The sequence below is a fragment of the Indicator indicator genome, chromosome 16, assembly GCF_027791375.1.
Source record: "Indicator indicator isolate 239-I01 chromosome 16, UM_Iind_1.1, whole genome shotgun sequence".
Lineage (NCBI taxonomy): Eukaryota > Metazoa > Chordata > Aves > Piciformes > Indicatoridae > Indicator > Indicator indicator.
The window spans coordinates 8,305,455-8,447,356 of record NC_072025.1 but is presented as its reverse complement, the minus strand read 5'-3'; the positions used below and the strand labels follow the sequence as shown (position 1 = coordinate 8,447,356).

Below are 141,902 nucleotides of genomic sequence, written 5' to 3'. Positions count from 1 at the left end.
AAAACTTTTGGTAATTCAAAGGGATGAGAAAAGGTTTGTAAGACCTAAAGCTAGGCTGTTGTGCATGTCTGGAAGATGGGACAGAGACAGAGTTTAAATGGTGTGCTGCATGTCTGAGAGCTCTAGCATGAGGCAGGTATCTGTGCAGCAGCATCTGTAGTCCCAGACTGCAGAGGAGAAAAGCACTGTCATAAAAGTTTCTGCTCACAGCTGTAACCTTCCTGAGCAGAAGACATAAAATCTGGTTTGCCAATTGTAGTGATAACATCACCTAGAGGATTTAGCAGCCTAAAAATTTAAGTTTTTGGAAAATAACATTTGATAGAAGACCTAAATGCTGCTGAATTATTTTGGGGGGCTTTAAGAGTAACTAAAGGTAGAAAAGATGCTTCAGCTGTTCCTGTTTTTCAAAGTTAGATCTAGTTGGCAGGTCAGCAGTTCTGCTAGTAGTTTTCCATCTGACGGCTTGTAGACTGCTACTATTCTAAAGGGCCACACAATCAAAAAAAAAAAAGAGTAAATGCAAGTTCCTATGTGAAGGAAATGGGTCCTGCAAACAGAGAATTTGGAAATCATGTCTCTGTGCTGTGGAATTTCTGAACTCATCGCAGGGATGCAGTATCAGGAGTCAGGAAAAAGAGTATCTATGTGCTGCACACTGGTGAGTTGAACCTTGAATGGGAAGCTGTGGTAAAAGCTTGAATGCTTTGTGAGCAGCCCTGGGCAGTAGTTTGAGGGTTTCTGTATGGAACTCACAGATAATTTCTGTATCACAGACACACCACAAGCTGGCAGTCTTTAGCAGCCTCATCGAGGAGGTAGAGCTTGACTAGCTTGAATTGTAGGTGGAGACCTGACTGGCTGGGTGCTTTGTGCAGCTTCATTGCAGAGACAGTTTCCTGAATCCAGGAAGCTGACTGTAACTCAGTTGTGTACTGTGCTGGGTTTTGCCACTGAAAATGATCTGTATTTGGGGCCCTATTCAGAACATTTCTTTGGCCTAGTTTGAGTGGCATCTGTCTCATCTGCCTTCAGCAAGAAGTATCCTTGGATCAGGGGAATTGCAATGAATTCTTAGCTATTTATATCAAATGAATGGTATAAAGGGGGCAGGGAATAGGAGTCCAGTGTTGGAAGAATCTGTGCCATACCCTGTGGGCTCTGTTAGAAAAGGTGGCTTTCTTCTGCTTTGTCAGCTTTGCTTCTTTTTCAGAGTAAAAAGAAAGTGTATTTTCAGTATAAAAAGAAAGTGTAATTTCTCCAAAGTGTCTTCTAAGGACAGATTTTTTTTTTTTTCAGGGAATAGGTCTTGATGATGTGGTCTTGTTCCAGGGAGGTGCTAATTGACTTTTCCTGAGTTTGGGGTTCATGTTTTGTTGCAAGTCCATTGCTCTTAGGGTGACATGCATGGAGATGACCGGTGAGATTTCCTGGTTTCCCAATGTTTGTTTTTAGGTTGTGAATTCCCACATTCTTGGAGGGAAAGGGAATTAGAAAAGATAGCTGTGTGAAAACATTTAATTTGCTGTGGTATTTTTTTCTCTTCCAGTAAGCTGATAATTGTCTTCTCATACTTCTACAGTGCTCTATCACTGCTGACAATGTGGTAGGCAAATGTAAACTGACTGTAGTCCAAACACATTGACTTTCCATGGAATAAGAGTGCTTAACTCTATTTTTCTCCTTTGTAAAGACTTTTAATTGTTTTCCATATGTATACAAAGCTTTAGAGGCATTTAGTCATCTCTTGTTTAAAGCAAATTGGTAATTTGACTATTAAGGTTTTTTAAATTTGCTCTTGATTTGGTGAATCATGAAAGCATGTAGTGGAGTCAAAGCTTGATTCTTTGTTTTGTTTAAACTCTGTGTGCAAGGGAATTTGTGAACAGCAGTTGTGAACCAATTACTGAATGTGAGGAGACCACACAAAGAAGTACGGTGCAATGCGTATGGGAAGCAAACTGACTTTCAACTTGCTAGAGTGTCTGAACAAAGCATTTCATTTTTAGTCATCCAAATATGACTAAATGTGACCATGTTCTCTAGCAGTAAGTATAAGTGAGATTTGATGACAGGGAAAAATTTGTACAAAGTGACACCCTCATTGTTTTTGTTTCAGATTTGATACTAGGGACCATAATTGTGTCATGCATGAACTGGCATAGCTCCACTAAAGTCAGGAGGGAGGTACATGGGACCATAATGCTTAATGAACATATTCATATTCCTTCCCTCTGTCCATACAGCTGGTATTAATGTAGTTGCTTATTAGATCAAGGCAATGATGTAACATGGCACATAGTTGCAGTCCAAGGTTTTGCCTAGTCTCCGAAGCTGAGCACTTGATAGGAGATATTTTGTGCACTTCTGAACAAAAATTTCAGTTATATAACATTTCTGTCCGTATTTTTCTTAATTGTGTTGTTGGTTTTTTTCCCCCTAAAAATGTTTTCTCAGTTGTTACTTGATGCTAGTAACAAATACATTTCATTTACTCAGAGATTAGTCAGACAGTGGTGGAAATACTGTAGCCCTGGTTATGACAGTATGTGGTCCCCTGCAGCAATCTCTGTATTGAAACTATCGTCTGCAACTGTGCTCCCAATGCCTGCAGATTGTGTGTAACCTGGACTGTAGTGAGCACAAATTCTGTGACAAAACTTGAGATTTGGTAAGAAACTGGGATTTTTTTAGTGCAGGCACAGAATCACAGCTCTATCTGTCGGTGCAACGATACCATTTGTGGAAGATTTTGGAGAGGGAGAATGACTCTCAGCCAGGCTGAATGCTTAGCTGTTGGGGCTTTGTCTGATAGGTGCATATGCTTTCCCACACTGATAGTGTAGGGAGAGAAGTAAATTACATAATCAAGAAGATTTATATTTCCAAGTCATGTACACCATCTCACTGATTGATTAGGTTGATTAGAACTAAAATGGGTCACATCCCACACCAACTAACCTATGGTTAGTATCCAGGTACTAGCATGAAATAGCATCAGCAGGATTTTCTCCAGCCATCTTGTATTTCTTCCATTTATATAGAATTAGCATTGGTTTTCTTCTGCTTTCCTACAAATCTTTAAAAATTAATCTTCCAGAATTTGCCTACAAACCAAGTAAACTAATTGGGTTTGGGCAACTACCTGTATTTGAGTGTAGGAAATCTTCAGAGCTGTTGCAATAATCTCTTTGTGTTTAAGTCGCTGTTAAGAGTGGCCTGTGTTGCCTCCTAGTTACTATAGAAGTCTTGATGTAATTGTGGTTTCCAGAGTTACAGAGCCATCAATTCCATTTCTAATTACATGTGAAATTACTTTGGCATTGGCTTTCTCCCTCTTTTTCTTGAAGGGAAAAAAACCCATCCAAACCACAGATTCACAAAGTCTTCATTGTAAGTGATAATACTTCCTTTACTGTGGCCCAGGTTGTTTCATGTTGGTTAAAAGTTTATATTCACTGATTTCACATGTATTTCTCTGAGTTGCTGCTTTAAATTGGCATTGTAGTGATTATAGTACTGCCTAAATGATAGCTGATGATAAATATTATTCTTGCACAGACATTGGGCATCATCATGTGTCATGTCTGCAGACTTTTTTTTGCCTGCACAGCAGATTTTTGTGGCTGTGAGCCAGGAATTTTAATGAAAGAAAACATCAAAGATGCAGAAGAAATGAGAATATTAGTCAAGGAAGATACACAGTGATGCTCTCTGATAACCCCTGGTAATTGACATTAGAACTATGTGGGAGCAACTTAAATAAACATCTGGACACTGAGTTTAGACATTTCCAGTGACAAAACCCAGACAGATCTTCTGGACTTGCAATAATAAATATTTCAGTGCAGTCCACATGAATCAACTTAGAATTCTGTTTTCAATTATTCTAGTTTTATAAATATATCATAGTTAATTATTCAGGGATAGAATTTCTTTTGAAGATTAAGGAATTTGATGTTTGCTTCATTCACATAAAGTTTCATTTTTTATTTATATAAAATTTACTTCTGTTTGTACAAAAATAATAGTGCAAGCTTGCCAAGAGCTATTAAAGCAGAATGCAACTGAACTTTTCCTGGGGTGGAAGGACCTTTTCTAAAAGTCCTGGCAGTGTGCTGTAATTCGTTCCAGCTATGGTAACCACTTAAACTGTGCTGAAAATAAAATTATAAATAATAATTTTTGAAAATTATTCTCAGCATTTTTAAAGATTCTTTCCTTAGATTTGTTTAGCTTTTTGGTAATGTGGTAGTGCTACAAACATGATATTCCTTACAGACAGTGAAGAGATATTTTTATGTATTTGAAAATGGTAGCAATGAAGCTACAAGTGAATGAAACATTGGTTGTAGTGCAGACCTGATCCTTGTATTACAACTGTGATGAGGGGAAATGGCTAATAAAAGCACGCAACTTTTATATTTCTTAGAAGAGCCTCAGATGAATGCAAAATCACTTATTTCAGAAGGAATTAATTGTGTGTCTGAGTTTGGAGACTTAGTTACACATTTTATTAAGCCTTCATTCACTTATTTTTGAGATGGTCTATGTCTTCGTTGCCAGGAGCTCTGGCAAACAGATCAGTTCTTCAATACCGCTTTCAGTTTCATTTATGCTTTAATACAAGCCAAGCTGTCAACATCAGCACCTGTTCCTATGTATGACTGTCCTCCCTGGGTGGAGTGGGAGAAGGCAGTTCTTTAAACCCAGTCTGAGCCTCTCTAGTTTCAGTTTATGCCTTGCTCTGTCTTCTGCTGACCTCCTCAAAGGTACTAAGGGCTGTTCTTAAATTCCCTTGAAGTCTCCCTTTCCCCAAACTGAAGAGGTACAAAGATTACTCCTGAAAAAGACCCTAAGGGCATTTTCAGCAGAGCTGCTGCCCAGCTTGTTGTCATTTCTGGGTGAATCATAGGCAAGCATATTAGGAAGCTGCAGGCTGACAAGTATATTGAATTATTCAGTTCTGTCACTGCTCTCACAGATCAATAAAATACAGGTTTTGCTTTCATGTTTTAAAGAACAGGAAAAAAAAGGTAACCTACCTTGGTTATCCTGCTCTGAGCCTATCTAAAACTTCAACGTTAATTAAAAAGAAAAACCAATTTGTGCATTGTAACCCTTTTAACATACTATAAAAATGATAAATAAGGAAGCACAGTAAAAGCTATAAATCAGCCTTGATTCTGATAATCTAATAAGAGCATCTCTTTGGCAGTTTCATCTCTTGCTCATTGATCTATGGCTTGGTAATTAATATCCCCTAGTTTTAATCTTTTATTTATTAGAATGCCTAATTCCTTATTGCTAAAACTACAGCACCGGAAATTTGTAGTGTTATAGTTCAAACAATGTAATCTATTCATTGTTATAGGAACACAGAGGAGGAAGACAAATTATTAGAGGTTTATTACTTGGAGAGATGCATTTGAGGCAAGACAGGGAATAAAGCTAAATGGGTAGATCTAGGAGGAAGATGTGGATTAAGACTATTAAGCAAAAGTTCTTGTAACAGAGGAATTATCTGTCAAATGATCCCCTGTAGGAAAGTGTTAGGTTCTCATCTGCATGTACTTGGAGCGCCACTGGACAGAGTACTGAGTTCTCTGCACTGACCAGCTAAATGAGTAATCAGGTTGTGCTGCTGTTCTGTGCACTGCTCCGTGCCATAAATGCAGCATACCCCTCTCTTAGAGCTAAACCACTGTTTTCACTTTTATTTGTGATTAAAACCTGAGTGTCTTTCTTCACTACTTTATCTCTCATGGAATTTAGTGGAAATGTTTTACCAGATCTTGAATCTGAAATACATTTACATTTCTGGTTTCTTCCTCCTTCTTTCTGATCTTGCTGAAAGGTTGGGGCAGTCTGGGTAACTGCCTTACTTACCAGCTGTACCCTGTTCAAGCATTGATTTTTTTTTTTTTTTTAATATTCCCCCCTCCCCCTCCGAATTAAAAGTGCTGATAGAAAATATTAATAAAATTAACTAATTACCTTCAAATTATTTGTAGCAGATGTAGCTCTTTTGTGCTTTGTGTAAAGGCAAAAGAGCTCAACCTATATGTCTTGACCCCCTCCTTTGACTCAAACTGCCATGGAGTAGAGAGGAAGTATAATTCATAGGTTTGTGCTTAATAGCTGTTGAGACACTTGCCATATGTACGTTTAAAATGTTAAGTCATTCCTCTGTTTGTCTGAGTATTTTTGTTTCTAAATGACTTTAAAGTTTTGTAAAGATCCAAAGATAACAAACCTTTTAAGTGTATGCATTACATGTACTCATGTGCCACACACCACTGTTATATGCAGAAAAAAAGTTTTTTTTAAACAAAAGGCAAGATGTAGAAAAAATGTTAATTATTTGATCAGATTATAATGCTAATTTGTAAATAGCACTTTGTTTTAAAAAGAAACACACAGATGCTAACAACCCAAAAAACAACCCAGCAAACAGCATATATTGTTACTATGATAGCAGGATCCTTCTGAAAAACAAGGTACAGATCAGATATATTAGTCTGATGTTCAGAGGAGTTCTGTCCTCTGTCTTACAAGTAATTTCTTATGGTTATTAATTGTGTTTGGCTTTTAGCATAAGGGGAATTGATAAAGCAGCACTTCAGATTTCACCAGTTGTATGTCTTATAAGATATTACAGTCTTCTTCCCCAGAAAAGGGAGTCTGTCTCTTATTTTATGCCAAAGAGTTCATACTGTGGTTTTACTGGTGGACTGAGGATCTTTGGGGGCTGTTACCTGAACTGCACACTTCCCACCTTTTGAAACAGGGAGATGAAAGAGAAAGTTTCATAGGTCTGGAGAGAGCAACAGTTTGTGTTTCAACATGTGTCACATCTGTCTAACCTGTGTGTGATCCATAATTCTCTGCCTCAGCTTCAGAGGCACATGCTCCAGAGAACTTGGTGTGCTCTTTCTTGAATGCATAAGGAGGGATAGTTCCAAAATATTTGGAGACTTTAAGATGATGTAGAAATCAGGGTGAAAGCCTAGAATACATTTTCCAGCCACGTGCCTGGAAGGGGAGCATGGCGCTCATCCTTAAGCCTATATTAATAGTTCTATGTTCCCTGTTAAATTTATGTCTAAGTCAATAGCTTTACTGGTGGGAGTAGAGAAGACATGAGAGTCACATTACACTTTATTGTGGAACCTGATATCAAATCCATACTTTGTTGCCTGGACATTGCACTGAGATAGATGTCTGTGGTAGTAATTCAAGAGAATGTTTGTATGAATGCTATGTGTCACAGGGCTGCCCTGGATCAGATCACTTTTAAATACATTGTACATGGGCTTTGATCAGGGACCACCTGTCTGTGTCTAGCCAGGAGAACCAGGAGGCTTAAAGGACAAACTTTCCACTTTGCAGGCTGCCACTGCAGCAGGAAATGGTTTTCCAGGTGATGGTTTTACTGTTGGTAATAGTGGTGCTCTACAACATCAGCCAACAGTACTACTTCAACCAGGATGCTATTTGGATACACAACCTCCTGCTGTTGTCTATTTAGCCAGAGGAGACAGTGTGCTGGTTATGCTGCCTCTGTGATTTTTATCCATCTGCAAAAGGACAGGTAGTACTCAATCTGCCAGCCTTTCAGGAGAAAGGTGTTTTCAGAACAGCTGCAATAGATGTAAAACTTATGGAGTCAGTTTCAACCAGCGTAGCCATTTGTTTCATCTGTCCAGTCGTGTTTTGTTTGTGGTCAGGACTAGTTACTTAAAACCAGGTTTGCCATCTGATTGAGCCATGACCTCAGTAAAATCCCAATTGATGCTTCTGGATGGGAAGTTCATGTCCCCATGTGATCACCCTGTTCCCCACTGCAGAGCCAAGCTGAGACGTACAACCATTTTGTGATTTATGTCATTTTGCCAGTGGTTCAAGGCTGCCATAGTAATGTTAAACCCTAAGGTAGAAAGAAGCCATTTATTTATTTATTTGTTTGTTTCCACCAAAGTGGCCTTGTTTGGAACTTGCTTTAGGGTTTGACAATTGTAACTAGTTTTGTGTGTAATTAGCTAGTGAATTCCTGGCTATTGGGGACATTGGCATGGCACCAGGCAGCACCCTAGATAGCTAGCTGGCTGGCTGGCTTGTCTGGATACTGGAGGCAATATGACCTCGTTAACACTGAGCTTGCTTTGCCTGGGCTAGTGAAGCCTTGCTAATGAATGACATTGCACTGGGTGGCATACCCTCATGCTAGTAGGGTGACCAACCAAGACAGATTTAGAACATTAAGAGGATTTTCAAATGTCATTTGATATTTTAAATGAAAAATACAGGGGTATGCAACTCTGTCTGATAAAATTTGTGTTTGCATTGCCTGAGTAGTACAGCTGGCTTGTTTGCCATTTATAGATAGCAGATTTACACCAATATTAAAACGTTTTTCTGTGGATTGATGATGTTCTGTCAAGCTAGACTATCTGACATAATAATACAATTAAATATCTAGTTCTTTCACGATACTTCAGTTAAATATCAGGCCTCCTTTGGGAGCTTAAGAAGGGAAATGCAGAAAGCAGGAATTAGCTCCCTGTGAGCCACCCCTCAAGCCAGGGGCTGGGGCTCTGGGCAAAAGCCCAACCTCAAGTACTGGCCCAGAGTCTGTGAGGGGGCAAAGAAACCTGGGAGGACAGAAATCAGAACTCAGGCCTGAGGTTGCTGAGGCGGGGAGGAGTGGGCCTTATGGCTGTTGTGTGCCAGCAGGCTCAGGTAAGTGACTCCAAGGCTCTGAAAGTATGTGCCAGAGGGATAGGCCTTGTGGGGCCCCAGCTCTGTGAGGCACCCGGGAGGCCTGGTGGCTGTGGCAGTCATGACACAAAGCTAGGATGGTGTGGCCTCCCCAAAGCTGCAGAAAAAGCTCGGTGAGTGCTGAAGAAAAGCTTTAAATGGGCCATAGCCCGAAGATAATATACTCTGCTTGGCTGACAGCCTCGGTCTGGAGAGCAGCCAGGGAGGACGAGAATGGGGCCCTTGGGGTCTGAAGATATTAACAAAATAAATAACTCCGACCGCAGCGCTCCTTCCACTCCCCTCAGCGCATTCCGCAGAGGAGCCGGCAGCACCCTTCCTTTCGTGCTGCCTCCTGAGGTAAATCAGACACACCATGTCTGCTTTGTATTATTAAAAGAGGGAAATGAAAAAGAACAATGTAAACACTCTTACAATTGCTGCGGAAACTGGATATAACCAGGTTATTCAAAGGGAAAAAAGCAAGCCATCCATATATGCCAAGTTTGCCTTCACATCTGTTAATTGTAAGGGGGATGATTTTTAAAAAAAGAGAAGTCATGGTTTAGGGCCTAGTTCAGCAAAGCCTGTAAATGTGTACTTCACAAAAACAGCTTAAATCTATCCCTTTTCAATGAAGCCCTCACACATGCTGGTACTCAAGGAAATAAAACATGTCTTTTGGGGCTGTGCTGTGGGATGAGAGTCAGCTTCTGTGGCAGGACTGGAGCTCAACAAACTGTCCTGTGAAGCTGTGAGGGCACCCCAGGCCATCCTGACCCAAGAAATTATTACTGTTGTGTTTGTCAGTATTGTGTTGCTGTTATCCTGTCAGCATTACACAGTAAGAAGAAATTACCACTCTAAAATAATGTAAAGAACAGAAAATATCAGTGTTGTCACTACTATTATATTATGATTGTGTTGCTTTATTATTATGTTATTATATTGCTTTTATATCATCCATAGCATCACATTTGAGTTCAGCACAGTCTTTTTAACATTAAATAATCAGGTTTTTACCTCATAAAATCTTCAGTTTAGCATGCACACAGGTTTAAACTTAAAAATAAATACAAGTTTTGTTCGGCTCTGCTTGCTCAAATGGATGCAAGTTGGTACCGTGCTTTATATAGATATGATCCACTTACTGAAATGCTGTTTTCAGTAAGAAAGTTTAAAACCCAAAATCACTAGCTGAAACCTGCTAGTGTTCTGGTTTCTTCATTGTTGACTTCAAAATATGATTGCATATCGATGCCATTCCATATGATTCCTTATGATGTTCTCATTGGCTATTATTTTATTATGAGCTTTAAAATATTCAGTAGGGGCTTGGGGGGTGGATTTTGTTGTTTGTTTGGTGGTTTGTGATTTTGTTTGTTGCTGGGTTTGTTTTCTATCACTGTCATCTGTCTCATATATGAAAATTTTGGCTTCATTTGATATTCTATGCCTGAAGTTTAGTCCATCAGGTATAGAGGTAAAATCTTTTCCTAATTCTGTCAGTTAAAAATAATTCAATGCTTCCTGTGTTTAAAAAATAAGTAAATCAGTGGATCCCCATGACTTTTTCTTTAGAAGCTGGCTTAATTTTCACTGTTTGAAATGGTCAGTACTGAAAATAAGTAGACCAGAGGATGAAAGCATGTTCTGCACTTGCCTTGCTCAAATTCTCAAGGTATTTAGGTTTTCTAAATGATATTTTAATTTTAGATAATAAGCCATTTGTATGTAAGGGCTTACTTTCATTAAGTTGTTTAGATATTTTTATAATTTAAAAAAATTTTTTGGCAGTAGAATAGTTATTAAAATAAGTGAATACTGAATAACTGGAAAACCTTGTACACTTTCTCTGAAACAGAACAAAATGGTTTAAATAACAGACTATGTAAAGTTGTCTTTAATACATTATCAAATGTTTTAAAGCTCTAAATCGTAAGATACAAGGCCATTAACAAATTATGACACAATCCTCTTTTCTAATATCTTTAAATGTACATGTTTTGTAAGTAAGTTTACATACAGATACAACATTTGGAAGCATGTGGAAAAAATGCATTAATTTAATCTTTCATGAGCTTTTGTACATCTTGTCTTGCAGAGTACTTAGGGAGCATGAGTATTTTCGAAGCTATCCATGACATCTGTTCTTAATATTCTAACATCTTTCTTCTGTGTACATTTGATAGACAACATACTTTTGGCAACCTTTGTTATTAGAATTGCCAAAATGTTGATACTAATTTAAGTGTCTTGGTTTTCAATGAGTGCAAGTCTTTTCAGAGGCTCATCTTCAGAACCAATTTATTTCTAGAAAGCAAAATATTTCAACATTCTTTTTAGGCACTCAGAAATGGATTTATAACAGAATAAGGAAATGGTTTATGTTCAGGAACAATTGTTCAAATATATCTGCTCCCTCATCTTTATTTCTGATCAATGTGTTTCTAAACATAACGTTGTGTTATATAAAACTCCATCCAAGTACCAGGCCGTGGGATTTGTTTCATTAGATACTTAACCTTCCTAAATGCCCATTTCAATTGTATCACTACGAGTGTATAAATGGTATTTCATTAAAAGATTTTCTGAGACTTAGGTGTTACAGTGTTGAGTATTGTGCTGTGCAGTTTTGCAAAGCTTGAGTACAGAGTGAAATGCACAGCACCAAGGCTTCTTATGCAACATGTGAGAAGCTCCTTCTGAAAGATTCCTGCAAAGTCCAGATCACACAAGAAAGCAAAAAGGAGCCAGTAAGGAAGTACCTCTGGATTTGCAGTCTGACAGAAGAATAAGTCCCTAGGTATTTATTTTCAGAAGTTAGGTGAGTCTTTTTTTTCCTCTGAAATCATACCATCCAATGATTAGGTGGTTGTAGAATTCAGCTGGAATGATATCCCTCCATTGCAGTCTTGCCTTCAAGTCTATGTCTTGTATGTCTCTGAAGAATTCATGAAGCTCAGGTACTATTGTGCAGTGGTGTAAGCTTATCTCCTCTGGGGAAGCTGTTATCCAGTGAGCCCCAGGGCAAGGGAGAACATGGCCTGAGTTTCTGACCTGTCTGATACATGGAAGGGAAAGATTAGGGTCCACGCACTCTTCAAAGGACTGTTGCAGTGGACAAGCTACCTTTTCCTATTCCAGAAAGACTCATAGAATCATTAAAGTCGGAAAAGACCTTCAAGATCCAACCATAGCCCAACTACCATTACTAATCAACCATATCCTGAAGCACCACATCTGCGTGGTTCTTGAACGAGGATGCCACTACTTTATCTGAGGATGCCACTGTGAGCAAGGGAAGTCTAAACTGGATCAGACACAAGTGATGACTTCGTGAATCCTGATGGACCTCAGCGTGTGAAGTGCTGAGCTGTATAGCCCTCCCAAGATTGTGGCATGTCAGTATGCAAGTAGAAGCCAAGCTTTAGCTCCAAGAAAACTTCAAGAGATGGGAATCAGATACCTTCAGTTAGAGAACTGAGAGAGGGTTTTCAGCCACTGCACTGCAGTTTTTAACATGTGATACTCTGAGCAGAATTTCAGTGGGAACTGATGTAACAGCTTTATCCATTAGACCAATTCACATTAAAAAGCTGAAGTTTAACTCTGTGTGACCAAGAATAATGAGTGCTGGGGATATTTTATATATCAGATAGATGAGCTAAATATCTCATGTTAGGTTTCTGTCCATTTCAGAATCTGCAGAAACAAATGTGAAAAGCCTTTGTAGACACTGAAATCCTGTTCCTATCAAGGTAAGAGGGGCATTTCATAACAACTTTATCACAGATCTAATCTTGTAATGTGATATTTAATTTTGATTGTGGATGTTTCTTATTACAAAAAACAAAGTAATTAAGCTGCTTTATTGATAGTATTGCTCTGTTACGAATATTTATTAGTCAAATTAATTGATTTCTGAACCTATAAATTCAATGTAACTTCCAGTCATGAGAAATTCACCTGAAAGTGGAGAAAGACAAATACATCCACAGTCATTATCACCCTGACTCATTCAGACTTTGTTAGAATTTTATATGTTGTCTCTTCCCTCTCTCCCAATTAGAATTTTTTATTACCCAAAGTGAGATACACAGACCTTTCCTGTTAACTTAGTAGAATGAAACCCTAAACATGAGATGTGTAGTAATGGTTATTGTTACATGGCTGTAAGGATGGTTATGGATTCTTCTGTTTCGCATGTGGAAAAAATACTTTTTATAATGCATGAGATACCAGGGAAAAAAAAAAAAAGTCTTGAATTGTCTGAATTGTGTAAGTGCCATAAGTCATCATGACAACACACACACAGATGAACTGTTATTTTGAGCACCATTCTCTTAGTGGTGATATTTTCATTCCTGCCATAGTTTAAATTATATACTTCCTACAAGATGCATAAATTTTCAGTATCACTTGTGCAGCATGGTTTCTAAATCCAGTATTTTGTACTGTGTAGATGTTTGGCTTCAGCTGCCACAATTTGAGAGCTTTATCACAGAATCACTGAATGTTAGGGGCTGGAAGGGACCTCGAGAGATCATCTAATTCAACCCCCCTGACAGAGCAGGATCACCTATACCGGGTGACACAGGAACTCATCCAGGAGGATCTTGAATATCTCCAAAGAGAAAGGCTCCACAACCCCCCTGGGCAGCCCATTCCAGTCTTCTGTCACCCTCACAGTGAAATAATTCTTCCTCCTGTTTCCATGGAACTTCCTATGCCTCAACTTCCACCCATTGCCCCGTGTCCTTTATGTGCAGTCTGTATGAACAGGGTGTGCATCCTGATAACCCTGATGCTGTGTGTCAACCTGAGCAATTCAGACTTCCGCAAGAACAAGTTGGTAGCACTTACACAAGGAATGTATCCTCTCTTATTTCTTAAATATTCCCTATAACGTCTCTGTTGACACACTGACCTTAAATTCAGCAAATGAATATTGATACAAGGAAGTAATGAATAAATACGGAACTACTGCTGAAAACTAAAATGACAAACGACACATAAGGGCAAGGTCTCCCCTAGTCTCTTTGCTAAGGATGTGCAATTTCGCTTTCTCTCAGTAGATGTCAGCAACACTACAAACTTGCCCCGTGTACAGCTTCGAGAGCCGTTGTGTTTACAATGTTAATTAGTTTTCAAATTTCAGTTTTGCAAGGGAACAGTCCATCTAAACCAGTGGAATCTATTGCCCTCTGAAACACGATTAGATATATCAGCATCTTAGAATAATATTGTATTCTCAGTAATGCAGAACTCGCACAGAACTTTGTAGAAAGGGCTTATTGCTACATTTTTAGAATTTTCTGAACGTTTACCTCACATTTGCCCTCCAGGCAAACATGGAGTAATATAAGATGTCTAATATTTTGCTTCTTTCTGTGAAGTAAATCAAAACCGTGGGAATGTTTTCATATAATTTGATTTACTCCTGTCTCCTACAATACATCTTCAACTCTGTTCAATTAACTCTCTGCCCGCTACAAGAAAGGGGCAAAATCATTCTGACTGAAAGCAATAGCAAGTGCTCTTTTGGCTCTGCTGGGAATTCTGATGGTCCCACAGGAGTTCACAACCACAAAGGAAGGATGTGGAACGAAGTTTCTTACTACAATTGTGTGTGTGTGTGAGACGGAGAAAAAGAATTGTTTACTTCTGTGTATAAGGAGCATTCTTTTTGCTGCATGTTATAAAATAAATATTTCAAAATCATCATGTGTATGAAATGGGGACCACAGAATAAGCATTCCAAGGTTTATTTGGTTAGAAATGAAGAAATTCCAATATCTTCTGATTCTCACAGGAGGGTCTTTTCCTTCATCTGATCTCCAGCAGAAATCTTTAATTCTTTGTGATGCATTGGCTATTTGTGAAGTGTGGCAGATTTGTGATTTTGGAAGTTAAGATTATACCCTCAGAAACAGGATCAGCCCAGAAAGCAGCAGTGAGCATCTCTCCATGTTCCTGTCACCATCTCCCTGGAAAAAAACACCAAAATGAGCATCACTATGAATTTGAGACCAGTTCAGTCACAGGCAGTGCTGGGGACATTTTGTGTGGTGTTTCCTCTAAACAGAGATGCAGACACAAAAAATAATTTAAAAAATCAGAGGAGAATCACGTGGAGTAGTTTTAACACCTAGCTAAGGGAAACAAAACCTGTGCTCCCCAACCTGAGTTGGTATATCCACAACAATGAAGACCAAGTATCACTGCTGGCAACATCATACTGTGTTTTTCCATGTTCCCCCTCAGAACATTTTAATTTCCTGTGTCACGAAATCCCCAACTCATTGCAATGTGCTGCTTTCAATCCACAGGTTGGGAACTGCCATGTCATGGTAGTCCCAAATTCTCTGTCCCTTCCCATGGTCTGTTCGTTTTGGTGTCCTTTCCTTCAGCATCTTCTCCTGTCTCTCTATCCTCTGTTCCTATGCTTATAAAGTGATCTCTCTTTCTGCTTGTCAGTTGACCCAATCTATAGCAATCCTTTTCTCAGCTGCACTTTTCTCATAACCCCACAGGGGTGGGCTGAAAGATGCTCTGGCAGGCAAGCACTGCCAAAGGAGTAATTACCAGTTCTAGAGATGGATCCAAAATGCAGGGGAGAGAGTGGTGTTTGGCCTCCCATGAGGGCCTATCGATGTCTGAGTCTTAGCCTGGGTAGATGAAACTGACAAGGAGAAGCAGTTTGCCAAACTGAGCATGGGGTATAGGGCTCCAGGGTAATAAGGCAGCAGCAAAGCAGAGCAAATTTTATTTGGAGGCATCTGTTAGCAACCATTTGGGAATGAAACCAAAAGACCCCAGTGTAATCCTGTTCTGCTGCCTCCATTGTTCTGGACTTCTTTTTTACTTGCATAGCCAGCAGGAGGAAGCTGGTGGCTTTGGCTCTCTCTTTGACTCTTTTGGCTCTCCTTGCTGATGGATCTGTTTATGTGTCTGTTGTTCAGCTGTTGAGCAAGTCTGTTTTGTAGATTTTTTGCTTGCTCTGCAGGGTATGAAGTAGAAAATGCTGAATCTGCTGCTGCGGTGCAGAGCATTAGATTTGTAGGAATAATCTTTGCTACTTTGCCTCAGACTGAAACTGGAAAGATTGTGTCTAGTGTCTGCCTGAATGTTTTTGGGGAAAAGCCTTCTTTCTGAGGTTACATGTATTGCTAATAATGTTCTGACTTTACATCTGAGAATATCAGATCATGAGATAAACACACATCTGTGTGAAGACAGGCAAGAGTTGCCTTGCTGTTACAGGAGTTAAAATCAAGGTGCAAAGATTATGAGTTAGCACAGTTTACAATAAGATTCAAGCAACTCATTGGCAGAATGACAGGAAATCTCCCCATCTTCAGGGCTGTACATCATGACAGAGCTAGAAATACTAAGAAAGTGTAGTGCTGAATACCCTGTTAGGTTTCATGGTCTTCATGTAGGTCTCCTATCAAGCTCCAGAAAGATGGACTTTTACAATGAGATTGGGTATATGGCTGGGCAATTTAGGATGATAAGTGGTTGGTGCTTAAGTGAAAATAAGAGTAAAAATTGAATATTGCCAACTTCATATGTACTACAGTGTGAAAGGAGAGGTGTCTGACTTAGTTTAACTTTATACTCATGATAACATTTTCAAGTCATGATAACTGCATTGCTGGATTAGTTTAATTGAAAAGGGAGGTGGCTGGAGTTTTTCTTTAAGCATGACTTCACTGGAAGAGCTGGCATAAGTTTTATTAATACTAACAATATTGAGCAAAACAACAAAATTTAACTATTATACAGTTACATAGTTAAATATGGAAAATAAGGCCATGAGTCTTCTTGCATGTGCATTATTTCCTGACACTGATCTTCAGGCCTTATGTACATCAACAATAATGGACTGATTCAGCCAAAATGTGCTTCCACAGCTGCTGGCCTTGGGAAGTTCTCTGGGCCTCCTGTGTTCTGCAGCTGTGGAGGCTATTCCCTGCTCTGGAAGAAAGAATCTCCCCTCTCCTGTGACTGCAAATGCTGAATGAGACATCCTGTAACACCCTGTTCAGAGGGGCAGAGCTGACAGCTGAAGGCCATCCTTGGCATTTTACTCTTTGCAGATAATGACAGATGGTGCATAACCATGAACAAGGAACCCCCTTAGGTCCTAAAATAGGAGAAGAGATTTCTGAGGAATTGTTATGAAAGTTGCTTGCCCAAAGATCTTGGTGCTGGTTTGTCTCCAGAGAGAGTAAGAAGGAAAGATATTAAACAGAGGTTTAAAGGAAAAATAATCTGGCATATTAGAGTATTGCAACATTGTAAGTGACTGTAGAGAGCATATTTCTCCACATACACCAAGAGTAAGCCCAGGAGAACTGCTGTGTGAAATGTTTCTTACAGAATCACATAAAACTTGCCTACTTTCAAGTTTTGTTTTGAGTTTATATATAAAACTCTCTGTTGTAAATTTCACTTAAATTCCTTAATTTGCACTTTCCAAATGACTTGAAGCCCACTCACAGTTTTGGTTTCAAGTTCATTTCAATTTGAGCTTTCAACATTCTTGTTCAAACCTGAAACTCAAAGCGAAATTCAGTGTGTATAAAAACATGTATATGAAAAAAATAAAGAAAAATTTCACAAGAACCTGTGAAATATCCTACAGCTCAGGCTCTGTTAATTCATGCAGACTATCTTAGTCTCTTCCTCTTTGCTATATGGCTGTGGAGGCCATAGGGTATGATGCTGGTAGATGTCAGGAGCAGTACTGTGAAAGAACTGCAACATCTTTCCATGGTCAGCTGCTATCTTTATGAGGACAGCAATTCATCCAAATCTAAATTTGTCTTCGGACTCCATACATTCCTCAGTAAGGCAAGAACAGGTTGAGCTCTGTTGATAATGTGTAACTGAAGTTGAAGAAACAAGGTTTGAAGCTTTGTTGGAGAAGGGAAAATTTTGAGTAACTGAGCTGCAGCAAATGGGTAATTACAAAGAAAGCTAGGTGGAGGGGTGAATTATGAGGTTTTGCCTGATTTCCATCGCTGAAGCATTTTTGGTTGGAAAACAGGAACTACGTGTGCCTTGTTATTGCATGAAAACCAGAATGCTATGGTGGCTTCTTGATCTGCAAAGCATGCAAAGATAAAACCACCACATGCAAAAATGATCGCAGAAGTGAGTGAAAGCTGAAGAGTTGATGATACTTGCTCTTTGCAATGCATACAGCTCAATTCTCAGCACAGCTGACCTCTTGGGAACTGATAGGAAGTCCTCACTCTGCTTGAGTCAATGGGAATCTTGCTGTGGACTTCAGGGAAGCTGAAACTTCACAGATTGTGCAATATATTGTTCCTGGCTCTTAAAACCTTGCAAAATCTCATAGGTGGCCAAATATGCATTTGTAGTGTTCTGGGTCTTCTGTTTAGCAAGAATGGTTAATTTAGGGGGTTTTTCACTGCTGATAGCTAGGCTCCTGGTAGTGATGTGCTATCTTACCAGTGAAAATGGAATACATAAACGTGGAGCTAGTGTGACTGTAAGTGGTCTCACATTGCTCACTGCTGGTTGGTATGTGCTGTCCCTCTTGTCACCTTAAACTGCTTTGGTGCACATAGGCTTTGGCAATACTCAGAGGAAGGGGTCCCATTCACAATGTGGGCTTCAGGTAGTAGTTGTGATAGTTAATATTCACTCATGTTGCGAAGAAAATTTAAAGTACTTTCTGTTAATGAAACCGACACCTTCGAGTGTAACATTAGCAACAGAGAAATGACAGATTCAGCAAGTGAATCAGAATTAATTTGGGGGCCCTTTTAGTAAGTGTTCCTTAATAAATGTACAGGTGAAATTATAAAGAGCCTGAGGTATGTATTTCTTGTATAGGGTATTGATAGATATCCCCAAACAGGACCCTATGGTCCCATATGCCAAAACAGTAGATGAGTGGGAATTTAGGATGGAAATAGCACCATCAGTAGCTTCCAATAATCTGTTTTTGTGGTGGGGAAGACATTGCTAAGGGAAAAACAATGCTTATTTTAATGATAATTTGAAAATCACTTCAGCAAATCACAATATTCGTAAGGTGAGGTGTCAGGGTGAATTGACCTCATAAGGTCCATTTCAGAAAATATCATGACCTTGTTTCCTAATATTTTAAACTTTGGCTTTTTCCTGTACAAGCTCCAAAATGTTTAATATATGTTGAGGAAGAAGCTGGGACCTTAAAGGTAGAGACATCTATTGACGCTAGTCAATAGATACCCAAGGTAAGATGCCACATCAGGAACCTTTCCTTTTCGGGGAAAACAAAACAAAACAAAACAAACAGCAAAATAGAATATGAGGTTTATTTCTGTGTTGGCTCATCTAGAGAAACCCTCTAATGATTGTATTGTGTTCATAAGTGTGACACAATCAGCAGAGTGTAGCTAATGTAGGAGGTGAAACATTAAGACAGAAAAATAAGCATGAAGATAACTGATTGCAAGGGATATGAGAATCACTTGCGGTAGGATTTGCTTTGTCAGTGTTGTAACCAGCCTGTGGTTGTTGCTTCTGAAGTCTGCGAAGTGGGAACACAATACAGCTGCTCACACTATGGGTTAATGCCAGCTGTGGTTGGTTCTTTTTAAAAAGTATAGATGAAAAAGTGAAATTACATTTAAGCTTGCTTTTGTTAGGCATGTGGCGCATAAAAATAGAGAAACCCCAACAACTTATTTTCCCAGCCTTGCTTTCTTCAAGAACCCAAATAGCTTCAGTTTCCTCACAAATCCACAGTGATTACAATGTATTTATTTATTATTATCTATGCAGACACAAAATGACCTCGGCAAAGAAGTTGTCAAAACAATTCCTTGATTTTGGGAGAAAAATGGTTCATCCCCCATCTCTCTTCCACCCACAGCCTCCTGCAGGGGGCTGTGACTTTCAGGAAACATATTCTTGGCTGACTTTGAACTTTCTAGGGTGTGCTGGATATTACAGGTATACTGTCAAATAGAGTTTGTATTGGACACAAAGTATATTGAAGTGCTAAAGTTTCCTGCAAAGTTGATCTTTGTGATTTTCAATACATGACTAGTTATTTATGTTTTATTATTACACAATTTCAAAATAATGTAAAAGTTAAAGGGAAGAAATCCTTCTCTGCTGTGTAAGAGGGATATGGGACCAAGTTCACTTTAGCAGAGAGCCGAGTAAATTGTTGAGAAGCATGAAAAAATAGGATTGTACTGTCTTCTGGAATTTTGTGTGGGTGGATGAATAGATTACAGAAATATGTTCCATTGATTTATAAGGGATATTTCCTATGTATTGATGAAAGGGCCCAAGTTCTGTTCAGAGCCATAGATGATGTAACTGGAGATCATTAGATGAATTAGCTGTATTAGGTGTTCCACCCAATCATGTTTCACAGCAAAATTCAGTGTCAAACCATTTAATGAAGTACCAACAGTGACTATTTCTTATGACATTATTTAGAGACACTATTGAATTTTGGAAATTGACAACTAAACCACATCTTGTGCTGGGTTATTGTCTTTGCTGAAGACAAAATGTAGTTAAAGATGGAAATTTAAAAATAAAAGAAGTGGCAACATGTGATACGTGCATGCCAAATTTAGATCATAGACCGTTAAACAGGTGTTTAAAAAACCAGCTTGTCTAGAAAAAGTTTTTGTTCTAGATCTGTGTCTGTTCTACAGACACTGGGGGTAAGGAACTGCCTGAGGGAGAGAGAAGAGGGAGAGAGAAGAGTGGGTTTGGTTGAGAGGGGAAGTACTGAGCAGGAAGGAAGGTTAAAAATGAAGTTCCTTGGTGATCAGTCAGGGAACTAAATATGTTTTGTACTTTTATTAATGGCTTTGGCATAAAAAGACAGAGAAAGCTGTCAAAATCTGCTGATAATATACAGTTGGGACCCATTGCTAATGCAGAAAGGGCAGGAATATCTTACAGGAAGAAAAGGATGTAACTGGAACATGCTGAAAGTTAATGAAGTGCAAGGTCATGTACTTTGGGACCACTGAAAATTTCTGATACGAACTGGAAGCTTCAAAACAGGTCTGACTGTATTAGATGATCACAGGATAGTTAGTAGCCAGGCACAAAAGGGAAAATGGAATTTGAGATTGACCAAGTCTTCTCAGCTGAAATAAAGGTGTACTTGTGCCCAACAAGGCATGATAGAGCTGTGTCTGTGTACCATGTACAACTCCAGTTTTCCTTGATGAAAAAAGAGAAACTCAAGCCGCAATGAATCCACGGAAAAGTTACTGGGATCATGGGGTTGACAAGCTTATCTACAAGAAGAAACTAAATTGGCAATGGTTTATTTAGCATAGCAAAATGAAATCTGACATGTGACTTATATCCATGGGAGAAAATAGCAGAAAAACAGTACTATTTAAAAGATAACAATTAAACACCAACAGATCTCTATAAACTAGCTTTGAGAAAATTTGAGCTGCAGTTTAAATTTCTAATAGAAGAGCCAGGTTCTGGAGCAAACATAGTGGAATGGATTAAGAAGAAGTAGTGTTATTATGGAGCTGAGTCAGTTCATTAGAACAGTACAGTGTGTTTTTCTGTGGATGAAGCTGATGGCATGACCCACAAGTCTTATGTAGGAGCTTCATCATTTCTTGCTTGATCCTAAGTTACTTGCTTTGGTTTAGTGCTCAGACGGATGTGTGTTAAGGAGAATGTATTCATTGCATGAGATTTTATTTTTGATTCAGTGGTTAAAATTGAGAATCAGTAATGCCTTAGGATATTTTTACTGTAGTAGATCAAACCTTTGTGCTGTAGGGAGAACTACCCTTTCTAGAAGGCCACAAAATTAAACAAATCCTTATGGTTTTGTAAGTTAAGACATTAAAACTGCTCTAAAAATCATCCGTCCTTACCCCTGTGAAAGGCTAGCAAATCAGTGAGATAGAAGATCTTTCACAGTGCCAACATGTTTTCCATATTTCACGGATTTCAGGATTTTCACGTGCTCTGTTATAATAATTATTTTTTTACATAGCATTCATTTTCCACCAATTTATAGTACAAATGAGGTGCTTACTCCACTTAATGCATTTAGAGGGATCTGGAATTTTTACTTCCCAATAAAGAAAATATTTCTCATTCCCAGTTCAACTTATGTTTATAACTTGCTCAAAAATACTTTTGCTAAAGTCATGTTGTATCCACTTCCATCTCTAAGCACCCATGAAAGGAAGGTATCATGAAATGCAAATAACTTTATTCTCATTAAAGGACTCCCTTAAATTGCAGCCATTTTATTTTGTTAATAAAATTGTCATCATATTCATGGTCTAATCAGAATGACATGGTATTCAAAGGAGAATCTTTCATAAGTATTTCCCACTCATAACAATAGAATGCAGGAGCATATTGAAAATAAATATGTGTGGAAATTTATATAGGCATCGATCAGTGTTTCATGTTTTCTGGTCAAGATTAAGTTGTACTTTTGAAAGGCTCTAAAAGCTGCTGTAATACTTCTATTTCAGAAGAAAAAACAATTGTTCTTCTAGGAGGATCAAGCCCATGATAGCTTTTCCACTTATTTTTTTTCCTTTTGATGTGCATATCACTATAGGTTCATATATGTAAGATTTTAAAATCCCAGTAACGTCAAAACTCCTTCTTTTATCCAGATGTTTCAGTTTAGAAAAATCTTTTTCAATGACAGTAAAGTAGATTCAAACTTTTGAAAAGTGGATTACCATAAAATGGATATCCTAGAATAGCTGCAATTGAAATTTAAGTTCTTCCACCTGAAACAAAAAAAATTACACCAAAGGGGCTTTAAAATGATGATTCGTGTGCTAATTGGCTAATTTTTTTTCATATGCTGACATTTGTACAGCTGTGTTTGTAATACATCCTGAAAAATTTAAGATGCAGTTCTTAAGATATATTTCTATGCTTCTTGTGGTTTTAAGAGAACTTCACTTGAAAGAAGATCACGGAACTTGCTGCGCTCATTACTCACATTCATTGCATTGCTCATTCATTTTTCTCACTTCATCATTTTTGGGAATTCTGATTGTATTTCCCCTTGATCTGTATGAAACATGGAAATAACTAGATTATTTTGAAAGTCTTGATAAAGCAGTTGCAGACTAGGTAATATAAATCCTTTTCTAGTGCTGTAGTCCTAGGACATGAAAAGGCCATAAAGAATTTAGCAGTTTTGAATGTGACCTCATCATTAACTGTGGCTTCTTTACTGATAGTATAGAACAATGCATGGCTATAGTGCTGTTTGGACTGATGCACTCCAGTGTTTAAATCTGTGTGGAGTAATTAGCTCTTCCTTCTACTGACTTTCTGTGCAATTGAAAAAAAAAAGAATCCTATCTTCTCATGATTGGTACTGAAGACTGCAATTATGAATTTCTTAAACCCATAGTGTTCTGGAAGACATCCCATACTAAGCCTGAAAGGTATCCCAATTTTTGATCTTGTCAAATATTGCTATTTAACTGCTGAACTACTCTTCCTTTTCTAAGCTTCAGTGTATTTTTCTCTCCCATTCTCTCCCTCTCTTTGTGATCATACACAAACTCCCAGTGTTGTAGACTCTGACAGTTCATATTTCACCGAATCACAAAGTATTTTTCCCCTTTCTGTCATTTTTTTTGTGTGTACTTGCATGCTTCTTTCCTCAGCTTTTTCTCCTGACACAAGTGGTATTCTCTCTTTTTCAGGAATGGTCTTATGAAACAATATAAGAGAACACAGCTTTATCTTCAGTTTGGCAGCTGCTGGTGTATTTTACACGGCTTGAACAAACGGGTACAAAATAAAGATAATGCAAAGTACAAATGAAAGGGAAACAATAGGTGTGCTGTGTTAACTGCCTTTGTCACTGATCTGGTTCTGCCATAAGAGGAACTTCATGATGCAGTTCCATGTAGAGGGCAGAAGGCCAAGTTAACTTAAACTTGTGACAATTAGTGGTGTATAAGCACACATGGAATAGTTACCATGGAAAGACAGACATTTAAGGAGTATATGTATCACTACAGATATAATTTAGCTTTCATGTAATCTCCTGCTAGCCTATGAAGAATGCAGATAAATTTCTGTTTGACAACAAAATCTGCCTTGAGTTGCCAAACTGCAGCAATGTGGGGAGTGCCCTCACTAGGTGAGTGCTGAAGCATCTGCCCCTGGCTAGCACGCAGGTTGTCAGTCTGGAAGGAATGTTGAGCCTGGAAGGAAGCAGAGCTACTCTGGCTGTGTACCAGAGGCCATGGACAGAGCAAGCTTACTAGAATAAAATTTCACTAGAAGGGAGAAAGAAGCTTGGGTGTGATTTCTAGTTTTGCTTTAAAAAATAAAAAGTAATCTTGGGTATACATAGGAAATAATAGGGACAGAATGGAAAAGGCTACCTATAGTTCTGACTTGTTTCCTTTTATTGATTTAAAAACAGTGCAATATTAGGTCTACAACTGTGCGTTGAACCAATGAAGCCATGCAGGCAGCTTCACTGCCCTGTCTGCTTTAAGTAAGAGATCACCCTACTTAAAGGGTACCTTTCAGGTATCATCCTTCTCCCATGACTTATCTTGTAAGCCTCTGACTGTATTTCTCTAACCAAGCCTACAAAGTGGAAAAGAAATGAGCAAGAAATGAAGGGAAATAAACAAGGAAAATAAATAACAAATCAGGAACAAACACGTAGTTTCTTTTTTTTCCCCCTCCATGTTTTCCTTGAAGCATAGGAATAACTAGTTTTTCACTTCCACTACTAACAAATGCTCCTAGCACTTTAAAATGAGGAGCACATATCCTGTGGTTCCCCAGGGTATTTCTCAGGAGCAGAACTCAGAGGTTTTGAGAAGGCCATGTCTCTAAAGAAATGTCTGGCTGAGGTAGGACTGTTTTCAGTTTTGTATCTTTGTTCTGTGGTAAGTATAACATAATGCCCTTTGCTGAAGCTGAGAAAATTGAGATGAGCTGAGTTTAATCCTTCAGAACTCTTTGCACCTTTCCATTTCTTACTCCATAGCAATGTTTGTGTTTCACTTCAAATTATTGCTAGTTTTTGCTGCTAGAGGAACAATTCCTGATGGTAAAGACTAATTTCTGATTCTGTGTTCTAGGTACCGAGTTATGGGGCTACTCTGTATCTATTGGTTGAAATCATTGATTCTCTGGTGGTAAGTGAGTGCATAAAAACACGTTTCTGCAATATTTTATTTGGGGTAAGAGTAGTGCTGTGCTTAGATGGAAATAACTTCTCTCTGATTTACTCACGTGGTCTGTGTGATCTGATACAGTTATAATGTGCATAAGTATATAGATTACTAATGGTAATATACTTACCTAGGTCTGTTTCTGTTACTGCCAAAACATTATTTATTTCAGTAACTCTGTGTGGCAGTGTGTTTCACAGGTCGTACAAAGCAATGTTTCCTTTACTTAGTTGTAAACTTAACTGAATGAATCTGGGCTTTGTATGTGTGTATGTAACTCCTGACCTTGCATTCTGAGAAGTGGAGCAGGTCCTCTTTTTTCTTCAAAAGATCTTAACTTGATTAAAAAGTTTTCGTTGCCGGAGTTCTGCTGGTCACATCACATATAGCAAAAATAAACACACCATCTGATTAATGGAGGACTAGTTACAAGGCTAGGGGAGGGGGAGGTTGTCACCTACATCTGCACAGGAAAATTAAGATTTATTCTTGCTTGATTTCTGCATGCAGTATATTTCTTGCAGCCAAGATGAACTTCTGCATTTAAACACATAGGTTGTATATATAGTTAATTTAAAATACAAGGATAATCACATCACTTACTTTGAGTTCATTTGCAAGATTTTAACATGTCAAAGCTTTAATCACACATATTTTAAAAAATCCTGCATCACTTTAAACAATGATCTAGGCATAGGATCTTTGTATCGACCTCCCAATGTAACAAGGAGCAGCATTTGAGAATATTGTTTTGCTTATCGTACTCGAAAATTACTTACATTAAAAATATCAATTAAATGTTTTCATTGAGAGGTATCTAAGTGCATTGCAAATGAGGGTAATCATTAAAAAAAAAAAAAATTAGTCTGCATCAAAAGAAGCACGGCTGGCAGATCGAGAGAGGTGATTCTGCCACTTTACTCTGGAGTACTGCATCCATCTCTGGAGCTCTCATCACAGGAAGGACATGGGTCTGATGGATTGGGTCCAGAGGAGGGCTACAAAGATGACTGGTGGGTTGGAACACCTCTGCTGTGAGGACAGGCTGGAGGGGCTGGGGTTGTTCAGCCTGGAGAAGGCTCTGGGGAGACCTAATACTGGCCTTCCAGTACATGAAGGGGGCGTACCAGAAGGCTGGAGAAGGACTGTTTGCAAAGGCTTGTAGTGATATGATGAGGGACAACGGTTTTAAATTAGAGCAGAGTAGATTTAGATTGGATGTTAGGAACAGGTTCTTTACCTTGAGGGTGGTGGAACACTGCAACAGGTTGCCCAGGGAGGTAGTTGAGGCACTGTCCTTGGAGATATACAAGGTCAGGCTGGACAAGGCTCTGAGCAACCTGACCTAGTGGGGGATAGCCCCGCTGACTGCAGGGGTGTTGGGCTAGACAACCTTTTGGGGACCCTGCCAACTCCAACCATTCTGTGATTATTGTCCCTTTACACCTGTGGAATGTAAAACTTGTGGAAGTGTTTTCACGCGTATTTAGAACCACAGAAACTTACGAAAGTCTTATTAGTCTATTCTCTGGGCCAGAGCCTTAGCTACAGGCCCAGATTGCTTCAAGATTCTGGCTAAATATACTGTAATTCATTTTCATAATTCTCACTCCTCAATCAAATTAAATATAGGAATTGGAGTCCCAGTCAGATATGTCATGAGGATTATGAAAATCTTGTTCTTGCGTTTGCTGGGGGCAAGAGTGAGCCTTAAGTTTTCAGAAGTAATCTATTTATTGTGTTTTCCTTGTAATAGGCATGTTCTATTTCCTAAGCCTTTTCCTATGGAACTATAAATGAAAAATAATTCTACTATTTAACAGTTTGCTTAGGGGAAAGTTAAATTGGGAGAGGTTAATTTGTTTGTTTGTTTGGCTTGGTTTGGTTTTTTTTTTGTGTGGTTATCTGGAAGTACCACTATTTCTTCATTTATGGCTAGTTTGCATATTTGAGGGGGAAAACCAAACTAGTACTGGAAACAAAAATGTAGATTTTTTTTCAAACAACATGGCTAATTTAACTCAACTAGGATATTAATGGAAGCAAAAATAGTCAAATGTTTGTCAGACCTATATGTATTTGAATGATTGGTTTGAAAGGAAAGCCAATTTTATATTCCACTTTGACAAAGTAGTGACAGAAAATGATTGCACTGCAATTAGGTATTTTTTCAAGTTACCCAAAGGCATAATATTTGCAACTTAACAACTTAAATATCCAATGAAATTAATTTAATTGTAAGGAAGCTATTTCATATTGTTACAGCTCTGTATTTCTTCACATTTGACAAGTACCAGCATTCAACCTTTTAATTGGAAATTACTTTGGAGATCCTGCCAGAAACTGCAAACACTAACCCCCATTACTGAGCCATGTAATGCAATAGGTACAAAATCAGATGTCCTTTACAGACACACTCTGGGGCTGCATGGGTGGGAAGTTCTGTGTCCTTCCAAAATGAACTTCCTTCTGCTACCAAGGCCGATTGTACAGTTTAGGGATCATTATTTCTAAATACAGATATCGTTATAGGCAGGTGCAGTGCTTCAAGGGAAAGAAAAATTTGATTTTTTTATGCTGGTAGTAATGGCTGTGCACAGCTCAGATCATGCAGCCACAGCAGTTTGAGAGGATGAGTGCAGCTCCAGAGCATGCCACAAGGACTGTGAAGGGTTTCATTTTGCTCTGGGAAAGGTTCTTAGCTAAAATCTGCTCAGTGTCACTATTTTGTCTATAATTGTGTTTTCAGAAGTATTTTCTAAACATGAATTTAAACTGATGATAGTCACTGACAGTTCCAAAATTGTTGTCCAAAGCTGGGTACCCAGAGACAAAGCAGATTTGTTTTCAGACCCTCAGAGTGTTTTGATTTTTCTGAAGGCCACAGCTGTAGGAAGTGGAATTTAAGAATCCACAAAGCAGGAATTTTTACTCTGCTAATGTGATTTGTGGAGATGTATCAGGATTGCCCACTGTCAGTTAAAGATTTTCCAGCATTGTAGGAAAAGCTGGATTTCACTGCTTTGAGAAGAACCTACAGACAGGACCTAGACTATATCTGAGCTAGGAATGGGATGTTAAAGTTGATCTAGGGAACAGAAACCTGCTAAAACAGACTTGCTGTTCTCTGGTGCTTTGAAGATGGTGACAACTGCTGCATTTGGGAAATTTTTTCATATAACTTCTTTATAGCTCTTTTGCCTTCATTGCATTTAGTTGAAATGAGTTAATGGATTAAAAATGTAATGACAGGTGAAAAAAAATATAGAGCTGGTGATCATGTAAGCTTCCTTCCTTTAAGACACCAGCCTCAACAGAAAGAAAGAAAGAAAAAAATTAAAATTTAGGTCATGCAGCTTAAAAACCTGTGTTGTGGTGAACTCTTTTGAATAGGGGTTAGTTTTATGAGACAGAATGCATGAGTGCTCAAAAAGCTTTTGTGTAAAAATGTGAGCCAAGCCTCGGTCAAAGTAGAATATACATATACACTGGTATCAAGCAAATTCAGGCATGCTATGGTAAACCCTTTTGAGAAGGGAGACTCAACTGAAGTGAGAACTGTGGCTGCATTGTTCTGTGGCCTGGTAGGGGAGCATGCTGCAGCTTGAAGTGCTTTGCATTGCTAACTCCTCTTTCCATAGTTAGGTTCCACAACCACTGGGTGGTTATACGTAAAGTTTGGAATTTTTATTTCTAAAATACATTCAAATTCAGTGTAGTATTTAACTGGAAATATAAAACATTAAAAACAAATTTTAAACAATCTTGTTGAGTAAGAATGAGTTTAGTCTGTTAATAAACTAAATGTGTGTATATAGCCTTTGAATGGGAAGTAATAGGGGATATTATGTAAAAACAGGGATTAAGCTGTGATTATAGGAAGGAACACATACAGCTCTGAGCGTGTGCTGCGGAAATACCTGTGCCAAACTAAAGGAACACAGAGACTTTGGAATTAGATCTGGAAATAAGCTGTAGTTACTGTTATTTGCGTAGGCCTGGTTTGTGCATATTTGTGCAGATATATTTTCTGAAAATATCTACTTATATAAACATTTTGTCTTACAAGTATCTTTCTTTAACACTGCATCCTCAGTCAGATCGCTCACATGAGGTAGTGGAATTAAGCTACAAGATAGTGCTGGTCAGCTTCTCTTTTCAGATCTGGGTGTTTTGTGGCCAAAATGAAAATGGAGTGCTTTCTGCCATCTTAGCTTTGCTAACAAGTTTGTTTTTTTGAAAGGTCAGCACATGAATATGTCCCGTAACATTACACATTGCCTTTACTCAAAAATTCACATGCACAAAGAAACTGACAAAACAGTTTATTTTGGAAAATTAGTAAATCCAAACGATGGATACCATGTGTCAAAATAATCCTTGGTGCATGTGCTTGCATTTTCATATAGACGTTTTTGAAAATTATGCTGTGAAAACTAAATAGAGAATCAGCTTGCCAACGAGCAGGCTTAAGCCACTTTTCTGTGCAGACTGTGAGGTATGGTCTCCTTTACTTAACATGGAAGCAAAAGGAGTTCCAGTTACTTCAGCCCTTTGCTATTCTTCTCCAGAGGTGCCAAGCAAGATATAAAGGACCAGCTAGTGGAGTCAGGCAGAGTAAGATTAAGGCTGACATTTCAGAACTAAAGATGTGAGAATAGCCAAACTGTGTTTAGGATTCATTTTGCATCCCTCAAGCACTCTGAAAATGTGGTGCTTATTTGAAGCTGGTTCAATTCTAGAGCTAGTGGAGAGAGGCAGGCATCTCCGGAGAGAGTTTATTTGATGTCCATCCTGTGTGTTCTCAAAGGGAAGAGGTGATGGAGAATGTTACAGAAAATGTTCTTGGCCTGTAAATGCAGTGTTTAAACACTTATCTGCTTGCCCTAGGTAAATCTCAAATAACTTTCACCTTTGTCAAATGGTGAATGTGAATGGAGAATGATTTTGGGGATGTTGAGATTCTGCTGCTGTGTTTGATTACATTTGATTGATGCTTTAGGGACAGGCTTGATTGGATTTTTTTTCCTCCCCCAAGAGCCCAAATACAAATGTGCATGTAAGCTATTTTATGTACCTGTCCAGGGTGATACTTAGCAAAATCTTGAACTGAAAGAATAAAGCGGAGTTCCCGAGTTTCACGACACTGAAGTAACTAACAAGATAATTACTTGTGAACAGAAGGACATGGACTACTTTTACTTACTTTCTTAGGTGTTCTGAGTATAGTTAGTGCAACATTTCTACATATCAACAAGTAGTAGCAGTCTGCTTCACCTGCATAATGTTCTGCATGTGGGAATATATATGGAAGAGAGGTTGAGGTCTCTTTGGTAACAGTCTACCCTGCTTTTTTTTCTGCCCTTTTTTTTTTTTTAATTCTGGTTAATGTTTCCTCATTGAGCTGGGAATGGGCAATCCACCTTTGAAAGCATAACATTAGTATTGTGGCGACAACCAAAATCTCTTTTGTGGACACTTAAATTTGTGCAAATATTTTAAAACTTTTATAGAGTTGGGGTTTCAGTCCTCTTCCTAAAGTAAAAACAGGCCTACTGCTGTCAGTCTAAACTGTTGCCATGAGAACAGGGCATTGCCTGCCATTTTCTTTCTTACATATGCCTTAAAAAGATGCTGGGACTCTAAAATAAATTACTGTTTCGTAATTTAGCTTTAAGCAAAAGAAATATTTCAATGGTGACAGTTCTGGAAATGCTTTAACTTTTAAATGCTGACACCAAATAATAAGTAAAACCTTGTGATTAATGTTTCCAGAAGGGGCTATTAACATTACCCTACATCTGTTCATGATATAATCTCCAAATGAAAAACACTCACTTACAAAAAAAAAAAAAAAAAAAAAAAAAAAAAAAAAAAAAAGAAACCCTAAAGAAGTATATGTTTATGCAGCATTTCAGTGCAGACTTAACTCTAATGTGTGGATATCCTTGGTAAGACTTATGCAACTAATTTTTCATCTGATCATTAGTCAAGCCTCTATGGTACTCCTGAGGTTGCTTAAATTTCATTGACAACATGTCGTTTCATTTGCTGAAAAATGTGATCCTTTTGAATTACACTATATGACAGAGCTTTTTTTTACTTAGACTAAAATTAGTCATCATATTTGATGAAAATGTTTAATAGTAGTCAGGTATAAAGTTCTGTGAAATATCATTTCATAATTGGTCCTTGCTGATTTAAATATTTGGGACTGTACAGGAGAGTTGTTTTTTATGACTAGGAAGAATTGCAGGAGTCCCATCATATTTTAGGAAATATTTAGGAGTAATGATGCAGAATTTGCAGAATCCATGGCAACAACTCATTCAGAAAATAATTATTCTGACAGTAATTACCTGTATTGTTTGGGAACGAAGGGAAGTTTGTGGAATTTGTGTGTTCTGTGAAAATGTATGCCGAAAAATCATCCTTTTTTATGTGAAGTGGTGTTTTTCGTAGTGTTAAACTAAAGTTTGTGCCATGCCAAAGGCTTTCCAAAATGTATAAATTGGCATTTCTGGTAGGTTTCTTAGATTCCTGTTGATCTCTGTCGAGTGCTGTTCTCCATGGACAAACGATTCCCAGTTTTCCTACTTTTCTTGCTCTGACATGAGAAATCAGTGATAAACCTAACAGTTACTGGCTATATCACTTAAGGGCCACGTTTGATTTTTTTAAAATTTTTTTAAAAAATATTTTTAAATAGGTGCTGTTTCCTGCTAGCATACTTGAGTTTAAACAATCAGCTCTGTTGTGGTTTGGGTACAAAAGTGAAGTGCAATTTGTGATGCATGAAATGTAGCATGCATATAGAATAGAATCATAGAATCATAGAATAGAATCATAGAATCAACCAGGTTGGAAGAGAACTCCAAGAACATCCAGTCCAACCTATCACCCAGCTCTAAGCAATCAACTAGACCATGGCACTAAGTGCCTCATCCAGTCTCCTCTTGAACACCTCCAGGGATGGCGACTCCACCACCTCCCTGGGCAGCCCATTCCAATGGGCAATCACTCTCTGTGAAGAACTTCCTCCTAACATCCAGCCTATACCTCCCCTGGCACAACTTGAGACTGTGTCCTCTTGTTCTGCTGCTGGTTGCCCGGGAGAAGAGACCAACCCCCTCCTGGCTACAACCTCCCTTCAGGTAGTTGTAGACAGCAATGAGGTCACCCTTGAGCCTCTTCTTCTCCAGGCTAAACAACCCCAGCTCCCTCAGCCTTTCCTCATAGGGTTTGTGTTCCAGACCCCTCACCAGCTTCGTTGCCCTTCTCTGGACACGTTCTAGTACCTCAACATCTCTCTTGAATTGAGGAGCCCAGAACTGGACACAATACTCAAGGTGTGGCCTGACCAGGGCTGAGTACAGGGGAAGAATAACCTCCCTTGACCTGCTGGCTACACTATTCGTGATACAGGCCAGGATACCATTGGCCTTCCTGGCCACCTGTGCACACTGCTGGCTCATGTTCAGGTGGCTGTCAACCAGTACCCCCAGGTCCCTTTCTGTCTGGCTGCTCTCCAGCCACTCTGTCCCCAGCCTATAGCGCTGCTTGGGGTTGTTGTGGCCAAAGTGTAGAACCCTGCACTTAGCCTTGTTAAATTTCATCCCACTGGCCTCTGCCCACCCATCCAGCCTGTCCAGGTCCCTCTGCAGGGCCCTTCTACCCTCCAACAGATCAACACCTGCTCCTAACTTGGTGTCATCTGCAAACTTCCTGATGATGGACTCAATTCCTTCGTCTACATCATCAATAAAGATATTGAACAGGATGGGGCCCAACACTGCTCCCTGGGGGACACCACTAGTGACTGGCCGCCAACTGGATGTGGCACCGTTCACCACCACTCTCTGGGCCTGGCCCTCCAGCCAGTTCTTGACCCATTTCAGTGTGAATCTGTCCAAACCACGAGCTGCCAGCTTTGCCAGGAGCTTCTTGTGGCAGACAGTGTCAAAGGCTTTGCCAAAGTCCAGGTAGACTACATCCACAGCCTTCCCTGCATTCACCAGATGGGTAATCTGATCATAAAAGCAGATATTGTTGGGTGTCTTATGCAGATTTAACATCTGCCTGTGGTAGAGCTAAATACTGTCACAGGTGCTGTTGAGTGTCATCCGTGAAAAAAATTAGTGTATGTTCAAAATGAATGATAGAATAGGAGCAATAGGTTGATTTGAAATCTCAAAAGCCCCATGTTTAAAGTTAAACTAATTCCTCTATGCTTTGCTTGTAGTGGTCATACTTCAGGCTAATCTCTGCTAGCTAGAAACCAAGCAAGTCCCCTTTAAAAATAAGTTGAGTTAAAGGTTGCTCCATAGTTTATCTTAGAACACATATTTCTAGCCTCTATGGATAGATCAAGATTTATTCCAAATATTTTTTGCCAAACAAAATCGTCACAACTTTGGACATGAGACACTGCCTCACACTTAAGCTGCCTGAAATTGCTTTCATCAAATTGACAGTATTTTAATGATGAAGTCTAAACTTCATATTGGCTAATACTGCTTATATCAGACATGCAGGGGTTTTTTAATTTCTCCCTTACACATATTCACACACAACTCGTGTGTATTACATGCATGCAGTTCAGTAACAATTTATGTCCATAACAAAACAAAATTAAAATACCAATTAAAACAAAATTTCCTCATATTTTTCAAATAGTTTTTATCCTCAGCTATTGAGTTAGAACACAACAAAGACATTACCATTTGTGGATATATACTTCTTCATATATAGGCATAGACCAGGAAGAAAGTTCCAGGTTATTTTACTCTGTTTACTAAGCAAAATCTCACATACACCAGATTAGCTTTGTGTGAATGAATGAACATTATTGTATTTGATCATAGGAGATGACATTAAAGTTATTTGGTTGATCATTTGGTTGTCCCTTCCAAAGCAAACCATTCTATAATTCTATGAAAATGAGCCACAGCAAGAAAATTTTAGCAAAATATATCTTTTATGATTGTCTCTGACAATGCAAAGATGTGCTTTGCCATTTTGTGTTCAGTCCTTCAGACTAGTATATTTATTACTATACATTTCTGTGTACTAGAGGCTCATCTACTGTGTCAGATTGTAATGTCATATTTTGCACAGTTAATTTTTTTCCTTTGTAAAGGATTGTGTAATGCATCTTTCCTGCTAGCATTAGTGATTGAGCATGACTGACTCCTTTCTGTTGTCTTAATTATTCTCTTTTGATGTATTTTTCTCTGTGTGACCTCTGATAACATGTGACATTTACCTTAGAGAAGTGGACCTTTTTACTGCTTATGTTAAACCTGTTTCTGAAACCAGTTTGTTACTTGAAGTATAGACAAAGTAACTGCCCAACTTCAAACTTGTATGCTCATGTCAGAGTTCTTAACTAGCAATATTGAAACAGCTGTGTATGCCGGACTTCTTCATACCCACAATTACTGAATGAACATGGAAAGAGTGAGTACAAAGGAGATTCAATTTTTTTGGTGGTCATAAAAATTATTCTAATAAGTCTCTCAACCTGTTGAGGGCTTCGTAAATTCATGATTAACAGAATTTACTCAAAGATCCTTCATGGAATGTTCCTGATGAGTGATCAGAAATCATGATTATCGTGTTTTCCTGCAAAATATTTCTGCAACCAAGGCAGAAAGAATATTGTTGAGGTATTTTTAGGCTTAATGCTACATGCATTGTTTAAATTTTCAGTAATGGTGGCAGAGGAAATTTAGATTGGTTTTCTCCAAACCAGCTTAAGCAAAGCTGTTTAGATAATTAAAAAATACCAAACCCAAAAATCCCAACACCTCCCCCCTCAAAAAAAGCAAAAGAAAATCAAAACAAACAAATGCATGCCACAAACCCAAAACAACCATCTATCATACTTTCTGCCACTCTGGAGACAATGAAGACTTTAAAACTGTAAAGTGTAAAGAGTTTGTTTTTTTTTTTTTTAAAGGCAGAATTTGTTACTTAGATTTGTTTTGGAGGGAAATGTGTGCATGCGCTTGTAGACAATATACTTACACAGTGTATGTGTGAGACAAGAAAACTAGAGAACACAGCATCTTCCAAGCAGCCTCTGAGCTGGTATTCTGGTCCTGCAAAAAAAAGTCTGCTTTCCAGTCTGTGTAGGTGCCTTGTTTTCTCATGTTTCTTACTTATTTCTCTGCATGGTTTCCCTGAATACTGGTCTAGGTCTAGGTTTCCAGTGACGTAAACAGGAACAGAATTTGGCTTTTCATTCAGCAAGTCCGGTTTAAACCAGTGGAAACCCAAAACTATGTTATTAGTATTTAGATTAATTACTTCAGGTGGACTTCAGAATAGTAAAAGTAAGTAAAATTTGAACCAACATTTGATAGCTAGTTTATACTTATGTGATGTGGACTAAAGGCCAATAAGGGTTAAGAAGATAGAAGTCCCAAATTCTCCTGCACTTTACCTTAGATAAATCTGAGTGCAGGCCTCCAGAGGTGAAAGGCTAGCACATTAACTGGGACCTTAAAAGCATGCTTCAGCACACAAACCTGCAGTATCTTTTGAAATCTACGCAGGTTTCTCCTGCCTGCTGTGCGTAATTTCAGAATATGCTGTCACCATTAAAGAAAAAAAACAAGTTTGCTCTTTCATCTGTGCACCCCACGGCACTGATTGGGGGAATCAGTCCCCAGGCTCCCCTAAAATTTGTGATCTTTGGCTCCTGCTGTAAATTGATTCCGTGCTGTGCCTCCTGACATGTGAACTGGGTAAAATCCATTTTGAAGTCTTTTAAAACCTGGCATTAACCCTGTGGCATCCTCTTAAGTGCCGATGTTTTCTCATTATATTATTTACTAGGAAGAACTGGCCTTTAAAACTCTAAAAGCATTGCAAGCTGACTTGTTAAAATCTCAGTATTAAAGATAGGCACTACAGTGTGCTTTGAATTTCTCCTGAGACCTGATGTTGGGAAAAGTGAGTTCAATTAGTCATGAGTGAGGTGAGTGCCTCACTACTGTGCAAATTGCTCTGGGACCATTTGGCCCATGTCTACTCATGATCCTCTCCCCTCATAAATACAGATGTGTAAAGTAGTCAATATTTTGGTTAAGTTTATCTTGGATGGATTATCTGAAATGCTCAATTTTTTTTCAGTGCCATGTAATAAAAAGACTACTAAAATTTTCAGATTTTCCCCCTCTGCTCTTTTATATAGAAAGTAGTAATGTCTTTTGTACACATATGTCTCTCTCTTTACATTTATCCTGTATGACCTGGTTCACTGCCCACTGAAATGAAGTGGACTTTGGGATTACAGCATAGTAATCTTCTACTCAAGAGTTTGGAACAGGAAGTCAGAATGAATAACTATTGGAAAACTCCAGGGGTTTTTAAGTAGTGACAAGTTGATTCAAAAGAGAAGATGGCTTTGGAGAAATAGCAAAAACAGTAGAAGTTCTTTAATGATAGAAATGAGTTGCTACTCTGGTGTTACACCTTAAGACAACAGTACTGGCAGTGGAATACCTTTGTGCTACAAAATCGTAATAAGAGGAATCTAATTTGACCTGATGGCCTCCATGCTGGCAGATGCTGCTTGCTTTTGTGCAAAGGACTAATTGTGAAAACGACCTCTCTGTTCTTTAAGCACTTTTGTTTTGTTTTTAAAAGAAGAGTTGAACTTCTCTTCAAGGAAGCCATGCTCAAACCAATTGGGCACTGACTAGAACAAGATTTTGAGAACTTGCCAAAGTGGCATCTTTTCCATCTCCACACTGCTGTTTTTGTAGATGTCTGGCATACAGTTTAGTTGGTAGCAACAGATAAGGCATAGTATTACTTGTTGTTGTATACTAAAACTGAGGTGAAATGGTATTTCACTTTTCCTTTGAGAAAAATGCTGGTAATACAGGGCTTGTCAAGACCCTTTCCTGTGTTTGATAGCTTTATCACAGCCCCAGCTAGAAAGGTTAAATGTTTTGGATTACACAGAATGTACATTATATGGAGGGCTTACTATAAATCAACAAGGCAGGTATGTTAAACACAGAAAAATATCTACAGCTGTTCTCTTACTCATCCTGGTTGTTATTTAACTCCGTCTCTACCCAAAGGAATATTTTTAGTTGTACTGTCAACAGTTTCAAAACAAAGAAGCAACTACAACTGGCAAATGAGGAACCCAGCTGGTGCTATGTTTAGGCTCCCAATGAATATTCTCTAATCCTGACACCTGCAAGCTATTTAATCAGGATTTACAATTGAACATGAAGGATGAGAGGTCCAGAGGGCTGTGTTCTTGGTGTTTTGATTGCAAATGACGGAGAAAAACTTTGTTATCGGATGTTGTAGTTATTTGAAGTTTGGTGCCCTCTAACCCATGAGGGGACCAAGAATCATTTATCACTTCACAGCAAAAGCTAAAAAAAAGTGTGTGGCTTACACACTAGTATTCTCCTTTAGCTTTTCCTGTATTCCAGTGTAAACATGCCTTGGTTTTATGAACAATGAAAAACTATTTCCAGCAGGCACATGGAAAGGAGAGATTATAAGTAAAGTATGCATTATCAGTTGTGTGTCGAACTGAAAAAATCACTTAAAATTCCTCAGTGCCATTAATATACATAATGATGAGGTGTACTTTAAAGATGAGCAGAAAGAACGTGAAGGAAATTGAATAAACCAAGGTTTTGTTTTGGTGGGGTTTTTTGTTGTTGTTGGGTTTTTTTGTTTTTGTTTTGTTAAAAAAGAAAATACCTTTTTCCATAGTACGACTCTTGAATCTTAACATGACATTGTCAAGGGTGAATGACCCCCTTCATAAAGGTCTGCACTGATCCTCCTAAAACCCTCAGTTTCCCCAAATAAGAGACATAACATGAATAAATTTAAAATGTCACCATAACATACTATAACAAGCCCAGATGTGCCATTACGTTGCTGTGCTTATTTATTTATTTACTGAAGGTTTCTAAGTACTTCTACCTGAGTTCATGACAAATTAAACACATCATTCTGGCAGTAGCATCAGCCTGTATACTTGGGGTGTGTTTGTGGGGGGTAGTATGGTTTCCTCTTGCTGTGTTGTGCTGTCAACAACATAGTTATGAGCAAGCAGGGTGTGGTGTAATTGACACCCTACAAAAAGTGGTTAATCAGCTGTCCGAAGTTGTTACGTAACAATGCTGCTGTCTCTGGGTCTGATTGAATGATGTAATGCCTGTAAGTTATTTTTCTGTTGGTTGAGGCTATTGTGTAACTCAGTATCCTGCAGAGGGTTTGTATGGCTGGAGTCACAGAACAAATCAGAATTCATTTCGAACTTGGCTATGCTGTTTCATTTTATTCTTAATTTTTAAAAGTTAAAAAAAGATTTGTACTTTTCAAGGCCAGTAAGTGGGAACAGCACAAAAGGGCTCAAAGCAGTCTTCTTGGGGTTGGACTAGGTGATCTTCTGAGATCCTTTCCAACCCCTAACATTCTGTGATCTTTATGGATTCTGTAATCAGCTGGAGGCAGACTGGAGGCATTGAGCTTTGCTCCAGAGCATCTTGTATTCTGGGCTGCTACAGGTTGTGCTGGCCAGGGTGATCCCATAAAGGCTCTTGTGCTATATGACCCCTCTCGTGCACTCCCCCAGCAGGCCTATCCTGCACTGCACAGCAGGCAGTCTTTGGGGCTTTAAAGTTTAACTTCACAGCACTGACTACACAGAGGGACTTAATCTAGGGTCTCTTCAAATTTCTAGTTATAACTGCAGAAACATGTATTTTGGAGGAATGACAGCACTCCCCCTTTCTAGATAGATGCAGTCATCCCTTGGCATGTGGATGGATTACATCACTTATGCAGCACTAATGATACAGGATCTTCAGTACTTGTTGAATTTTTGCACTGAAAAGTAATTAAAACATCTCCCTTCTTCCTCAGCTTTATCAGTTTGGCCTTTGCAGTTTCTTTATTACTACATTCCTTGAAACAAGAAACTGCTTTCTACTAGTATTCTTACTTCTCTCTCAACATCTTATGTTTAGTCCAGGCCTTCAGATGTCAGTGGCATTGACCAAATATTTCTTGTGGTGAATGCTCTGATTACAAGCCCTGGAGACCTACCAGCTTTGCAAACTTGCACTAAGTTCTTCTGCTAGGGAATTATCAGCTATTGTCAGCCTCAAGCCAGCTCAGTTCTCTCTGGAGAATCTCCTTTACAGTTCCTCTATTGTCCTTTGGTGTCCTTTCTGTTACAGCTTGACATTCCCTTAGCTTGCCATATCCACTTCCTTCATTATTTTTTTTCTGTTGATTCCAAAATTAAATTGCTGTCCCCAGCGTTGTCAGATTAATACAATACTGTCAAGTAACTTCTGCAAATAAGTTTTTCATGTGGCATTATACATGCCATTGTTTCTGTGCACAAAGGAAACAATGCTCAATACTGTCTAGGGACCCATAATGTGAAGATGCAATAAAGTCACGCATTCTGTTCTGATTGCAGCTTTGTGGCATGAACAGGTTACTGCTCAGGGACTCCCTTCTGTTTCTTTCCTACTCTCTAGAGATCTGTCATGATAACTGTGTGTAAACACTCTCTAGGCTAATCTGAGAAAAAGGTTATGCATATATTTTTTAAGTGTTTAGGCTAACCTAGTCATTTTAATTGGACTAGATTAGGAAGCAAGTACTGGGGCAGTGATCTTGGATATGCTGGGAAGCAGCTGGAACCAGTAACCTCTTCGTTTGAGTCAGCTGCAGCCAGAACAAGACTGCTGAATTCTGTATCTCTTGGCACTGCAGTTAGCATTCAGGTTGACTTTTTGCACCCTTGAACCCTCATCCTGTTCATAATGTCTGTGAGGTCAGATACAAAATGTCTTTCAAGGCCATTTGAGTACGGAACTAGTGTTCTCAATCTTAAACCTCCATTTCCACAGCTGTGTTGCCTTTCTGAAAACCTCTTTAGAACACAAAAGTTATTTAAGATACGTGGAAAAGAATGGAAAAACAAGACGAAGAAGAGTTAATAAAATAGGCAAGTGTGGTGAAATACCATAACTGCAGCACAATTTACAGATAAGGAGCCTAAATGACACACACTCTCTTCTGCAAGGTGAAAACTTTTTTACTTCAAAGATTTGCCTTAAACACACCTACTTGATACAACATCAAATTTGATTTTTTTTTTGGTAGTTAAAAGGGATGCTTAGTTCCACTGACACTCTGCTGTAAAAATATCAGTGATGCAGCAAAATGTTACATCAATAGCTTGACTTGCATGCTTGAAATCTTGTCAGTCTTTCTCCGTTCTGTCAGTTCAAACGACAAAGCATATTGCTTCATTTCAGGAGTGCTGCCTTGCTCACCACAGTTACTACCAACATTACTGATGCAGCTGGTGAGGAGGGGAAATCTTGGCTGTTTGACTTTGTAAATGTGCTACAGTGTAGCATAAAATAATAAAATTTGTTAAAGGCTCACAAGAACACTGAATTTATCTATTGTGTTCTCCACTGTAATAACTTAGTTGCTTTGTTATCCCTTTCTCATTTGAATAACAGTTTGGAAAATACTACTAGGGATGGTGAAATGTGTTTCACAGCACATCCATTTAAAAGTATTTCTGTTTTAATGTAGAGTTTCAGATTTAGCATTATGGACAAACACATCAGTTCAATTATTTTGTTGTTTGAATATATTGACAAATAAACTGACAAGTCAGGCATAACCCCCTTTCTGTTTAACTAAGTGTTGTGAATTACTGCCTGTTTCAGCATATGAAAATGAACTTGGCTTTTTCTTTGAACTCTGTCTTTAGAAGTTCAGGGTGGGGAAGTACAGTGTTTATTCAAGAAGGCTGTGAATCTATGTACCTCAGCTAGATTATCACTTTGCAACATTGACGGGTGGTTAACAAAACAAATGGCTTAGTAATGCATGAGCTTGATTCCACAGTTTCTTTTCAGCAAGAAAAGACCTGTCCAATGATGGAATCTGTTAGCATTGTGAAAGAGAAGCCTCTGTCCTTCGGATTATTTTTTTCTTAAGAAATATGAAATACAGAAGAAATAGTAGTTGTATATAGTCTTAAACCATCAAAAAATTGAGATCCTTTGCTCACAAGCACTCCCATTGATAAGTGTCTCACAGGAGAGAATATATTCTCTTTATTTTTTCTTCTGAGGAAGATTTTTGGAGGATTAGGTCCAAATTACTGATGGGAAAAATAAGCTTAAAGTTATTTTCTTGTGGTATATAGGAAAATACATTGCAGAGTTGCTCGTAAACAAACAAACAAAAAAACCCAACAAAAAACTCATGACAGAAAAAGCAGTGCTGCTTGTACAATTCGAATGCTTCAAGTCTTATGAGGAACATTTTCATGAAGGGTACAGATGTCTAAATATTACTTAACATACAATTTCTTGGCAATGTCATAGCAATGCTCATGATTGTGAGTTGTATAGAGCCACAATTGACCTTATTTACTTTCCAATCCTTACAGAAAGTGAGGTATGAGTTACTTTAGGAATAAAAAAAATTCAAGTAATATTTAAATTGCATGTGGTTTCAAGTTTCAGAAGGGGTTTCAAGTTTCAGAAGGGTTTTCAAGTTTCAGAAGGTGAATTGTATAAAGTAGCAGAAACAATCAAGTTGTTTGGGCCTAGGATTAGTTTGTTCTGAAAGCTGAATCTTCCAAATCAGATGAAAATGAGTACCTCCTCACATGGAATGGGCCAGTTGAAGCAGCAGGATATGATGCTAGCCAGACTGTAAGCTGTTGCCTCCACTAAGTACCATACCTTAATGCAATCAGATAAACCTGGACAGAACTTCAATTTTTAGCTAGTTAGATCAAAGCTTATAGTCTATAGAAAAATAGGTAAATTCACCACATGGGGTGCAGATCAGATAGTTATCTGCATAGCCAATGTAAATCTCAAAGGTTTAAAAAAGTAAAGTGTTCTGACTAGAGATTTTTCCATTCTTGGACAACTGTATATATAAACGCACACATATTTCTTTCTCACTTTTTTTTTCCCCAGTGAATTGCACTGAAGGTATTTTCTGTAGAACAATATCAACAGACAAAAGCTTTTCCCATATTTTGTCCTCCCTAAAAAGGGAGAAAGGAGAGAAATAGGAGTATAAAACCCAAATATCAGAGTAATTGTTAGTATATATTGAAATGAACAATTGAAAGTAAATGTAAAACAACTTGCTTTGACATCAAAGTAGTTTTGAAAATGTCAAAATTAAGTTGCAGTATTTTTTATGTTTTTGAGTCCATTCCTAAACTGATCTTTATATACATCCATTAAAACCTTTTCAAGCTTCAGTGACTAGAAGATGTGTAAAATTGTTCTGTGTTCTCTTATCATTCACATCAGGTGGGATAACTCATGATTAGACCTTCCAGAAATTATTATCTTTCTGTGGTTCAGTTCTTGAGCATTTCAAAATATGTTGCAAGGTCCTGACTTTTCAGAAAATATATAAAGCACGTTTCCTAAGAATCAAAAGTAGACCTGAAAATACAAAAAAGTTTTGATCAGATTGTTAGCTTCTATTGGAGGAGTTTCACTGACATTACTTCTCATGTATTTGAAATGTCTGAAGATCATCCATACATTCCTCTTATGAGCTATGTAAATTGCAAAGGAAGGCAATAATACGATTTGCAGGCCTTTTTCCTCTCATGATATTTTTGATTAAAGGTTATTGTGGTTTAGCAGAACACTGGCAGATCCAAAAGCAACATGCTTTCCACAAATACTTATTCCTGTAAACCCTGCTCATACTGCAAAGATTCTGGTAGAGCCTCTGATTAATAGTGTGAGATATTTTTGTGGACAGATAGATGTAGGATGAATCATACAGAGAATTCAAAAGAAAAACAAAAGTTTCATCAAAAAGCACTTAGTATATATATGAATAGAATTAATGCAGGTGCAGAAAAAACAAGCAAAATTTAAACACTGATGTTTTGCCTGCAGGTTGGATTGCACATGCCAGCTGCAGTTTACATGTTTCTTTTTTCTTTAATAAATGCAATAGTAATAGGTAACTTCTGCTATGTCAGGGAGTTGCTATTTTCATGGGCAACTGAGGAAGAGTCTCTAGCAGATTCCTATATGTCTCTACACTCCAAAAATATTGAATTTTGTATGAATATGAAATAGTACAGGGAAACAATTGTCCATCAGTAGATTTCAGTGGTTAGCTTGGATTAAATTAATATTATGTTACCAGAAAAAGACCCAGGACATTTGGTTTTAACTTTTATTAATGTGTGATGTGATGATGTTGGATGACATTTAGTGTGTTGGTTCGTATGCTGCTTGACCACACTCTGGACTGCCAGTATGGACTCAATTTAATGGAATTCTCATTATGACACCACATGTAAAAAGCTGAAGAAAAAGGTGGGCTAGTTTCCAAAACGGCTAAACCTATAGCCGCTTTTAAGTAGCTACATTCAATACAACATGTCCTGTATTGATATGATGCCTCTCAAATTAGTAGCTTCCAAATACTGGGATTCAACAGATTTTTGTGAGAATTTGGGGAAAGAATTATTTATTACCTAGCTATTAGGACATGGGGAAAAAAAACCCAGGGTGAACAAGCTGTTTGTTAATCATCTCAATAGCATGGGAATTTAAACAAATGTTACATATGCTTGCAAGCAAATGGTCAGCTTCTGAACCATGTGTTTAGTTAGTGAACTTCTGGTTCTCTGGTGATATTCTTTCATGTGCTTGCTGAGAACATGACTATGCCTGAATTTCTTCTAAAGATGTTAACTTAAAAGCAGCATGACACTGAAGAGAAGTTGTCAACCCTGAGATTTCAACTATTCTTCATGATTCCAATGACATTAAAAAAAAATCACTCCTTTCATGGGAAGAAATGAAAGTGTTAGACCATATGGATCTACACCACATACTTCATAGCCTTGTTCCCATGGTACCTGAATTTGACAGAAAGTGCTGCTCATCTGCATCTTAGCTTTTAAAGAGAACACTTTGTGCTTCTGGTTTTGCATCCTCTTATGAAACAAACACCAAGCTTTGAATGGGGGAGGAAACTTGGGTTTGCTTTTTTGCTTTGCTTTTATAATCCAATTAGAATGTGCACTCCTGTACTCATTGTGTCGGGGAGGGACGGAAGAGTTAGGTTCTGAAACACACTGCTTCATTACTCTGAGGAATACTTCTGCCAGCAGGAGAGCTTTCACAATACAGTGACTGCAGCAGCTTCTGTAATTCATTTTCTGGTATGTCCTCTCCTGTCATTCCAGTCTTACCCCAACAAAATACAGCTTTTCATAGCAAATAGCATGAATTGGATCTCCACAGCATTTTTGGCTAAACCTGAGAAAGCCCTGAATAATGCCCTGGGTCCCCACATAGCATCAGGCTGTTGTTCTGACTTCTTATGGTTTCACTGCTGTTGTGCCAGACCAGTTTGATGAGAGTTGATCTTGGCAAGTCACTGCAGTCATGCATTGCTGTTGCAGAGCAGACACATCACAGTTGGGTCATTATGGAAAGTGCTCCAGAGTGATCTCGAAATCTAGCAGTGACCATTTGAATACCTATGTGCTCCTTGACCTCAAACAGTACATGGCTAACAAATGATAAAACACAACTCTCTCAAAGATTCGTGTGAGCAGCTGAGCAGAGACCTTTTCCACAGGAAAAAAAAATGATCTTTCAGGTTTTATGTTTAAAATAGTTGAAAAATGCTAAAAGTTTTTGATGCTGAAGAACATGAAAAGCTGCAAGTCACTATTCATAAAGCTGTTAACTTGCCTGATCTTTCAAAAATTCTTGGGGAGTGGGTTACTATAGCTGTACTGTGTTAAAGACTGGAAAGCAAGGCCATATCAATCATCAAATTGTTATTTCTGAATGGTATTTTGAATAATTCTGAATCCTGGATTTCCCATTCCTTTCTGAAGAGCCTTTAGAGTAGGGTAGGAATAAAATGTATACATTTCTGTAGAGAGGACTCTTAAAAACCTACAAGTCCAGGAGAATGACAAGTTGAACTTCATTTCCCCTTGCACGTTTTGTATGTTTTTTGGTAAATAATCTAGGTGGAATATTGTTACTATCAACTCTACAGAATTGCTGAAGTACAATGAACTAATAGGATAACATTTCCTGCTGTGTTGTATAGAACTTCTCCTGTAAGCTTTTTTCTGTCTGATGCTTATCCCCCTTAAAATAAATAGCATACCTGAGAGCAATGCTGACATGGCATGTGCTTGTGTTGCTGGCTACACCAAGCACAGCTGTTGATGTTTGCAGATAACTTAGCCCCACGCTTCTATTCAGCATGTAGTCTGGAGGTGACGAGAAACTGCTGAGATCCCTGCTGAGGAACAGAAGAAAGAAGCATCTTCTCCTTCACAGCTTATATCTAAAAACAAGTTAATCAATATGCTAAACACTGATAGTAAAATACACTTACTTAGGCTGATGTTCTGAGGAGGTCTGGAAGGCACCATTTGTCCACAACAAAACTCTGTCAAGAGAAAAATTATCTGTGGAATTGGTGGAAGGAGTAAGAAGGAATGAAGTAGTAGAACAGTCAAAGGTGTTATTTTGCCAGCGTGGATAATTTCCATTGTTACAGACCAGCATTTCTTCCTCCATCAAAACCTGTTATCTTCATAAGAATGAATTAATACATATTTCTACCATAATCTGTGTACCTAATTAACAGATAGCTGGCCTGTTCTCAACATTGTCAATTTAGGCTGCATATATAATACTTTCTGAGGTTTGATGATCCTTTTTTGTGTCCACTTTTATTCCTGATGATGATTGTCAACTCTTTTTTTTTAAGTCTTACTGAGCATTGAGTTGATATGAACAGGTTGTGCAAAACAGTGACCGAAAGATCTCCTTACTGGGATATAATAGGTCCTTTTGATTAACATGTGTAACTAAGGTTGGTTTTAACTTTTCTGCATTTCCTTGTGTTTCGCAGCACTGAATTTCTCCTGTCATTTTATTTGATCATTCATGTTGCACACACTTTTTTCCCAACTCTTCATAATTATTTTAAATTTTTTTTATCCTGAATTCTGTGCCAGCAGTAGTCTGTGCCTTCTTACCATTCTCTCTATTTTCTGCATAATTTGGAATAGGTTGAATTGCTCCCAGCTGTTTGGGACTAACTTCTGCTAAAACTTGTGGCACAAAATGATCATTTAATCTCTGCTTTTTGCTTTCTTTCTTTTAAGGGAAAGGATCTTTTCTCTTTTTCACATGACAGCTCAGAGTCCTGAAGAGTGTTTTCTAGTGAATTGTGAAAAGTTCTTGGTTTGACTTCTATTTACAAGAGTCAGAATTTTCTTTCTTCTTTCATTTTTATCTGTACTTATCATTCTCTTCTCTCTTACAGTGTCAAATCACTTGCTTAGTGTGGAAGAAAAGCTTGCTCATCTGTAGTTATTCAGATTTAACTTCTACCTGTTTTTTTTAAAGCCAACCAACAATATGATTTCAATCTTTAATGAGATGTCTCTTCTTCATGCTTTTTCTCCTGAAGTAAATCTGTGCAAAGGTGGCTTTCAAGGGGTAAACCGGGCCTCAATGGAAGTAGTTAAATGTGAAACAGTGCATCTGATCCTATGGAAAGCTGATTTCTGGGGATCCCTTTGTGTGGGGGAGCCAGTGTGTTCTATTGAGTTCTACATACCTGAAGCCAATCGAAATGCATTAGTGATGGTAGTACTTCCTGAGGAGACTGATACCTAATTAGCTACTATGTTCATGCTTGCAGTTGCATCTCTGCCCATCTGTATTATATGTATTTGTATATAATCAATGCACCATCTGTATTATATATATTTCTGTCATCAAATGAGGGTGTCTGAATGGAAGTAATTAAAGAAAGAGAAGTTATGTGACTGTCTGAAGTTCATACTTCAGGACCTCTTAAGTGGGACAAGAAACTACCATTGCTTTTCATGTCTGCTCCTAAGGTGTAACCCTTGAGATTATGAATGTAAAAAATGACTTAATTTGCAGGACAAAGATCTCCAAACATCTGTTTTCATGTGCCAGCATTACGGGCAATCTCTTTTCACACAGAAACTTAAATTGTGATCTGATGATTTTTTTAAGGTGGGAAGCTGATTTATTTGTTTTCGTAGCTCTGCGTATCCCTCCCTTGCTTCCCACTGCAGCAAGCTGCCTCCTCGCATTCATTTGTTTTTGGCATGTTAAGCAAAAGCTGAAGTTACTGTCTCATGTGGCTGCCCATCCTTTACTCATTCTTCCTCAGGAGAAAGGGGTTCCTTCTGGAAGTTCCTGAGACTCATTCCTTACTCATAAATTTCAATTTTCTAAAAGATTATATCTGATAAAAAAACACTCTACAGAGATTCGTGTTCTGCAAATAATTTTCAGGCGTAATCAGGAGATTTTTAGCCTAGGATCAGCACTGCACTAACATGGCTTTGGGAAACATGGCTTTGGGAAACATGGCTATAAACCCTAAAATTTTCATTTGTATAGAAAATTATTTAAATATTAAAGCTTTTAGAGTGCTGTCGCTTTGGTGCTTTCCTTTAAGATCCTCTAAGTAATTAAAAAATGCAAAATCAAGTCTCTATGAACTTGAAAAATGTTTTTTAAAGAGTCCCCAAACAAAATCAACAATGAAACAAGCATCACCCTTTTTAGAAATTTCAGACATTAGGATATAAAATGGAACTCAGTGCTTACTAACACTCCCTGTATCTAAAGATAACAACTTTGTGGATCCATGACCTACCTGCTGTCTATTGCATTGCCTAAGAAATAACTTGCTATATGCTCTTGACTGTGGCAATCTGAGAGCTGACAGCATTTTCACTTGCATCTTTGTGTTTCAATTAAAAATGGAATATGGAAGCAGTCAGGTTTTGCAGCATGATTGTGTCACGGTGTCAGCATAGGAGAGGAATATCCCTTTCCAGCTGTTGTGTTACAAACCTATGCATCTGGCTATCCTGCTATGTATTTTTAAAACTCTTGAGTTCCCACTTATGTCTGCACAGCTTATCCTTCCCTCCTAGTTCTGTGGAACACCCACTGTGTTAATACATTTTCTTGACCAGGGCATTCACACACTCAGATCTGGACAGGTCCAGATGCTAACTGGATGAGTCACCACATCAAGTGATCCTGCTCTGGCACCAGCAGCTGCTAAGAAGTAAGGGATGGAATAAAAGAATGCATAGCATAAGAGCACACAATTGCTAACTGTTTCACAGGGAGGGGAGACTTTAGGAAAGGGACCAGTATTATCAGGAAAGTATCACAGAGATTTGTTGAATGGTTGAGTAGTCTCCCTAGAGACTCGGTGGAGGATCTATTTGATCTGTGTCTTAGGCAGTTAAAACTAGATTGCCCAAACAACTAGGAAGTTTGCTACCAGAGGCAACTCTGCAATGGCAGGCAAATCATAGAATCATAGATTGTTAGGGATTGGAAGTGACCTCTGGAGATCATCGAGTCCAACCCCCTTGCCAAAGCAGGATCACCTAGGACAGATCACACAGAAACACATCCAGATGGGTCTTGAAAGTGTGCAGAGAAGGAGACTTCACAACCTCTCTGGGCAACCTGTTCCAGTGCTTCATCACCCTTATAGTAAAGAAGTTTTTCATCATGTTAAGCTGTGAAAAGAGATAAATGTTAACATCAGATAGATCTTCCTTCTCTTTGTTCTTTCACCACCAGTTTTTAGAAAGAACACTGTTTGTAACTGTTTGGACAGAAGTTAGACTTCCTCACCATTGTAAACCTCCAGGGCTTTGTTTAATACCTCCCTCTATTGAATAAGATTCTGGCATGCTGATAGATGGAAAACAGCTCAGAACTCACTTGAGATCCTAAAGTATATAATTTAATTGGACACTTTACATAAGTTTTTCTGCGACAAAATTATTGTGAAACACTTACCAGAGAATAGAGGAATGCAGGTGACGGGGTTTAGTTTGCCCTATTCCTATGGATATACTATTTGTATGACACAAATCCACTTTAGTGGTGAATACTTGCTCTTTGCAAGAAAAGAATACTGAGAAACTCTGATTATAAGACTGCCACAACCTAATCTGTCTCCTTTCCCTAAGTTTGTGGTTAAAATCTGTTGGCATATCGCCCACAACATATTGCCTCTCTTACAGCAGAGCAAAAGTATGCAGAAGTATTTCCTCTAGCAATCAAAGCTTCAGTGCAAAAGTAGTGACCCAAATTAACTGTTTGGAAGAAAAAGGTTAAAGGTGTTTTAAAAAAGCATTCCTAACCAAACTGAAATAAATCAGCAAACTTCACCCACACATCCTCCAAACCTGCAATCAGCAATAATCTCATAGAAATAAAACAAATGGATTGCCACATTCCTTCATGTCTATTACACTTCTGTCTTCATTGCAGAAATTACTCAAAAATGAAAAGCTGGAAGGAAACTTGGCTGTTGGTAATAGCTTTATCACTTGTGCTACAGCAAACATACTCTCTACAGAAATTTCTAAGATGCACTGTTTCTGGTTCTAATAAGCCTTCTCAAAATCTTCCTATTAACAGTTCTAAGTGCTGATTTTGTACATAATAGGAGTGAATTAGGCCTCTGGATAACAGAAGTGTGTTAGAGCTAAGGTTCAGTTATGCCTAACAAAGTTTAGCACCCTCCATTCAAGAAAGGAGCTTGTTGTTTGATAGAAGCACCTTAGCATGCATATAAATTGTATTTTATATAAGGTTAAAGTGCTCTCTGGAACTGGGACTTACCTTTAAAACAGATTTTTAGATGCCCTATTTACATAAAAGGATCAATAAAATGGATCGTTTGTGAAATTCTGTGTTTAGCTAAAAATGGAAAAAACTACCACCACACTTAGTACTTGATGTAAGAAATGAGATGGGTGGTAAATGGAGGGTATTTTGAATTACAGCAGGATTAGAAAGGTGTGCCCACTTTTGCTGTTATTTACTTCTGGTTTATGAGAAAGCAATGAACTCAACAACTTCAAATCAAAGCTACAATGAAATTTGTTCATTTGCTTCACAAGTATTAGCTCAGAAGAGAAAAGGATAGCTTGAGGCTTCTTCAGAAGTAGGTTTGTGGACTAAAAGTCAGTTTGACTATATCAGGTTTTGTGTTTTAGTAAAAGATGGATGTGAATGAAAGATTATTTATGAAGTGTTTTGCAAGAGATTTTGTCATACTTTCACATTTTTGCTAGGAAGGATATCTTTGGCTTTGAGGAAAGTGGGTGTAAAAATTCCTAGCTTGAAGTAATGGCTTGTCAGTTTTGACAGTGGACAGTAGGATAGGTAGTTCATGTTGCATTTGGTAAAAGAGAGGGAAAACGAGAAGCTGAATCTAACAGGAGAGGTGGCATTTATTAGGAAAAAACTGAGTAGTGTACAGTCAATTCTGTCATAGTAAAAGGAGAGCTTCTGAAGAAGGTCCCATTACAGGAAATACTGGTACAGGAAATACTGACAGCAAGAAATAGAAAGAACTTGGAAGGCATTGCTGAAGAGTTTATTACCCTTCCAAGCAAGACTCCTCAAGAAACCTCTCATTTTCCTTAGCATTGTGATGTAAAATATGAAATGCTTCAGAGTAAACTGTTGGATAGAGTACACCAATGTTTTTATTTTTATTTGGAAGAGACACTGAAAATTTTTCTCAATCTCATAAAATGCAAAGACTTCACTAGAAATACATTTCAATTTGACATCTGTCCCACTTAGAGACCTTTGTGCTCCATGCCAGTGCTACCTTCCTTAAGTAACTTCTTTGAACAGCAAATTATTAACATTGTCTTTTGGCTATTTGCACAGAAATAATGGCTGAAACAGACTGATAAGTGATATGATTCCTAATAGAAGCAGAGCCAAAATAAAATCACTTATTAGGTGCTGATTCTGTGACACTTGTTTTGTGCTCAGCCATGTGCCGCACTATTCATGGCAGCTAGGTTGATCTTGCTCAGGAAAGTGAAGCCCTCCTTTTTCTCTGCCCGATCTTTCATGGCTGCCATGCTCTGACAATGGGAAGACAGCAGAAGTGGGAAGTGGGCTCTGTCCCCATTTTCCCCACTTTTGCTCATACTGTGCATCTCTCTTCCTACCGAAGGCTCAGGGAGAGTTAAAGTGCTGCTCACAAGAAGACAGCAGATGGCAAGAAGGGAGAGTCACAATCTGTGGCTCATGCCCCACAAAAGAACATGAGGGGAAGCAAGACGAGCAGGCCAGCATCCCTGGGGACACCACCAGGAATAGGCTCCTGCAAAAGGTCCAGTCTCTTAGTAAGGTGACATTGGCTGGGAGAGGAGGTATTTCTGACAGAATAGAATGGAAACCCTGCTCTGTCTTTAATGCTCACACACATTTCTCTGCAGGATTTAATGACATTGAGATTCTTTCTTTTATGAAAATCATAGATGCATCAAATGGTACAAGCATCAAATGAAAACATGCACTTCTTTCTTAAATTGAAACCCCATGTATGTTGCAGTAAGGAAAGAATTTGATTATTAATGATTTGACCAATTTAGTATCTGCATTCTCCTGAGAGAAGGTTAAATCTCCATTGTATTTCAATTTGATATAGAGTAATTACCTATGAGAAAAGGTTATTATTTCAAAAGTTGCTCGAAGGACTCCTCAGAACTGATGCTAATTCACTTTTGACCAAACATATCCCTGGTGTAAAAATGCTTAAATACAGATGCACTGACAAATATTGTCCTGTATGTGAGCCATACTTATAACATTGAGGGAAGGGATAATGTAAGTTATTCGACACTGACCTTTATTCAGTAATAACTCCATACGACACAATGGGTATCAGCTCTTACACATCACAACAAACCATTTTAATTGTTTCCCTAGATTATTCTATGTATAAAAACTAACCAGTAAATATAAGGTGGTTTCCCCTTCACTCCCTCATCTCCTAGCCACATACAATCCAGAACACAGAGCTTAAAACTCCAGCTAAGTTCTGCAAAATGTACCTCTGTCAGAGGAGAGCAGGGATTTGCCTTTTCCATTTTAGTAATGTTCCTTTTACAGAGAGGAACGGCAGCTGTAACCAAAAAATAGCCCATGTGAAGGATAAATGATAAGGAGAGGGATAAGTGGCAACACTAAAGAGAGAGAAGTGAAACAATTGGAGGAAGCTTATATATCCAGACAACATCCATTTAGGTATTCTCCACTTTCACCAAAATCTTTTTCTGAGTGTCTTCCCTATAGTTCCCCAGGATTTAATTTCGTATTGTTGACATGGAGCAAATTAAGTGTTAAAAATGTCCCTTACTCCGAAACAATAAAAGCAAAATTTACAACAGGTGCAATGACACAGGCATCATCTGCAACAGAAGGCAGTAGACAGGGCCTAAAGATTTGGCTATGAAGTATAAACATCACTAAAATCATTCTGGAATACAGATGTGAAATACGGCAATAATCAAGCTCATAAAATTCCAGCAAGATTCATATCCTTTAGATAATTTTTATCTATCTGTACTGAAACAGGGTTGGTGTTACGTGCTCTGCTGTTAATGCTTATCTTAGGCAGGCAGCCAATGGCAATGCAGTAACAAGAGTAAGAAGTATTCTAATTTCCTTTTGGCATCAGCACACATGTCAAGTTGCATTGTCATTGTTCCATCAATTCATATTTGCACTGAGCTGAAACTCAGTTTCCAAAAATTAGTGGAATAGATTAATTTTTCTTACTGCTGAAATCCTGTTGAGAGTAGAAAAACAGATCTGTGCTGCTCAGCTGTCACTTTAGTTTAGACAAAAAAAAAAAAATTGGAGGGTACTTGTAAGTTTTAAAATAAATATCTAACATTGTGACAGGTGATGAGAACAAAAACCCAGTAAATATGCTGTTTCATATGTATGATTATAACAAGAAAAGTAAGTCTCTTTGTCTTACTTTACTAATGCCAACTCTGACTCCCAGCATTCTTGAACCAAACTGTCTTATGTTTTGCATTTTAACGATTATGTGTTCTAGGCTAAACCAAACCTGTATTGGAAGTCTTTGTATCTTTATTAAGCCACAACTTTTATCCTAAGATTTTAATGTACATCTGCCTTCTGCAGCTGCCTTGTAGATCAAAATAACCAAAACATGACTAGAGTTGTTAGCTGTAGTCTTTCACACAGTGAGGATCTAGGTACTTGTGCAGCTGGAAACTGATTTTCAGTGACTTTTCGAGTGTTATAGGCAGCTCTAGTTAACAGAATCATTTGAGATTTGGTATTTATATTTATGATGCAGTAGCAGTGCTTATGTTCTTGCAACTCAGTGCATTTCTGTGGCTGGCTCTCACCTATCACAAGTTTACATACTATTGTACATGAGTAAATTAAATCTTCAGTATCCGTTTTCTTCAGTGGTGTGACTTACTAGATTCGGATTCAATCAGCTACATTACCTACAAAGATACATGCAGAAAATGTCCTTACCTTCCTCAGGGACTGATTTTTTTGGGAGTGTGCACTTGCTGATGCTTAGAACAGGTGGGAATCTTTTATCAATTATTTCCTCTTCTCTTGCCCTTTGGAGTACTTTTCTCTGCACAGTTCTGCCCATCCACAGATCTCAGATCAGAGCAGTTTTTGCCTTTTCCCAATTGTGTGTTCTTTCTTGGATGGCCTTACTTTTCTGGGACTCCAAACTGTTTTCTTATCTGTTCTTCTTCTTAATTCAAAAGGATGAAAGTGTAAAAATGAGCTAACTCACTACAGCTGTCAGTTTTGACCCGTAATGGGATTTAAAAAAAAATCTCAGAGTGTTCACATCGGCATAGACCTTCCTCTTGTAAAGCTAACTTCTGTTGGTGTTAGGAGAAGTTTGAAACTATAGGTTATGACCAGTATCTTTAGGATATGATGTTTAGTCCTTTATCTCAATATATGATAAGTTGACTTATTATGGAAATATGTAAAAACTGTGTTTTCATGAAATGTGCTTTGTGCTCACGGTAAAGGTGAGTACAATGGAAAATGTGTAAACGGTATTCTTTCAAACTTCAAGATACAAAAAGATTTTTTTTCCCTACCTGTTGTAGGATAGATTTTGCCTCCTTTGCAAAACTACTTTGTCCTATGTCCAGACTAGTAGGGGACTTTTTTCTACTCAGGGGTATAATCAGCCTAGTTCATGCAACAGGCTATTTCAAATATAGGCAATATTTGTTGTTACCTCTTCTGATGTGTTGCTGCACAATATTCAGTGATAACTGTGGTTCTGCCCCATGTGGTTCCCTCATCTGTGAGCATGATGAATCTTAACACATGACCCAAGTTTGGAAGTTTTAAAACAGGTAACTTGGTAGTTACCAGTAGTTGGTATTCTTGTGACCTAATTTAAAGGTAACACACATATGTCCACAAAGCACTGCAGCCATTGTAGGTATCTTGCAGCTGTCAAGCTATTGGGTCTTGTCAATGTCTGAACAATGATGCAGCTGGAATTTTGGAAAACACTGCTTTCTTGTGATCGTCCCTCCAAGTATTTGTTTGGAGGTCACCTAATGCGGTATTGTGTTATCTCATTGATAATTTTTTCAGCATACCATCATAAAGCTTCACATTCTTGCAGGGAATTAATACTACAGTTTAGGTATGTGGTATCTTTATGTCTTTGATCCAGGTGTAGCATAGCAGTAACATTTTTTATATATTGCAGTATTCTTAGATTATGGTACACCTGATGCTAAGGATAACCACTTTGTATGATTAAAGAGAAGATAAAGAATGACTGTTGCTAAATAAAGAAAACTAGAAGAAATGGGACCAACAATAGAGCTGGTATAGAAATTGTTACCATAGAAATCTCTTCAGATGAGCTAGAGAATGTTTAATTGCAAAGCCTATCATAGAAGGGTTTATAACTTGATTACTCAACTCACAGAGGGGAAGTAGTCACAGGGCATGCCTCAGAAATCTCGTTCTCATCTGGGATCCAAATGTGAACAGCCAGATTCATCTTGATATGATTAGGAATAGCAGAGATGTTTTTGTCTAGACTGCAAGCTCTCTGGGATAGTAACCAGGCTCTTTAGTATTGCTCTATAAAGCACCTATTTTGGGTGGTGTCCTTGAGTGTCTAATATAAATAATGACATGGAGATAATGAAAACTAACCAAACATAAATCTGCACATTTGTGACCAAACTATTGCAGTTTATTGAGACGGTTCTGCAAGCCAAGGTCACTGCATCAACATACCATGCTAATTTACATGTGATGTTTTCTTTGCTGTTTCTGACACTCACAGTCTTGCACCATTTAGATTAATTCAGAGTGTGTCTGCGGGTCTCCTTTCTTATCCTCCAGCTAAGACAGGACATCCCTCAAGTGGTTCCTACTTTCTAACTATCTCAGATTTAATTTCCATAGCTTCTCACGGCCTATTCATTCTGTATCCAGGGGACAAATTCTACCTCTAGTATCCAGACCCCTAGCAACATCATGTGTTAGGGATACTCTTTTGTTGCCTCCCATATATAGCAATCACTCCACAAACATCCACAACACTGTCTCATTCCTTCCCTTCTATACCATCTCTAATGTTTTCCCTTGCTTATACGTCTACGGAAAACATGCTGATGAGTAAGTAATCAGGGTGATGCTGAGGTGGTGATTATATTTTCAGTTGCTAAATGCATCTTGCCTCTCCATATACAATTGACTGTATTTCAGTCTACGTACTTTTGGGGCACAGATTATCCTCAGTTAGACTGTTATAGATTAGTTCAAGATTTAGCACAGATAATTGGTGCGTGTGTTCTGGGAGCAAGTGTTATGTAATCACAGAGAAGCACAAGTAGTATTTAGCTTTTGTGTAAAAATTCAGAAAGAGTCTATTATACATGGTGGTGAGTAATTGTTAGACTTTTTTAGATGCAGTACTGGAAAAGTAATAGGAATCAGACAGTTTGGCCCAGCTTGCTGGCAAAATCAGATGAGTCTTCCCTAATTTGCCGTAAGAGAACAGGAAAGAAGAGTGTGATTCTCAAGTGTCAGGTAATTAATATACAGTCAAAACATGGTAGTAGTGATCGTTTATGCGGAGGCACCAAGCAGAAACAATCTCTACAGCTGATGCGCATTACACACATCCCACCAAGGATGAAGTGTTACACCCTTCAGGATGTCTGTACCTGAGCATGCTCAGTTGCTCACAACTTTTTGTCAGTTACCTGGCCTCTTTAGATTTTTGTAGTTTTAATTTTAAAAAGCCCTGTTTCACTTGCTAGATTTTCTAAAATCTCAACAATCAAGGTGTGCCACCAAAACTGAAACATTATTTTACATTTTCCATCACTTTTTAAGAACACTTTTATATCTTCTGGACTCTTCTTTTGTTACATCAGTGACTGTAAAATTTGCTGTAGCACTGGGAGTAAGCCCCACCTGTACTAAGAGCACATCTGCTTCATACTGGTTTACTGCTTTCACCACCTGCATCCATGTTACAGAGGAACATCTGGATGCTATTACAATTATAAAAGGTGCAGGTTTTATTCTCAGTGCAGGACCGGACTCTGATTTCACAACCTTCCTCGAAGAGTGAAGCTCAAGTAAATACATCCTGTGCCATTTATAATCAACATATACTTAACATCAATAAAACATAATAGATCTTTATGTTAATTATATCTTCTTCATCATCAAGCACAACTGAGGTAGTATTAATAATTTGTGTAAAAAGAGTAAAGGCTATGAATTCAGCTCACATCACCTGGGAGACAATTCTGCTCCTTATGTCCTTTTTTCAAGTAGCAAATTGGTTGTGCATTTCTTTATCTCACAGAGAGAGGAGAGATGGAAGGCATAAGGCTAACTGGTTCTTGCTTACTTGAGTTCTGTCACACAGAACAGAAGCAGGCACTATTAATAATCTTTCAGAGTTGTTTCTAGAGTCTATTCCTACTTTCTCCACCCAAAAACAGTAGGACAATGTCCACTGTCCTTGATTTGCATATGAGACTGAGCATTTGCCTGTACAGGGAGGTACAAATCTGTTCTGCAAACCAGATAATGGAACAGACCACAAAATGAGTAAGTGAAAGAGGATATGGAATGGAAAATGGAAAAGGCAAAATGATTTAATGAAGTCCAACCAGGAAGGAGTAGGAAGCTGTACCTGCTGCATGTGCTTCCTGATTTTTTTATGGCAGTGTTTTAGAAATGTGAGAGACTGTTGTTGTGCCAGAATAGACAAGGAAGCAGAAATGTAACCACAATATGAAATCCTTCAGGCATTTTAGCTCATTTACAAATGTGTTCACACCATTTTATCAGTCAGGCATTACTAAACAGGTGTGACCATTTCCTCCTGACATGCTTTCTGTGTTTCCTCCTTGTATGAGACTTTTTACTTCTGGCTATCATTATTTAACTACATAGAAGAGACATGAGCAGTTTGTACAACACAACTGTGCACTTGCTGAGTAATGTATTGGTAAAACTAGCATATTGTATGATGGCAGAAGCTAGGTTTCATATTACTTCTTGAAAGATGGTGTTTCCGAAATAGTTTACTGTAGCACCAGATGATCAAATCAGCAATAATGTAGCTGTGACATTGTGTCACTTTTTGGAAATAACAGTTCCTGGATGTAAGGATCAAATCCTGAGCCTTCATAGATGTCTATACTCAGGCTACAGAGATACATTGTATTGTCACAGTTACTCTTTTTATCCGCTAGAATGTTCAATTGAGGGGTTTGTTACACAGAAGACAACCATAGTGCATGTATTCTGCCTTCAAATACATTCACCCTTCTCAACTGGCTCAGCTGTCCTCCTTCTTCCAAGGTCTTATGTACATCATCCAGACAACTGTCTCCCCTTCTGTATGTAATGATAATGGTCTCTGTTAATATATGTACCTTTATACTGTCTAGGCCTCTGCCTTTTTCACTATTTTCTGTCTCTTGGACATCTTCTCTTTACTCTCATTCCAAAACCTGGACTGTGTTGTATTTGTATGGAATGTGAAGAAGACTTTATTTTTCACTTACATCAATGAGGTCTACATCAGTTATACATAATAAAAGATGCTACTCTTGCCTATGGACTGTGCCTTAGAATATAATGGCTCTAGTGACACTGTTTTCATCCAAATCTGGTTCAACTATAAATTTGTTCAGCAGTTTCAATAAATATCTTTTGGCTAATTTCTTCAAATAAATATCTCTCAGAAGCAGAGAACTTCCTCAACAGGATTCCATATTATCTGCCTTTCTTCCCTGATCAGATGTCCTGATCACTCCCACTACCTATAAATATGGCCTTCTGTTTGAACTCTGAATTAATTCCTCCTCTCAAAATCTATCATACTTCTACCACACCAAACATGTATGCCAGTGTTCAGATTTGCTTTAGCTGTAATCCTGTCTATGGTTGGTCTTCCCACGTTTTCCTAATGCAGTTTCTTTCTGTGTGGGTTTCCCTGCTTCCCCTCCTTCAGATTCTCGCTTGTGTAAAGCAGCACTGTCTAGATTCTCCCATATGCAAGAAAACATAACCATATTGCCCATGTCCTCAAACACCTCAAATGGTTCCCCACTCAACTCACAAGCTGCTTCAAAAATAAGCATTGCTTGATTTTAAAGTAATCTTTGGACCATTCTATCTTTCTGCATGGACATCTTTTTGCCCTTCTTTCCTCTGTTCCGCTAACAGAGACCTGATATCTATGCCTACATTCTTCTGTATTTGTCTTTCCTTGATTTCATTTCTTTGAAGCATGGTTTTCCACCCATTTTCAAAAAGTTTTTCAGTACTGATGCAAGTGAAGTGATATTAATTCACACCATTTTCTTCCCATCTTTGTCTCAGATTTTCTCTTGCAGTTTTACATTTCTGAAGCCTCAGTATTTTCACACTAACACCTATTGTTGTGAAGCACCATCTGGGGTATGACTCTAATGAAAAAGGAGATACAAAATAACTCGGGTTTGGAGATATGCTGGTGAGAAACATTTGCTTAACCATATGGAAACTGCATTTTTCCAGAGTGCAGATCTAAAGCTAAAACAGTAGGGATGTCAAGGCACCTTCCCAGAAAATTCTTAAGAACTTGCATAATATCTTTTTAAAAGTCTGTCACTTTTCCTTTTTTAATGGAAAAGTTCATTAGCAAATTAATGAGGAATGGCACTTTAAAGATATTCTTCTGTAGCTTCACTCTGTTCCCATTTAAGTCTTTAGTAAACTACATAACTGAGAAGTGTTGTGACAGTGTTAGTGTTTTTGATGTCCACCCAGAAATCCAAGGCTGTCATATTCTAAATCATTGCTATTCCTCATGAATTAGATGGAGGATATAAATGGTGTGCATAAACGACTTGTGAAACACCAGTCAGAGAAAGTTTGAATGAATAAAAAAACTCACAACAACCAAGCTCTTTTTTTTGGGTAGGATGTAAGAACTGAGACACAGTTTGATTTGGTAGATTTTGGGGGCAGGAATGTATGTGGGTTTTGTTTGTAAACAGAATTTAATTTCACCCACTGGAGGTAGAATTATGCAATTAAACTTTTAAAAAAGCTTCTGGCACAAGGATATTGCAGCACTGTAAAACAGTGAAAAGACATTTCACACCCAGAAGTTATCCATATGGCCACTGACCACATGTTTGGTAGAGATGTGAACAATATGTCATTGGTATTTACAATTCCAGGTAGTTTTCTTGTATGCAATAAAAAGTAAATACTTAAGCAACAGTCTTTGCTGAGTAGATCTTTAATGGGTGTGGGAAATTCTCTTTATTTAGCCAGGAATGCCCATCATTTGCTGTCTTGGGAGATGTGTTGGCAACAGATGGGTTCTCAAGAGCTTTGTTTCATTGTTATTCTGATTGTTAAAATGCAGTTAATGTAATTGTTTTGGGGTTTTGTTGTTGTTGTTGTTGTTGGGGTTTTTTTGGTCCTTGAAGGGGTGAGAGGGACTGTGGAAATAGGGAAGAAGTAAAGAAAGCTAGAGAGAAAAAGAGAAAATAAAAATAAATTTGGAAGAAACAATGGGATGAGAATCCCAAGAGAAGTGTTGAACAATATGGGAGAATTGAGAGCAAGAAGTTAGGGTGGAGAATCCTGGCAAATATTCAGCACATACAGGGTACTGTAATGACAAAAAGGGAGGAAATAAGAAGAAAATACTACTTAGAGTTCTGTGGGATTTTCCCCCTCTTTTTCCTCTCCTTTACCTGGGGTGGTGGAAAACAAACTGTGGGACCATTTTAATGGAACTAAATTCAATAGCGTAAAACATGGTACTGCCAGAAAGTGGCACCTCACTTGGTCTTCCATGCAGCAGGACACATACAGTACCACATGCAGCTTAGCAAAACAAAATCTGGGTTAAATCCCTTTGATTTCTTTCTTCTTTGGGAATTATATTTAAGGATGCCTTGGGAGGATGTTTGGAGATTCTGTTGTTGTTTGGAATATGGCATGCTGCCTGCATCTGAGTGAAGTTTTTCATCAGAACCTTAACACTTCCAAACAGATGTTTAAAAAACAAACAAACAAACAAACCAACAAAACCCCCACAAACCAACAAAAACCAAACACAAAAACTTTTCTGAAAATCAATATGCAAAAGTCTGACTATATTTTTGTTACAGAAGTCAAACAGATTGACATGTTGAACAAGGAAGATAATGTTTTGAATCTTACATGAGAGGTGATCAAGAGCATTAGTTTAATAATCCTGTCAATCTCTTGCATTTTTTTTTTTGCCTATAAACCTTCTGGGATTAGACCTTTCTTCTTTACATGAAAAATCAAGAACAATTTTGTGTTAGACAGCATGAAAAGAGATGATACCTGAGCTAACATGAAGGTGGCCTCACTATTTCAAAATTGTGTCATTTGCACAGAAAATTATGGCTGTGATTTCTCAGTATAGGAAGCAATTTGAGGAGATAGCCAAATGCAATCTGTCCCTCGCTAGTGAATTGATTTTCTGTTTTTTAGACTTATTACCATGCAAGACGTGAGTAACTTCTCTTTCTGACTTTTCCATTCCAAACCCATTCTCTAATTTGAACATCTGGCAACTGGGGGATTTGAATATGAACACTATCAAAAGTCTAGTGTTGCTGTCCAGTCCAGAGAAGGGAGTTTCATATATGACATACCAGGTGACTAATGAATTACAATTAAAAATATGACAATTCATTATGCTGGACAAGTGTCCAGTCTATCTCCTTGTCCAGAGGAGTGATACTATCTCTCTCAGTCATTCCCAATAGACATTTAACTATTTGCAAAGATGCCCATGAACACCACAGTTTTTCAGGTGATCTAGTCCAGCATAATATTTTAACATTAAAAGGATTTTTCCTAATGCCTAATCTTAATTCCCATTGCCACAGTTTCAATTTGTGGAGGTCAGACTCTTCCAGTACTTTTTTTATAGCCTTTTACATGTTCAGAGATTGCTACTATTCCTAATCTTCCCAGTCCCCAACATTTTCTAGAGCATTTTCACTGGGTGATATACCTCTAACCTCATTATTTTCTGGTCACTATCGCAAGCCTGCCACTGTAAACATGTTCTTGCTCATGCTTCTGTTTCTGCACTGTTGCGTTTGCATTTTTTTGCAACAACGTGACATGGCTGACTTGTATCCAGTTTGTGATCCACAATAAACCACAGTGTATTTGGTTTGGCTGAGCTGGAGTTAATTCTCCTCAGAGTATCTTTCTGGTACTGTGTTTTGCAGTACCGTCACTGGGTGTTAATACCACATCAGTGTTTTGCCTGCTGCTGAAAAAGCACCCGGGCTGTGCTTTTCCAACGTTTCCCCACCCCAAGAATACGCTGAGGAGTGGGCAAGATCTTGGGAGGGGACACAGCCACGCCAGATGACCCAAACTGTCCAAAGGGGTATTCCATGCCGTATGATGTCAGCTCAGATATGAGAACTAAGTGAAAGAAGGAAGTATGGGGACAATGGTCAATGGCATTGATCCTTCAGAGCAACTGTTACATGTAGAGCCCTGCTTCCTGAGACCAACCACCGTGTGCTGATAGGAAGTAGAGAATAACATCTCTCTTTGCTTTTGCTTTCTGCACATGGCCTTTTGATGATGATGATGATGATGAAGTATTACTATTAAATTGCTTCTATCTTATTACTGGCTTTTGTTATATTTTACTCTCTCCCCTGTCCTTCTAAGAAGGGGAGTGATAAAGTGGCTTTGGTGGGCATTTGGCCCACAGCCGGGGCCAAACCACCACACACAGATACTTTGCTGTAAGTTTCCCTTCATCTGATGTGTCCACAGCTGCTTTAACTGTGCTGTATTTTGAACACATGGTTCAATTCTGATATTTTCAGCAGAGTTTGTTCATTTTTTAAAAAAGCTTAGAAAGTAATGATGAAGTATTTTTGTGGTCAGGCATATTTTGATTCACATCTGCATGGTGCTTTGAAGACTGTGACTGCCACTGGCAGCTGGTCAGCTTAGGGGTACTTCTCTGTCATCTTGACAAGTAAAAGCGTTTATAGTAGAGGGGATAGATAATCATTACAGACATTCTCCTGCTTACTGTATTATTTAAGGGAAAAGTGGTGTAGTAGTGAATCATGCTAAAAGTCTTTTCAGTACTTGTCAGTTTAATGGATTGCCATCTCTCAAACATGGTACTGCTGTGTCTTGTTGTCTCAGGGTGAACAAACCTTATGGTTATTATCTTGTAAGAGTCTTGCAGTGTTATCAGCCACAGTGCACTCATCCTGAATTCTTGTGAGTAGCTGTTGTTACTGGACTTGCACTGGCGTGATTCAGCAACTTTTTTAAAGTCTCAGATTCTTGAAGTTCTGAAAAAAAGTAGATGATGGTGACATATGAATCCCATACTCATATGTCTGTAGTCTAGATTAGTAGTTAGGGACATACCTACACTATTTTGCAGTAGCAGATTGCAGCACTTCAGTAAAATATTTCTGAAGATTTAAAAACACCAGGTTTGAGCATTCTGCTGTGCTGCTGCTGTTAGGAACAACGATTGCTGCTGTATTGTGTGGACATGTGGTTTCCCTTTACAAGCTACTAACTTTACTGTTTGAATTTTAGCAGCAGCTGAAATGCAGAGGGTAGCATTTTAGCAAACCATTGCGGTAATATTTGGGGAATGTGAAGTCAAAGCAGGGGTGATCTCAGAGTCCAAGAAGCTCTTGAATCCTACCTACTGATTGAGGTCACCTTTTTTGTAACAGCACGACGATTTTGGCAGCTCTTGAGACTGTAAAGAGCTTGCTTAAAGCCAGAGCAGAAACTGAATGGAAGAAGGAAGAGAACTGGGCAAGACAAAGATATTCTGTATTATCTGAACATATTCTGATCTTATCACCATCTACATGTGATCTGTAAATGGTAATGAAGATCATCTATGTTCATCTTGGCAAGACAGTATGGTGGTCATGTGAAGGACCAACCTAGCAAATGGCAAACATGAACTAACTTTTAACTGCATATAGAAAGAAGGCTTCCATCACTACAGATAGAAAAGCCAGTGGAATTCTTACATTTCTAAACAATAAACATAACAGTATACACAATATTCCCCATTTCTTCCTATTTAACTCCTTGCAACTGTAAAGCATAAGAGCTCTCTGACTGATGTGCTGTGACTCATTTTGAGCCATTTCAGTTCTTTATCTCTGTTTTTCATCAACTTGTTGCTCATCCATGAAACTGAATTTTTTAAAACAGGAACTTTCGCTTCCTGTGCATATTTATCTTGTGCCTAACAACTGCCTCAATCTTGGTTGAACCCTCTTGGTGATACCGGAATACAAATAACAATAGCAGGAGCAGCAGAAGCAATAACAAAGTAGGTGGTTTAACCTTTGATGGTCTTTTCCTGAGACGTCTCTAGATACTGGAATAGAGTCACTTATCTATTTATTTATTTTTCTCTCTGTGGTGTCTTTGAGTTGGCATATTGTCATACTATAATGCCAAGTCAACAGCAGTGCATACATAGGCTGGCTTTATTGGTCACTGATCATTTTTTTTTCATGTAATTGCCTTTTATTTGTAGTTGTTATTTTAAAGGTGACCCCTAACCCTGCTCATGGAAAGAAATAATAAATAGACTGAAGTCTGAGGCTTTCTTAGTATTACTACTCAGAGAAAATTAATATTAGCAAGGGCTGGTACTGCTGTTCATCTGCACCTGCATGAAAAAAAACTTGAGGGGTGTGGTGGTGGTGGGTGTATTTTTTTCCTGCTCTCCCACCCATCCTTCTCCGGCTGGTCCCTCATCCTGCTCCTCTCTTGGATTTCAGTTTCTCCTGTACTCATTTCTGTTGTGTGGAATTTGAGGTTTCTCAATACACATTCCCTGCCCCCAGCTCACACACTCCCCATGGACTCAGCTTCCTCTCACACATTCCACACTGGAGCGTACCACTCTGGAGGCAAAGTGGGCCCAGGGAAGAGTCCATCTGAAACCTCTCTGTCCCAGGCTTGCTCTTTTTTCATCCTCACCGTGCGAGAGTACTTTCACCAGTGAAAATGCAAAGATAACAGTTCTCATGGCACTATGGATTAGAAATTCCTGAAATATTTCCAACATCAGTCAGCAGAAAAGCAGGGTGATAGAAAACAAATGGTGACAGGAAGACAACAGGGAAATAGGGAAGAGAAATTTAGGGCTGTATAGGCTAAGGCAACAAAAAAAAAAAAAAAAAAAAAAGAGAAGGAGACAATAAAGCCAGGAGCCAGGAATGAAAAAAAAAAAAAGGAAGAAGAAAGGCAGAAAGAGATGAAAAGCTGAGAAAATGTGAGAGAAAATCAAAGAATGAACAAATGAACCATGCAGGCTGTAAAATGAAAGAGAATGAAATTAAGTGCATGGAACAAATATTCAAATACTGATCAAGGATGGAGAGCAGATGCTGAATATGAGTGAGAGCCAGAAACACAACAGGAATTAAAAAAATCTGACAGAAGATTTGGTTAAATTCTCATTCGGTTTGTATTAGGTTTGATTTGAGTAACCCATCCCTCATTTTCATTTCACCTTGTCCACTAGGAATCTGGTGCATCCCACAGCAGATTATTTTATCAAGGCCATTGCTAGTATTTCGCTTTTTACTGTTTTGGGTTTTTTTTGTTTGGTTTGGTTTGGGGGTTTTTGTTTGTTTGTTTGTTTGTTCTTGCATTAGGACTAAATGGGTCTATTCTCTGGGTAGCTCCAGGATGCAACTATTGTGACCTTTGTGGGAAGGGACTTCTTCTATCACTTAGTGTGTTTGTGTTTGAAATATATGCTCAAATGCATGGTCATACAAACATGCCCACATCTTAGACTACACTCTATTCCTGGGAAGTCCCGTGTTGCTGAGTATGGTACTGTCACTCCTCATACCCGCCCTGCAAGGGGGAAAAACCATGGGAAAAAGAACCAATGTACTGGTGTGTAACTTCTGCACCAGGGAAGGCCGTTATATAGCAGTTCAGAGCAGCACAATGAGCAGCAGGCAGAAGGGAACTGAGTCAAATACAAATATTTCTCTCTCATACATTATTAAAGACAAATACAATATAAAACTTCATTTATGAGCTGCTCTCAGTTACAGACAATCTCTACGCTGGCAACATCACCTTTGCCATACTGCTTTTAACAAAAGCTGTCTTCCTTTGGTACTATACTTTTCCATATGAGCTTGAGGGGAAAAGTAATTTAGTTTAATAGCAGCCACCCTCATTTTGAAGCAGGCCTGGATTTAAAGCCGGAAGTAATTAAATGTAACGAAGCCCTTAGCTTCTGCACTAGTATCAGAGCCATGTTATTCACAGCCATACTTACATGTCCTTGTTGCTAATGTGTCACTGTTGGATTTTCTCAATCACTGTGGCCTGCATTTTTAATTCCTGCTGGCTACTCTGTGATACAGTATCTGTGAAGGTTAACAGCTTTACAGTAATGGTCTGAAAACAAGGAACACTCACCTCAGGACTGTTTTATTGGTTTATATAGCAGCGGACTGTCAGTTCCCAACCCTCAACAAAAATCTTTAAGGCAATAATTTCCAAATTTCCCTTTCAATGGTAAAATTAAAAATAAAGCTTGCCTTTTAAAGGAACTTGCATTCCCCTGACTATGCCTTCTTCTTTTCTCCCTCAGTAATTTAATCAGATTTCTCTGGATGTTCCCTGAATGTTCTCTCAGTGTCCCTTGCTCAGCTTGGTATCTACATGGCTACTTCTTCTGTCTGGCTTGTTAGCTCTTTGGGGCAGGGAGTCTGGAAGCTTCCTGAAGTCACTGGGAACTCAGCCATTGGCTTGAACAGGGACAGACAAAATCATGTTTGTGTTAGCTCACTGGTAACAGTAACCAAACAACCCTCTCAGTGTCCCTTTCAATTTACCAAGATCCAAATATCAGATGTAATGTGTGACAGAATTCCAAAAAGAGGGTCATCAAAACAATCGAATCATACAGGAATGCTGTGGGATCCACCCACCAGTGTAAATAACTCTGTGACCTCAGTTTCATTATTCTTCCTTTCTAATGTCAATAACTTCCCACCATAAAAGTGTACCATGAAATGGAAGACATTTGATAGTCATCCTACCAGCATGGCTTTCATATTCAGAGGATAAGTAAAAAAAATATTTTTCAGTGATATATGTATATACATGTGTGTGCATAGATATGCAGTGAGGCTGCATACTGACTTTTATAAACAGTTTTTAAAATTTTTTTTTTAGAATGTTCTATTAAAAGTAGGATCATACAAAGGGCCTTTACTCAGGAAAGCAACCTCAGCTATCTCCATCTTCCTTCATCCAATGGGTCTTGACTAGTCAGTCCTAGGGAGTGATTTTTTCCCATATCATAATCATGAATAAGGCAGCAATATAATAGTGCCACAAACTCTAATCTCTTTACTCCTCTAAAGTGACTGTTGATTAGTCTCACCCTTACCAGGCTATCTAAACAACACTAAGAGTTTCTTCATGCAATTAAAGTATGGTCCAAATATTTTTATAAAAAATGATTTTACTGAAATTGTTACAGTGCTGAGGTCAGCAAGATTTTATCAGTGGCCAGTACCCTCTTTTGGTGTCTAGTGCCAACCTGGGTGTTTCCTTCTGCAGTTGGAGGTGAAATATGCAAGTAGATCAGAGCTACCACAGATTTCTTCTGGCAAAGTAGTACTTCCAGCTCCTGTTGATTTCCAGATGGGACAGATGATGGGTAGGTAGTAGGGTGATTCCAGGTGGAGCTGAACTCAGTGGAAGCTGGAAGCTGATATTTCCATGGATACCTTTCTCCAGCTTTTTAAAGTTTCAGCTTTCAGCAACAAAGTAGCCTTCCTATATGGTATTCAGAATGGATCCACGTGCTGATTTTTTTTTGGCCATAAGTGTCATTGGTTGCTGAACCCTGTTTTTCTCAAAGTAATTTATTTCTGCATGCTAATGGGTAGAATGATGTGCATAATCTAATGATCTGTTTGAAAAGAGTGAATTTTCAGAGCAATGTTAGTGAGGGTTGATGTTCATTTAGACTGCCTGTAACACTGCAGGTTGTTTTAGCAGTCTTCTTGCTACAATCCTGCATTCCTTTACCTTATCCCTTAACCAAAACAAGACAGTCTCTTTACTTGCCATTCCAGAGCAAATAGTACTTGATTTGTTTAGATGCTGATGGATAGCCAAGATCGTGCCTTTTGCATGGTACTAGAGTCAGTTTGAGGCCCAAAAGGCTGTAATTATTGCACTGTGGGCCACATTTAAATGAGATGGTCTCATTTTCTTAGTGCCAGTTTGAAATTAGAGCTGCTTTTATAATGTGGGACTGAAAAGATGGCATAACTCTGCAAGGCATACATGTAATTCCTAGGTGCATATTCTATAGTACTGCTCATATGTAGTTTTTCAGATCTCATTCTCTCTCTCCCCCCCCGCCTTTTTTTTTCCTGTCACAGGCCAAACACTTTAAATAGACTATAAGCTTTCTTTAGAAAATACATGAAAATATATAGAGTTAATAAAGCATTCATGAAACAAGGACATTTTTTCTTTCTAGGTTTGGAATAATCCTTGCAAAACCCAGCAGACTTGTGTATCTTTTGCATACATGGAGAACAATTACATCAAGGAAAGTGCTGCATTATGGACTTGTTACTTGACAGATCTTCTTATTGTTTCTTCCACCATATTCAGTAGATCTTGAAAGATCATTCGGAGGAACAACATCAAAGCATGCCTTGCATAGCAGTGAAGACCCTTGTCTTCGAGACACCTTACATCTCTTAAGAAGTGACAGCTATGTTTTCCACAAGACAAAACTGTAGTTGCTTATCTGACCTCCTGTAAACAACTGTCCACCCCAACAGGCTCATTTTCCTGTTCTCACTAAATATAGGTAGACCCTGCCTGCCAGGCCAGGGTGATGGCCCCTGGGCAGCACCTGGCTGCCAGAGCTCCATTCCCAGCAAGGACAGCAGACACATAGCTATTCAGTAGACCAGTGGCAGCATGTGGGGCCTGGAAGCACCCTCTTCCACCTTTCTGATGGAGCAGCCCAGCTCCATGACTTTGTGAACAGTGTGAATGGGAAATCTACAGCAACAGGTAACATACTCTTTCAGTCTGCTTCATCTTCCCCACATACCGAGCTAGACATTCCTTGGGCACTGTGAGGCCAGTGTGCTCATGCACTGCCCCACAGCTTCCTCTGACCTCTCCAATACAATAGAAGCTGTTAGAAGCTGCGGGGTTTAGAAATCTGCCCAAGCCACTGGGGAACATTCTGGTCTCTGGCACAACATGGCAGTTCTCACATAGGCAGCAGCCCAGCCCAAACTTGATATGAAGACTACATAGACAGAGGCATATGCTTTCATAGTTGTAAAGTTTGTGGGTAGTGTTGAGCTTTCAACATAGTGTGCAAACTTTCACTGGTTTTATTAATTACTTGTTCTCAAGTTTGCAGATTTTATTATATTATGTTAAAGTTTATATAAGAAGAAAGTATCTTTTTTAAACCCCTGTGGATTTTTACACTTTTTTTAAACGTCTATGAATTACATATAATATATTGATACAGCATTTATCAACAGTCCTAAAATCTCTCATGAAATCTGTATGTTTTCATGAAGTATACATATAAAATGGGTAAACAGCATATACTGTTGTATCTTGTCTCACCTGAATATGTGAAAATTTATATTTATTCAAAAGTGATGCAAACCTTCATGTAACTACTTTATGCCTTTCATTAAATCCTTTAATTTGCAATATGCCCTAAATTTCAGAGCAGTATTTGCGATATTATATACTATTTATATACTATTAAATGAAGCACTGCAAATTGCAATAAAAAGTTAAATTTAATCTGGCAAAATTAAGCTCACCACATATAAAATCAGTTCTTAAAACCAAAGTTTTTGTCATATTTCACAGTTACCTTGAGCATCTATTTTTATTCCTCCAAACTGGAAGGCAGAAAATGCAATTCAAACCAAGTAAAGGAAAAGAAAACCTAACCAGCTCCCACTCTCAAAGTAGCAACACTTAAAATTACTCCTCCAAGGGAGCATTTTTTTTCCACAGTTTTAATAAAAACAATCCTCCTCTCTGCTCATAGGTCACGTAGTGCACTTCTGGCTTGGTGTACAGCTTTCCACCGGCTGCTGTAAACGTAGGGAGGCCATTGTGGCTGGTTCATCCCAAGAGAGCAGTCCATGTCATTGGTCTTTCCCCCATGGCTGCTGACAGCTGCTTTGGTGAGGCTGCAGTGCAGCAGGTGCCTCGGGCCAGGAGAAGCAGAGTAGAAGGGAAGGGCTGTAGCAGGGGTTTCACTGCTGTGGCAAGGATGCATGGATGCCTAACAATTCTTGGTCCCGAAGGTTCCCTGCCCACAGTGAGGGGCAGCCCTGTTCCATTTTCTGCAAGGTGCTTGTGCACAGCCTGGTTCAGGCAGGCTCTGAGGAGTACTGTGGCAGTGAGGGCCATACTGGTTAGCCTGAGACCAGCAGTGCACTGGCATGCTGGCGGCTTGGCTGTGAACAGTTGCCAGCCAGGATGGCTTTGCAGGACTTCATCTGTTGTCGACATCCAAAACAGGCCTCACTAAAGCTGCTTTTCACCAGTATTGTGTCCCTCCTGTCCCCACCTAGTGCCATTGCCTTGGTGGATAGGTCTCATGCTTGGGATGAGCACTGGCTCAAGAAGCAGGTGTGGGTGGTTGAAGAACTTAATGAGGGTTAAGCCTATCCTTTCCAGTTTGGCCTGAATGAAAAGCCACTTAGCAGCTCTTTGGCAGCCTGCTTGTGGGCTTGGAGTGCATGTGGCTTCAGTAGTGGGCTCCACCATGGCAGAGCAGGGCACCTGTGAGCCTAGGCACAGGTGACTGAGGCTTGCTGGCAGCATATGGACATGGGAAGAGCATGTGCGTTGAGCACTGGAGCAGTTAGAGAGGCAGCTTGAACTGGAATCTGCCTTCAGGTCAGGTGGGGTTTTTTGTGGTGGTTTTTTTTTGTGTTTGGGTTTTGGGGGAGGGGGGGGAGGTTTTGTTTGTTTATTTTGTTAGTTTTGGTTTCTCTCCCCCCTGGCCCAAAATAACATGTGGGGTACATCTAGAGTGGTTTTATAGCAGAGGAGAACAGTGTATGTTTGATCCTATGTCAGCACTGGTAAGACTACTAGGAAAGGGATATGTATTTAGAGTAACTGAAGAGGAGGGGACAGGAGAGTTGTGTTTTCTTCAACTAGGGAATTTATTTTAAGTGTGAATGCTGAGGAAGCTTTCTGCAATAGGCCCCCAGAAGGCTCCTTGGTTGTTCCTGGAACCCCATACCAGGGCATAGTGATCCTTGGAGCCAGTAGTGAAGGCAGGCTGAGCCGGTGCTTGGCACCTGATCAGTCACAGGGGCTGCATGAAGAAGATCGTGATAGAAGTGGTGATCCGTTCCAGCATACTTTAAAAAAGCCATGTAGATCATGTGTTCTCTGACTGCATATGTTTTCTGAAAGCAAGATAAATCATCTTATACCTGGGTCTGCTTTAGCATTTTAGAAGAATGTACTGAGTGGTTAAATGTCTTCATAGCAACTACATGCAACACAAACCCTGGTATTTCCATGATGATACAAGGTTGTCAGACCTGTTTAAAAAAGTCCAATAATCTAATCTACTTAATAAGTTATATTAAATCATATAAGTACATGATGCAAGCATTGTAGTTGTTTTCCCTGTTTATAGCAATCTTACAGCTGTTGCTTTGCTGGGACTAATTTGCCTCTAAGGGGTTTCAACACTATCCTCTCCAGTGCATTATGAGAGCCTGTAATGTCATGTAATCGGGGCCATATTATTTTTGTCGAAATCTCTGGGAGTGATGTAAGAGGAAAAAGGAAACCAGCTAACTCCCAACCATTTGACCAAAGGTTAGATTAGTCTTGGCCTTCTCCCAGATAGACCTGAAGCTTTTCAGTCAAACATTTGTTCTGCCCTGCTCAAAAAAAAAAAAAAAAAAAAAGTTGTATTTTCTTCCACTGGTATGGTTTTGTATTTGTTTTTCTGCACTAATGTCCCATGTTTTCTTTAGTGCTATGCCCATATTTGCTGTGGATTACATCACTGAAACAACAGGTATCACCTGATATCAACAGGTATCACTGGAAAGTCTGAGTTTTGGTTTACAATTCCTATAGATGCTATGGAATGCCATGGGCATTAAGACTAAATTTTAAGTAGGTCATATTACAATGTGCAAGAAAACTTTTTATTTTTATTGTGTATAATAGCTGCACAATCTTAGTCCAATTTAGACCAAGATGGCCTGAGCATGATGCTTTATAACACTGCAGAAGCTGTTTATCTGCTTGGACAGTGCTAGAGAATCTCACAGCAGTGATGTTTTGTAGGTGGTATGAAAGTCTCCCTGAAGACTATTCTAGACCACGTACAGTCTGAGAATCTTCCGGTAGTACAGAATAACTAGCATCTGTTTTGTGTGTATATGTCTGTTTCTACATGCAGGGATGTATTCTGGTTTGATTTTTTTTTTTTTTTTTTTTACACTGTGTATGCACATTTAGGGCAAAAGATGATGAAGTTTGTGAGATTCTTTAGGCTGTTAGGTAAGAATCTTGATTTAACTGCAAAAGGATGGCATTGAAGTGCTTCGTTATGAGCAAGTAATGTCTGAAAAGGTCGAAAAGGACATTGGTCTTTAGAGAAGTCTGTCTGCTTGTTGCCCTTCTTTGGTGTGGAGACTAGATTGGGTTGCCACAAGAAGAGATATCTAACCAGTCAGCTGGACTGAAACAGTCATAACAAAAAATTATCTGGTGCACTGAACTATGAAACAGATGCAGAGTGGGAATGAAGCAAGGGAAGGAACAGGAAAAGGGGTGTATTTGGATGCTAAGTTTTGATAAAAGTTCAGAGATGTACCACATTTTGCAAACATTCAAACTATTTCTTAATGCATCTGACTTATATGCTTTCTTTTAACTGCTTTTCTGCTTGTGCCTACTTATGTATTGACTGATTGACTTTTATTTGTCTGATTGACTAAAAGGCCAAATCCTATTAGGGCCAACTCAGAGAGGCATATTTTGGCTGGTTAAAGAAAATAATGTTAGTTATATGCATCAGAATAACAAATGTAGATATTACATGGTCAAACAATGATTGTCATAGAAAGAAACCTGATTAATAACTGAGAAATTATTATAGTACTAATCCTGTCAAATCCTTTGTTACAATAACAAATGTATTCTATTGTTCTTTAGTTCCACAGTGCTTTAAAAAAGCAGAAAGTGTAGAAGTTACAGTCTATTTAGATGGTGGTGTTTTACTTCTGGTTAAACCAGATTCTAAATGATAAATTTAGATGGGAATTACCAGTGACTGTTACAGAAACATTAAGAAAATAACTGAGGCTTGTGCATTTGAAATTATACGTTACTTCTACATCGATGTGCTAGCATCTAATTTAAGCTTCCAAATAAAGTCACAAGAATTCAGTACTAGTCATGTACTTTTTCAGATTGTTTAGGAGAGTTTTTCAATCTGTTCAAGTGAAGCTGCAATTAATTAGTGTTATGTATTGCTGTTTGCTAGCTCATATACTCCATGTATGAGCAGAGATAGTTCAGAGGTTAATTTTCTTTTCCTGTAGTTATGCTGGGTGCATTGTGGCCACCCCGTGGGAAGTCAGGGTTCAAAAGTGACCTTGCAAGTTATTCTCCTTAGGAAGAAACAAGTTGAGAGTTTGGCTGGGGTGTGCTCTCCACCCTTGGGAAAAACACAGCTTGCATTGCATCACTTGTTTGCACTGGCTCAAGCATATTATTGTGGGTGTGAAGGCAGATGAACTATCTGTAGTACCTGGTACCTTCTAAGAGTGTATTGCACTGTAATTACACTATAAAAAAGAAAATGCTAGGAGGTAAGAGCAAGCAGCTAGTGTGACATAATGCAGTTTGTTCAGTATTAGTCATAAAGGAGCAGAGAAGAAGGACATACAGGCCAGTATAAGTCACCCTACGTAAGTACTTAGGTGAATAAAGAACCAAAGTAATAAGTGGCAAGAGTTTAGGAAAAAATCTATCATCATTAATTATCTGATCAGTTTACAAAACTATCTATCTATGTAAAATGATAGCTTTCTTTTACTTAAAAGCACGTATTTTGTAGGGTTTTGTTTTGTTATGGTTGGGTTTTTTGTTTGTTTAGTGAGGACATTCTCAAGGCATTGTGATTTGTTATAGTGCAGTTGTATATTGGTGCCTTGATGGTTTGAATTCTCAGGATTTAACAGTGTTAGTAAGAGGCTCTAATCAGAGTTCCCTAAGGATAACCCCTCAGCATATGGCATATGTTGAAATCATCAGTAGTTTTAGGTTTAAAAAAATGAAGCACTGACTATAATTTGGATTAATATAGGCAGGGATGTCATTTTCAAGTAAGATTCCTAGATTAGGAACATGTGCCAGAGAATCTCACCCTAATTTGATATGTCTGTGCTGTAGGTGCTGACACCTGCTCTGTGGGCCTAATCTCCTATTGCTGTCTGAAGAGATGTGGTCAAGAGGGTCAACAGGGTTTAGAGAACAGTTCATCTCAACCTAGAGCTCTAATCTGAATAGTACTGCCTGTACTGGCTGAGCCTGTTAGAAATCTCAGGTAGTGGTCTGTCTCTAGACTCAGCTTTTCAAAGATTTTAATCAGTCAGCTACAAATTGATTAAGCACAGCCAGCCACAAACTGATGCCTGATTGCTTCCTCAAGTTAAAGCCTTGCAGGTACCTAAATACCCATAGGTCATAGGTTTTCAGTGGTGCTGTAAATTCAGTTGACCTCAGCAAGAATACAGTCTTAAGTCCTCTGTAAGCTCACCTTCTATTGTGGGGAGCAACGTAGTAATGGGGAGAGAAGGAGAATGCAAGGAATTGAACTGTATACAGCCAAATGAAAAATATGCAGCCTGAATGTGTGTGTGTATAAAAATTAAAAAATTAATAACATCTAGGTATATATGTAAGTATGGGGCTTGCTGCTTAACTGTGTAGAAACAGGAAGCAACACACAAAAATTGCGGTAAACCAATACAAGTGCTGAAAAGCTAATTTGTCTATGCTTAAACCCTGGTAAAAGTTGATGGTATTATTTATTAGCTGAGAGATCCTGCATTGAGTCTAAATATGTAGAAATTAATGACTGGTGTGGCTGTTTCTAACAAGAAAAAGCAGATCCCCCTACCTAAGGTCTTAAAAGATTGTTAGTTTCAAAGAATTTCAAGGGTTTTCCCCAGCTGAATTTGTCAGAACTGAAAGTAATTTAAATTCTACTCCTACAGATCTGTAGACAAACAGAATTCCTCTGTAAGAGTCTCATCAATTCTCAGTCTATGTGCTTGTGTGTATTAATTTTTCCTTTACAATAATATGACTATAGTGTTAGTGTGCAAGAAGCATGGCTCAGAAAAAAGACAGCACCAAAAAGGGTGCTGTGTTAGGAGTCAGGAGATCTGTGCTTGATCCCAGCCATTTTTAGCAGATTTTTCTCTCTAATCTTAGAATGAGTTGGTGCATTTTTTCTTTTAATCAGCTTCTTGCCCATAAAATTATTATAATAATAATAATTTAATTTTTTCCTGACTTTTCATTTTTAAAACTTACGAGGTCTAGATCAAGTCTCTGATGTTTGTAGAGGACAGTGTGGTCATGGTTTTGATTGACTGCATAGAAATAACGAGGTGATCAGTTAATGCCTTTATCTTTTTAGTTTTGTTTTTGTGCCATGAAGGGGGATTGACAAAGATGATGGAAAAGAAAGCAAATATTGTTTCCCTGCAGGTCATTGCAGCTGAAATAACTTAATTTTATTAGAACAGTCTCAAAATTAACTCTCATCTTATAACTCCCTCAGATCTTGTTACTTCGATTTGTACACTGTCCAAAGCCTATTTGTGTTGCAAGTCTATTCCATAGAAAGCGCTCATATCTGCTGTCTCATGAAGATAGGACAAGATTCTTTCCAGATATGAACTTCTTGAACATCTTTGACATAAGTAAGAGGTTGAAGCAAATTCATAGCTTCGGATTCTGCATGGATTTTGGAAATCCTGAATACTGTGCAAGATTTATGTATTTCTTATACACTGAGGAACCTTTCAATTTACATTTCGAAAATAATGCCACTTAAAGGGCAATTGGAGCAAGCTGTAGAAGAGGAGCTGTGTAGGAGACATGATCAAGTGCATGATTGGGAGTGAGGCACGAGGCTGTATGAAGTGTGTAAGGACAGCAGGGGAAAGAAGAGGTGAAAGCCCACTTAAGCCACCCATTCCCACTACCCTTTTTCTTCCATAAATTTCATTATGGTTAATCAGTTTTTCTCTCTGCTCAGCACCTTCTATAGATGCTCAAATACTAATTTGCCTATGATTGAAATGGGAGGTGGTTTGTGACTCAAGATGAAGCAAGAACATTTTCCATAGCTTTAACAAACATTCAGAGCAGAAAAAGTCTTGACTACGGATAAAAACCTATGAAGGTTATAAAACATATTTGAACAATAAGTGTAGTAGCTGCTTAATGTCCTGATAAAAACAGATTACAAAATTATTTGCTATAAAGTTTGGTATCTGTATTTGGTAAAAAGGTATGTTGAACTGGTGCAGATGAGACTAATAATGTCCTACTGAGCACTGGCTGCTGTGGCTGAGTCCGGAAAGTCAGTTATGTTTGCTGCTTTGGTTCTGTAGACAAAATCACCGAGGCACATAGTGTAATGAGGAGCTACTGCATGGCCTGCCCAGTGTTTAATGGCAGAGCTGGAAAGTACTAGTAGAGGCTATATGCACAGTGAAGTTAAACATCCGAGTGCTTTGCCACAACCATAACCTTTGTAGAGGCACTCCAAGAGGAGGAGGAATTAAGGGAGAAAGAAGTCCACTAGAGAGAATAAATAAGAAAAGTCGATTGTCCTGAAACTTTGTAAGAAAGAAGAAAAATCAGAAAAGCCTATTATTTTCCTTTGTCAGGCAGAATCTGCTGGTGGCTCAGCACACTGAACTGCTCTGTGCCACATGGCTCTTGCTGTTGAGCACAGCTTTCACAACTAATGCACGAAATACACATTTGCATTCAGAACTGCTGAGAACAGCAATTTGGTGACTATGTTACTACCCCAAAGAGACAAATAGTAATACACTTTTATTTCCTACTTAATTTTTTCAAAATTCTAGAAACATCATGAAATCTATTGGTCAGACCATAATCCTAAGACTTTGAGAAGCTTTGAGCAAAATTCCCTCACTCAGACAGCTTCTGCAGTCCGCAGTATGAATTTTGCCTGAAAAAGAATGTGGCCCCAAATATTTGAAACTTCATGGTAGAAGTCTAGCTGGTAATTAGTCTTCCTAGAGAGGACATTACAAAAACAAATCATTAAGCCATTTGTTGCTGTTCTACCCTAGAACAGTTACTTAAAAGAGCCTTTTTGCCAGAACCCTAAGAGCTTGGGATATTGTGGTTTTAAAATAGAAATCAAGCAGCGAGCCTGTATTTTAGCAGGGCTGTGTACTAGCTATTCTGTAATACATGCACAGTTCACTACAGGGAAGAAAACAGGTTTGGCATTCTCATAGGAAAGAACTACAAGTTGATTTGCAGCAGTGAGAAACAGTAGTTGCAGAGATTTTGTTGTTGTATTTTTTTATAATGGAATAAGAAATTATTTCAATATGTTCATCCCAGAGCCTTGGCCCTGACTTTTTGAAAGGCATTGGGCAGCTGGAGTCTGCTGACATTTTCCCACTGGAGCAATCTGAAATGGTGGCACCAGAGAAGTTCACAAAGGGAAATCTAATGGGAATTGTGGAGGGTGTCAAATGTTCTGCATTCCCTAAAGAAACTTGGAAAAGTCTGTTGTACCAGCAGGTACATTTGTCCTTGGGAGGCAAATGCTGCAAGAGGAAGACTGATTGAGAAGTTGGGCCAGTGCAAATACAGGACAGTTATTGCTCTGGGTTTTGCTGCAGTTTCAGTTATGGGAGTAGGTGGTTCTGTATATATTGATCTGATCAGAGGTCTGGCCAACTTACCAGTCCCCAGATGATCTCTAGTAATGGCGACCTGTGGCTCAAGTTGTCTAATATGCAGTGTGGAGAAACACTTGTTTCTACACAGATTCTCAGAAGAGTCCATTGCTTCAGTTTAGTCTCATATGAGGACAGAAAGGGCATAGTGGTCTCAACAGCCTTGCTATATTTACCTCCTTCCCTGTACTGAATGTGGCAGCCTCTGGGATAAGGCAATCCTGGTGCAATAAAACATCCTAGTGTAGAAGCCTTCCTTGTACTTCTCAGAAGCTACAGGCTACTTGGAAACCACAGACTGGTAGAAATGCCCCTTTCTTTGGAGGTAATGTAACTTTCTTAATTTCACAGCCAAGTTATATTTAAAAGAGAATATGCACATGATGTTGATAGAATAAGGCTGAAGAACATTTGGTGACTTTTCTGGACTTTTTGGAATGCTTGATTTGTCTGCTTAGTCCCCATAGCTGTATAGCCTGGGGATGGGGCATCTCACTAGCCAGCTCTGAGTGAGAGAGCGCCACATTCTCGTGGTAAATGAAAAATGGGAAGTTCTGACTAGTGGCAGGACCATCAGATGCAAGTGGAATGCTTTAGCTGTCATCTTAATCTGCAGTTTCTTGGTGGCAACAAGGCATACCTTTCCGTTCAGCATCTTTCCCAGAAACCTGAATGTTTTTGAAGTTCAAAATTAAAAGCTAAAAGGAGGCCTTTCTTGTAGACGCTGACTGCTTTGAGATTGGATGTCAGATGCCAAAGACTGTGAGGGAGGTTTTGAACCAATAGGAAGCAGGAAACAGCAGAAACTTCACAAGAGAGCCTGCTCTGTGTCCCATCTTGTGGTCCCAGGAGAATCTGAGAAGACCAGTGCACCATGAGCTGGAGCCTTTTTGCCAAGGAACGCAATGCAAACACATTTTCTTTTTGTTCAGCAGCAGGAGTGAGCTGCACCCAAATGTCTTGCTAATTAAGCTGCTGTAGGAATTGGGAACTCAGACAGGCATACCAAGAGCAGTGAAAACCCCCAAAATTATGTGAGTTAATATTAGCACAAGTTACACCAACCTCATAATGAGGAAACATAAGGGAGAAGGATTGGGGCTAAGCAAAGTTATGAAAAATGATCAAATTGTTTATGAGTGCATATGCACAAATGCTTGAATACTTCTAGTGGTGGATTGTTGAGAGGCCAGTGCAGCTAAGTTCCTGCTTCATTACATAGACAAATTGCCAAAGGAAACATTATCCGAACAGTTCCACTTCAAAGGCAAGCTTTGGGGAACTTGCGGTACTTTCAATCTGGCCAAAAACCAAGTGTAAAGTGTAAAATATACATGTTTAGGAAGTAGGACACATGCCGTTCAAGACAGGCCTTTCCCATGCTCTCAGACCAGTGCAGCTTCATTTGATGTGCAAATTCATGATGTGTGATCTGTCCTGGCAATGTGCTGCCTGCCAGCAGCACAAACATTTCACAAGCACCCTTTTGGGTTCCTTCAGCCTGCTGTGTGCACAGCCTCCTTGGCAACCTCTGCAGCTGGAGCTTTTCTTACAGTCTGTTGATACTGTGGTTGCACAATCCAGGTTTATTTAGCAGGTCTCATAGAGAAATTCCAGGCAGATGAAAATACCTCAAAACTAGCCTGGAATTGCAGGATTTGATGTTAGATACTAGGATTAATTGACAATACAAGAAATGGTTAGAGTAATGCACTGGGAAACATATCTGTAATGCAGAATTCATTGATTGTTAAGGCAATTTGTCCTGCCAGATGTTCCAACCATCCTGGGAATTGGAGACTTTGGGACATTACAAATGATGACAAGGGCCCTCCATAATTTGTTCATAAATGTCACCTGAAATCAAGTGAAATAACGTTCCCTGGAGTGCATCCTGGCACTGGAGGCACAGCCAAAAAAGTATATGCTGTGTAAAATACAGGATGGCCTCTGCTCTTTGATGCATCTCATCCCTTGAGCCAATGAAAAGTAATAGTGCTCACCACAGAGAAGCAGTGGATTATGGACGCAGTCCTTCCTTCAGTAGAGACTTCAGTGAATTTAAATCTGTTGATATCAGAAAAAAAATAGCTGTGTGCTTTATAATGCAGTGGGGCTCTGGAGTACCTGTACTAGGGGGATGAGTTAGGCTTTTAGTGAGGGTTCAGTTGGCAGAGCTGTTTTAGAATTAACAATTCCTGTTATCCAGTAGATGTGCTTTTTCTCCCCCATCTAACAGGAGACTAAGTGGATTTGGGACATTATGCAACAGCTTTAGTGACCTATCCCAGTTGTACCAAGAGGGAAGTCACCCTTGTGCCTCCACTCACTATCTTTGGCATGGGTTCTCAGTCATATGTGTGCGCGCGCAGCATCGAGGCCTCCATTTTAGATATCAGAGCACTTGGTGCTAAGCACCCCGCCAGTGTAGCAGCTCTTCACTACTAACATGACCAAACCTGCAGTACAGCCAGCTGTAATAATCTGTTGCTTGTGTTAACCTTGAATTCCAGTGTGTCAGTTCTGGTCCTCTGAGAAAAATTAGGGAAGTGCTTATTGAAACCAGTATCCCAGCACTCCACATTGTGCTGCGTGGAAGAGGAAAGTGGGACGCCAAGCCCTAGTAGTAGCATATTCTAGCCACACTTTAGTCACATGAAATTATACCACTGTTCTCACAGTAGTCTAGTCTAGCCTGTTAAGTAGCCCAACTTTATGCAAAAGTCCCCCTGCTTTGATTTAGAGGTTCCTGAGCTTTCTGGCAGGGCCACACATAGTTCCCTGATACCTGTGTGCTGTCAGTGAACACAGATGATACAGGAAGAATTATTGAACTATGTGTTTAATGAGGATGAGGAAGAAAGATGCATTTTATGCAGCTGTAGTGTAATGTGCTGAGAAAAGTCTGTTTTGAATGGGTTGGGAATGCTGATGGCACAGAGGCTTTTCCTGCTTCCTGATAGACAGAGCACTGTGAATATCAGTCATTGTGCTATGAAGTTGTTATGAGAAAAATAACTTCCTGTGTTGATGGACTTAGCATGCAGTGAAAGACAGATGTATGGATGCAAATGTAAAGTGGTTGTATACAGGCTCTCCAGAGCTGTAGATGCAACCATGCAGACATGAGTAAACAGTACAGTCTATTGCTTGTCTTTGACTTCCTCTCTAGCTAAATTGGTGCCCTGAATTCAGTTATTATGGGTTCTATTTTTCCCAAGACAGAACTGAGAAATGAGAGGGCAGTGTAACACAATGCCTCTGCATATGCAAGACAAGCTTTTTCATCCTGGCCTCTGTGGGAAGGGAAACTGGTGTTTGTATGCTGCTCAGGTGGTATTAATATCTGTTGCTTTGCCTGAAGGGCACAGAACTGAAATACCTTTAGCCTTTCTTCCCATCTTTTTTCCCCAGAAGAAATGCATTTATCCATCAATTTACTTTTAACGACTGGGGCTCCACAGACTGCTTATTTACAATGGACTTAAACTTGCTTATGTCATTAGATGACAACAGTCCTTGTTTTCATGGGTTCCGAAACAACCTACCCTCCTTCATTTTGCTTTCAGGAAAAGACTCCATTGCTAGTGCCTATATGACTGCTTGGAGTGGTAAGATAGGTTGCAAACAGGTCAGAGAGCAACAGCGCATATGGTTAAGTGCTGATTGTCTACTCACAGTCCAATTACAAGAGTGTTGTCCCTGACACTAGTTAAATAGAAATTAAAATCTGCTAAATATATTCCTGATATCCCAGACCATCAGGAACAGTACTCCTTTTTGAGAATGCAATTTCAATCCTGTTACGAAGTTTTATTCTCTTTTATCACATCTATTTTAGTCAAATTATTTATTGTGATTACCTGTAGAGTCCTGATTAAACCAACAATATTATTCTGTGACACTGAGGTATACAACTTGCTTGCTATACAACAAAGTTTCTTGGCCCTATTAATTCAGTAGTTACTTTATCTGCCTGGGCACCATTTCAAAGAAGAATGCTGTTTCTGGAAATGGAAGAAACCCTGAAATAAAATAATTGCTTAAGGGAGAGCTATATAGAGTACCTGGTCATGTGAATTTTTACAGGCTGTCAAATAATATTCAGTCTGTCATTCTCCTGGTCTATCATTTTGAAATTAAAGACGAGTAGAATACCACTCTATAAAAGATTGGAGTGTTAATTTCGTCATCTCTGTGACTCATCTACTAGAGAAAGAAAAGGCATCATGGTTTTTTTTTAAACATTATCCAAAACTCAAGCTGTGATGCAGCAGTTTGCAAGGGTGCCCCACTGGTTCTGATGATTTCAGACCTTCCCCCATAGCTAAACTTTAATGACCATGAGGGTGAGGATGAACTTTGGCTATGACCTAGATCTGCAATTCACAAGTGTTTTTCATACAGCTGCAATAATATTCTAGAAAATGTAATTGGCCTTTTATTTCATTCATTTTTGCAAATGAAAATAAAGCTACTGTGAGAGCAGATCTTTTGCTAAGAAAATATTGTTTTAAATATTTTTATAGCTCTGTCAACAATAAAGGAGTCTCACAGTCTAAAGTCTTCCTCTAAACCTTTTTAATGGAAAAACTTCATAGAAAATATCCTTTTACTTTTTTAATAACATATAACTATATACATGATTAAAAACTGTAACAAAAAGCTGCAGGGACTGGAAGAATGGTGTGTTGGATCCATGCAGATGGTACATTTTAAAAAGGATTTCACAAATCCACATACATTGAATGGAGCTGTGGTGATGGGGTTGAATAAAATGGCAACTCTACATTATTTACCTGAATGTACTGGGAATACAGCACAGACATACAAAATACACAAAGGGAATACAAAAGAGTACACGGTGTAAATGCTCTTAGCACAAGAAGTTTCTCTTTTAAGTAAATAGGAGAAAATAAGTAAATTCTCCTTTTTCACATTTTATATTGTTGTTTAAAAGATAACTAATCTCTTACTTTCTGTATTTTGTTTTTTCGTCACTCTGACAAACTACAGAAGAAATATATCGTGTTTGCATTTAACAACTTGGGAATATTTTGATTCATCTCCATGTTTCTGATGGTCATTTCTGAGTAACATCATGTATACCTATTGCTTTAAAAACACATACATGGTTTGACAGGAGTTAGAATGTCAAAATACAAAATATTGAGGACTACCACACTACAAAGTGCTGGATACTCTTGTTCTGATCCAGCAGTATGTTTAAGGACACACACAACTTCCTATCTAAGAAGAATTCCTTGGAGAGTAAAGGAAGTTGAGAACATGCAGAAATGATTTGCTGATCAGGCCTGGAGTTTTCAGCAGCTCATTGTATAGACTCTGCAGCTAGAAAAATTGTTACACCTGAGGCCATAATTCTTAAACCCCAGGTAGTGTCCTTACACATTGTAGATTATTCACTGTACTTTTAAAATTTCCATAGTTATAAGTTACAAAATAAAATGAAACCTCTTTAAAAAAAGACTGGGGAATCAATGAGCCTTGCAGCTGGAAAGAAGAAAGAGATAGTGTTCAGTTTGTTAGTTACAAGTCAGAAAAGATTCTGTAGGCAGCAGGTAATAATGTGACAGGTTTTAAACACCTCACTACTAAAAGAACTTGCTTATATTTTTGCCCTGGGCCAAAAAAAAAAAAAAAAAACTAAACTCAAACAAAAACCAACCAGACATAACTGAAAAGTCAGTACTACCCAGTAAGCTCACCTGAGGCTCACAAGCATGGTGAGGACAGCAAGCCATCATTTAGCAAGAAAATAAATTCAAGCCTGCTTCTTGTTAGGTGGCCTTTTACTGGGTTCTTCCTGCTGTAACCAATACATAATAATTCCCAGTGTAATCACAGACCGTTTAATAGTAGACAAATAAATGGCATCTGCATGTGCATATACTTGTTTTTAAAAAAGTGAAAGCACCAACAGTAACAACAACAAAACTAGACAAACAGTGAAAGCTGAAATATGCTGTGAAGCCTCAGGATCCATTCCTGCTCTCCTTAACACCCTCTCACCCTATATGGCCATGCTCTTTTGGCAGGCAGGTAAAACCTTTCAAGTTCAAGTAAGCGAGGGAGGATTTTTCCTTACATCAAGACATAAAGTAATTATGAAAATAAACTCTGGAAACCAAATTGCTGTGGGTCCTGAAAGCCAAATCTCACTACTAAGTATTTGCAGTTCGTTGTCCGTATAATGGGTTGATTCCTTCTCTAGTTTGACCTCTTTGTGTGAGCATGCTAATGGGAAAGTTGCCAGTACACCATTTTTTTGGTTCGTTAATGTTCAGAGTCTTTTACTTTTTTAAGAACATCAGTGATACTTCTTTATGTTGTTCACTGCTAGCATTTAGGGTAAAATCTGGCCTGTAAAGTTCTGATTGAAACTAGAATCTTAGTACAATGCAGGTCTGTTTTAGAAGGCAGTCTGAAAGGAGTAAGAATTACTTTGTTTATTTAAAGAAGAGATAAATGTGTGTGTGCATGCATTTGCATTTAACAGTTTTATAGCTAGAACCATTATTAAATTATGGCCAACAGCAATTTTATCTCTTGTTACGATTAGTTTTATAAAGATGTAATGATTCTCAAGAGAGTTTTATGAAAACATGCAGAGTTGGTTTGCATTACCTACACAATTACGTGCCCAGTATATATGTTGCAACCTAATTTCTTAAATATATATTGTGTAACACTTTTTATTCCTGAGTGCTGGTCTCCATAAGGAATACAGAGTGGTATCATGTGCTCTTCTGCACACTGTGGTCCTTCATCATTTTAGGAGTTCTTCTGAGGGATCTTTATTGTCACAGTTTTAACTTCAGAATATTCTCTCAATCCGCATTCACCCCTAAAAAACAAATTGTAACATTGTCTTAAAACAGACCTTTATTTGTTATTAAGCAAAAGCCTACAAAGTCATTCCTTGATAAAGTTCAGCTGTAACCTAAAAGTCTCTCTGAAGATTCTCTCTTTCAATGTCCCTGTGCAGAATTTAATGCCAACTGCATAAAAAATATTTCTGGGGAATTCCTCAGAACCTCCTTCTAATGAGTGTTGCTTTCAGAATGTAGTGGATGGTCTGCTGCTAAAAGCAATTAAACCCCTCTGTATGCCCTTGGTGTTACATAGCCTACATTTCAAATTTTACACAAAAAATGCGGGGAGGAACTCCTGTAACCTTCCTTGGAAAGTTAATTAATTTGGGCAGACATATCAGTATTTACCATCCATTTCATTCCACCTGTAATTTTGAAAATGTTCTGATGTGTGTGTTGGCTTGGTGAGCCTTATATGTGATAGAGTGGTTGATATTTGACTCAGACTGACGATTTTGTAGGCATTTTAAGATTTACCAGAGTCTAAGTACATGCAAGGAAATGTATTAGTAAAGATTCTTTGACATGTGAAAAGTTCCCATTGATATAGAGCACCCACCTATGGCTTTCAGTGGTAGATTTGTCTCCAAAGAATAACCAAGACTCAGACTCAGCTAGTCCAAAGAACCACTCCATTGGCTCAGTGGAAGCCGTCACCAGGAGCCACTTGGAGCCCAATAACTAATGCTAGTAAGTGATCTCTAGAAAGAAATATTACATTACTGTCTTTCCTTCCTCAGTCCAAGATGGAAAAAAGGAAAGAAAAAGAATTATAACTCCAAGCCATTCTCCTGCTGGCATTTCTTTTTTTAGGAACACAACAATATACTGCTCTATCTCAGAGCTACCCAGACAATAATAATTCCTATGACATTAGAGGATGGTTCTGAAGTGGAATGGTATCTCCTTCCTTTGAAGATATTTGGAGAGAGAGTAGAATAGCCACATGTGGCTAGCTGGGATGAGTCACCTGATTTTTAGTTACAGGAGTTAAATTTTACTCCACTCAAGTAGTGATAAGTTTTTAAAAAGTGTAAATGTGGAAAAAAAACACAAACTCTTTTTGACTCTTTAATGAACACAAAAATATTGCAAGTAACTGTAATGTAAACAGAAAGAAGTTGTTTTGTATGTATGAGTTCTGGTTCTCTACTGGTATGCACATACACCCTGCTACATTTTGTGGGAGTGTAAAGTAAGTATAGCAGATCTCAGCTTTCTGTGTCCATTTTTTCCCCATATGTGATAAAAATCTGTGAATTTAAATGCAGGAACAAAACAAGTCCCAGATAGTACAGTGCTAGCACAGACAGCACAGTGGCACAGTTATGATCTGGCTTAGCAATGACACACATATATAGACACTTTCTTCTCTCTTTTTTCCTTTGTTCTTTAACTACCTGACAATATTATTTATGTGTAAAATGTATCCCTTAAAACAGGGATCTAAGAAACTGTACCTTTTTAATTAAAAGTATGCAGATATTAATGAAGGGAGGAAGAGGAATTAGAAGGTGGTATCTGATCAAAGAGGTTCTGAAAGGAGTAAAATAATTACTCAGAAGTAGTTTTCAGGCATCTTTGTGAGGTTACTGCCATTCCAAACATTTCTTGTTTATGATGAATATTTTAAAAGCCGTAGATGCGAATCAAGCGTACAACTACCCTAGATTTTTCTATGGGAGTTGGGGTGGTGCCTCCTTCCTCCCCACTTCCAAAAAACTCTACAATACCAATATGTGAATATTTTGGTTGTACAGTTAACCTCCCTGAAGTCAATGGGGTCATTCTTGGGTGTCAAGTTACTCATGTGCTCTATCAAGCTTAGTAGTTTTAGAATATTTTCACAATGATAAGAGTTAGATGAGCTGACATATTTATGGCCAGTGTGAGATCACCTCATAACTCATGAACGTGAAGAATAGTATGAATGTGTTATTCAAAGTACTCCCTAATGAGGAAAAATATTTCAGACTACATAGAGCGTATTTTATAGATCAAGTTGTATACTTCAACATATTTAAAGTTTTAAAGAGTTTGACTTTCCTTCAGTTTTACTGCTGAGTTTGCCATTAGCCATGGGCTATTTTGAAAGCTGAGGTGAGACATATCTGGTATACATGCCTCCTGCACAGAAATTAATTGAATCCTTTGTATGAGTAACCAGTCTGGGGCTGATGCAATTGCTAAGCTTCCTTGTGATTGTAATGAGAATTAAAAACTGCTAAGATTTTAAATTAGGTACATGGGACAGTATTTGAGCATGGAGCTCCATTTCAAAATATTTGGCACTTTGTTCTAAGTGGAATAACAGAATACAGAAAGCTTTGTAATGGAAGGTGATTTTTTTGAAAGGAATGTAAACACACTTGCCTGTCCTTCTCTACGCCTGATTTTATTTAAAATTGTTTATAAATCTGGAAGAGATAGATAAGATTTCGATAAAATTCAGATGTACCTAATATTAATAAATTTAGGAGAAAGGAAAAAATAGCAAAAGAGGCAAAATATATGGCCAAACAGCTCTGAAACAAGTACACCAAACCAGTCAGCAAGCACACAGAAGTAGAAAAAAGAGAATCTCACCATGTAAATCAATTGCATTTAGAAATGGCAATGCTTATCAGTCATGTTACATTACGCCCTGATCCTCAGATGGGAATATTTCCTGATCTCAATTTGTATGGGATGATTCACTAATGTTTCTTATGTTGGAGAGCTGAAAACAGTTTAGAAGGTAACAGTGTAATACTTACATCTCTCTCCCGTTGCCAGACATTTTGAATCCTCCAAAAGGACTTTGGGCATTTAAGGCATTGTAGCAATTTATCCTGTAACAGGAAGAGGCATTAAGTCCCAAATGTGATGTCAAAGAGACCTTTGGACACCTCAGGGAGAAGCTGAAACTTGTGAAGCTAAGGACACTATACCTCTTAGTAATAACAAACACATGCCATGTTGAAAAGAAATGAGGGAGTTATGCCACAAAACCAACAATCTGCTTCTTACAAGGAGAATGCAATTTGGCCTGTGAAGACTGGAGGAGGGCACCAAATGCTTGGACCAGCTTCAGTAATGAACTCTTGATTTGCTGACAAATGTCAGTGTCAGAACTATTAGATTAGAATTTGTCCTTTTTCTCCCTGATTTCTCAAGAATCTTTAGTTTACCCAGGCTTGGCATACCAAATCGCAAACTATTAAACTCTGTAAGTGGTATTACTTATTCCTAAGGACTAGAGAGGTGTCCACTCAGTTAAGGAACTGTTGTAGAAAATACTTCAGGATAAACCTCACAGGATTCCTCTGCTCCACAGAAAGGATTGTTTATAATCTGCTTTGTTTGTTTTCAGTAATGCCATTCAGCAGCGTGGCTACCATGCTAATGGCAAGCAAGGTGCTTTCCGATTTCCGTTAGTATTCTCCTTCAGTGAGCAGTCACGACACCTCTCTACAGCTGTTCTATATCTTGGCTAGTGATTCGCCACTAGGATGGTCTAGATAAACACTTCTCAGACAAGAGTATAAAACTGAGGTGTCTTAATGATAGTGAGTCAAACTTTCTATCTCCAAGAGCTGGATTGTGATAAGTTTAGCCTTACCAGACTGTCCCAGCCTGCATTGCTGAAGAGACTGTCAGGGCCTTGTTTATGTCATTTGTAAAGACAGCAGCTACCAATCCAAAATCAGAATTGTTGGCTCTCTCTATAACTTCATCCATGGTTTTAAATCTCAGTATTTCTTGAACAGGTCCAAAAATCTACAACAAAGATTAATTATTCATTAATAAACCACCCAGAAGCATGTAATTCATGCTTTGTTCTGCTTTTTGAATTGTCTTCTCTCTCCTGTGGTACTCTTTATGAATTGCCACAGCAACATTTAATAGTGATAATAGCTGTCTGTAAAAACTATGAATTTCCTAAAGCAGTTGACTCAGTGGTGAGGTCTGAGAATTTACAGCCAATGGAAAAAAATGAGCTTTACCCAACAGATGTCATAAGTTGCTGTGTGCATAAGGAGTTCTGAAAAGATTTTACTCTTTTTCTTTTTTTTTAATCTAGTGGTAATTTTCACTGTAAACAAAACAAAAAAAGGGCCTATTTAGGGCATTATAAAATGATGTTGCCCATGTGTGTGAATACCTCCTCCTTGGCAATCCGCATGTCATCTGTTACATTGGAAAACACCGTAGGTTCAATGAAGAAGCCCTTTCTTCCCAGCCCTTTACCCCCACATTCAAGTTTTGCTCCTTCAGTAATGCCGCTTTGAATCAGTTCCAAGATCTTGTTGTATTGTTTTTTATCAATCTAAAACAGAAAAGAAGCCATTTGACTTGCAGTCTGCACATTTGACAATCAGATCAAAATTTGCTTTTTTAGGCAAATTATGTCCCAGCAAGTAGACTTATGTTTATATTCACTATTCTTTGAGCTGGAGATACCAAAGATCTACAAATAGCTGCTGAATGTAAACTAGGGCTCAGTCTTCTTAAGGATATGTTTCCTTATGTATGTGGGTCAACTCACATTCTTGCTAAGCAATATATTTTACAAGCACAAACAAAGCAGATGATTATTTTTTGTCCCATGTTAACTTCCTGAACATGGTATAAGCCCAGCTGTTTATTAATGGCAGGAACATTTTCCAATTCTGCACATCTTTTGCTCAGAATTCCTGTCTCTCTAGTGGTCTACAAGCACAATTGTAATTGTAGACAATCTTTGAAATTAAGTGCCCACAGAGAATTTGAGAGCTTCTCACAGTTTACAGCTGTATCTTGAGGGCTGAAGATCAGAATCTTCTTGTTAAAGCTGGGAGGCTAACTTAGTGATATTTAAGATGAGAGTTTTTAGTTAACTTGAAACACTTCTAAGCTGCACTCCATTAGAATTTTAATCCTTAAAACGTGTTTCGTGTCAGCTACCATGAACTGCGAATGAGTATGCACTGACTGACCTCTGTCACAGTAGAGTTTAAATGCTTGCAGGTACCTTTTGGGCTATAGAATAGAAGCTTTATTCCTTTACCTGTGGGCCTTGTTCTGTAGTTGGGTCAAAAGGACTCCCCACAACTCTCCTCTTTGCACGCTCTACACTTCTTCTAACAAACTCTTCATAGATTGATTCTTCCACATAAATCCGTGAGCCTGCAGTACAGCATTGACCTTGATTGAAGAAGACCCCTTGGTGAGCTTGTTCCACAGCATAGTCCACTAAAAACCAAGAGAGCATATGTTGCTGCGAAACTTCATAGACACATTTGCTATGCACAGTGTCATGTGTAGTGATCAAATAAAAACATGCTATTGTGTGGTGGGTCATAATGATTAATTTAATTTTGTGTCATAATCTCTCTGAAAGTATAGAGGGTTTAAATGTATCTAAAGTTGATTTTTTCCCCCTATTTATTCCACCCTGGGCACAGTAACACTAGAGGAATATTAGGAGCATTACAACTGTTTCAGAAACACTAGATTGCAAGGGCCCAATTGGCACTTCAGGCATTGTCTAGATGAAGGAAGGTCCATAGGTAATAAATTCCACACGCCATCTCATAACACAAGCCACAAAATATTGCTTATAACCAACTGCAAAACTTAAATCAAGACAATGCTTTAGCAGTCTGTTGGATTGGGGTATGCAAGAACAACTTCAGCAGTGTCTCATATAATAGCAACATCTAAATTACTAACTAAAACATCCACTATCCAATAAGGAGAGAGGATCCATTTGTACATTCATATCTAAATTCTCCCATTGGGTGTAATAGCTGGCTCGTCAAGAATGCAGAATTCATCTTTAAATAGGGATACCCTGCAGCACTGTAATCAGCTGTTGCACTTTGGAACACTGTTTAAAGTAAAATCTTATGGAATGAACAGAGCAACAGTGGTTTACTTTCTGCACATTTTAGACAGAATCGTCTAACAGAACGTCTAACAGAAACGTCTTATTCTGCCCTCAGCATGGTCTTGAAAACCATTTATTTTGGGCGTTCCCTGGACCACATTCAAATTTTCCCAAACATTTCCATAGAAACTGAAAACACTAGTGGATAGAACTGATTTACTGATGCTTCTTCCTCTATTGTTAATACAGTTTTCACCTTGAAAGGGTCTAACCATTCCTCTCTGGGTGTTTTCATGCACTGAACTTTCATCAGCTTTGTCATGCTTTCTGCTAACTTTTGGCACACAGCATTCCTCAAACAGAACCAATAGATCTTTTGGAATAGTAAGAAGATTGTCTGCTGTTCTTAAATAATCAGAGCTTCAAAGTCTGAATCTCAGGTCAAGTGCTGCTGGTTGTAATTATGGAAAGGCCAGAGAGCTTTAGTATGATATACTATGGAACAGACAGTCCTGAAGGAGACTATGCTCTCCTCTGTGTTCTGGTAACCCCCCTATTGCCTACAACTTCTCCCTGGGTCCTCAAACTTATTTGGTCAATATGACAAGTCACAGGTACACAGCTCTGTGTGGCAGCTTGGAGCAACTGTCCTTCCATTGTGGAAAACCATAACACAGACCTGCCCTCGGCATATATCACTCCGCTAGAAGTGTTCAGGTGATCCAGTCTGAGTTAGTAGATTAGGAACATTAGAGATGGTGATTTCTGGTAGGAGATGGAGATGAATAACTGAGGTATAAGGCTGTAACATCTGCATTTGTCCGTAGCTGACAGGAGCCTTTTTAGCTTACCAGGACGGCTGTGGCTGTTAATACCCCCACCCTGGAAAATCATTTCTATGTAGAAAATCTGCTGAAATTTCTACAGCTTTCCCTAGTCTTCCAGACATCGGTAAATTGAAAGTAAATATAGGATTGTAACCAAGTATTGTAATTCACGCTCTTCAGAATCATTGTTTTATTCATTTTCTCCTTTTAAATTGAAAGACCAAATCCGTATATGTCTATGTATTTGGGTTACAAAGTTCTCAGAAAATACACTGGGTAGAGGATGCCTGCACATAGCCTGAAGCAATAGCTTAAACCAAGGTGTGAACTGTCCCATTGATCTTAATTGGGTGTTAACCTTCAATCCTCCTGATGACAACTTAGATATCAACATTTTTAACTATTTATTTGCTGAACATTTAAACAGAAACACACAGTTTGTGGTTTTAACCTGTCCTAGGTGTCTGTCCTGTACCTTCTCAGGTGCCAAAAATCTCAGCTCCATGACATCATTCAGCTGCCAAAACCTTCATCTCCCTGCTGACAGTGGCGATGAGGATATTTCAATACCCACTTCTTCATCTGTGATTTTTTTTTTAAGGGAATAATCTGTGTTTATAGCTACAATCAAAACAGATTAATAAAGGTATACTGCACTGACTAGGTTAGCAACTCAAGTGTAAATTAAAGCCCTCCCCTTTTATAATTGTTGTGAAGCAAAAAAAATTACAGAAATAATAACATCATTTCTATGTGCTTGATTGTAACTTTTTTCAGTTTTCTTGATGTCTGTGGATCTGTGGGTTCAAATTTTGTATTTTCATAATAAATATCACACCTTAGGCTGCTGCTGTAAGATTACAAAGTGCAATTAGATACAGCTGTATCGGCGAATATTACTTGGTATAGAATATATGTCCTAAAAGGGAAATAAATAAATAAAATAGACATCACATGAACATGCTTTTAAGAAAAATATGGAAGTGCTGACTTACAGTCTGCATCTGCAAAAATAATGTTTGGGCTTTTCCCACCCAGCTCCAGTGTAACTCTCTTCAAGTTACTTCTTCCAGCTGCTTCTTGGATCAGCTTTCCAACCTGAAAGGAAATGGAGACACATTTTACAGGCAATGTAGTCATACAGTTCACTTCAACAGCCAGTGTTGGCTGTCACTATAACAGAGCTCTAAATAATCCAGCAGGTTCTTCAAGCCAAACAGATTCTCATCAAGCAGTGGGCAGCTTCCTAGGTTTTCTAGAGATGAAGAAGTGCTTGTACCCTTCACCCATTTGTATCTATGCTAAAAGGGCTTGGGGCTTTCTTTTAGGATGTTTTATGAGGGCTGAATTAAAAATCTGAAACTAGGGTAACCATAATTACTTCAATCCAAACTAGTGGCATGTTCACAAGGTTTTACATGCTATTATTTAGTGCTTTAGTTATATAATTTTTAGTGGAAAAAAAGAGTATGTATCCTTTCTGCAGGATTAACAGCACATAGCAGAATAACAAGGACAAGAAGTTACAAATGCAGCATCCCAGAACTGACCCTCAGCTGCACCACAGATAGTCTTAATATGGGATGAGGCTAAAAGCACCTCCAAAATGTATTTGTAGATTGTCAGGTCAGCTAGAGCACAATACAGCCCTGGGGCTGGAGATGCTACAAACTGTAGAGCTCACCAAGGAACAGGAGGGTAGATTAAATGTAGTAGAAATCTGACCGCTACATATTTGATGTGCTTCCACATCAGTACAGGTGGAGAAGTAGCTGTGCTCCCTGGAAATTCTCCCCTCCCTAGATCAGTGAATGCAAAAGAGATCAGATTTTATACTCTTGCAGTGTAACTATGACCATATTGCAGCAAAGGAAGCAATCACAGATAGATTTAGTTGGAGGTGTCCCTACTCAGTGCAGGGATGGTGGACAAGATGACTTCTGAGAGTCCCTTCCAACCCAATGCAATCTGTGAATTTAGGCCCTACATGCTAAACCGTAGGATTTAAAGTGTCTATTGAAGACTGAGAACCTTGCTAAGTGCTTTCTTTTAACTGGGACATATTTTAAGGATGCACAGAAAATTATATGTGACGTGAGATAACAGTGAGTTCAGAGCTGGACTTTTTTATCCATGAAGTACTCTAGTCTCTCTAGTTCTTGTTCTAAGGTCAGGTGAGTGAGACTCCTTGCAGTAAGGGGTTAATGGATGAGAAGCTGAACATCTTAGAGAAATGAAGGCAATCGGTTGGAGAAAGTTAAGTCACCACTGGAGTAATCAAAAAGCAAATGAAACAGAAACCAGAGTCCCCACAGAAACAAAAACCAAAACAAAAAAAGCCAAAACAAATCAACTCCCCCCACAGATAATGAAGGAATTGTCAACCACTTCATGTACCTTTGTACTGGTGATACTACAGTTGAATATGACTGAGGTTATTTCTTTAAAAAAAAATTGTATATTGATGGAATGGAGTGTTGACATTATCATTAAATTCCTTGCATTTCCCCTTAATTGGAGCTGATTTTCTTGCTATGTTTGACTGAGAGCCAGGAGTGAACATGAAAAAGAGGAACCTTATCGGCCCTCCACCCCCACCACATTTACTGAGCATGTCATCTGGAAATTCCAGTCTCTCAAACTGTGCTGAAAATGTATACTGGAAACCAGTGAGAGTGCTGTGTTTATAGTCAGTGCCAGCCAATGCCATTTACACCTTCACTGCCTTGAACCTCCCTCTTCCAAAGAACAACAACCACCTCTTTCCCTTCAAAAATTCACAAAGAGCATAACAGACCAAGAAGCCCAAGCTATGTGTCTAGCTCACCATCTCTCCACCTTACATTTTACTGCTTTAATGTCAAAAATCTTGTCTAAGGAAAGATTTTGAAAGGATGCTTTGAAAAAACAAATGACTGGCAAATATGCAAGTCCAACTATGATGTGTATGGCAAATATTAACGTCCACAGGGCTTGGAAACAATGGTGTTAATTTGGAAAAGTATGGTCCAGAGTATTGTTAATACAGGGAGGTTGTTGTCAAGTTTCCATGTATAAACTTGACAGCTTCACTGTGTCCTTCCCGTTAGAAATCAGCATAGACATCAGGATAGCAGGGCTCATGCTGTTCAGCATTTTTGCTCACTGTGCTCCTATTGTCCCTATGCACTCATAGGTTGAGAAAAGTCTTAGGGAAGGCACCAGCGCTGTGATTATTTAGTGACAAAGGGAGCCTTTTGTGACTGACCCTCTCTTTATGGAGAAAGACAGCATGAAAGGGATAAGTGATAGTGTTGCAGTCTGCATGGTCTTCAGTACATGCTTCCTGCTGAGTCTCTCAGCTATATCTGTGAGCTCCTAACAGGCAGCACAGCCTTGTGAGGAGCACTGGAAGAGAGGACTCCCCCACTGATAATGGAGCTGTGTGATTATTCAGCAGGAATGTTGGCAGAGAAAGCCCTGACTCCCCATCCTTGTTTTGAATAGGCTTCAAGATTGATATCAGGAGTATCCCTGGATAGCTTGTGAAGTGCCCTAACCTTGTAAGCAGCACAGAGGGTGAGGCAGATGTAATTTGGCCCATTTCAAAGAAAACAATTTGTTACTCAGAACAACAACAAGAATAAAGAATCATTTTATGGCACCTTTGTACAAAAAAAAAACCCCAAACAGAATATTTGGAGAATATTTGAAGAATAGTCCTGGACTATGAACGGCATGACATCAGGCATTGAGAGTGTATCATGACATAAAACGTCACGTGTTTGGAAGTTTATGTCCTCTTTCAAGAGGAGGGTTTACACAGGCACATTTAAAATATTTTGTGTAGAAATCCAAAATAGTCTGTTACCTTTTGTGTTCTCCTGAGTTTCTGGTTTCAGACAGAAATCAATGTTTCTAAATGGTACAGGGGGATTTGACTGTTACTGTTAAAGCACCAGAAGTCTCACAAGTCAAAAGCAAGCCACCAAGTTTTGTGATGCTTTCTGTGCAGCTGTGTCAGAATGTCTGGCTTCACCTTGCTCTAAACCTTTGTTTGATTGCAGGTACACATTAAAGTCATTAGGGAACAAGTGAATGTAGGGGAACACCAGTCTAGCTGAAGAGCAGGTATTTTTCTTGCATGCTGCCACAGACTGTGAAGGACAGGCTGCATAGGAAGCTATATAGATTAAAATATTCCATGAACAGTGCAAAAATTGGCAGAGAAGGCATACATCTTCAGTTACTTAGGCTTTTTAAGTAACTGGGCTGCCCTAGTCCACTATTATACCTTTCTTGGGATATTGCTAGAACAGCTGAAGAACAGTAAGTGGTTTAAATTACAAGAGATTAAGTTTCGAGGAGATGGCATGATCAGACAGAACTTTTCTGTTTTCTACAATTGCAGTTTTCATTATCCAGCCATTGAGGCATTGGGTATCAGTGCTTTGGCAAAACCTTCAGACCTATTCTGCAGCTTACGTCGGTTTTATTCATTTGTTTTTAATTCCAGACTGCATGCAGAATCTTTCTCAGAAACATTTTAGGGCTCCATGGCATGTTCAGGGTGTGTCTTCAGCAAAGACAAGTGAATTTTGAAATAATGACATGAAGAAGAGCAGCTTTATTTGACAGTGCAATGTTCTGTGTGAGAAACATTCCTGAAAAAGAGCATAGTAAATAGTGCAGCACAAGTAAAAAGGACAATCCCACACAGCAATTCCTGGAGAGAATCCTAAGCTATAAATTGCACATTTGTTCCTTGGGTTAAATCCTGGGACGCCCCGTGGGAGCCCAGAACTATACTGTGGACTTTGTCAGGGGTGGTACACCACCCTATTTGTTTTGGTTTTAAGAAGGTGAATCCTTTTGACATCCATCTTTTATAGGACTTTGACTATAAAAGGCACAACAGGTGTCCAAGAACAGCTCCCTAAGCTCTACCAAACCCACCAAGGAAGTAAAAGGGAAACAGCTACTTTTAATTCAGGAAGCACAAGCTGCCCAAGATATGATTGAAAAGATAAAGTAGAAGCAGGAATAAATGACAATGTAACCTCCCTAAAAACTCCTTACATTGAACAGGGCAAGTGTGTAGCACAGTAAACTAACACACCTCTCCGAACAGGTCAAATCACCTTTAGGATTCTTACTGCTAAAGTAGAAAATGCCAGGATGTAATTCTTCATGATATCTAAAACCAGCAAGAGATTGTGTGATCCAGGAGAGTTGGCAGAGTTCATCATTCATGCAGTAGGTAGATGTTCTGTCTACATCATGTATTGTGTCATTCATCTCACTTCAGAAATGAAAGGAGTATCCTGCTGAGTAAATTAGAATCAGTGGTAATACAGCTGTTAGCTACAAACATTTGTTTGGCATGAATCAGCCTCTACTCTCCTGTAGTCTGCTTTGATGGTCTCTCTAGTATCTTGTTGACTAATGATGAGATCATGGTTTGTTAATCTAAGCGCATAAAAACAGTCTGCCAAGTAAAATGCAGACTCTTTTACTGGGGCTTATTGTAGTTGCTTACAGATCTTTTGTTTACACAGGCATCCGAACCAATTTGTTGGATATTTATTTGGGTTACTCTACAGAACTTCATGAACACAGACTTGAATCCTATCTTTAATCTGTCTGCATTTTAATGGGTGATAGTTTGAACAAAGTGGAAACCATCCACTTAGGATACATTTCTTCTTGGCCAGGGCTTCAAATGTTTTGTGTGCTATCTATAATTCTGATCTTGAGAGTGTTTAATAACTGGACTTGTAAGCTGCTCTGATTTTGACATAGAACATTTGATTCTGATCAGAAGTTATTAGAACTCATTAAACTTTTGCAACAAGCAAAATACAATTTTCAATTCAACCAGTGCTTTAAATGCACCTATTTTAAAATGTATGACTTCTTGCTGTCCATAATCATCTCTGATCTTAAGCCCAGAACATACTGCACCCAAATATTCCATGTGCACCAGGAACTTATGGGTATGCAGTTCCCATTCAAATGGAGCACACACAGAGACAGCTCACAGCAGTCAAAACAGCTTATTTCCAAAGCCTGTAACTGAATTCACAGATTTGAGTAGAGGCAAATGAAGAGTAAAGCACCTTTTGATGGCTGTTTTTCTCTGCTTTTGAAGGCGTCTCACTGTTGCTACTTAGCAAAAACTCTTTCAGAAAATAAGAAAGTAATATGAAGAACCTCTCTGCATTTCTGATATGTGTAAAAATTGTCCCCTCCTCAGCACTTTTCTTGGAAAAAAAGTAAGGTCCACCATTCATTTAACTGGGGAAGAGACTCATATAACCTCTCCTGTATTTCTGAGCTCTGCAGCCCAATATAACAGACACATGGGTCAAGTCAGACATCTTGAGTTTGGATCTGTTCTTAAGCTCAGAAAATAGAAATAACTGAACTCTATTTCAATTGAGTTGTTGCTAGAAATTTTTACAAGGAACTCAAATAGACAGAAATACATGGAACAGTGAAGAAGCTGAGGCAGTGAGAGGCAGAGTAAAAGGGAAAGACACGTATAGTGAACAACTGGGATAGTGTGAGGAGCTTTACAGAACCATTCCCAAGGTCCTGATGAATGAGAATTTCACCCTACAGCTAGGGACTAGAAAGATCAAGGAAAAATACAATAAGACATAATGAGATGTTTAAATTGATTATGGGCTTTCAAGGGAAGGTAGGCAAAGGATAGGAGCAAGTGTTGACATGATCAGATTGGCTGGAAGAAGGATTGGTCTTGGCAGTTTAGGTTTCATCTGATTGTGGAAGATCAGGTTAAAAACCATGTCAGTGAAGCCTGAGGAGATTGTTGTAATTAAGGAGGATCATGGATTACCTCCGATTCACTAAAACCAAGGCAGCAAAACCAAACAGGTTTGTTAAAATGCCCGTACCAAACAAGATGCTGAAGAGCATGAACCAGAGCAATCAGAGAAACCAAGAAGGCTGCTGGAATCTAAGGTGGCACAATACTTTTAGGCTTGCTTTCGTATTCGGTATGATTTTTTTTTTCAGTGTGACAGTTGTCAAAGTGAAACTTGTAGCCTGCTGAGTGTCTGCAGAACAATTCCTGGTGAGCTGTAAGGGAAGGATTTTGAGAGCCATACATTAGGGAACTGGGAGGGGAGAGTGTTTCATAAAGAGCAGGCAGGCTAAGGGATTAAAGAGCTGGCAGACTACTCTTTTAATGTGCATGAGCTAACCCATAGAAGAAGAGGTCAGAAGGAAAGAGGGAGAGAAGTGGAATCAAGCAATGATGTACCACAGAAAAAGAGCTCTTTATGATTTTTCACATGCTATTTGGAGGGGAGTGTGTGAAAAGTAAACAGTACTACTTAAAACAATTTTCAAAGCACTCTGGGACATAAGAAATGGAAAGTCCAAATTGGATCAGCATCATAGATTAGAAATCAATATCATACATTAGAAGTCACTTATGTGTTATCATTGCATAGGCATGGGTTTGAGGCCTCACCATAGTCAGGAGGTTCAGAGGTACTGGACTAATGCATGGATGACAAGGCCACGCACTTTCAGGCTCAGAAAGTTTTTAACTGGTTCAGAAGTTAGTTGTGAGGCTACAGCAAGGAAAGGATCACTCTACACTTGCTCTCTTCTTCTATCAGCATCTGTTACTGGTCATGTTGCAAGATAAGGTGCTAGGTTGGATGGATCTTTGGTGTTCCTACATCAGGCTTTATTGAGTTAAGGTCATGAACCTGGCCTTTTGGTTCATGTTTCTATGCATAGAATTCTACAGATTTTGGAAAACATTAACATTATGTGTTTTGTAGGAAGAGAAACCTGTTTTCTGCCTTAAAAAAAAAAAACCTCACAGGAAACAGATAAGTTTAGCCTGGATTTTGTAATATTTACAGGCAAATGGGCAGTACATACTTCAAAGGTTAAAAGTTTGTAATTTTTTTCCAAAAGAACCTCATTGTGAAAACTCAAGAAAAAAATCTGTGCTTTAGGTATCTCAGCTTGAAGAACCTTGCTTTTGTATTGATAGGTTGTGTCATTAACTTGCTCAACATGAAAGTATTCCCTGCCTTAACTAGCACCTGGATGAAATGGGGAAATGGAAGTTAATATCATGGTGTTTGTATATCTGATGGCTATCAGAAATGTACATCACTGAATTGTAAAATTGACCTGCCTCAGACTAGACCAGAGAGACAAAATATTTTCATTATTATTTAATTAGAAATTGATATCTGTTTTGAAGAAGTCAAGGACTGTATAGTACAGCATTGTGTTTAAAATGTTACAATGTTGACTTGCTGATACAAAAATTCAGTGTTACAGGAAATCAGAAACAATATGGAATAGTTTACACTAAATCCGAATTAAAATGTTCCATCTGTTCTTGCTTTAGGTTCTTAGAGAATTGCTTTTTCATCTCTGTAATGCTTTTCACTTCCTATTAGTAAGGCTTTTAAAGGTAGGCACTGAGTTAGTAAAAAACCCACAGCTTTTGAGTTTAAATGCCTATTATAACTAAAGCTGTCTGGGACTACGATAAAAATTTATTTTGGCTACAAAAGACAACTTTGAAACCTAACCCATCTGTATTTTTCCTCCTCCAAACACTGCAACATCCTGTATAATAGAATATTTATCTTAAACAGAGATCACATATCTTTATGAAAACAATTGTTTCAACTTAATTTATGGGGTACTCAGCTCATTAAAGTTTTCAGTATTCCAGGATGCTAATATAAATTTGTTATAGGAGACATAATGCATAGAGTAATTCCATAGAATTATCTGAAATCTGATGTTGCCGTAGACTTAGAATGTAACTTGTATATTCTAAACTAAAATTGTCTTTTAAAAAAATCATGTACAGGCATGGAGTAATAGCAAAACAACTGGGTGTGTGAAAATTAGGTGTATGACTGCAGCTACATTTTACTGGTAATTTAGGCTCCTGCATGGTGACTTCCAAACTCGATTACAGGATAATTCTACCCACACATATCTAGTAGGACTGCTTGGTCAAGTGAATTTATCAGCTCAAATCAAAAATAAATTGACTCACTGTGAAGAGCAGTATCCCTGTGATACATAAAGCCTCCCACTGCTACAAGTGGGAGTCAAGCATATCAAAGATAGACTGGATCCCTGGGGTTCAGCTCCTTCCATACAATAGTTAGCCAGATTTTGCATTGAAAAGGGCTGGGTTTAGCACTCTTTAAATATAACCAGCCTTGAAACTCCCACTGAGATTCCTTTCTGTCTCCCTTCAGACAATGAGATAAGCCCCTTCTCCTGTGACTTCAGTCTGGAGTACCGCTATCATCCCCACGCTAACCCTGATAACAGCCAGCTTTGCACATATTTGAGAGCAAGGCATGATCTGAGTTTTCAGGGATTCATTACTCTTTCTGTAGATTACTGCCTTTGTCTTCACACTGAACCTCCTCCGTAGCATCTGCACCATCAGGTTCAACAATGCTAAGTGCTAGGTCCTGTGTTTGAGACACAACAACCCCATGCAATGCTACTTTGTGCTCAAGATCTGAGAAAAATTTTAAAGGCCTAGCCTAAAACTACCACAATACTTGGGGAAGTGTGGCTGGAAAGCTGCCTGGCAGAAAAGGACGTGGGGTGCTGGTCAACAGCCAGCTGTGTGTGAGCCAGAGGTGTTCTCAGGTGGCCAAGAAAGCCAACAGCATCCTGGCTTTTATTAGAAATAGTGTGGCCAGCAGGACTAGAGAAATGACCCTGTACTTAGCATTGGTGAGTGCTGAATGCTGGGTTCAGTTTTGCACCCTTCATCACAAGAACAACGTTAAGGTGCTGGAGTGTGTCCAGAGAAGGGCAATGAAGCTGGTGAAAGGTCTAGAGCACAACTCTTGTGAGAAGCAGTTGAGAGAACTGGAGTTGTTTAACCTGAAGGTTAAACAACTGCAGGCTCAGGGGAGATCTTACAGCTCTCTATAACAAGGAGGTTGTTGTGAGGTGAGTGTTGGTCACTTCTCCCAAATAACAAGAAATAGGGCAAGAGGAAATGGGCTTAAATTGTACCAGAGGAGGTTTACACTGGATATTAGGAAAAACTTCTCCACCAAAAATGTCAAGCCCTGGAAACAGGCAGTGATGGAGTCATCATCCCTGGAGGTATTTAAGAGATCTGTAGATGTGACACCTAGGGATATGGTTTAGTGATGAATTCGGCAGTGCTGGGTTAATGATTGAACATGATGGCCTTGAAGAGCTTTTCTTCTGGCACTCCTTCCCTTTTTAGACCTCCTCATCCTCAGTATACTTGAATGCATCATCAAAGTCGAAGTACATTTGACCCAGTTTGCCCCCTTCCTCTCCTCAAGTAGGCCAAGATACACAAATTATATATGCTAAAGCAGCATTTATGTGTGCTGCAATATACACGGGATGTTCTGCCTACTTGCATGTGATTCACATCCTCATAAGCCCACAGGAAATCCCAGCAATATTTTTCCAGGCATATCTCCTGTGCTAAGGTGCTGAGCACAGCAGGGGCTGGAGGAAAGGAGCCATTTGTGTTTTGGATGTACTGCAGTACGTAAGTTTAGCTGGCAAGGACAGACTGCTGTTATTTACATATAGCTCTTTTACTCAGTGACAGTGAGAAATGTAGCACAAGGACTTAATACTATCTCCCTAAGTATTTACTCACATATCCATGAATCCTCTTACCTCAGTGGATCCAGTAAAAGCAATCTTATCAATGCCAACATGAGCTGCTATGGCTGCACCAACAATTGGACCAAATCCTGGCAAAATATTGACAACTCCTGGTGGAAAGCCAGCCTGTCAAAAGAGGAATGAATGAAGGGAAGCATGACTTACAAAAACTGACACAGCACATTAAATCAGACATGTGCTGGTAGTTCTTTCCCCAAAAGGAGAGACAGAGACATTGTTCCTGTCAATTATTCTTACCTCCTTGATGAGGGCTCCCATATAGAGAGCACTGAGTGGTGTTTGTTCTGCTGGTTTAATAACTACTGTATTACCACAGCACAGAGCTGGAGCAATCTTCCATGCAAACATCAGCAGGGGGAAGTTCCACTGTAGGAAAAAATAAAAGTTGATAGATGGAAAAATATTGTAGGGGTGTTTTGGTTTTTTTAAGATGTCAAACTGCTACCTCACTTACTTCTCAGGCTGATCCTTGACATAAATCTTTCTCAGCACAAAGCAAGGATTTTTTTTTTAGTTACTGCCATTAAGAAAGTGACAACAGTGACCTTTTGGTTCTTTCTCTCCAGTTCAAAGAAATACAGCTCCAGCCCGCAGCCTTTGTAAAAGAACCTTCTCTTATCCATTAATTTTTTTAGTCACAACTTTTAATTTAATTTACTGGTTTGCAATTGGCACTTTTAATTCCCCATGACAAATAATCCTTGCTTCTGATATGTTTGGAAAGAGCTATTTGTTCATGCTGAACCATTTCTGGATGTAAAATTTCCATCCCTGAATACATTTTAAGATGAAAAAAATTATACTCAAAATTAGATAATGCTTAATTGACTCAATTGCCCCCACAACCCCCATAAATGTTAGTGCTTGGTCAAAGTATTTCATTTTCTTGAAAACTTCTTATCGAGTAATTTATATGGAAGACATTAAAAGAACAGTAAAACCCACTCTTTGCTGGTACAAAATTGTGCATCACCATTAATTTCAACTTCATTTAACTGCAGCAGAAGGTGTAGTGAATATTAGTTTGATGTACAAAGAAGTTGTGGATAAAGGTAAGAATAACAAGACTTTCTACATCAAGATCAAGGGGATAGTCCTGCTGATTTCAGTGGGAATGCCAGAGCAATAAAATAACTGCTTTTGCACAATGACTTGTATAAATGCATATAATAATCTCTTTGGAAAGAAAATAGAAAATATCAGTCACAAAGAGTCAGCCACTGGCTAGAACATGTTATTGCGATGCATATCAGCTGCCACTCTTACAGACATCTCTCTAGCCCCTGGCTAGCTTGAAAAATACACAACTGTCTTTCTGTCACCGAACACCTAATTTTTTACTCCCTCAGTTGTTTATAAACTCCAGAGACAAAGTGATGTTTTAATTCCATCTCCAGTATATAAACCTGGGAGGGGAGCTATAGGGCCAACAGTATGCTGACAGCCTGCATTTCTAATGGTATTGCAAGGACAGCCCTAATGAGTTTTATAGGCTAGTCTGTAGCCTTGTTTATGCTACAAAGCTGCCAAAGAGCATATGTTTTGATGGAAGGTAGGATGTGAAAGACGATGAGGAGTTTAGTGTTAGGCTTGCTGTTTAATTTTATTTTTGTAATAACACATTTGCTAGTGTAATGGCTGAGTGCATGCAGTGACCCAGGGATACAGGGGCTGGTATTCTGTGCCTGGTAGCTGTGGAGGAAATACCTAACAGGGTAACAGCAGTGTTAGAATAGATGCATACAACAGTCATGCTGACGTTTTGGAGGACAAACTTCAGGGGAAGAATCAGTTAGTACGGGGATGTCTGGGTACCCTGAACAAAAAGTTTCACAAATCTAAACTAAACACATCCTGCTTTTGGCATGATCTTCAGCAAGTGGCCAAGTTTCTTCAGCAGATCTGTCAGTTAAGCTCAATGAGACAAGACTAAGAGACATCCAGCAACTTTGGGGTTAGATGTTGGGGTTGTTTTGCAAATGCTTAGCCACGTGCTTGGCTGGAGAATGAGGCCAGAGCCTAGAATCATTTATTCACAAGCACTACTCCAGAGTCAAGTTAGGAAAGTGCCTAAGTGTTTGCAGGAGGTGTGTGTAGCCACTGATGACTGGAGCATTTGCGCATTTCTCAAAGTTTCTATGAAGCACCAAACACAATAGCCACCCCTAACAAAGACATGAGATAACAACAAATCTAAACAATGTTAAAGCAATCCTTTCTGGCTGCTTCTCTTTTAATGGAATTGCTGCATGTTGCTGTTCAGTGGTTTTGTGGGTAACATGAATAGAATAAAAAATAAAAAAAATCAACAAAGGTTTCAGAGAACCTCCTGATTAATTCCCCAATGCTTTGTCAAGAAAAAAAAGCTTCCACACAGTATTTTAATAGCTGTGAGCCTCCCATTGCAACTTCTGCCAAATCTGGTTAACCGGTTCTTCTGAAAAAGTTTGCTTCTCAGTGTAATTCCTGTGCAGTGTTCAGCAAGGCTATATTAAGAATGTATATTGGGATATAGGGGGAGTATTAAATTTGATGAAATGCTGTGCTTCTCATAACAAATAAAACAAACATTTCATGTCTTTTATTAGCTACACAATGTTAATCGTAATGATATGTCTCCTGGAGTTCCCTTTTCTCCTCCAGCCTTGTAAAAGGAATAGCAGGAAAGAATGGAATTAAAATGCATCACATTCTCCCAGGAACTGAGGAGCCTGTTAAATCACAGTAAAAACTAACTAAATAAAAAGACTACCACAGCAAAGCATCAATTTTCCATAAGTTGTGTGAACATCCATAACCACTGACAGCATATTAACACTGTGTTTTGCTTTGCTTGTTTTAATCATGAGAATTCTATGACTTGAGACCTTAACTCCTAATAACAGAGCCTAAGTCCTATTAGCATGTTCAAATAAGCATTTGCAGGGAGGCTGTTAAAGATATGTCAACAATATGAGCTCAGCTTTTTTTGTAATGGAAAACACACATAGCTGAGGACCATGTTTTAGGTATCTTTAAAGAGAGCTGGTTCAAATGAAAATAAATAGCGTTAGTAGAGATACTCACAGGGATGATCTGTCCACACACTCCGATGGGTTCGTGTCTTGTAAACGTAAAATAATCTCCATCTGAAACAGATGAGCACTGTTACTCTCAAGTGCAGTTTGACTTGGCAGAAAAAAAAAAGGGGGGGGGGCAAGCTCTAAGAATCAGCCTTTGATGGCAACAAAGGAAATAAAGAAGTCAAGGAAATGTGTTTTCATGAGCCAGCATGGGAAACCTAGATTCAGGAGCAACCTAATTGTTCTTGCTGTAGAACAAGGGCAGCCCATCAGAAAGCAGACAGCCCATCAGAAAGTAACCTGCTTTGTTCCTCTGGAAGAAGGACAAGGTGTCCCACACAGAAAAAGGGCAGTAGCAAAGATGCCCCCTACTAGCTTTTGCTTGATTTCAGGGTGAGGGACATAGAGGAAGAGTCACAAAGGCAATTTCCTGAAAGGCATGACTAGAACACAGCAATATAAAGGTATATATACAAGCAGGTGTGGGATAACAGAGTAACATACATCCCACTTCCATTGAAGACACAGGCAGTTTAAAGTAACAGGATGATATGCCACCATCTGTAGATGTGGAATGAAGAGGGGAAGCCTGTGACTGCTCTATAATGGAGCACAATTTACTACAAAGGACAACATGAAGAAGAATAAAAGGGTTATCATATAGCCATGTTCTGATAGCTGACTTGGAGAACAAGGCCTGTATCAGAAATGGCCTCAAACTAAAGAGGCAGTCAGTTTAAGTAAATAGGGAAAAGTTGGATGCAGCTAGAAAACAAGGCAAGAGAAAATAAGAAAAGTTTTAACAATAGTGTTGGGCAAGGTATAAGTGAATAAATAAACGAAGAGACCAAGTCACTAGAAACTTGGAAATTAATGGCTTTTCTCATTGGACTTTTGACTGAAAGAGATCCTAACAACAAAGATGCAAGAAAAGCAGACTGCATATTCACAAATAGCAGATGTGGATGGTATGAGGCTAAAGGGAATTATTCAATTAACTTTTTGATCTGGTAATTATTTTTAAGGCCCTGATGACAGAAAAGGCAAAAAACTCCAGTGATGAATGGTATAATTAGTTAAAGTGAGTGCTGTGCTAGATCTGCAGACCTTAAGCAAAGCACTGTTGAGCTCAGGGCAGTGTGAGGCAGGTCCTGAAACAAACAGATCTGTGATTTGGGTTCAGACCTGTGGTCTGTGTGAACCTTTCATATATCCCAGCCTACTCAGAGCAGCAGGTCTCTGTGCTGGCTCATTTTGCACAGCTGGTATAAGTGACTGTCATGGGGGTGCTGATAGAGTTCATGCTCTTTAACAAAGCTGCATGGTTGTTGCTGCTTCAGCCCTTGCCTGTGGTCTGGGAGTACATGCTGAGGTTAGACATGCTGTGATATGATGTAGGTTCTTCCCAATTGATAAAGAACAGAAAAATGACCTGCTTTGTGTGGGGACTGCTTAAGGTATTGTCTAACCATCAACTTTGTTAGTGTGCTCAGTCTGCATCTGTGCAAAGTAGATTTACAGCACTTTTGTACCTAAGTTGAATCTTGTAGCTGTATAGACTAGCTTAGGTTCAAATCACCTCTGAATTTAGGTCAAATATTTTTTAGTGAGGCCACAGCTGAGCAAAGGACTACACTAAAGGCATAAGCTGAACTTGCCCCTTGGCCCTGCTGTGTTTGGTGATCTAGAAAAACTTGACTCTCTTTACTAAGAAAAATCACTTCAACTGAGTATGTGAGAATGATGAGAAGGTTACCTGGGCTCAGCTACAGAAGATGATTTACCAGGATAGGGAATGGTCAGACAGAGGAACGGAGTAAGAGGAGAAGAGATTATAGTGCTTTTGCTCCCATTGTCCCTGTCCTTCACACTGTGTGAGAGCTGCAGCCAGCCTTGTTCAGTATTGGAGAAAGACTTAACTACAGAGAGAACCTTTTGGGAACCTGCTGCAATGTCCTTTACTGTACGTCTGGTAACAATAAATGAGTTAATCCATGAGGCTTCTTGAGTTCAAGTAATGACTTCAGCTTCAATTTGATTAGAAACAACCTGTTTTCAAACATGCTTATTTCTGTACATCTGCTTTATGGGGTTTGCTCAGTAGAAACCTGAGACAGAGTAGCTAACACATCAGCTGGGAGCCAGATACAGAATAATTATGAGAAAGGTAACAATAGTCTGCAACCAAGGCAAGACACAGAACAGAGGAAATAAAAGAAGGGAGGGAGAGAGAGAAAAGAGGCTTAAATGAGGAAAAGAAGGAAGAAAATAGTTGATCAGTTGGTTTGCACTGCACTGATAAAATGTCACTCTCTAGATGTTTAACAGCTTTCCAGTGGAGATAAGACTACTTGTTTCACAAACTGAGATAATCAGTTTAATTTTCTAGATTATCTGTGACAGATGCTATCACTGGTTCACAGACCATAGGAAGAAAAGTAAAATAGAAGTCAAAATACAGGAAGTATCAGACCAGACAGAAGTAAAGTAGAAGTCAAAATACAGGAAGTATATACAGGCAAAACTGTCTGAAGTGCTCAAGAGGCATATAAAAGAGTCAGCTAAAAATACCAGCTTGTACTTGGTAGTAGTGAGAGGTGGATTCTCAACCAGAAGGATGCTGACAACATAACAGTAACACAGTTACATTAGTACTGTCTGACTTTAGATTGTCACTGCATAATCACTGCCACATGTCTGCGTGCTTCACAACATAAAGTTATAGATAACCTGAACCTGCTTGCCAAGTCAGGCAAATGGTGGTTAATTCTACCAAATGTGGGCAGAATGTTCTTTCTACAGAGCAATACCTCCCATGCAGAGCTGCTTGCCCTGCCTTCTTCCACTAGACTCTAGACAGCTGCCCTTTTTTGACACCTACTTCCAAGGTTCATCATCCACAGACTTATGTCAAAATGGGATTTTTGAGGAAGTGAACCACCTTTTCTGAACAGTGAGTATACAAAGCTCCCCTGTGCTCAGAAATTAAATAGGAGACTTACTTATAAAACGTTTTAGAGTTTTAAGATTGGTTTATACAAATCATGCTAATGACACTCTAACATGCTATTGCTGGTGATTGTTACTTTTTATCCCTCTACTAGCTAGCATCCAGAAGAACATTGCCTGAGAGGGCATTGCCCGTCAGAGGAATCTGACAGTCTGATCCCACATCCAGTCTACAAATTTGCCATATAAGATTTTGTTTCTTTAATAGTCTCAGCTGATATAAACTTTCATTCTTCACTGCTATTAATAGAGCTACACCAATTTGCAGCTGCTTAGCACCTGGCCCAATTATTTTTATATTTTTAATCAGAAAGAAAGCAAACCAAATTTAACCACATATCTCACAATACCTTCCACAGATGTGGCTACTCAGATTTCCATCAGGAGCCTCCATCCAGGATATTTTATTTGCACAACAATCATAATACAAGTCACATGCCTCATATAGTAGGACACAGCAAACGAGGGTGAGGAGAGCTGAGTTGGTTCTTTAAGCTATATCATATCATTGATGTAATCATGTCATTGATCATATATTGATTTAAAGATACATTTTTGCTTGTATTCAGTTTATTAGTTTAACAGTTGCTAGTCTAGCCTCATTCTGTTTTAATTTAAATCATCAAGGCTTTACACATGGGAGAAAGTAAAAGGGCAATCTGAAGGTTTTAGCAGCTCTGGGACCAAAAGGAATGTGACTGCAAAATACACTGTTCTTCTACTTGTCTATCACTTGCCTATTTTTATTGTAGAATTATTTTAGAAAAGAAAATGTCAACAGAAACAGATGAAAATTTGGAAAGTTTCAGATTTAGTAGCACACTGAACAGAAAGAGAAGATTTAATAGAATTTCGTGGGTTTTGTTTTGGGTTAGGTTTGTTTTTGTTGGTTTGGTTTTTTTTTTTTGTCTTGTTTGGCTTCCTTTGATGAACTGACGGTAAGTGAACCATTGTTTAACACTGGCCTTGCTCTAAAATAGCTTTATGAGAATGATAAATTTATGGTGTGAAGCTAAGGACTACAGAGGAGCATTAAACCAAAAGGAAAAATAATTGATACCCTGAATAAAACAACTGTAACTAGAGTTACAACTCCACACTACTGAGAACTGTGTTTGTTATCACTAAAGTTTGTGTTTAGGAAAGCATGCTGAAAACGTGCATCTCCACCAGCATAGACCAACACACTGACAAAAATCAGTTTTCATCAGATAGGAGGACAAGAATAAGCAGAGAATATTTATTCTCCTTAACCTGGCAATGCCTTTTGGTGACCGACAAATTCTGTGTAACTGCAGGGCTAACAAGTGAGAAGGAGGCATTCACTGACCAGGGAGAAAGAGATTAGAGAACAAGAAATTTGTTGAATATATGATTTTATGGTGTGCTCTGCACTTTTGCATGCTTAAATGTGAAATGCAAACAGCAAAACCAGAATTTATGAATCTCAGCCTAAATGGCTGTGGAAATCTTCAAGTATTCTTACTGGAGAGTCTACACCTGAATCATTAATGTTGTTATTTCTTTGGTGAAGAAATAGTCATGATAAACATCATCCAGTACACACTGCAATTTTAATAAGCCAAAAGTTATGTGATTGATTTTCCTCCTGAAAACTTTGGGGCCACACTGTCAGCTTCTCTCCTTGCCTACATTGCTTGCCTGATGCTTTGCTGTACTGAGGCAAGCTAGTATACTGCAGATACCATGTTACATAATGCAACTTTATGTGCCTTCCTGGTCTCCTTCAGTAAAATGTAATAAATGTGCATGTACAAGGAACAATGTGCACCATGAAACCAGAAGAGTCCACAGAATAAATGTTGGTTTTCCTTACTGCTTTTCCAAAGCTTTATTTTACACAGGTAAAAGATGAATAGATTTATCTTACTGACTGCACCTGTGTGAAATCATTCTTTGCTATCATATGTCATTTGGCATCATTACAGCAATTGGCACATCTAGCCAAGACTGCAAATTATTATGTGCACAATGGAAAACACAGACTGTATTTGTTGAACAGCTAGGAAGGAAGGGTGGGAGGAAGAGACTTGGTCAATAAAAATAATGGTAATGATTTTTCAATTCTTGACTCTTTAGGATAAAAGCAGAATAATTTCCTACCACTCAAAGACTTATCTCATACATAGAGTATAAAACTCATCCCACTCAATAATTTGAAGAACCATATATAACAAAATATCTGATATGTATGTACAGTTCTCTATAGTAACATTACAAACTCTCTCAAAGTAAAATTAATTTAGATCCAATGTTACTCCCAAGTAAAATTATTTGCACAGGCATTAATAAGACATAAATAAACGAGTCATATATATGTAAGCATAGCATTTCTTAAAAAGGCAGCTAATGCTATTTTCATGTGTTTCAAGGTATTTGTCAGGCTTATACCACATCCATTTAACAATATTTAAATGTAAGTATTGAGCTATCTCCTTCTCGAATGGACACGTGCAAAAGAAGCAAAACACTCTTTCGGATATGCATGTAGGGCAGAACAATAGCAGGTCACCTAGTCCTTGCTGACTTAAACAGCTGCTTCAGCCACATACTACACATCATAAGACCAAATCAACGTTCTCTTTCTGCCTTTCACAGAGCTGTAATCTATTAGGCCACTTGGCCATGAGAAAGAAGTTTTAGGAGCATACCTCTGCTTTAATCCCCCTTACCTACAGGAATGGTCATTCCATGGATTTTGTCTGCCCAGCCAGCATAATACCTCAGGGTTTTTATAACTCCCTGAAGATCTACATAGAAAGCTTGCAAGAAGGGCTTGCCACTGTTCAGTGATTCCATAGTCTAGAGGACAAGAAAAAGTTAAGAGATATAAGCACAGTAGCATTTTGTACCTCAGTATTCACTGTCTTAACAGCTCTTCAGTTATGACAGAGATTTTAATGAAGAACAACTGATTATGCCTTGCCATAGTCTTAACCCAGAAAGTTCAGAAAAACTGTGTGATCCCCTTTGTTACTTCATTTTTGAAAATGTGACCCAAAAAGCATTTTCCTTAAAAAAAAAAAAGATCTGATTCCCTATGGAGCATTCTGAAGTGACTGATTTTAAGAACATATTCATGTGTGTTGCATGTGTCTGTCTCTCTCTCTTGTGGGTTTGTGTGTGTATCCACATGCATGTACATGTTCCTGTGTCTATTTTGGACCTAATAGCCACTGTGTTTGGTCCCGATATATAAATGCTAAATTGCTTTAATCAGGAGCCAAGAAAAAAATGCCTGTCAAACTAAATTCTGTTATGTTAATGATAACAGCTGAGAAGGGGCTCCTTGTAACCTCATATTAATGATCTGAATCCATAAAGAGAAGAATGGACATATCCCTCTTTATATAATTGATGTGAGTATAAAAATTTCTCTATACGGCTGCCAAGACTCCTGCTGAGGTCTGAGATATCTGTACTCTACAGCCAGTTTATTTATTGCATTCAAATAAACAAACTCTCCTCTAGGGAAGCTCATAAATTAACAAGCTAATGTTCTTATTTTTAGGTTAATATTCCTACTTTTTAAAGTATCTTATAAGCTATCCTCTTAGGAGTTCCTAAGATCATTTAGCAAAAAGAATCCAATAAAATATTAAGATGTTGAGCAGCTTAACTCCTTCTCAATAGCTGTTTAATAGAAATCGTTAAGAATGGGCAAAGTACGCCCATGTGTAACACACCAACTATCAAATGAGTTTCTACAGAGAAGAATGGAGGCCTAATTCTGCACTAACTTATATCCCCAGGAGCAATTAATGGCATTGCCTGCAGTGCAATTCAGTAAAGAACTTGGCTCTAGAAATAAAAATCAAATGACAGGCAGAGTAAACTTGATTTGCTGTGCACTTCCTTCTCCCTGTGGCGATTTTACAGTATACGCTGGTGGTAAGATGATTTAAGTGTTGACAAAGCTGGAATTAAGATGTTCATCAGCTTAGTTCAAAGCACTTGACATGCGGAAAACAACATTAACAATGCTATGGCTTAGATGGCTTCACACATGAGTGAAATAGTGCAGTACCCAGAATTCATGTTACCAGCTGAGAGGCAGCCAGCATTTCACCTGCCATTTCATTGGTATCTGCACAAATCACCCAGTCTTCCATTTTTTAGTTTAGAAAAATTGCGAGTGTGCATAATAGGCATACTTGTGTGTGCACACCCATTCGCTTGTCTGATGTCTAATGTAAAGCTCGTTTCTGAGTCAGTTGGAAGACTCCTGTTGACTTCTGTGAACTCTGGCTTAGGTCTTAAGTAGACAATCAGCCATCTTAGCCACCAAGCTGAGTGTAGTTTTCAAATATAATTGGTATTAACACATTTAGGAACTAATTTGCTCTCGGAATGTAAAATTGACAGGTGATTTGACTGTTGACTTTCATGTGCCACTTACAGCAAGAATTGCCCTGTCTCTTTCGACCAAGTCTGCTAGCTTGTCCAAGAGGTGGCCTCTTTCTGATGCATCCATTCTCCTCCAAACTGAACCCAGAGAAAAAGCAAGGCGAGCTGCCCTCACTGCTTTGTCTGTATCAACCTGTCAAAAAGGAAATAAAAAAATCAAAGGCACTGAGGTAAATAAATCACCAGGCTTAGGAAATTGCTGCTGTACAACCTGGGTTTTGGAACTGTGGTTAGTAAAACAACTGTCCAGCAGTGCTATTCTGGACTGGTTTTTTTGATCTATTTACACATCACTACCCAGCCACGGGATGTATTACCTTGTCAGCTTCCTGGATCTCACAGATCTGCTCTCCTGTTGCTGGATTATATACTGGGAATATCCTCCCACATTCAGAATTTTGCCACTCATTATTGATGAAAATCTAGAAAAGGAAGAAAAGTCATCAGTCCTGCATGAGCAAACGGTAACGTATATAACCACAGACTCCTGCGAAAGGCTGCAGATTCTAATACAAAAGAGCTGAAGCTTAGTTAAGCCTGTGAAGATGATGGTTTTTAGGAGTTAAGGCTAAGGGTCTGCCCCTGATGTCTTTCTGTGACAGTGTCACTACAGAAGCAACATCAAACTCTAAAGAACTTGTTTGACATTCAAATTTTGCTCACAAACTGTAGCAAACTAAAAAAAAAAAAAAAAAAAAAAGCCTGTATTGGAGAAAAAACCTTGAAACTGCTGGAAATAAGACAAGGATTTGAGTAATCATTCAGTTCGGTAAGTAAACATTTGGTCACTGATACAACCCTGTCAAGGCTGAATAATCTCAAACATCACAGTTCTTCAATACACAGCCAGCTGATTATGGCTTCAGTGATGTCTTGCACAGAACTAACTTGCCTGTCTGCTTGGAACAATGGAAATTGTTCGATTCTCTCAGTGTTGACATAATTTTAATTGTCAGAGACAACTCAAATCTGAATTTTAATGACGATGACAACTGTTTTGAGAGAGTTTCTTTAAAGTAGATTTTTACTGATGGTTGCATACATGCCAGTTCTTTTCTACCAAAATACTTTTGAGAACAGAATTTTTTTAGCAAATAGGGAAGTCACTCTAGGAAAATGACTGAATATAAAGTTTTCCAGGTATTCAGACTCTTTCCATCCTTGCAATCTAAGAATGAAAATTTTAAAAATGTCCATGAACCATATGGGTTCCCTGAAGTTCAGGTACCAATGTTCTTTCATTGTATTGCATGAGATATAACTTTAAATATTTAAGGGGAGGTTCTGGCTTCACTGAAATCAATGGAAATTTTACCAATTACTTCAGTGGAGACAGGAGTTCATGCCTAGAATGTTTTCATCCTTTTTTTTGCATAAGGGGTTAAGTTGTTTTTATAGAGATGGGGACCTTGCTCCGGTTAAAGCAAAGCCCCATACTCCACACAGATACTACTGTTGTGGAAGAGTAGGAAGCCAAGGGACTCTCTGAAAGATTCAGGAGTTTCAATTCTAATCACATAGTAAAAACTGGCCTATCTTTTTAAGTTGATATATTAAATGTCAGTCCAGCTTCCTCACAGAACTACCTAGACAGTAGGACAAAAGTCTCACACAGATTATGCAGACTAAACATCACAAAGAACTTGTCTTGAGTAGTACGTTGCCATCTCTTTATTCTTGCACTTTCTGATGCCTTACTACCATGCAATAAGGAAGCTGTTACTTTTGCACTGGTACATGGCTCAAGTCAGCCAGGAGCGCTCTGGGAGACAATGGAAGACAGTTCATATGTAAGGACTTTGTTTATATGGTGTTACGTTGTTGGTTCCATTTTTGATTTGTTTTCTTTATAGCAAAGTTTGATGTGGCAAAACCGGGACAAAAAAAATTGACATGTTTTTTGAGTAGAAACGAAGGAAATGTAAGACCTGCTTTTTCTAGTCAAAGAATAGTATAACAGAATTACAGATCAGCTGCTGGGTTTTTTAGGCTTGAAATTGTGCAATGAGGATAGGCACACCAACCTGCCAACCAAAGAGTTGAAAATTTACTCTAGTTTGCATGTTGCAACTTGTCTGATGGCAAAAAAAAAAAAAAAGATAATCATCAAAACGCTGGGTGTTTAAGCAAAGAGGATCCCCGAAGTTTTAACATATTTGTAATGAAGAAAGGAAACAAGTAAGGAGGTAGCCAAAAATTGATGAGAAGAAACTGATCTGGAAAAAAAAACCCCAAACACTATTCTAGCAAAAAAGAACAGCCTGGAGAAAATACAGTCAGAGTGCTCATGATAAACAGTTGCAACACCAAAGGGCATAAAGTGTCTGTAACAGAAAATAACATGGTGAGAACACTGGTGTGCCTCTGCATTTAAAATAAAGAAACTGCATGCTGCCCTTTGCACATGAAGGCAAAGATGCATCTGTAGTATTTTCTGTTGTCAGACATGAGCTTGCTCCACCTGTTCTACAAGCCAAATGGGGAACATGTAGATGTGTTGTTCTCAGCAGGGCTTATTAGCTCAGGCTCAGTGCCATACTAACTGCAGTGACATAGCTTGTGGTTTGGAGGACATGGACAGAAGTAACCCATGCCTGCCTGGAAAAGACTTTGGCAATTAACAGCTGTGCACAGAAACTAACACTTACATGTCCTTCTGCTTTTACAGATGCTTCCATTGTGTTTCCTCATCTTCCCTGTGCCTCTAGCCTCAGGCACTTCACTGCATGACCTTCCATCCATTTCAGAGTCCCCTCTTCCTACTGCACCATTACCTATCTATCACTTTCTTTGCAAACTGAATTTACCTCAAACCTGTCCATGTCTTTGGACTGTAAGCTCCTCAGACAATTGGTGGTGTCTCCCTTCTCAGTGATTACACTGCTTTACAAACTGAAGTCCTGGTCCCCATTGGGGCATTGTGGAGCTAACCCAGCCAAAATAAGATAACAAAAGAATCACCACTATGATCTCTAGTGATTAATACCATAAGCTGAAAACCTCCAGTGTATCATTGTCACTTTTTAGACTAAGTGAAACAAAGAAATACTGAGATCTGTGACCTGTGTGGAAGAAGCATTTTACTATCATCACTGAGTTCAGTGGAGTTAACTCCATGACTAGTGTGTGTGTCTGTGCTGGGGAGTGAGGAGAAAAGCTTGCAGCTTCAGGAGCAGACGGCCAAAGGAGATGTAAAGATGTTTGTTTAAGGTTACAGGACATACATAAACACATAAGTTCCTTGTGCAATCAGTCTTGAAAGAATAAAACAGTTGGGTTGAGTACAAGAACCTGAGAAGTGGTGACACCCATAATTCAGTACTCTTCCCTTATAGAAATCATCTGTTATTTTAAAAAAGTTTTTTAAAACGTTAACTACATTCTGCTGGGATGAACACCAATCATCAGGTTTGTTGGTAGAAAGGGCACCTATTTGTTCTTAAAATACATTTCACCATAGGAATAAGAAGAAATGCCTTGGATTTACAAAAGAGTGTTGCAGTTCACGTTGGCTGGAACTATAAGGTGTATTATTTTATTGAATGCTCCCTTTACCCCACAGATTTAGGAAAAAAAGCAGTAATAGATATTTCAGATAGAGCATGGGAAGAATCTATTTGGCATAAAGTTAGAGCTGAAGGGAAGAGAAATCGCTACTGTTAATGGTTAATGTTAGTTTCTTCCTGTTCCACTTTCTATAAACAAGGTATTGCCTATACAAGCTCATTACTGTAAACTGAGCACATTTAAATTGGCAGTAAAATCAGAGTATTTACTCTAGTGCACAAATAAAGTACCTAGTCCCACATTTTGGAACAGTTTCAAGTCTTGAAATCCAGCAGCTGGCGGCTTTACAAGCAAAACCTTACACTTAAATAATTCACTTTTGAAAGTTTTAGGTGTTCTGTGTCAGGTAGTACCATTCAGCAGATATCCCCTACCACCAAAACACAGATTCTTTTGCAATAAATTTGCATTCACGGGGGCTTTTATAACTCTTCCAGCACTACTGACTCCAATGGTTGTTGATTAAATGTATATATCCTGTACATTTAACCTGACTTTCATTATGGCCACTTCATAAAAATGCCATGGAATGGACAAGTGATGACACATGGCAAAAACAAGGAATCCCTGCAAAGCCTCAAATTGTTTGGGTTTTTTTTTCTCCTGCCTTATTTATAGTGACCATGGTAAAGGCTGACTCTAAATCAGGGGGAATATTTGACAGCAAATGTTCCTATCTATGGATTATATATAACCCATCCTAAACACCAGATGAAAAAGAGGTAACCCTAGAGAAAAAGAAGGGCTTGCTTCCATGTAAATCATGCTACAAATTGGACAACACCCAGTGAGTTCATTGTTCAACCTCAATTGTGAAGGCTATTCACGTTTATTATTCCTCTGGAATCAATGTTAATTAAGGCTGACTGGGGCTATAAATCAGCCTTTGGTTTTTACAACTTAATTCAGCATTAAGCATATATATGTAAATAAAAGGTAACTGATTAACCACTTGAGTTTTCTAGGAGTTACTGAGGTAATTTGGTTTTGTTTGAGTCCAAGTGTTACCTTTTGTGATTTGCAGTAAGGAAAAGTATATGGTATATCATCTATTTGCTGTGTGATACTGTGACGAGTTAAGTAGCATGGCCTGTTGGGTGCTACCCACAAAACTGTGCCAAAATGCAAAAGCAAGAAGGACACACTGGAAAATTTTGGAACATGTGAACATTTAGTTTGCCATCCACTCTCAGTAGAGCAAGTATCTCCAGGAACGTCAGAGCAGGAAGAGAAAAGGCAAACTCTCATGTTTTATTTAGGTGTCCCTGTCAGTACAGTGATTTGGCCAAGAACAAATCCAACTGGCAGAATGGACAATGCCTCTTGTAAGTGAGGAATCTGGCTACAGTTGGTGTACAGTGGGCTAAGAATAAAACTAAATACTGTTTAGCAGCAATGCAACATGCAGAACAGGGCAGGAACTGCGGTAGCAGGGGGGTGAGGGGAGGGGGAAGTTTTGAACAGGTCTTACAGTGTAATAGAGGCAGCTGGAAGTTCCCAGTTGACCTTCCCAAATGAAAGATGGAGAGGGCATGGCATTTTCCTAAAAGAACAGGTACATCCCCCCTGGTGTTTACAATGACCCCTCCCCCCATACACACACATGTTCCCATAGACCTTTTGATAGAACTTTCTAAGATATTGGTACCACCACATATTTTCTAGGTTCAAATTCTGTCAGTGGTTAGTTGTGTACAACTACTGTTGACAGAGATCCATAGGACTAATCAAGGAAGCAATCCGACCTATCCTACAGGGCACATGTCAGTGCAGAGACTTTGAGATTCCATATCATACAAAAAAGTATTCCAAGAAAAAGTAAAATTCAATGTTATCATGTAAACATTCAAGTTATTTTCAGAATCTGCTGACCAGTAATTGGAAGGAAACCATATTCTGCATTTTACAGAAGACCTGCATTTCAGAAGCATGATGCAGTTAGTTCAATATCATTTTTGGATGCTCATCAGTTTTGAAATCAAGCCAAGAGTAAATGTTTTTAGCATAAATCAAAGCAAATTAAACTTGCAAATAAATAACTACAATACCTTGTTTGGGTAATCATCTGGCTCTGTTGGCTTACTAATAATTAGCCACTTAATATTCATTTCGGACCATGCAGGTAACTGAACTGATAAGTATTCAAAGAGGAAGGGATGTGTATAAAACCAGGCTGAACAATCTGGTCTGCAATGCAGTAGCAGCAAAATTTAGAGCAGGGAGAAAATGGATAGGATTTCCTGTTTTCATCACTATTTACCACTGAGGAGGTGCTAACAACTCTCTTTCTGGGTGTATGCATAAATGTAAATATAATTACTTAAAATGCAGCACAGATCTAATACCTCCCTTGCAGCTCTTAGCTGAATGAGATTTGATTTCATGGCACTATAGATTCCCTCTGATGTGCACCCAGGGGCTAGCCCTGGATTTGGAAAATGGAACGTTTTTTAAATTCACTGGAGATTCCTGCATGTTCACTGCCTCTCTTTTGTATTACCTTGCTTTAAAACACATATAAAAAAGTAATTTGGGTTCATTTAATTCATAAGAGTAATCAACACAGGTGGCAACAATATAACTTTTCATTTCCTTTCTTGAAAACATTCTTAAATGATGTGTGAGTGAAATGATGATCCACATTCTTAATTAGATATTGCTTTGTGATGATGTCATCAGACATTTCTTCAGGCTCCCCAGCTGTACAGTAAGAATTTCAGACAGTGGACAGACAGTGGCCTAACATTCAGCTCTTTGGAAATGGAATTATTTTCCCATGGATTTAATAAACAATGTTTTTGTGCTGTTGCAGCTCCAGAAATGTTTTTTTGGTACAGGAAGAGGATTTTAACATCCAAATAATAATGGCTTCCCACAGGAGAAATGGTTCTGGATGAATGGAGGAAGGAATGGGAATTTCCTAACTCAATTGATTTAGTAGCTGGTTATGGTTTCATTCCATCAAAGATATTTTTTTCATATGTGATTTTCTCCTTAGAGAGCTTTTGACATTAAATCTGCAAGGATGGGGGAGGGGGCATCAGATGCTGAAGTACTTTACAAAAGAATCACAGCTGTTTGGCCCTCAGCATCTTCGCATAGCTGGAGGCATTAAGAAATACATAATGGCACTTTTTTTTTTTTTTTGGTGGGGAAGGACATACAACATTTGTAGAGGCATGCAAAAAATCCAGCAGCAGCATTTCCCTTTGTAAATACTGTGCAACATCACTGATACTGGGCACCTGTGCCTCAGTCTGGTCAGGAAATTTCATATCCTTTCCCATCTCAGCAACTTCATTTCCTCTCCTTTGGAAACATTTCAAGAGTCCTAACGATTAGTGCAATTGTAAGGGAATGAAGTAGAAGGGACTGGCAATCAGAGGTGCAGCTTGTTTATTTTTTCAGGCTTTGTTTTCCTTCAATTTTATGGCTGTCTTGATACAACAAATCTCATACATTCTAGCCAGACCGTGGGCCAGGACACTCCTGGGAGAGACTGGAAATCAAGAGCTGCCTATAGAATTGGCAAAAACCTGGTTTATAAGTAGGCACTAGGAAAGCAAAATCCAACACCAGCAGACTCATTGCTGACTGGCCAGTGACTGATCAATGGTGCCATTTTATTGTATTTTTGAAAAGAGGATTGTTCAGGTGAACAGCAAGAATCACTGCTCCTTCCTGGCAGTTCACTAATAGTGAACAGACTTTGAGGCCAACCTTTCCAAATGCTCTCCGTGCAGCATCCTATTTCTCAAAGCACTCCACAAATGAGCTTTTCATTGGGCAGTGCCAATGACTGTCGCTTTCAAAAGATAAGCCTACATAAACCAAGGCAGGCAGGCCTGCTTGAGCACACAACAGCAAAGATTATCATGCTGTTCATTACAGTTACCACAGAGCAGTATTAGTCCTGCAGAAGCTACCCAGTTTTGTTTCTTGCAATGAGATGGCTTTCAAATGTGGAGGAGCTGTAATTGCTTTAAGAAGAGTAACTGAACTGTACATGAGTAACACTGAACTTTGCACCTAACTTCATTATGGCAAGCAAGCTGCTGTGGACATAGCTGGTTTCAGCCACTAGAGGTCCAGTCCCACCCACAGTAAAAGCCAGAAAAGTCCAACTGGTTTCTGTGGGAGCTGAATCAGGTCCCAGTTGATGAAAAGAAAGCAGCCTCCAGAGGGATTTTAATACTGGGAGACAAAGCTGTCGATACCTGCTCTACAGCCTGTGTGGTCTGCAAAAGCCAAGCAAAACCAGAACATGTTGATTTTTATTTTTCTTGACTGCTGTGTTGTCTTGGCTCTCTCCTTCTCCTTACCTCACACCCTCTCCATCTAAAAAAAAAAAAGTTGTAAAGAAGATTGAGCCATTTTCTAAAGCTGTGTGTGTTCTGGGTTGTTCAGTCTTTTTAAAAACTTATTTGGACTTCAGAGCCAGAAGGATATTGTCATGACCTTTAGACATGGTCTAACATAAATGGAGGTTTCCTTCATAAAATCAAGCTTGGAATTTCACTCAAGAAATCTAGAGTCCAAACTTAAGAGTATACTGAGGGGATTGGAGAATTTTAAATATTTACAAACATACTATGGCAGGAGGATCAAGAACATTGACTCAGAAATAAAATGCACAAGGAGTGAATGAGGCTGTCAGCACAGCAGCACATCATCATCTAGTAGAATTACATTTATGCAACCCAAGTCCTGTGCCAAGGTGCATGTCTGGATGAGAAGTGTTCGGCTTTTCTGGATATAACTTCCAAGCAGCAATGTCTTAGCCAAGCCTACTGAAATCCTTGACATCAGTGGACTTTGGATCTGTAGCCAAGTATTTAAGAGGTGAATACATCAGGGTCTCAGTGGCATTTCAGTGTGCATAACTGAAGTCAGACTTCAGCCTGGCAGACATAAGCTGGAAGAGGATGCATATGATTGAGCACCTAATGGTGACATCTTACGCAGCAGCTCAGTTTCTTTACATTGTCTGTGGAATAGGAGGAGAAAAAGAGGCACTCCCTCCAGGCAACACCACCACCCTACCATCCTCCCGCCCCTGTCTCTCCAATGCTATTGCACTGGCCCCCTGATCTAGGTGTCTTTTTAGGTGCTCAGGTCCCTTGCTGAGCTAGCTCACAGTTAGTGTAGGTTTGGGGAATGGTACATAGGAAATAAGCATGACTAAGAAGAGAAACTGGGGGAATTTGGGTCTCTGAGCAGCAAATGGAATCAGAAGAGAAGGCTTGAAGCCTCCTGTCAGTCTGCTGTGAAAGTGGAATGTAACATGATTTTTTTCTCCCCTATGTCCCAAATCCTTCACACCAAATGTTTGACCTGCCTGTCTTCCTGTCTTAATTAGTCTTCTGTCCTTCTGGAAGCTGGGTCTGTTCTTTTGCAAATGACAGCACATCAGACAGGGGAAACCTGTCCTGTTTATTTTCTAAGCTGTAGGGGGCACCCATTTGAAAAAAACTCCCATCTTATCTGAACGTTTTTGTTTGTATGATTTTGAATTAGGAAGTGTGAGTAATTAGTTAAGAAGATTAAATAAGTCTTAACAACACGCAGTAGTATGCTCACTTTCCTCCTCCCCCCCAAGTATTTCCTGCACAAAACCCCAGACTGCCAAACTGTGATGATACCCTTTTCTACATTAGTTTCTCACTGTGCCACATGCTGGCATAGCATCCGTTATTTTAATTCAGTCTCATTATGGGGACTATTTTGTGCCTCGTTGTTCAAGAAAATTAATCTAAAGAGAAGAAAGTCCAGATTGTATTGTCTGTTGAACTATACCCACCACAAACATTTTACTTCTTTTGGCTGCCTTATTAAACCTGTGGGAATAAACTTTACTTACAACATGTAAAGGCTTTCCTCAAAGTACTTTCTTTTTTTCTTTCAGTTAATTAAGAATTTATCTGCTATTAGTAGCACAATACAGGTGCAATAACACTTTCCCATAGCTCAGGTAATATTTCATGTATTCCTAAGAAACTAAGCTCCTAAGCTTTACTGATCCTTTCACTTGTGGGGCTCTCTGTAATTACTGGAGAAAAACATTTACCATCTTGCTTAACTGCATCAGAAAACATTGTTTCTGAAGCCAGAATGACTAAATATTAAGTATGCTCTACATTTCCAGCAATAAAAAAAAAAAAAAAAAAAAAAAAAAAAAAAAAAAAAAAGTCATTACTGAATGATTTGGGTAAGGATGGCAGCACTTTTTATGGAGTATGATCCTCAATGTCATTTAGTGCAACTTAAAAAATGAAATAATGAAAGATTTCTAAAACTGCATTAAATCAGGAGTGGAGCGATGGAGTGCTTATTTACAGAATCAATTACTGGGCTGTCAACGGGCTTCAGTGAAGTTGTGACTATCAAGAACTTGATCCTGGAAACTCTTCCACAAGCACTCATTTGTAATGGTGGGAATGAGGAGGGGTTTGTACAAACAAGACTGTATTGTTTTCCTGTGCTTCGCATCATTTGTGCATTGCAAGTCTTGTATATTCATTACACGTGACATAAACCAGCACGATCTATTTATCTGCACATGGGAAACACTTTCTGCCATTTCAAAGAATCTAGCAGATTGTCACTTGATGGTAACTGCCATTTTAAATGCTCATCACCGAAGAGTAAGTTCTCACTTAGATTGGCTATGCCGCATAGACAAATACTTCTAGGAGGATTTTAGACAATAGACAACACAGAAAAATGCAAAGGGCAAATTTGTTTTGACTTAAAAGCTCTGTCTGAGAAAACTACCTTATAACTACACATGAGAAATTGCTGGAATGTCAACTTCATTTGCAGTGGCCCCTTTTGGCCTGATCACCCTCCCTGGCACGATAAATCACTGGCAAGATCCTTACCTTAACACGTTTGATCTCAACTCAGCAAGACTTGGTTTTGATGTGAAGAACTCCAGATCTGTTAGGTCAGAGACAAATAGCAGAGCCACTGACCTGCAAAGTGCTAACTCTATATTAGACCCAAGTGAGCAGCCTTTAAGTTCCTGGAAAGTTTGCCTTCACTTCTACTTTTCATCCTGAATATTTTCAAACATTACTGTTAGCAAGTTTTGCTAAATGATGCCAGTGACTTTTCCTTTCACGTCATTTTGCATGTACACAAGCCACAAAAAATCAAACAAATAAATCAGCATGCAGTATGAGAAGCGTTATCTTGGGTAACCTTAGAGCAACATGAAACAAAACTCAGTATTTACCAGTGTCTTTATTTCACATACATAAATGCCTCGTACTGGCCCTTTTCTACCTAGTCCACACTTATTAGTATCAGAAATAATATGCACTAGTACATTCATTAGGGGGATTTAAAGTGCCTGTATGTACCTGTCTATACATACAGGAATTCAAACTACACCTAAAAAAAAAAAAAAAAAAAACAACTAATCCAGCCTGTGACATTTGCATTCCCAAACTGAACTTTCACAATGACCAGTTTTGTGGCCACTCAGTTTCGCAGCCTTGGTTTGAAACTATTCCTCATTGTCCTGGTTAAACAGTCACTTATCTCTATGATAGTAAGCAGAAGCGTTAGTCTACCAGAAAATTGGATGTTCTTAATGGGCTAGGGGGAAAATAGCTTTGCATCATCAGCATTAAGCTAAATCACATTAAGTACCCACTTACAACATGGGGATTACCTCTTATGCCATCTTTGGTGAAAGCCTTTAAAACAAATTGTTGTGTTTGTTAGAAAAAGCTGTGAGAGAACAATTCCCAGAAGCCTGATTTAGAAATCCTTTTTGCTCTTCAAGAAGATACAAAGGAACCCAACACCTGTCCTCTTATTGACTGCTGCAATGAAATCTCTCAGGCTGTAAATTCTTCTTAATAAAAAGTATTGGGAAATTTATTTACTTACTTTACAATATTCTTCTGAAGAGAAGAAACCTTTAGCAAGAATCCCTTCCTCAGAGTTCAGTTCTGATTTCTCCTCCAGTTCTTTCTTTTGGAAAGCCATTGACTGTACATATATGAAACTGGAACAGGTCATTCTACTTTTTCTCATTCATAAGGCTGACTGGGGAGAACTGGGCTTAAGCTGTCAAAGAAAGCATCCTGCTGTTCTTGGATACCTCACAAATTTACGCCCCAAAGTACACTGTGGTGCTAAGACTAAAATTGGATGTGAAGCACTCTTGTAAGAGCTGATTATAATCGCAAGCAAATAAAACACTTCAGGGTACAGCAAAATAATCCCTACATTTAATAGAGTTTAACATTTTTTATATTTGACTGGCAAGCTGTTCTGTATAGAGATGTATGTAGGCCTGGGTGAAAAGTGAGATCTTCTATTTACCTTTAAATAGAAGCAGATTAACAACTTTAAGTGTGCAAATTAAAAACATGACCCTCAAATTTTGCCAAACATGCAGCATTAAAGGCATGCACTAAGGCAAACCAAAAACCTAACTATACAGAAATCTCCTTAAATGAGCAAAGTAGATTTTAAGTCCTGTCAATAAAAATCCTTCCTTAAAAGCAAATGTTTATATGTGTAGAGTTGAGATTTTTTTTCCCCCTTTCCTTTAAAATTCATGTTTTTCCTTTTCTACCCAAATTCCCTTTTTCTCTGCTGGAACCCCTTGTAATGATAACAGAGTGTGGGCATACCTCATTAGTCTCCCTGCAGTTTACAAGACAGGATTTATGCTCACTGTAGTGAACACGATGACACATGATCACTAAGTGGCTAAAATCACTATCAAGATTTTAATCTGAGAAATTTTTCACCCAAGAATTGCAGATGCTATTGGCATGTAGAGGTATGAAAAGCAGTATTAACTGCAGCAAACGTGTTACCCAGTGCCTGGCTCTCTGCAAGGAGCTTACCAGTAACTCACCTTTTGTGAAGGTTAATTTCAGGCAACCTTTGGCAGTTATCTGGTATGAGGTATGTCGCCAATTCAATCCATTAAGTAATAACTAAATTCTCATGGGACCTAGCTGAAGTCAAATGTTGTTATTCCAGGTTCACTGCCTTTAGTCTCCCTAAAGACCATTTAGGCAAACAGCTGGAAGAGCTGACTACAAAGGTTCCCAGTCACAGGGAATCACTCTAGGAAAGCAGGTAAAGGATTCTAAGCAGGCAATAAGTTATCAATTATTTGTCCTGTTGCTGCCTCAAGGAGAGAAATTAACTGAGACAGAGAGCAAGAGCATGAACACATTTGTGTTTCAGCTAGAATCCAAACATTAAAAGGAACTGTCTTGGAAGAGCTGTCCTGCACTAGTTGCTGGACATGTGCTGCACTAGGCTCCTGGCTGTTATGTAAATAGCAGGGCTTTCCTTCTCCCTCCAAGTTGGAGCACCTTACTAAAACAAAACCTTTGAAAAGCCAGTTGAAACAATACCAGGAACAAATACCTGGGCTTCCAGTACTGTCACTGCACCACATCAATTGAAACACTCTTCCTAACAGAAAAGTACAGAGGGGTGCAATACTGCAAACACCAGCTTCGTATCTTCCAGCAAAGAGGTCACTGCCTCCCAGACAACGTTCAAGGGAGTAACAGGGACAACTGCTGCTAAAGTGACACAGAAAGAGAGTAAAGAGCACAAAGGAAGGGGTCTTTTCATCTGTACTGTAGGTGCATGTGGAGGTGAGCACACAGAGAAGTGTGCAATTAAGACCATATAGGACTGTAGTCATGCATTCAAGTGCAAAAGCTGGCTCTGAAATTCATCTGAATTTCTCTTTCCTAGAATAGCATGCACAGAAAAAGAGGGTTTCTCTTCTAGTAGCCTGGCTGGTTTAGCAAGAGATCCTGCCTCTGACACTGACCTACTGTCTGAATTAGTCATGTTTACACTCCCACAAATTTAAACCCCCCATCTGTGAAGGAGCTTTGTCACCAGTTTTACAGTGAGACTGAATCAATTAATGCTTTCTAAAAGCTTTGATGGAAAGAGCAGAATATTAACACTTGCTGTTGAGTGATGCAAGCTAAAAATATCTTCAGTAATGTAACAAATGGATTTTGAAACCACTATCAAAGGGCTGAACCACCAAGACTAGGTCAGCAGCAGCACAGCTAACCCAGTCTGGATTCTCACAGCTGGATTCTTGCCTCTCAGGAAAAGAGCATCCCACAGACATTGCAAAGACAGGAGAGGCCATTAAACAGCTACAGTAAAGAAAGTGTGATAAGGACAAAAAGAGGAAGACAAAATATCAAGCACTGATGGAAAAGGGGGTGAAGGCTTAGCCAGATGTCCAGAAAATTGCATATGTATGTTTCTCTGGTAAAGGACTGCTGCAACCATACAGGACAACTGAAGAAACTAGAGAGAATAAAATAAACCCCACAATTTTGAAAGGCAGGTGGCAATTTCTTGGTAGGTTCTAACCACTCAAGAATAAACTTAAATTATTTCTGTTACAGCTGGGAAAAAAGCACACGAGAAAACGTAAAATGCATATGGTATGGTATACTAGAAAGTTTTGAAAATACCTAGCGGAAATGAGGACTTGCCTGGATGCAAAGAACATTTGAAATAAACTCCAAATAAGTTTCAAACAACAAAATGAAGCAGCTCTTTTAAAGAAAACCAACTATGTATCCAACTGGCAGTTACACAAATGACTTCTCAAATCAATTTGACTGTAAAGAAGTAATAAAGGCAGTTTAAAACTAACTTCTGTTTTAAAGACTTCTTATATAGCAAAGTGATAAAAAAGAGTGAGGTGCAGTGTCATGGGAAGTGCTTTACTGGTTGAGCTGAAAAGACTGTGCATGATTTTTCAGCTAACTAGATCACAATTTTTATCTAGGTCATCTTACAGTTAGAAAAGTGCAAATGCCTACAAACCAGCATAAGAACCTAAGTGTAAAAATGGGTGATTTGGACTGTATCACAGAGAGGAAAAAACCCTAGCATTTTTGAGCTTAAGAGGGTGAGAATTATCATAGGCATACCATTTCTAAATATGGCTGAAACCTACGGATATAGAGGCACTGAAGGATAATAGTAGAAGTGACTTCTGGATAAGAGCAACTGAAGTGGAAAAGAATATGAAGGCAGTAAGATTGGTGCAAAAGTAACTACATTTTAGTTCAGTGACAGCTGCACTGATGAAGTGTCCAGAGAACATAAAATCTTCTGTATCCTAATCTAAACAACATTTGACATAGTCCTGTCAAGGACTAAAAGTTGTGTCTGAACCCCTGAGAAATGGTTACCACATAAATAATTTCAGCTTCATTGCAGGAGAGGAACACACGAAGAAGCCGTACTCTCTGGGATACTAAACTTCAAGAAGCAATTTGTTTTTAAAAAGAGGAAGTAACTTAGAAACTCCCTGCTTGAAGCTAGGAAATTAAAATCCACAGAATCAGCATGGAGGCTTAAGAATGTGAAAAAGATTTGCATTCCCAACGCTAAAAATGGGAAGCACAAGCAAGAAAGTAAAGCGGTGGCTAAGCAGCAAGATACAAGATGAAATGCACACCAAAAACATAGTAATAAGAAGAAACAAAGTCCTAAATTTAAAAGGCTGCAAAACACAAAATAAAAATTTAAAATGGCTTCTAAGTATCCTGAAGAAAAACACCAAAAAGGTGACACACATTAAACAGCCAAGAGAAGCCTAAGTTAAACAAATAAGTACATATAAGCTGTGGGAGAGTCACTGAACTCTGAAAACAACCTAGCTCTGAAAGGTATAAAAGGGAGACTGAAGGTAATTCCAGAAGTGGCTGCTCGTTTGGGGAGATCTTTCTTGGCTATACCAAAGTATATCTTATTCGTGGTCAAAATTTAATATGTATTGTAGGGCCAAGGGGAAAAAAAAAGGCAAATCCACTAGTTTGAATGCTAGAATATGACAGAAAAAATACTTGTTCTGGGGAATCATCTTTATTAATAATCTAACACCATTGGTACACCAAACATCATTTAAAGGCCAGGTCCAAGACAAGGGTCCTTCAGTCCCCACTGTGCTGCACAGAGTTCAAATAAAGTTCCTGAAATAAATCCCAAATTCTTCACAATTCTTACAGTTTTCAAAAACTCAGGCATCAGGAATTGCACAAAACCCACTAAGGACATACTAGAGTGGTGTGGGAGGTGATGAAGATGATGTATTAAGTGGTGTTTTTCCCATTGAAGCATGAGAGAACAATGCCACAGTACAGACCTGGAAGCACCTTCCAACTGGAGAGACCTAATTTAGATGAAATGTAAACTCAAGGTTCTGACCAGCTCTAGTCATTTGAGGCCAAGTTTAAAGCAAGTTGACCTGCCCACAAGAGGATAAGATCAGCTTTTATATTACAGTTAAATAACACCTGTATTTACCTGAAATAGTAAATATGTCTGCTTTGAACATAAATCAGTTTCACTTTAGAGGGAAGTCTGTGTAAATACACACTTAAAATTTCTGTAGGGAAAGGCACTTTTTGATAGTTTCTGATTCAAAACTGATAGATTTTGTGTAATCATTGCTAGATGACCAGAGCATGGTAAGAGAACAGTGCCTCCCTGGCATCCTCTTGCCGTCCAAGAACAGCAAAGAGCCTGCAATCTGTTCTTCTTTGCAAAAACTTCTACACCTTTATGACTTTCCAAACAGATTTGTGTAACTCATTTTAAATTGGAGCATACTGGAAATCCAGATGAAAACTAGCAACATGGATTGTTTGTGTAGCCACAAGAGCTGTAGGCCCCTCCACAGCTGTCCCCCTTTTAGATTCCGAGTTCAATTCAAAGTTTTCATTACCTATGAATCCCTGGCAAATTAAGGTCAATACACTCTAGTGTGCCTTGGTTTTTTACCTCCAGCTGAGGTCAACTGAGATTGAGTTGACCTTAAACATTTTAATTTGGGTCACAGAATTTGATGTGGATGGGACTCTACTCTGAAGTGTTTTCCCACTTCAGCCCAATAATTCTGGAATGTATTATGTTTCAACTCATAAGGTAAAAATCTAGTTCACTAGGTTCTCTAAGAAAGAAACTGACTTTGAGTGTCCAAGAACGAAGGCCGCCTTTTCTTTTGTCGATTGGAGACTATTTCAGCAATGCTCCAGCAGCAACACTTTGATGTGGCTTCACATATCATACTTTCAGTAATTAAGTACTCCTACAGCTTAGTTACACTGCATAACTTAAAACTGATGTGTTGCATTTACCTCACAAAGGTAGATTGCTATTAGAAGTGACAGAAAATGCTGGTCAGTAGAAACCTATTTAGACAAATTCTGAAATATGGAACTTGTGTTTCGGTGAAAAAAAAATATTAGATGTATGCAGTCTGAACAGGCATTCCTCTCTTCATCTGGGTAAGCACAAAAGTAATGCATAATTGGGCCCTTAGATGGCAATAATTTTTTTTTCAGACTTCATCTGTCTCCATGTAATACTCAGTAGTCTAAGTCTTCACATAGCTATTTATGCATGCACTTGTGCTTGAGTAGGGATGCCGGCGCTTGTCGGAGGATTCCTTGCTCAAGGACTGTGCAGAACTGCAACTTCCTGAAGATTTTTTTAGCCTCTAACACATCTGTGCTGGTATTGTATTTACACAGCTTCCTCGCAAAGTTGTCTCTGTATAAATGCATTTTTTGGCTCTCATTTCTTCCAACTAAAGTAAGGTTGATATTTTGGTTGTTTGTTTCAGAGACTTAAGTTCTACTCCTTAACACAACCAACAGATTAAAAGATGTGAGCTTTTTAGAAGTGGTCAGGATTAAACAGCTTCCAAAAAATAAACAGCAAAATGTTTACAGTTCAGTTTAGGAAAGACAGTTGCAAAACTGTAAAAGAAGAAATGTGACTTCATGCAGGAAGAATTTACGATATTGACCACTGAACTCCTCTTTTGCCATTTATCTTGGTAAACCTGTGAGATTTCTTGGAAGATAGTTAGTCAAATGAGGAGCTGAGATGAATCAGTGGATATAATTTATTTAGACTTTAAAAAGGCTTTTGATGATAAAGTCCTTAGCAAGAGGCTATTAAGGAAAGTTAGTAACCATATGGTGAAAGATAAAGTCCTGCCATGGATTAAAACGTGGTTAAGAGATAAGATAAAAAGTCTGGAAATAAATGGATAATTCTCCCTGGAAAGAGGTTAATAGCAAGGTGCCCCTCCATTACTGTGACTAGCAATCGATACCTTGGTTCACCTGCTTTTACAGATCAATAATAGTAAGATACATAGTTTGCAGATAAAGATATTCAGACTAATCAGATTACTGAAGAAAATAGCACTAGGGCTGAAGTTAAAAAGCATTTGGGCAACTTAAGGGTAGATGAAATTTTCCAAAGCAAAGCCTGTTGGAAGGAGGGGTTCAGATTATTTTTATATGCCAATATGTTCCCAATCATAGAATTGCCTGGTTGGAAGAGACCTTAAGATCATTGAGTCCAACCATAACCTAACATCTGCCTGCACACAACTGTTAGATCATGACCCTAAGCACCTCATGTAAACATCTTTTAAACACCTCCAGGGACAGTGGGCAGCCTGTTCCAGTACCTGACAACCCTTTAGATGAAATTTTTTCCTAATATCCTATCTAAACCTCTCCTCATGCAACTTAAGACTGTTTCCTTTCATCCTACCACTTGTTACCTAGAAGAAGAGGCTGGCACCCACCTCACTAAAAACTCCTTTGCAAATAAGTTGTAAAGAGAGATGAGGTCTCCCCTCAGCCTCCTCTTCTCCCAGGGCTGAACAACCCCAGCTCCCTCAGCTCCCCATAGGACCTGTGTTCAAGATGCATCACCAGCCTCGTTCCCCTTTTCTGGACGTGCTTCAGCATCTCATTGCTCCTTGTAGTGAGGGGCCCAAAACTGAACACAGTACTCAAGGTGTGGCCTCACCAGTACTGAGCACAGCAGTAAGATCACTTGCCCAGTGACTTGCAATATCTGTGAACAGCTTATTGAAGGCAACTGCTAATGTGAATTGTCAGGGACAGCAAATGGACATAGTAGTTCCATTGTGTGGTACTCCCAAAACCAAAGCAGTTTATGTCAGCAAATAACTTCAAACTAGGAATGCCCACTAAGGTCTGTGGGGAACAATTTTGTATGGACAACCTGAGCAGATATCATCAAGAGGTTTTGGATTGTTGGGATTTACCAGAAAACATGGATACATCAAGACAGAAATTTAATATGGCAACGTAGCAGGATTGGTGAACTTCAGTGGGAAATGCTTCCAAAGATCAGAATGGAACACAGAGCTAAAAAGGGACTTATTTTTGTCAGGTGTGTGCGTGTAGGGATCCATACTCAAGTTTCTGCTCTTTGCTTCAAAGCAGGGACATGAATTTGTCTGTACTTCAACTCATGCACTGACTATTACTGACCTTCTGGGTTTTGGCATGCCAATAAATATATGCATCTTTTGTAGATGAATACTTAGAATCATACACGTTTTTGTAAAGATGAGAAAAAACACTAACTGCATAGCTCTTGTCCTTCTAGGTATCAATTGTCCTTACAGACTGGGCAAGGGGAAGAAAACTTTCCCCTAGCCAGCAATATAGCATTGTACAGCTTGATGCATTAAATCAGTTTGCATTTTCCCTAAAGATTCATTTTTTTCCCTAAACATTCCACACAGTAACAGGTCACTGTTGCAACAGTTACCTATAGCAATAATAGCAGTTAATGTAGAATAGTTATCTGCAGCAGTTTTTCTAGTTGTTGCGAGTTTCAAGCTGGTACTTTCTGTATTTTTAAGGCTTTTAAATTAACATGGTTGCAGCAGCTGTATTGGAGTAGAAAAGGCAGGGGTCTGGATATGCATAAGACTACAATTGTTCCTCAATCCCTCATGCAAAACCTGGGCAAACTGGGTTTGTGCAGAAGACCTTAAAGGTTTAGAAGGACAGAAAGGATCCTATATTCAGGCTGTTAATTTGAAAGAAGTGCATAAATAGTTTGCAATTGCTATATGCGTAGATGGATGGTAATGCTAACCAGAAAGTATGCACACACTAGAAGAGAATTCAAATTGCAGATTTAAGCATCTAAATATATACCTTGAAACTTAATGTATGATGGACATATATAGGAACATATCTAGTGTCAGCATCAGATGCTGAAGTGTTCCACAAAGGGTTAAAATAGGTGTTCTATTTGTCTAATCTTCATGCAAACATCTCTAATTTTCTGTGACCTATCTCTTCTAAATGGACAGTGCTCACTGAGCTGACCCAAAAAGCTAGCTGATTTCAAGTGTCACTCACTGAATCTGACCTCAAAAGGTCTTAAAAGAGTGAGCTTGCTCAGGTGGGGAATAGCATGTATTCATCACTTATCTGAGCTTTGTGAAAGCTTGCCTTTAGATCAAAAAATTACAAAGATTCTGCATATTATTCTAAATAAAATAGATTTTTCTGCCTCCTATCTTAATGTCAGTCTAGAATTTTACCTGTAAAACACAGGCCAGAAATTTTGGTGGAAAGAATTTATAATAGTGTTCTGTAGCACTCATCTCTGGGCAACGCCAAGAACACCCAATGGGAATGAAAATACAGAAACTCAGTAACAAAACGCTTCAAACCCAAACGGTTATGACAAGAATTTGAAATATATTTAGTTAGTTCTTGTCTTCCCAGAAGCAGTTTGCCCACACTTAATGCAAAGTGATGCGTATAGTCTTCTGCTGCACTGCTGGGTAGTTTACCTGGTCTGCTAACATCAGGCAGCAACTGATCTGATGTTAGCCTGTAGTGTTAAGAGTACATACAGGCAAACTCTTGTACACAGGACAAAACCATATGGTCTTCAGCTAATTCACAAGCTTCACTGCCACAGCATCTTAACTTCACTACTTTAGAGCACCTCGTTATAAAAAGCTCTAAAAATTCTTCAGCTTTTCCTCATGCGAAAGTTCTTCACCTCTTTCTCAGATTTTAATCAGTTGGCAACCAAGAAACAAAAGGTAAAACATCCACCTGGTAAGTGCCCCAAATATGATGCAAACTGAGAATGTTTGTTCACTCAATTATTTGAATTAGTGACAGAGGTAGGACAGGACAGAACTCTAGGGCCCTCATTTTATACCAAGCTCACTTTTAAAGTCAATATGACTTATTAAAACCACAAAGAAAATACTTTGTAAAGCTGACTAGGATTATGTCATAACGAAAGATAGCCACATCCTGACGAAACACTTTCAGCCCCTCAAACAGAGACAGCAGGAAGAAAATGCTGCAGAGGACTCAATCCACTGGGATGATTCCACATCTACTGTCAGATACCAGGGAGACACAAGTCTCAGAATGGAGAATGGAGTTCTGTAAGAGCATGAAAGAGGAAGGCATCAGAATAATAACAAGCTGAAAACACTCTGATCACCCTCAGAAGCTATCAGGTTCTCAGAGCCATCAACTCAGGGGTATCCCTCCAGTACAAAGCATGCTAATAACATGTCTTTACTAGACATCACACTATGGCTTATCTCATGCATATTATATTTCTGGACCTGCTCATTTGTCAGAGTTTCTGACATGCAGCTGACATTTGTACAAGTATGACCTGTTGTCAGGGAGAAGGCTGGATTTCCCCTTCCTACCTATGTGCTCTCTTACTTACGGAGCATAGCACTATCAACATGCCTCTAACAGAGATACAGAATAACCTAATTCCAAGCAACACTGGAAGATTCCCTATTGTGCAGATGCAAATGTTAACAAGTAGAAAACTAAAAAGTCATAACAATGAAAAGAGAGATAATCCTGCATGTAGCAGCTTTAGGACTTGCAGAAAAAAATTACCCACTGTGCCTAACACTCATCTTCATGCCTAGTCTGGATCCTATTCATCAGTTCTTACTACACACTTTTAAACTCTTATTTTTCACAGAGACCATGATAGAAATATTAAAAATCTAGGAAGAGTATTTCCAATGGCTGTTTTCTTCAGAGAAGCATAGGCTGATTTCTAATAAGTCATGATGGATATCACTGCACATCTTACATAAAAACATTGCATTGTGTAACTTTCAATTTAATGATTCTATGAATCATCACTAAATTTATTATTTCTGACCAATGGAAAACTCTCTGTGCTACATCAGGTGTACAGATCAGAAGGACTGAACACACAGCTATCTGCTTACTTCAGTAAACCTGCCAGAAGAATATTTCACAAGTTTCAATAATTCTGAGAAATAATTGAATGCATGAAAATTACATAGGTAGTACTTCCTTTATCTATGTTCTTGGAAGAAGCTTTCATAATTCTAACAGCAATGTAGTGTTTTAAGCAGTAATGAACGATAACTCTACTTTTTTCTGGTAACTAATACAAATATTCAACAAATCTTGCTTAGGGATCCCTGGAATATCAACACATTCTATCCTAAGACAACTATTTCCCAATGTTAGAATTCCAGAAATAGGGTTTAATTGGCCAAACATATGGTAAAATTACTTCACTTAGTTTAAATGTTCACAGGTACCTCTATTTTTCATAAAGAATTAACTCCCAAATGGTTAGGATTTCACATTCAGAGACAGCTGTAATAAAGGGTTCAAGAATTCTGTGTCCTGGTTGTGTATTTAACATTCTCAGCTAACAAGCAGGAGCAAGGCTGCTAGGAATGCTTACAGATGTCTGATTTTACAAGGTTTGAGGTTCTTGTTTCTTTCTTTCTTTTTTTTTTCCCCTAAAGTGCTTTAGTCTAATGTTATTTATTGTTTATGGAAGTTGTTTGTCATTTAAGACATGAAGTGACCACTCCCTCAAAAGAAAGAATCAAGTTACAATCATTATTGCATTTTTGATTGTTTTTCTTTGTAATAGGTGGGAAAGTGGATCCTGGATAAAAGTCATGCCCAAGACAAGACTCCAGGCTGAAGACTCCAATTATCTATAAATCACTTCTATTTCCTGCAGAGGAAGCGAAAAAGGAGGGAAGAGCAAGACAGGCAGAGAGAGACAGAAGATACACTAAGTGAAATATTTGATACCTGTCCTAAACTAAATTTCTCTCAAAAGCAACCTCGTATCTCAAAACCAAGATTACAAGAAATGTGTTGCTATTGTTGTCAGCATAATAGTGAAGTGAAATAACTTTGTTTTGTTCCATGAGTACAAAATGTGTAACATCTTACATATTTCCAAGATTATAGTACTATTCTGAATTATTAAAGGCTACTATCCAGCTTACATTCTCACAGGTAAGAAGATGTGATTGCTGGCGATTGCTGTCTTTTAGATTTTTCAGAACGAATTCTTTAGTTTTAGAATAGAGAAGCACAAGTACACTTACTACACAAACTGAGACGCTACTCTCAAGTATTACCCTCTGAACACTCAAGAAGCATTTTTTACACTGAAACCAGCAATAAACAGAATTCACACTGAATACCATTTGCATAGTATGATTGCTCCCAAAGCATAACACCACACAACATCAAATAACTACATTGCTTATTTAAACTGTTTTCAAAGAAATTCCATGCTTGAAAACATATGCACCTTTTAATTTGCATATTGCAGTTTGCCTTAAAATGTAACGAAATCTAAAATTCTTGACTTTCCTCTGGAGCATTCTTGTAGAACATGGAATTGTTGTAACAAATTAGAGGACAAATTAGTTTTGGCACCCACTTAAAAAAAAAAAAAAAGAGAAAAGATGAAAAGCTTTTTAAGTGATATGGAAAGGGGGAAAAAATACACTATATCAGCCAAAGTGAGTTTCCTATCAGCTTTAAAGCTTCTGAAGTTGTAATTCCAGTAGATAAAAACATTATCACCTTTTTCCAGTCCTGATGTGCTTATTGTCATATTAAGTTACCCAGTAATTAGAAACAAAGTCTGACACATTGTAATCTGTTTATACAATATATTTGAAACCTCTCCAATAGCAATTAAAACATTCTTTAACTGAGGATACTAAAGATGCAAAAAGATTCAAAATATAGCAACGAATTTTTTAAAAAATGCATTTACGAACAAATGACTGCTCTTAAAGTACATTCTAATAGACAAAAACATTTTGTCCCTTAATACACCATGAAAAAACGGCATATTTTTTCTAAATTGCCCCAATGGGTTTGTTCTTAACCCTCTTTATGGAAATCAATCTTAAGGGTTAGTAGGAAAAAAATATGTCCTCTTGCAATATTGTTCAAGGGTGTATTCAAGTATCACAGAAGTTAAAAGAGAGACCTGTTCCAGTGCTGTAACAACCTGGTAGTATTAAGAGTCCTTCAGGAATTGTAAAATAGTCCCTTGGGTACACAAGGTAATTCAAAAAAGAAAACATTTTTATTTTCTGATTGAGATAGACTGGTATGTATAGTAACTTTCTCTGAAGTACATCAAAAGCAAATTAAACTTATTCAAGAACTACTGATTTTGCACTGAAAATAAACCCCAACAGCTCTGTAGAAAATGTGTTTGAAGAGAAGTGGCAAAGCCAGTCCCAACAGATCTAATTTGCTTTTCAATTATCCTGTGGTTTTGCAGTACAGGGTAAAAATCTGTTTCCTGTATTACAGATTCCAGGCAATCTTTTCGTAGGTTGTTGGGGGCTTTTTGTTTTGGGTTTGTTCTTTTTCTTGGTTTTGTTGGGGGGTTTTTTGGTTGTTGTTTGGTTGTTTTTTTTCCCCCCCTTCAAGTTTCAACACTCAAATTGGCTAGGGCAGAATGAAATTGATTTAAGTAAAATTCCTCCTTTGGAGGGAAAGCCATGAATTTCCCTGTCAGAACAAACGAACACAACTTACCTTGGTGTATTTGATTTCAAGGTTGAGAGTGGGAGAAGGCAGCAGATGCAAAGATGCCATCAGAGCTGCAGGATCTGCCTTCACCTCCCCTGGCATCTCAATTTTACTGGAAGTCATAGTCTTGGGGGGGGTTTATAGTACCACCGAGCCCCCCGCTCTGGCCTGATCTTGTGTTGTGTTTTGGGTTAGTGTGTTCCCCCCCCTCCAACGACCAGCGCCGCAGACGTTGCTCTCGTCCTCTGTATATAGGCAGGTGTCAAGCCGGGTCTCTTCTTATTGGACATGGGGGCAGAGGCAGGGGGGCAGGTCCATCCTACCTAGGGCGAGAGCGGCGCAGCCGCGGCGCCCCGCTGTCCTCCACCACCACCACCCCCCCCACCTCACACACATACCCCGCCCCGTCCCGAGCGCCAGGGATTCCCCTGGCAGCTCACGGGCGGGCACAAGTCCTGGGTGCGGGTCCCTAGCTCCCGTCCCAGGAGCGGGACTGGGGAACCGAATCAGCGCTGGTGAGAGAGAGGGAGTCACTAAAACTCTCCTGCTCCCCCTCGCCTCCCCAGCGCCGGGCAGCGGCGGGGAGGCACCGTGCCCTCGCTTCGACCCGCCCGGGGCACCCTGTAGGGAACCCCGGCAGTCCCGGCCGCGGCAGGGGGCAGCGCCTGGCGGCACTCAGGCAGCCCTGGCGGCGCGGGGAGGGGCCCGAGTGACGGCGACTCGCTAACGGCATTGCCTTGCAGTGCTGCTGGGCCCGCAGGAGCCGCCGCGCAGCCGGCGACGGCCAAACAGCACAAGGTAGAAGCTCTTCACGGAGCCCTGGCCGAGGCGCGGTTGAGGGTGCGGGGCCGCCCCGCAGCGCTAACGCGGAGCCGGCAAGGCGAAACCTCCGCTTCTGGCGCAACTCGTCTGTCGCCGCTCCCCGACCTTCTAGCGCCGCCCGCCACCTCCGCTGCGTTGCCCGCTCTCCTAGCCAGGGGCTTGGCGCAACACCTGGCGCTGCTGCTCTCTCCCGTTCCCACCCACCGGACGCGCGCTCCCTCACAGCCGCCAGTCCCCGCCAGCTTTGCTCGCAGTGCGCCCGATGCGCCCCGGACCGCCTCGCTTTTATTTTTGCGGTAACTGACATGAAAGTGGCCGCACGCGCCCGGTGACAGTGACGGATGCGTGGAAAACGGCCGTCGCACCGGCCCAACCCGCCGGAGCCATCCCCGGCCGCTTGCTGCCCTCTGCCGGCCGCACCATCCCCACCGCCACCGCCCGTCGCTACGACGCGGGGCCCCCAGCCGCCCTCGCCTCGCGCCCGCTTCGCGCCACGCGGCGCGCCTCGCACCGTGCAGGTCGCGGTGGTCCCCCGCCTCACGCCATGGCAGCCCGCGGGGGCTCCCCTCGCCTCGCGCCCACCCCACGCTATGCCGGGGGTGTCTGCCGCGTGTTCTCTCACCTCAGTCCTCGCGTCCCACAGCGTCTCTCCCACGACCTGGCTACTGCATGTCCACAAAGGGCACCGGGTTGGGCAGCATTCCTGCGCTCAGTCCTCATGTGGCTTCAAGATCCTGACCTCCTCCAGACAGGCGTTGCTGGGTGTGCTCCTTTCCTGCTTCCCTCAGGCCTTCACTGCCTTTAGGCTGGGAACACCCTTACCCTTGGTCTGTGGAGGCAGTCCTCACGAAGTGGGTTTCTTGCTTGCCTTTCTCTCCCTGCATGGAAAAGCATCTGCACCTTTCCTCACTTCCACTTGCAAGGACAATACTTTGGCTGGGGACTGCGCAGTGCTGTGTTTCCTCCCATCTTCCAGTGCTTCTGCAGCCCCTCCTGGCACTGCATCTTCTAAAGGCATGGAACCTGTGTGGAAGCCCAGAGGTTTAGGACTCAAGCAGCAAGGTCACCCAGGTGCATCTCTGTTTCCAAATTCCTCTCAGGAAAGAAAGCAATCAAGAGGAACAGGTGCTAGCTGCCAGGGCAAGTACTGCAGCCCAGCTATGATTTTTCTCTTTTCTTCAGCAAAAGGAAGAGGCCTAAGAAACAGAAGAATTTGTTCAAGCAACAGCAACCTGTTCCCAGCTATTACTTTTAAGGGGGGAGCCCTCTTAGTAGGTGGCCACATCATGAAAGAGCTTGGGCATGCCATAGAGTGGGTTACTAGGACATCAGCAGCCAAATGGAGCCACATTCACTACTCACTGTCTCAAACTCATCTCATGTGCAGCAAGCAGCAGACATGTAGTTGACATCTGTCCTAATTTGCAGGATGACAGCAAATGGCTTGAGTTTGCATTCTGACTGGGCCGGTGGACATAAGAAATTTATGGTCAAAGCCCTACATGCTCCCTGGCCAAACTGTCCAGCCCATTTTTGTTACTTTAGGCAAAATGAATAAAGTTGTGCTTACTGATGCAAACACTCCCAACATGTTGAAACCTATCAGATGTCATATTTTGAGATTACCATGTTGCAAATAGGTAAACAGAAAGGACATGAAGGCTTACATCTGTCTAAAACTGGTAAATCAAAGCAGCAAGAAATATCACATGTGACCTTTATATTCAGCTATTCAAGATTACACAACAGGATCTGTCCATGTCTTGATTTTGTTACAATTCCTGTTTGATTCTTTGCTCTGTGTTTGACAAGTTTGAAGACCATTGAAAAGATCATCCCAGCATTCTCTTGGTGTTTATACAGGAGCATGGGACAAAGGCTGCTTCAGTACAGACAGCACAAGACACAGTGCCATTTAAGCAATTTCAGGGATGATATGCACATTTCTGTAAATTTCTATCTCAATAATGAAGAGACTGGAGATTCTGCTTTCTCTCATTTTTCATTTTTTTTCCCTTTTTTTTTCCCTGACAGAGGAAATGGATCCATAATACTGTGCTGTAATGTGACATGCAGATCTGTCAAAATGTGACACTTGGGATGAGTGAGACTTTTAAACGTCAAAAATTCAATTTTTAATGGCACACTGGCAACACAGACCTAACACTTCATCACAAGGATGACACCTTCTAAGAGCTGTTTTAAAATAAATCAGAGTGAGGAAGTGCTCTTTGAAAAAGAGACTGCGTTTAAACAAGTTTCAGGAAGGAGGAAACTGTATAACAGTTTTTAGTATTAAATCAAGTCAATAAAGTTAAGGAAACTTGATGAGATGGGATTCCAGTGCACATAGACATGCAGATCAAACCCACATGATCTGGAGCTGCTTGAGCAACCTCTATCAACTACTTGTACAAACCACATTGCTCTGACACCTAAGAGCAAAAGTAAAAGCAGTCAGAGCCCACCACCTTCAGACTAACTGCTACCTATGCCTCGTTGGCAATCCCCAAGTGGAGAATGGCACTGCACTTACCACACTGCAGGCATCTACAGCCAGCCTCACAGGGCCCACCAGAAGGCCATGGTGGATGTGGTGCTGTCACTCTTCCCAACAGGAAATGACCAACCACAGTTCCTGCAGAAAAAGAGACCAAAAGAAACTTCTACTAATCTATTTTTCTAAGACTTCCACTTAGGAAATCTGAACTTAATTTTCTGATCTATCTATCTATCTATCTATTTATAGTAAAAGCTTCAGCTTCATGTGTCTTATTTTAATTGCCTGCTATTTTCATTACTGACCATGATGGCAGCAAATGTTCTTCAAGAGATACGTGTATTTTAATTTATCTGCAAACATAAATCACACATTATAGCACTTTTTTTCCTCTGGGTTAATTGAATCAATTCACTAAATGTCTCTAAGCCTGAAGAGGCTCACTGTTTGAAATCTGTTAAGAATTATGGCCCTTGAATTGTTTTCAGGGTGATACTAGTCCTTGCTCCAGACAAAGGTATTTCATATATATAAAGTAAAAGCATCGTTATACACATAAGCAATATTAGCTGTAAAGCAACAGCCACAATACTGTAATTATCCTATCAAATATTATTTCAGAAATTTTTCAGTTATCCCAGTGAATTGTCTTAATATTATGTCTTAATTGTCTAAGAATGAGTCTGGATGTATATTAAGTTCTAAAAAAACAAAAGGAAATCTACTATTGCAGAAAACTTGATATAATGTAATTGTTACTGAAAATTAGTAAACCATATCAGTTTTCTTACATGTGATATTGGGCATTTTACACTAAGCAGAACTGTTAATTGCTGCTATGGTAAATTCAGTCATAAACTGAGACTTGGATTAAAGCAAGGCACAAATAATTCAATGACAGTGTCAAAGCAGAATATGCTCAGAAAGACTCAGTGTTTGACTCAATGTTATAATTGGATCAGTTAAAAAATTAGAATTATTATTTAGGATGGCAGTTGAAATGTAACATGCCCCTCACTAGACTATTGTGCAGGGGGCTGGTTTTGCCAGGTACGGAGTGAGCCTGCAGTGCCAATCCCTTAGTCTGAAGGCTTTCTGAGACCATCCAGCTCACGCCTGCTCCTCAGCTGGTCACCACCCTGTGCATAGCAGCACAGAGCAACACACAGCCATGGGGTGGTTTAGCACAGTCTCTGCCCAGTAGCACCTGTACAGTGAGTGGCAGTGCTGCGTGACAGTGCTGTAAAGAACGCATGTTGTTAACTGTGAAGTCAAAGACAATGTGCACTTGGTTGTGGGGAGTCTATTCTAACTTTAAATATATAAAAACTTCTCTATTCTGAATTTCTGCTCGATTTACCTGTTTGAATTTATTATTTGTAAAACACATTGTGCCTCAAATGGAATGACCTTCTGCTAATGTACATCACCTAATGAATGGATGCAATTAACTAATTCATATTGGAATATTGCACTTTCCAGATCACATTTATCATCACTAAATGTGTGATCTAGTTTGCAAGTTTAAATTTTTTATTATTACCCTTTAAACTGAAGAAATAAGTCTTATATTTAATTACCTGAACTTACATATTCAATTAATAGCTTCATTACCTTAATGAATATAGATACTGCACAGAAGTAACAGAAGATTGCTGCCTGAATCTGCTCCTAAGTGCACCCTATAAAGTGTGTGCTATCAACCTCAGGACAATTCTTTTTGATTACAAAAATCAAGTTTTAAGGAGTTTTAAGGAACTGGGCCTGGCAATCCAATGTTCCTATACAGCAGCCTGAGATAAATTTATCACCTGTACTGTTAATGTTTAATATGTAAAAGGAATCCCAGAAGCCACGCTTTTGTTTCTGGAAAGATAGACATTTTAAATGTTCAAATCAT

At 39.0% G+C, this 141,902-nt stretch overlaps 1 protein-coding gene across 3 annotated transcripts; it reads right to left on the bottom strand.

Annotated features, from left to right (window-relative positions):
- Nucleotides 1-83,288: 83,288 nt before the first annotated feature.
- ALDH1A2 (aldehyde dehydrogenase 1 family member A2) lies at nt 83,289-138,204 on the bottom strand. Of its 3 annotated transcripts, none has more exons than XM_054387928.1 (13): nt 138,125-138,204; nt 112,699-112,803; nt 112,374-112,514; nt 110,647-110,776; nt 104,949-105,010; nt 102,120-102,248; nt 101,874-101,987; nt 92,180-92,282; nt 89,536-89,720; nt 88,651-88,815; nt 88,108-88,265; nt 87,263-87,337; nt 83,289-84,478 (listed from the first exon to the last, which is right to left on the bottom strand). In XM_054387928.1, the coding sequence occupies exons 3-13, from the start codon at nt 112,446-112,448 to the stop codon at nt 84,406-84,408; spliced, it is 1,269 nt and encodes a 422-aa protein (XP_054243903.1). In that variant the 5' UTR covers nt 112,449-112,514; nt 112,699-112,803; nt 138,125-138,204; the 3' UTR covers nt 83,289-84,405. The 3 variants fall into 3 exon arrangements, with proteins under 3 accessions (XP_054243903.1, XP_054243901.1, XP_054243902.1); XM_054387926.1 differs by lacking the exon at nt 138,125-138,204 and adding an exon at nt 136,687-136,803; XM_054387927.1 differs by lacking the exons at nt 101,874-101,987; nt 138,125-138,204 and adding an exon at nt 136,687-136,803.
- Between the last annotated feature and the right edge of the window lie 3,698 nt (nt 138,205-141,902).

Bases quoted from the DNA above. Each gene is read 5' to 3' on its own strand.
- ALDH1A2 (XM_054387926.1), bottom strand. From the start codon at position 136,803: ATGACTTCCAGTAAAATTGAGATGCCAGGGGAGGTGAAGGCAGATCCT. The intron at 101,988-102,119 runs GTAAGAATAATT...CTCTTTTGACAG, and splicing joins TGGGAGCCCTCATCAAGGAG to GCTGGCTTTCCACCAGGAGT. The intron at 89,721-92,179 runs GTAAGTCAGCAC...CTTGGTTTTTAG, and splicing joins TATTTTTGCAGATGCAGACT to TGGACTATGCTGTGGAACAA.